The 144,179-nt window shown below is 38.2% G+C and overlaps 5 protein-coding genes and 1 long non-coding RNA gene across 7 annotated transcripts in view; 1 reads left to right on the plus strand and 5 right to left on the minus strand.

Moving 5' to 3' along the window:
* Positions 1-591: 591 nt before the first annotated feature.
* LOC149070089 (uncharacterized) lies at positions 592-16,294 on the minus strand. The gene is made up of 4 exons (XM_089249993.1): positions 15,793-16,294; positions 8,347-9,546; positions 4,241-4,330; positions 592-2,274 (listed from the first exon to the last, which is right to left on the minus strand). Exons 2-4 carry the CDS (start codon positions 9,424-9,426, stop codon positions 1,927-1,929), a joined length of 1,518 nt encoding a protein of 505 aa, XP_089106119.1. The 5' UTR covers positions 9,427-9,546; positions 15,793-16,294; the 3' UTR covers positions 592-1,926.
* A 328-nt stretch (positions 16,295-16,622) lies between these two features.
* Positions 16,623-75,911, plus strand: LOC149070090 (FRAS1-related extracellular matrix protein 1-like). 2 transcript variants are annotated; one of them, XM_089250099.1, is made up of 19 exons: positions 16,623-16,697; positions 20,449-20,677; positions 22,544-24,028; positions 25,315-25,591; positions 27,234-27,475; positions 32,949-33,166; positions 34,444-34,633; positions 38,797-38,934; positions 42,587-42,999; positions 44,800-45,504; positions 45,987-46,769; positions 57,784-58,137; positions 61,128-61,330; positions 63,824-63,976; positions 67,349-67,416; positions 67,664-67,720; positions 70,110-70,362; positions 72,921-73,091; positions 75,298-75,911. In XM_089250099.1, exons 1-19 carry the CDS (start codon positions 16,672-16,674, stop codon positions 75,513-75,515), a joined length of 6,183 nt encoding a protein of 2,060 aa, XP_089106225.1. In that variant the 5' UTR covers positions 16,623-16,671; the 3' UTR covers positions 75,516-75,911. The 2 variants fall into 2 exon arrangements, with proteins under 2 accessions (XP_089106225.1, XP_089106226.1); XM_089250100.1 differs by having other exon boundaries at positions 25,318-25,591.
* Positions 70,288-74,638, minus strand: LOC149070091 (uncharacterized). The gene is made up of 3 exons (XR_016195088.1): positions 73,432-74,638; positions 70,602-70,710; positions 70,288-70,407 (listed from the first exon to the last, which is right to left on the minus strand). It is a non-coding gene; the product is annotated as an uncharacterized LOC149070091 (long non-coding RNA).
* A 19,449-nt stretch (positions 75,912-95,360) lies between the features above and the next one.
* LOC149070092 (uncharacterized) lies at positions 95,361-116,260 on the minus strand. Its single transcript, XM_089249215.1, has 2 exons — positions 116,055-116,260; positions 95,361-102,436 (listed from the first exon to the last, which is right to left on the minus strand). The coding sequence occupies exon 2, from the start codon at positions 102,374-102,376 to the stop codon at positions 95,561-95,563; it is 6,816 nt and encodes a 2,271-aa protein (XP_089105341.1). The 5' UTR covers positions 102,377-102,436; positions 116,055-116,260; the 3' UTR covers positions 95,361-95,560.
* Positions 116,261-125,917: 9,657 nt separating this feature from the next.
* LOC149070093 (uncharacterized) lies at positions 125,918-134,479 on the minus strand. Its single transcript, XM_089249861.1, has 2 exons — positions 134,303-134,479; positions 125,918-128,034 (listed from the first exon to the last, which is right to left on the minus strand). The coding sequence occupies exon 2, from the start codon at positions 127,992-127,994 to the stop codon at positions 126,288-126,290; it is 1,707 nt and encodes a 568-aa protein (XP_089105987.1). The 5' UTR covers positions 127,995-128,034; positions 134,303-134,479; the 3' UTR covers positions 125,918-126,287.
* A 3,141-nt stretch (positions 134,480-137,620) lies between these two features.
* LOC149070094 (ipis-1-like) overlaps positions 137,621-144,179 on the minus strand; it is a 14,260-nt gene continuing 7,701 nt past the window's right edge. Inside the window, exons 2-3 of the mRNA XM_089249888.1 lie at positions 139,515-139,902; positions 137,621-138,785 (exon numbers count right to left, since the gene is read on the minus strand). Coding sequence (XP_089106014.1) covers positions 137,847-138,785; positions 139,515-139,883 — 1,308 coding nt within the window. The 5' untranslated portion in view covers positions 139,884-139,902 and the 3' untranslated portion in view covers positions 137,621-137,846. The remainder of the gene's footprint in view (positions 138,786-139,514; positions 139,903-144,179) is intronic.

Consider the following 144,179-nt stretch of genomic DNA (forward strand, 5'->3'; position numbering starts at 1 on the left):
TGCACAGTTTATTCATACAAATAGCAAAAGAAGATATGAAATCATTGTGTGAGGATGGAATGGTGACTGAACGATTTTCTCTTTCCCGGAAGCGCTCATTTTCTGTTTGCAATTGCAAATGCCACAACTGTTTTAAGGCAGAATAAGAAGATTGCAACTCTTGTGAATAGACTATGACACCACTGCATCAACTACAAAAAAACTGAAATGTTCATTTTTCATTTTCATAGGCTGATTAAATATTGTTTTTGATCAATTTGAATTAGTTTTCTTCATTTGAACCTCCTATTCTATAAAAATTATTGGACCTCCTTATCCCCAATCCCCTTAAAAATGATTTATTTTTAAATGCCATTTTTCTCAGACTTAATATTCTTATCACTTGTCAATGCGATGACAATAATCTAAATTTAAAAAAAAATACATATTATTGTTTTAAATTAGAATAATAAAAAAATGATATTCTATAACTACCTACACTTCCTATATATATATATAGTAGGCCCATGGCACATTCAAAGATCACTTAAGTAACCCGCGACGCAGTTCCAGAACACTTAAACGATCCGTGGCACATTTAGAGATCCCTTCAGTGGCACGTGGCACAATTTTAGAGCACTAAAGCAGCTCCCTAGTGCAGTTCTACATAATATGAGATTGAATTCATGAATTGCAAACCAAAATACATAAATTTTTATAACAGATAGCGTTCTTGGAAAAAAAATGCTGCTAACAATAAATGCATCATACAAAAATTATAAGTAATATTTGTATAAGGATCAACGAGACTGAATCTCATAAACAAGAACAATTTTTTTTGCTGACTATTGAAATAACTGATTAGACTTGTAAATCAAGGCCCGTTAAAAAACTTATTGAAATATAATGACAGACTTGATTCGAAAACAACACACCCAAAAGAAATCACGATGACTGTACATTAAATGCAACTATTGCAGAATAACGTTGCTGTTAGCACAGTTTTAGAGCCAAAACACAATAAACAAATCAACGCAATAGTCTTTCTGAAAAACTACCTCTTATGCAGAAAAAACTCATATTTTTTTAAACAACCAAAATTCATTGAATAAATCGCTGCTATTTACAATGACTACGGACGTTGGTTCGTTTTGCATAATCCATTTCCATCCAAAATGAAATTTTGATAAATCTCAAAATAGAAATGCAAACTAAATTTCATTGGGAAGTATAACTTCCTGAACTACCTCAAAAACAACTAATTTGATTAAATTCGATCATCAATTCCCAAAACGGTGTGCATTGGCGCATTAGGATTGCCACGAGATATTTTACATTTTAATTTCATTCTCAAGAGTGCCAAAGAACATGAAATGCTGTGTGTGTGTGTGAGGAAAACCCCTGCTGATTTAGATCATGGATAGAAGTTAATGACGATGCTGTACAGCTTAATTTCTTGAGCAAAACATCAACAAGTGAGATTGGATCTGTCAAAAACTAGGTGATCAAACAAAATTTGGCATATTAGGTATAATTTCATATACATATCATACTGATTATTGGCATGCTCCCAAAAAATATTTAGTCAAAAAACACGCACACACACACACACGCAAGTACAACAATAAGAAAAACCGCAATGACGGATCATATAAGCAAATCAGTTTAAAAAAATTCTAAAAAGCAGTATAAATCACTGAAACGGCATATCTCATATTAAGAAAAATATTCTGAATTTCATCATTCTAAAAACCTTTACACAAGATATGTATAATATATTATCAATATACATATATATATTGCAATATCACTGAAAAAAAATCAAGCTGATGCCGGAGAAAATTCTATATCCTACAGACTGCTTCTTCTTCCTATGTATAATATGTTTTGTACATTAAAAAGATCATTTTCATTCAAATAAATAAATAAGTAAATATATAAATCTTTTTATACATCGATTACGGTATTCTCTCCTTTTTTATCGTATTCGTCGATGTACCACTGCTGATTGAGATAGATGAATTTGACTAACAGCTTATAAATCGTGTTCCGAGCTTTGATTTCTACGTACATGGCCAAAAAGAAAGCTAGGAAGAACAGAGCACCACATATCAAAGTTATAATTTCTGACTGTGACAGTTCGAGATGCGCTATATCTGCCTTATTGCCCCTGTGCTGTCTGAAACACATGACAGTCACAATGGCACATCCGATCATCACAAGAACAGAGATGAGGAAAACTGTATGCAGGATCTTGTCGCGCCAAGAGCAATGAGGAAACTGCCAATGTCTAACCTATACGAAGATGAAATACGTATGTATGTATATATATATATATATATATAGCAGAATATACCAAAAAAATTTGATACATGTGCATGTAAAAACGCCTAAAGGTCTATGTAAAACAACGAACATCCTTTTGGGCTAATGCAGATCAGTGAAAGGACGATGTTGTTCAGAGATTATCGACCCACCCATCCTCATAAAAACTGTCATATATACCACTGAACTCAGTTAATTAAAGATAAATCATGGCAATTCCAAATATAATATACATGTATTGCATACAGCCAGTAGCACATACACATGATTTTCTCTGGGGGGGGGGGGGATGTTTTTGACTGGAAAAAAATACACCATAATCTTGGCTCTGAAGGGCGGGTGGTTAACCACAAAACCCCTTTTGCATCAATGCATACAGCAGACGCCTAACTACCTGACATTTGCAGAACCAGGCATATATTAGATTCAAATAAAAATCAACAAGTAACCAGCAAAACATTATAAATGACATTCTTTAGGAAGGGATTACACTATAAAATTGTTTATAAAAGTTCTTTTATAAAACTTGAAAAATGAGATTAATAAGCTTATTGGTTGCATTTGTCAAGTAGTATAAAAGAACTTTTTAAAAACTTTTATACTGTAATACTGGCCTGGAGAATACAAACATTAAACCTCAGTATAAATGAATGTTTATTATTTCCCCCTTCTGATGATCTTTTAGCATTTCTAATCAACTGAAAAATTCGCTGAGAAAAAAAAAATTGCCAATATGTTTTTTGGATTTACCCACGTTTATAGAAACATTAAAAGTAAAAACAAAATATGAGATTATTTTCTCCTTCCCATATGGGTCCACAAGTTAGAAACAATTAATGGTTTTGGTAATTTCCATGAAAGGTTATCTAAGGAAGCACACATAGTGTGGGAACCAAGAAATACAGGAGTGTATAATAGAGATGAAAACAACTGCATTGTTTTGTTCCACACCACACATACCAGAGAAGGGAGGCAAAGGAGAGAAAGAAACCACTCAACGAGGTGCACTACTTGAACAAATGTGTTTGTTTTCACCTCAACTTGCTGATTTTTCCATTTTTCTCCTTTTTTTTCCTTTCTCCTCTCCTGCAGAGGGGGATCATCTTCATTGCACCCTTACTTTCAGAACCCCTCCATTCATTTTTTCTATCTTCCTCCTCATTGACTATGTGCGGACATCTCTTTCTTCACCACTATGTAATTTTTCCTTCCTAGTCTCAATTCCTGTATTGCGTACCTGTTTATTACACTACGTGCTCAGCTTAAGACATCTCAGTGCCCAGACGAGGCCATGCATTCAGATAGCCCGCCTCCAAAACTATACCTAAAAAAGCATATCACTTCAATTCATACAGCACACCCGTTTGTGGCCGGCGAACACAACAGCCATCTAACATTGCTGGTCAGCAGAGTGAACAAATTGCACACAATGTCTTTTTTGAACCCCTGCATTGCCCACTGAACCAAGAATAGAAAACATTGTAGTTGTCTCGTAAAGTGTAGGCAGAATGAATTTAAGAATCGGAGGAAAGTTGGGAAAGAGTAGTGAGAACCACACTTCTCTTTCCCTTATTATGCTGTTCCCCCAATTTTCCTCCCCTTTTTGAATTCAAATACCTCTGCACTTAGAAAAGTGGACTTTTTTTGTTGGAATCAGGAGAGAGGGCAACAACTTTCTAATTGGGTTTTGAGGACAGGGTGCCCGCATAAAAAGTTAATTTTTATATTTTGATAGTTATATAACCCCTTGCGATATGAATGGCGTATCAGAGTTCTACATGTTATTTGGATACTTTTTCTAATTGGAAGTAGGCCCCATGCCTCTAGAATAAATGTTTCACCACACTTCTTTCTCTTATTATCTGCCGAAGAAAGAATTAAGTGATCACCCTGTACATAAATTATGAATTAAAAGAAAAAAAAGAATATAGCAAACCTTAAACTTCTTATGCCAATGAAACTGGTATTTACAGAGTTCACAAGCAGGAGGTTTTCTAGATCTTTTGTTGCAAATCTCTAACCACCTCTGTCAAAACAAAGGCAAATATATATAGAAAAACTGAGTTTATCCTTAAATTGTACAAAACTAAAAACAATTACAACAAGTATAAAAAATATTAATATACAATATTTACAAAAATAGAATCCTTTCAAACATATAAAGCATTAATGTATGGTACATGATTCGGAAAAAAAGCACATAGACCATAATGCTATTACTATTCTTCAGATTCATTAAAATTCACGAATTTAACAAACTGTTGGTGACATCTCAGTCTTGCTTTACTTGACTATTTCACCGAACACCAACTCTGGTGAGTTGGGTAGGAAATGAAGGCACCATCTATTGGTGGTCGCCTCCAGCTCATTATGAAAAACATCTCATCTATATTCTTCCCCGGGCATGAACCTGGGACCGTGATGTCAAGCTTCACGGTGGTAAATGAGCCACTATGCCACTCGGGTGCTCAGCTTCACCTGACTGGAACACATCTCATCTCACACCTACCACATATTGCAAAAAGAGACAACTATCCTTTGTGCATATTTTGAAAACGTGAGAAAAACTTTGGTGTGCATATGGTATCTTATGTGAGTCAGGGACTTGACAAATCCTAAGCATCACATCCCTCCCATGGCAAGTAAAGAAACTGAGATTAGTACATAAATGTTTTATGTGCGATTGCTAGATAGGAACCTCAGGATAACAAAATTTTCAGAATTTTGTCAGTGTGTCCATTAACAGGAAAAAAAAGGTCACTAAGTCCCAGGAAAGATACAGAAATATTTTGGACTTTTTTTTCGAAGGGACAAAAAAAGATTGGAGTTGAAAAACATTGACTATTTCACCACACCAACTCTAGCCATATCGCTATACTGCGATTTACTGTTGTTAAGGAGTTAGGATGAAAATGAAGGCATTTTTGCTGATATTGCCTGTAGCAAGATTAAAAAAATGCTTAATATTAATTACACTGGTAAACAAGGTTTTTGTTTCTTGGACGCTGAGTACTGTTTCTTACATATTTTTTGATGCTGATTCTGAATCCGTCGTCAGAAATCGTCCATCAAGCACCAGTTTTCCGCAATTGCATTTTCCATTGTTGCGGGTTAGCTTAACCAGCCTTAATACTCTATACTTAGACGATCAACATTTTTAGCCTAATAATGGGTATTATAAATATTAAAACTTGCCTCAACTGACTAAATATTATGGAATAGTACATCAAGATTCTTTTGAGATACCTTTGATCATGTGCTAGCCATGGGGGACAAGGGAATTACGAGTCCCTTTTACCCTTTCTAGGAAATTCCTGACCAAACTGTCCAAGCTTTGCTCCTCGATCAAAGCAATTTGAGCACCTTTTTTGAAGGAAGACGACTCAGTCTATTGCAATGATGTTGATGCTCTGTACGTTGCATTGGGGCATCAGTATAATCTCCTAGAGTGGAGGTTATTCATAGATTCCTCAAAAACCAGCTCTAAAACCATACTTTTGCACAATTTAACGAAAACCCCTCCATTCCCATCGCTTACGGGGCCCACATGAAGGAGACATATGAAAACATTATTACGGATGGTTCGGTATGAAAAACATGTCTGGCACTTTTGCGGAGATTTGAAAGTCATTGCCCTTGTACTCGGTCTTCAACTAGGATATACCGAATTTCGCTGTTTCTTGTGCTTGTGGGACAGCAGAGATAGACAAAACCATTATCTAAAAAAAAACAATGGACACCAAGAAGACAGCTCGTTCCGGGAACCAAAAATGTTGTCAGTCAGCCCCTGGTGGATCCTCAGAAAGTCCTCTACCTGCCACCTCTACTCATTAAACTGGGATTGATGAAAAATTTTGTTAAAGGAATGAACTGAAACAGAGACGGTTTTAGTTTTCTACAAAACAAATTTACACAGGTCAGTCACGCTAAAATCAAGGAAGGCATATTCATTGGCCCTCAAATTCGAGAATTAATGAACGATGCTGAGTTCGATGCCACCCTAAATGAGCAAGAAACATCAGCATGGGAGTCATTCAAGAAAGTAGTCCAGAACTTTCTTGGAAATAACAAGACGGACAAATATATAAGGACCTTTTGGAGGAATTATTTCAGAACTATAAAGCTCTTGGTTGCAATATGTCACTGAAGATACATTTTCTTCATTCACATTTGGATTTTTTCCCAGAAAACCTAGGTGATGTCAGCGACGACACGCTGAGCGATTCCACCAGAACATATCCGTCATGTAATCGCATTATCAAGGCAAGTGGAGTCCAAACATGCTGGCCGATTACTGTTGGACATTAAAAAGAAATATTCCTGCTGCAAAATGCAGAAGAAAATCATGTAAAAATACCTCTTGAACTGCCATTAATATTAGAATTTAAGCTATATTAAGTTGTAAGCAAATGCAAAAAATATACGTTTCTCAAAATTTTAAACGCGTGTTACTCAAACACTATGCCTGACACACAAATTCTGAAAGCAAATTCGGAATCAGTGGGGAAAATACTATAAGAATGACCCTATTTGATCAAAGAAACCCACAAAAAAAGTGAAAATTTTGTTTACCAGTGTTATTAATGCTTTATTTTTTATGTAGCTCAAATATAGATTTTTTTAAAATTAAATTTTGGACTATAGGTGTGTTATGAAGTCCCAACTATAGTCCATCATATATTTCATGTTATAAATCGCTTACGAACCATAGTTGAGAGAATCCAGTTCAACTATATCATATACCCATCTTTATCTTCTTTGCTAGAAGAAGGGGTTTTTCTAAATTCGATCCTTAAGTGGGTTAAGAGGGGGCGCTCATAGAGAAATCACGAATAGCCAAAACTACTGAAGCTCATCATGAAATTCGGATAGAAGTTTTGTTTCATGACTATGAGAGGGATTTTTAAATTTGACCACTAACGGGGTTCAATTAGGGGGGGGGGGATCATATTAATTTGATCAGTATTTTTGTATTGTAATGTAGAGATTCACTGAGAAGTAATTTTGGAAAATCAACGTTTAAAGGTTATATGGAGCAATCATCACTGAGCCGAAATCGCTGAAGCCATAAATATGAAATTTAGTCAATATTGTATTTTATAAAATGTAAATACCCATTTAGATTATCCGAATACAGTGCAACACGTTCAAGGTGTAGTGTTGCATTTTTTTAATTTTTGGTAGTTTAGTTAAAAGATTGTCACAGAAAATAACGGATTTGATTAAGACATTTCTTTGAGCAAAACGAAGCTTCGGATTGTGCAATGTAAGCACAGGATGATTATAATTAAAGTTCCTGTACTCTGAGTAGTTTTTCTCAAAAACTCATCATCCAAATACAACAAAACTTTTAGGATATCTTAACGAGACCATGGGAAAGAGATTTATGAAATAAAAAAAGTTCAATTTTCGACCACCATGTGAAAAAGTGGTGCTTTTTATTGCATTTTGTGTTTTTCCATGGCCCATACAGCGTATATGCCAAGTTTCTCAATGGAATGTCTACCAGAACTGGCGCTATATAGGTCTGAGTAGTCTCAGTATACTGACACTGCTCAGATCAACATAGTGCGATGTCCCTGCATAACGACCCAGGATTCTGATCTGGTGAAATCGGCACATTTAAAATTCAAAATAAGAGATAGAGGCAGGTTTGGCAAATTCCCCAAGGGTTCCCAACTATTGTTACAGTAGCACCCATCAGTATATATGCTGACACTACTCCGACCTATGTTCTGGAGGACATATTTCATTGAGACTTGGTATATATGTTATATGGTTCATGGGAAAAAGAAAAATTCAATAAAATAAACGCCACTTTTTTATTTGGTAGTCAATTTTTTTTTTTTTATATTTCATAAATCTCTCCCATGGTCTCATTAAGATATCCTAAAAAATTTAGCTGTATTCAGATAAGCAATTTTTGAAAAAACTACTCAGAGTACAGGAACTTTAATCATAATCCCCCTGCATTGTGAAACTGTTACATCATTTCATTGCCATCTACATAAGAAAATATTTCTCCCACCACACAACACTCACCATCAAACAGCCGCAGTGAATGTAGTGAAGCGTGCCAGTGCATCGGCATGGGGATATCAAGGGATCGTCAGTTTTCGCAGGCATATGGCATATTTTGCAGGTAGGTGTATTACTATCACCAAAACTACTGGCAATGCTCAGCTGGGCAGCAGAAGCAGATCCCGACAGCTCCGCACCACTGAAAGTGTGCCTCGAACTTGGCATGAACCACGCATCATCAGAAACTCTGTGGGCCGAAGCCTCTGCAGTCACACCGCTGGCGTTACCGACATCACCTGATTCGCTCAGTGATTCTGTGTCGAATATTTTCAAATTTACAGTTGGGTTAAGATTATATGTTTTGTAGAAATTTTTATCTTCGAAGGCCCCAGTTATATCATCAGGCATGTCTTGACCGAATCCAGATGTCCCCGGCTCGCATTCAATTTGAAATGAGGTCCGTCTTTCCATCGGTCCGGGGTCAGTCTCCACGAACATTTCTGAAGGGGGATGAAAACAATTTGAGCTATTCGGTGCACAGAACTCTAGATTTTTATCTTCTTTTGTGTAAGCGTCTGGTGGTTCGACTCCGGGAGAGTAGCCACATATGAGTTCCGGTTTGACCGATGTCATGTCGCTGACAGGCACAAACTTTATGTCCTCATACCTTTTGCTTAAGTAATAATCGGACACGGAGCGCTGGGTAAATGGCTTATGGCTACTCTGATCGCTCAGGTTTTCTGCCTCCTTCATGAAATGTATCTTTTCCATCTTCACTGGAAGCAGCTGATCAACTTCTGCTGGAGTAGGATCATACACCGAATACATATCCGGTATCTGGAATATATTTTTTGATTTGAAATGTTGCTTTTCTTCGAAACCTGATGGCACATTCACGAAATTTGAAGAATTCAACATTTCGGGGGACTGATCCTTTTCACGTGGCAGCTCATCCTCGATCTGATGGTTCTTGAGTCTGCTATCAACATAGCTAGCCATCATTTCACTGGGGTTTTCTGAAGTACTATGTGGAAATTGAGGAACCTGAGCTTCTCTAAAAGCTAACAAAGGTGCGCCGCCACATTCTTGCAATGCACACATGGTGTGTTTATAAATCAGTATTTTCAAAAAAATATCGGCAGGAACGAAGATCTTCAACTGTAGCTTTCCATACTTCCCAGTGAACAGTCATGATATAACTGGCATCTTCTGGCATAATTCCTATAAAAATAAAAGGTAGGAGTAAGTATATGAAAGAGAACTTGAGAAAAAAAATCACATTCCCTGTATTTAAATAACATTACTAAAAGGCTAATAAAAGTTCGAGAAACCCATTGGTCCAGAAGAAATTTCATTTCCTAATACTGTCTGTGACTAATAGCTTTTATTTAAGCATGGCATGCCAAGTATAAAAAGTATTTTTCCTCTGTCGAAATCGGACAGCAGAAAGGGGGGGGATGTCTGTAACTTTGGTATTCCTCTTGAAACACCAACTTCCCCCTAAAAAAAATTTCTGGCCACTGCCCTGAAGTCTCATCAAATTTAGTTAATATCTCATACAGAGCCAGCCAATGGAATGCATACACAATCCCACAGCTGCAATGTCTGCTGGATTTTATGGCAGGCTCCAGAATTTGTACTTCATCTCCTGAAAAATGCTTATATTTCCTGAACTTCGCCCGTGATTGTAAAAAAATTCCTACTTTTACGGGAAAAAATATTCCCAAAGAATTTACTAGGAAAAAAAACCAGTTGCTTTAGCTTTTTGATCCCTGAAATGACCTCACAAGTGTAATGTGAATTGTCCCAATTGTGTTGAGTTTGCCAAACAGCCAGCATCACTCAGGCTTTAGACATCAGAAATTAGCAAGATGTCTTATATCTGCTTTGATCATATGCAGGGCTGCAACTAGATATTTTGTCTGCCAGGGCAAGTACACATTTTGGCATATCTGTGTAATGTAGAAGAAGCAGTTAAAGGGTGAAAATTCTGCGCTCCTTCTAGTCCAGTGTACCAGACCCACCTGCTCATCCCTGGTTGCAACCCTAACCATATGTTCCCTCTGTACGTCTCGTTTTGGGCCCAATGGCAATTTTTTTTGTTAGCAAGATTTGATTTGGGAGTAGTAATGACAAGTAATTTAACCTACTTAATGGCTATGATTCACGACTTTGCACTAATCGGAGATGGCTTGCACGTTGTGACATTTTTGCAAAGGCGAAAAATCCCTACAAATGTTTTAAAAAAAATCCTTTTTATTTTTTTTTTTACACATTTTGGATCCAAGCAAAAGCATCCTAAAATCTCATTCTTCAAACTTGGCAACTATACAATCTGATACCAAAAGTAAACCCATTTCGAAATGTCTCTCTCTCAGAGGTTAAATAGGTGATAAAGAAATGCACAGATGTCTATTGCTAGTGTTTTTTACCTAGGCCTATGTGACTGATGCTCAAAGACAGGCGCAGATCCAGGACAATGTGTCAGGAGGGGCAAATTGTGTAAGTTCTTTGTGTGTATGAATCACCTTGTATTTTACAGGAGACCAATTTTACTATATTATTCAGCTCTTTGCAGAAGTGATTGTTCCTATCACCCTGGATACATGTCTGAGTAAAGGCAGTATTTCCAGCAGTGAATGAAGAGGAGGCAGATATCTCCAGGAGCGAAGGCAGGTATCTTTAGCAATAAATTAAGCCAAGACAGACATCCTCAGCTTCAAATGGAACAAATACAAATATTTTCAGTTGTAAATGGATTGAAGGCAGACACCTTTAGTTGCGAATGGAGCAAAGGCTTACATTTTCAGCTGCAAACAGAAGGGAGGCAGGCGGATCCAGGGCAGGAGAAGTGACCTATTCTAAAGGTGCACTAGATCAACCCAACTTCATTTTAGGGGACAGACCAATTTACTTTATATTATTAGGCACTCGCTCGAATGCATAATCACATGTACCTTCACCATACAATAGAGAGATCACTTTAGATCAGTAGTTCTCAACCTTTTTTGACTCAAGGAGCCCTTTTAGAATATAATTTCTGTGGTGGAGTCCCGTAACCTCTTTTTGTTATTCATTTATCTAATTTATTTTTGTCGAGCAGCCACAAAGTCCCTGGGAAGTGCAAACAGAGCTCCAAAGGCTCCACAGAGCACAGGTTGAGAACTGCTGCCTTAGATCAATATTTCGACCAAGATTATTTGAAACAACTGTTTGGTATCACCAAACCTATCACTTAGTGATAGGCTGATATCATACTTCAAATATACTTCAATAACATAATAAAATTTTATGTGGACAGTGTATTTTATCTTATCATAATAATTTTTATAAGTTTTATTTCAGTGTGTTTGTGTGTAGCTGTAGTATTTCATATTATTCTTTTTCTCTGTATCCCCACTAGATGGCACTGCTTACACAATTATTATCCATGTTATTATCGGCTCGAGTCAGTCGTACCTTTGCTTCATCTCATTAATAAAAGTTTTTTATTATAATTTAAACCTTTGCGTTCTCTGTATATAACGGCTCGTTCATCGTTCGTATACATTTTTTTGGCGCCCGAACAGGGACTCACTGCATATAGTAGTCCTATATCATGTCAACTAAGGACATCGTCGCTCATCGGGGCAGAGCTAAGGCCTCGATCACAAGAATCCAGCATTTCACCGAAAGTGCAACAGAGTTCGACCATGAGGACATCAAGACCAGATTGGAAAGGCTCGAGAATGTCTTCGAGGAATTCGTTCGCCATGACGAATGCTTGGACGAGGAATTATCAGAAATAGCTCAGGTGGAAGAACAGTATTTTTCAACGAAATCCAAATTGAAACGAGCTCTAGCTGCCGTGACAAAGGTGCCTTCAACAACGGTTGAGTTTTCTGACGCGGACACCCGTACTGAAAGAATTCTGCTGCAGCTGGTGGAACAACGAGTGCTTTCGCAGTTCACGGCGCGTTCACCGTCTACTACTACTACCGAGGTAAGAGACAGTTATTTGCCTCGCATAAACATTCCTTCATTCTCGGGGTTGTATATAAACTGGAACAGTTTCAAGGACCTTTACCGATCCTTGATTCACAAAAACGAGCATTTAGCGAATGTCCAGAAATTCAGCTACTTCAAGGGCCTCTTGGAGGAAGATGCAGCGGTATTGATTAAACACATACCAGTGTCAGAGGCCACGTACATAGAGGCATGGGAAAAATTATTGCTTCGTTTTGATAGGAAGAAAGTCATAATTTCGTCCTTGATATAGATGTTCCTCGACAGCAACCAGTTTCTACCCCTGATGAACAGAAACTCAGACACATTGCCGATATTTCGGATGAGATTATTCGAAGTTCGCGTGCTATTGCTGATGAAGCCATTACTCTGGACCCTTGGCTCATTCAAATCCTGCTGGACAAGGTAGATCCGGAAACGCGACAGCTTTGGGCTCAAAAGACAGCAGAACAAGATTTTGCAAAGTTCGGAAACTTCCTCGAGTTTCGCAATTCAAGATGTGCTGCCCTCGAGATCTTCAATCCTGAAAGGTCAGCAAGCAGAATCAACAGAATCAAAATCGTGCCACAGAAATCAACATCGTCACCTAGCGGTCTCAACAAGAGCTGTCCATCATGCAACAGACCTCACGGGCTACATAAGTGTCAGATTTTCAAATCCTGGTCAGTGGCAGAGAGAAAAAACTTCGTTTGCAAGAAACAGTTATGTTTCAACTGTTTCTCCAGCTCTCACAAGATATATGAATGTTCACCGTCGTTCAGGTGTTCGCAATGTGATCAGCGGCATCATTCAACTTTGCATGAAGTTGTGTCCACTAGTGTTACCGCTGCGTTATCGGATATGCCTGTATCTACCGAGTCTAAGGTGCATGATTCCACAGTGTTGCAATCAAATATTTCCGCTAATGTCTCTTTCTGTACGCTATTGCCCACGGCTCAAGTGTGCGTCTTGGATACATCAGGTAATCAACACGTTATCCATGCACTTCTCGACTCGAGCTCTCAGTGTTCCTTTATTAGTGAGGCATGTGCCCAAGCATTGAGCATTCCCCGCAAATATACCCGCTTTACTGTGGAAGGAGTGGCAGCTGTGGACGCTGGTACCACTAGAGGGTTAGTGAACTTAAAATTATATTCTACATATGATGATAATCATTATATTGACATTGATTCATTAGAATCAACTGAACATATTTCTTGGAATGTCTCTTCTGAAAATGCATTCGTTGAAAGTTGTGGTGATGGTATCTTATGGGTGGGAGAACGTTTCCGACATTCCTCTTTGAATCGTTCTCTTTCAGCTTGTGGAGTTGACTTTGCAGGACCTGTCAACATACAACAACACAGAGGTCGCGAATGACTTCCGGCAAAAGGATATACCGCTGTTTTTGTGTTTTGCCCGAAAGCTGTTCATATCGAATTTGTGAGTGATCTTAACCCAGTGCATTTTTTGCAGCCCTTCAATGATTTTGTTCACGTGGAGGTGCTAAAAAAAATATTTACAGAGATAATGCCATAAAATTCATCTAAGTAGAAATGTTATGTTCGAGTAGTCGGCATTCGAACTACTAGAGGTATTTTTGAAAGAAATTTTTGATTTGTTAATCAGATGCTAAGATATGTGTTCTACTTATGTATCAAGAATAATATGACACCATGTATATATTCTTGATAGGGTGGGAGTATGTTTGTGTGTAGCTGTAGTATTTCATATTATTCTTTTCCTCTGTATTGCCACTAGATGGCACCGCTTACACAATTATTATCTATGTTATTTTTCCCGCCTTTTGAGGCAGATGTTATTTTGTATTGGCTCGAGTCAGTTGTACCTTTGCTTCATCTCATTAATAAACGTTTTTTATTATAACTTAAACCTTTGCGCTCTCCGTATATAACGGCACGTTCGCCGTACGTACAAAGTGCATATTTATTTTCTTGCGATAATTGTTCTTATTTTGGGCTGCTGTAATTTAGACATATTTGACATCCATATTTTTTATGGACATCTCTTTTCAGCCACCTTATTGGGCTTCTAGCCTGTTGTGGTCTTTGTGTTTCTATTATATTTAACACCAGTGAAGAGTACTAGCATTGAGCTATCTCGCAAAATTTCTATTCAACCTTTGATGCATAATCACAGGTACCTTCAACATAAAATAGAAAGATATCACTTTTGATCAACATTTTGATCAAGATAATTGCAAACAACTGCTGAATATCGTCATCACTGTCTAACCCCAGCAACTTCGAACGCATTTCAATAACACAGCTGAAGATCACTGGTAGTGCACTTTCTTAAAATATTTATTCAACCTTTGATTTATATCCATGTGTACTTTCAACATACAACAGAAAGAAAACTTCAGATCAGTAGTTCTTAAACTTTTTCTACCCGTGGCTCCCCACAATAATCTTAAAAAGAACCAATTTATAGCCCTGTATAGGTACAAATTAATATCAACAGCTCACTCTGGAACCATGATGTGCAGTTTGAGAAGAACTGCTTCACACTAACATTTTAATCAAGGTTATTCAAAATAACCGCTCGGTACCTTCATCATCATCTAAGCAATCATTTCAAACATATTCCAGTAACACAAATGAAGAACACTAACATTGTAGCTTCAACATATGTGAATGCTTTCTTCTTTTATTCTCTCACATCTACTTTTTCTATGCATAACTTTTTCGTATTTCTTGCGCACATAATAATAAAGTACTTTCAACATACAATATAAATATCACTTTCGATCAAGGTTATTTAAAACTGCTTGGCATGATCATCATCACTGTCTAGACAACACTTTAAACATATTCCAATAACACAAGCAAATAGTACTAGCATTGCAACTCTCTCGCAATTTCTATTCGACCTTTGATGCATAATCACATGAACCTTCAACATAAAATAGAAAGATCACTTTAGATCGGTGGTTCAGATCAAAACTTTTGCATAAATTATCTTATAAGCAAGTTTTGCCACTTGCAGCTCCCCAAAATAATCTTGAAAAAAAAACATTTCATAGATTTAACTACACACACACATCAATATCGACAGCTCACTACGATGCTGCTGACAAATGTTATTGGTGCCCCTAACAGCCTTGAGAGTGTGAGCCTCAAGTGTGCTCCCACACACTCTGAGAAACACTACTCTACACCAACATTTTGATCAAGGTTATTCGAAATTGCTCGGGATTGGCAACTCTGTAGCTGGCTATTTCAAACAGACTTCAATAACACCGTTGAAGAGCACCCTAGTACTGTACTCTCTTATAATAATAAACCAACCATTGATGTATAATTACATGTAATTTTAACACACAACAAAGAGATCAGTTTTTAGAGGTGAGCTCAAATCTTTTTGGCTGTCTCTGTACACACACACACACGGTTCAACATCAAAACACAGTAATGACATATCGTATTAATATAATTTATATAGAGTGAGATAGCTGCTTACTCAGTTTTTACATATAAAAAATTAGATGATGCTTGGTGTTAGTGTACTTCATAACATATAAGCCTATGGGCATGTAATTGCGATTCAAGATCCTCTTCTTTCCGTTTTTCATCCAAACTTCACTGCGACCATTCATAACAAAAACGTTAACTGAGTTCAGCGAAATCAAATGCGAATAAAGGAGATATCACTATGTTGAATCTTAGATCAATTTCTGTGAGGACACTGCCCTAATTCCTTACTACATGGTCACCATGGAGAAACACTAACACACAAAAATAAAATAAAAACAAAGGCACTGTATAGCTATAATAATTAAAAATAAAAACAACACAAGGGCCAGGAGTGTTCAAAGCATTTTCATGAATTAAACGTCGCTTTCACGAGTCTCTATTGAAACGAACATAATTTTCAAATCCAAAACTGTATCCTAACATAAACAAAAATACAGCATAGGTGCTCAATGACGTACTCGTAGGTATCTTCGCTCCCCGTTGGTTACGTACGAGGCTCCGACGCGACGACCAATCAAATCACTTCTTGAATTTTCAGCTCTCTCTTGTGAGAGACAACTAAAGGCATTTGATTCGTCCATTTATGATCATGATGCTGCCATACCTTTGCCATTATTGAGTAAATTTAAATTTAAATTATTTAAAGACATCTAAATTAAGAATTATAGAGATTTTTTGTATTTTTAAGACTTATAAGTCGTGAGACTTATCTATATTTCAATAATTTTCAGAGAAACTCTTAGATTTAGAAATCATTATGACTGTGCTAAAAGTTCCTGGCAACATCTGTGTGTGTTTATCATTTTATATTGTTTGTTTATTTATTAACAGCCGTGAACATACAACATGTGAACCGATCATAATTATGAACACGAATTACCAACTAAAATTGTGAGTTTTGAACGTTATGTTACGATACAAAATTGTTCTTGTTTATTAATTCACATATTTCTATAGTTTTTCCTTTTCTGTAGTTTATATAAAGAATGATTTACGGTAATTTAACTGGGCTTTCGGATGATTTGGGTCCACTTTGGAGGCATTGATGATTAAAATTATTTTAAGCCGGGTTTTTCGGCATCGTGGAGCAGGTTCAAACCCTATTTTCGTAGGAGATTTTTTTTGTGCCGCGTGCAACGTGAATTACCCAGAGTGACACGCCGTACACTCACTAATGGGAATAAGCGGTACGACTGCTATCCTACAGAGCGCAACTCTCCTCAAGCCAGCGCTTTACGTCGGGCGTGATTATCCGACTGCTTCTGGTGGAGTTAAATGCGTCGTGCGCCGCACATTTCCCGGATTTTCTTTTCATATTTTTGTTGTTTTCTTTTCCGTCCCTTCAGACGACAGAATAGCTGCTGCCAGGTCCATATACTACATAGCCGCCCTGAGCTTATGCGGTACGCTTGAAAAACACAAACGCGTAGCGTGATTAAGTTACACGTTTCTGCTGACGCGAAATGGTCCTATTTTGTTCACATGCCACAGAAATACCTGCTCCTAGGAAAACCGACTTTGGTCGCAAAACTAAGAGCAGGTTTTTTCTGCTCTATATATGAACCGAATAGGAGAGTTTCACGTCAGCAGAAACATGTAACTTTATCCCATTACGTGTTTGTGTTTTCTTAGTGTGTCCCCATCATATATTCCATCTTCTGCACATCCACGTATATTAGCACAATAATTATGGCGGCACATTTTGACGTGATACGTTTTTTCTGCCGTGAGTCGTGTGGTAGGCACTGACGTAATGAAATTTCGTCATTGTCATCTACTGTGTCTTTGGAATAGATAACAAATGATACCAATGTCGTAGTCTATTTTGGTTGTGAACTGCTCAAGATATAGCGGAAAACGATTAGTCACGAATCAGGGTAGTGGACCTGGTGCCCAGATGGGAAGAGATAATAAAACTAGAGTGATGCTATTGGATTTGCAATGTGCATCTCATTGCTTTCTACTTTCATTGCACACTTTTTGGGATATAGCAGTAAACAATTTGTCATGAATCAGGGTAGTGGACCTGGTGTTTGGACGGGAAGAGATATTAAAATCAGAGTGATATCTTTGGCTTAGTCTTTGCAATGTGCATCTGGCAATACCATTGCTTTTCACTTGCGTTGCATACTTCGGGAGATACGAGCACTTAAAAAATTTTGACACACAACTTTTTTGCGAATGCTCCGAGTCGTAATTGATTTAAAAGGCATATTCACTTCAAAAACAGAGAGAGATTAGTTTTGTATAAATCTGTGAATTCTATTGTCTAATTACTGGTTTAAAGTAGTAGGTGTACCAACATAACTACCGTTAGACTTAAAATTTTAATGTGAAAAGTCTAGAGTTTGCTCGTTTTTTTACCAAAACTCATTACATCTGTGAAAGAATAAAAATGGCTAAATTATTAAGCAACATCATGCAAATAGGAAACACATCATAATAAATACATCATCATTTGCGCAGAAACAATCTTGTCTTCATTTAGCTGATGCTGAGTGACTCTTTGGTTGTACATTGAATGAATCAAGAAACCTTTTACCATATGTGATACTGAATCGGCACCAGACGTTTACTTTTGTGTGGGGGGGGGGGAAAGTCTTTCCCATGAATAAAAGCATGCTATTAGGAAAAATGCTAATTCATGAAGTTAATTCAGATTCATTGACTTTCATGTTACGTCAATGCAGATTTTTGATGTTCATATTTCTTGTATGTAGTTCATTTCTCATTGTTTGTTTGTTAGTTTATTCATTAATTCTGAATTTAATTTGAGAGATTGGATAGAAAATATGCATTCTTAATGATTAATAAGATTTTTTTTAACTAGAGTAGTTAATTTAAATTTTAAAAAATCTGAGTTTCTTTATTTGAAAGAAACATGATTTTTCATACCCTGCTTATTAGAACCTACTACGGCGAAACCTATCTAAGACTGCCATTACTATACTAATACTAAACCACACATGCACTTCATCCACATTCCTTTGCGGAACTTCTAGCGAATTGGTACATGTTGGAATGTACAAGTAAGAGCACGTGTTTTGAACTTATCGGGATGTTTGTTTCTGTGTAATGCTTGTTATATTTCTGCTATCTGCCATCTATTTTTCGAACTATGAGTGAAGTGCAATGATTGAAGATTTGTACGTTGAAGGCCTGTTGCTCTCTGTGATGAGACTTTTTAATGGCAGGGATCAACTCACATTTGCACCTCAAAGTTTGAACAGAAAACCAATTTTAGCCGACCGCGACTGTGAGGCTCGAACTCTGGTCCTCGCGATGTGAGTCTATGATTATGACCACTGGACCACCACAGCGGCAAATAACTCGACTACCACTAACACGAATACTGCATGAGACACATATCTGTCTCAAATGGAATAAAAATATAGTTATCCAATGATTAATGCCTCTGTGCACCTTTATGAAACAGAAATTTGTCTGAAACATAGTATTATTTCAGTCTCTTGAAGTTCAGTTTCATACAGGTTTCATTTAATTAGAAGATTTTCAGCATGATTTGTCCAACTGTTGAGAAACGACTCTAAACTGTGAGTTACATAACTAGAAGTCCCGGCACTGGAAGATGACAATGGTCTTTTTTGATAATTGTGTTGTTTACATTGTAGCCAATGTTTCATAATTTAACAATTTATTTTGGGGATATTACAATAACACCTCTGGTCACAGTGTTAGGTTCCATGGCACCTGCCCCCCCCCATATGTGTGACAAATTTATGATGCTCTTCTGCTTTTTTTTCCTTCCTTTATATCATTGGTCAAAATTTCCATAGTGTACAAAATGACCCTACCATACCACTTGTGTGAAATTTTTTTTTTTGGTTGACTACCTAAATGTTCAGATTAGAATGTCTCAGAAAAGTGGCAGTTGTTTTGATAATTATTTCAAATTAATCGTGAAACATTGGATATTCAAAGTTGAGCATGATGATAGTGCTGTTAGTGAGTTATATAGTCCTCTGACCACGAGATGAATTATCGCTGCGTCACGTCATGTCGGATGATTTTATTCAATTTTTTTTTGGTAAAACGATTGCACATCGAGAAAAGTTCATCAGTGACTGAGCTTTCACGATTGGCATGTCCTTCTAGGATAAAATAGAATCGTTTGACGTCACATGACGTGCCGTAGCCAAATCTCATCTCGTGGTAGGAGGACTATACGTAAGATCTGTGTGATCAACATGTGGAGATATTGTTTGCTAGGACTGTCTCTCCAATTTCGGCTGTAAGACTAACTTTGGTGCTTGTGAAAATATAGTAAATATTATTTGTAAATTCATTTTCTGAATATCTCTGTCATAACAAGCCCTTTTGTCCAAAATTTTCAAAAAAAATAGGTACATGAACAAGGGTTTATTGCAAAAATAAGTCAAAGTGACTGAATAGATACTGTTTTCAGAAGTTTCAGTGTATAAAAATATGTAATTTATGTTTATTTTTCCCCTATAGCGGTTACTGTTGTTCTAGGTAGTTCGAAATTCCCGTTGTTCTGGTGTTAAGATGTTTTCTCATAATGAAAGTTTTCTAAAGCTTGACTGAATGAGTAATACAATAATTCCTGAATTTTCTAAATGTTGGGATCAACATTCTTTATATTTTATTGTTGCCCATTTAGGTGTGATGTCAACATGTGGATATACTTGCTTCTGTCCTTATTGATGATAACTGAGGTATGGACTCAACTGTTAATATCAAAGAATGACATTGAAGTCCCGATTGGACGTGAAGTTTATCTTGGAACAGATGATTTGATGTTTTCCAGTGTTGCAGCTGAAGAAGTTTGTAAGATAGAAGTTGTACAGAATGAGCCCTTATCACAGAGAGTTGGATTTTTAGATCCTCAAGTAAGATCACTTAAGGCTTGTTTACACACGTTAAGTGTGATTAAGTACTTTACTAAATTTGAAGTTGGCAAGTATACTTTAAAATGTATGCAGACAATAAGGGTCGTTTACATAAGTTTAGTTGGTAAGTGATTAAGTAATTTAGTGAAGTAAAGAGGATTCTATTTTTTTGTTAAGTAGACCTATGTGCATGTGTGTGGCCTGTCACTTGTGGGGGGTCATTTTTCTCTCTCACGTGGATGTTTGTTTTGATCTTAAGTGTGAACGAGTTCGCACTCTGGTGTAGATCACCCAAAAATATAAAATATATGATATGGTTCTGATCACAATATTCGTAAGTTCTACCAGATCATCTTCATCCATTGTTGCGAAAGCTATGAGCTTTTAAAAAAACACCTCTCCGAATGTCAGATATATATATAAAAAATTATTACTATATTATTTTCCTGTGCATTGCATCTCTCTCCCTCTGTTGATTTGAGTAGACTGTAGCTTTCATGCGCCAGTTGTGCTTGCCTCCATAAAAATTATCCATTGAGCATCTGCTTAATCACTTATCATGTGGACACTTCTTTGAACAATCGGTAACTTAAAATTTAGTTAACTACTTAATCACTTAACAAGCCTTCAGATTATTAATAATACAGTTTTTCCCACTAGAATATATATGGCAAGCCAAATTTACATAGGAGTGAGTGGAAAAAATTTAAAAGAACCTTTATTTTTTTTAACTGTTATCTTATAACATTATTACTACTAAACCATACATGCACCTCGTCCATATTTCTCTGCGGAACTTCTAACAAATTGGTACAAGTTGTAGTGTATGTACTGTGAACCTGACGTGAAGTTTTGTTTCTCTGTAATGCTTGTTATGTGTAGTGCTGCCACCAAATTTTCTCACTATTATTGACGTGTAATGACTGAATAATTTTATCGTTGTAGGGCTGTTGCTTTCTGTGGTGAGACTTTTTAACAGGGAGATTGGCTCGCATTTGCGCCTTGAAGTTGGGAACCACAGAAAACCAACTTCAGCTGGCGATGGTGGGGTTTGAACCCAGATCCTCAAGATGCGAGTCCGTCACTATGACCACTCAACCACCACAGCAGCTACAGCATTATTACTACCTAACTGCACTCTTAAACATTCTTTTGGGGGAATTTTGAATGAATCAGTGCGTGAAACGTGTGCTCTGAGTGTATGTGTGGCCCTAAAGTATTTATATTGTTATGAGTGTTTATATAGTGTCTATGCCATCCTTCTTCCATATTTTGAAGTAGAAATGACAGATATCTGAATTTCTTTTATATTTGTGGAAGGTTTGCCAGCTTTTTTATGATGTTACATGCAGTAGTCTTTACATTTATCTGGAAATTTTCAGATTTTTTTCAGTTTTTGCTCAATATCTGTGTTTCTGTGCATCAGAGAACAAAAGTAGTAGTTCAAATATTGTAGAGAACAGCATTTGCTACAACTTTTTTTATTTATGATTTTTTTTTTCTACGGGGTATATTTATCGAGTTACAGAGCAGTGAAAGAGTGTGATAATTTTAGCAAAAATCTGGAAAATAAGTCCCGTAACATTAAGTTTCGCTAAAAATTCTTTAAATAAAGTCATTACATTTAATGCACAATGTATTTAATACACTTTGGTAGCACCTTAAAATGATGTGACACAGTATTTATACATGTAAACTACAGGTTATATTGTCACCCAGTTTACCTATTGAGGAATGGATTATCAAATTTGCTCATGTGCTAGCCTAAACCATAGAAAAACTAACTATATAACTGTAAACTATTTTTTGCAATGTTTCTGGGCTATTTATTTGTTCAATTTACTTTGTCTTATTTTTACCTTATAGGTTTTTGACTGCGATTTTAAGTATGGAACAGTGAAATATATCCATCATGGCTCACCTTTGTTGGCAAAGGATACTGTAAAGCTCAGGGTGTACAAATTCGCAAAAAAAGACACATTTTCAGAAATTTTTGACTTGAACTTCATTGTGAAGAATACTTCCTATGATATTATTCAGCTGGTTCAACCATTGGTAGTTGATGAGTTTTTTGGCTTAACTGATGTTATAAATTCAAGTTATATCTATTTCAACTACAGTCGGAATGAGGGAGCAGTTTGCAAAGCTAGAATGTCCCAGTACTTGAGCAATAGACCAGCACACGGACAGGTAGTTGTCGGAAAAGAGAAGAGGCCGGTCGATGTAATAAAACGGAAATGTGATGACTTCTTGCACTTGGGTTTAAGATATAAACATTTAAAACCACCAACACCAAATATTGATTTTATAACAATTGTGATTGAGGTCAGTGATCCAGGCTTGAATGATGGGGAAATCCTCACGGAATGGTTTCACATTCCAATAGAGATACGGCCAGCTTTTCCAAATCTGCCACCCAAAGCTTCATTCTCTGGGATGTATCTTATGGATGTAGATCAGTTTATTGTTACTACAATAACACCAGCCGTACTTTCTTCAACTGATAGTGAAACACCATCTGAGCAATTGGTATTTAACATCTCGAAACCACTAATGTCTCGCCAAGGATGCCTGGTTCATTTGGCTGATTATACAAGATGCATAACATCTTTCAGCCAAAGTGACTTGAACAATTTTAACATCGCATATAAGCCACCAACAAAATCTTTTAAAGAACGTCAGATGTTTGAAACTGAATTCACCATACAAGATGCTGACTTTGCGGTTAGTGAACCCTTCACATTATATATAGCTGTTCGTCCTGCTATGACAAAAGCCCCACGCATCTCTATGAATGCTGGGATGGTTCTTCTAGAAGGTCAAGCAAGACCTATACGCCTGTCAAATTTAGAAATTGTTGATGGGGATAACGTCAATGCTGTTCAGATTTTTGTGACTGGTGGACTTCATCATGGCAAATTAGAAGTGAACAAACGGCCAACCATTTCATTCACTAGAAAAGATATTGAAGCAGGAAGAGTGGTTTATCACCACGATGACAGTGACACAACCAAGGATAGCATACATCTCCGTATTTATGATGGCTCTCATTCTATACATGTGAAATTCCCCATCAGCATCATTCCAAAAGATGATAGTCCACCTACTCTAATAGTGAATGTTGGCCTTCAGATGGAAGAAGGTAAGAGTGCTCCCATAATCGCAGATAATTTACATGCTGTGGATCATGACACTTCTGATGAGCATATTATGTTCATTATCAAAAAGCCACCTTCATCTGGTATTATTTTCAAAAAATTTGCTTGGGAAAAAGAAGGAAACAAAGTGGATCATTTTACTCAGCGGGACATAAATAAAGGTCTGATACACTACAAACATGACGGAAGTGAGGTAAGCTTTGTTGCTGTTGTAAAGTATGAAAACAATTAAGTTCTAATATACTAATTCTTAATGTATGGGTCGTGACCCAGCGATCAAAACTTGGATCCTAGGGGCTTCTGATTACGAATCCTCCATATAAATCCACTTGTGCCACTGGTTTCACCAATTTTGAAATCCTAACATTTTGTTGATAAGTAATATGTAATAAACATTTTAAAATTCAAAGTAGTCCCATGGATCACAAAATTGATTGCACTTGGGTCTCAGGTCATTGGCTAAAAAATGTTAAGGGCTCCTGGCCTAACATATAAGTAACATATTAAGGTATGTACTTATACAAATACACCATCACAACTGGCAAAATGCCCAACGAGGTGGCTGAGAAAAAGATGCCCATAACAAATATGGATGTCATATATTTTAAAAATACAGCAACCCAATTAAAAACACAATTACAAAAATTATAAACAATATATAGGCTACACATGATAAAATACTATACAATGCCCATAATGTATTTATGGTTGTCTTATTCTAGGCATAGATAGCTTCTCGATTTACCCCAACATCTTTATCGTATTTCTTTTTAAACGTGTCAGTTATGACATGCACATGTATTTTGATATTGTTGAACAATTCCATTCTATCATCAAACAAATCTACCCAAAAAAATCTGCAATTTTCTACAAAAAGTTTCCTAAAAATCTCAAATTATGGCGAAAAAAGTATAAGTGCGAGTACTTAATATACACATACATCATATAGCATTGATGTATGCATAGACTTGATCTAAATTGATGTATGAATCTCTCTGGACCGACAGTTTCATTAATTGAATTGATGGAATCATCAAATTAGAGTTGAATAATCACAAATACACATTTTTGGAATTAAAAAAAAAAAAAGCTGTTGAAAAATATGTATATCTGGGCTCATTAAATTGGTCTTCTGTAGTGGAAGCATCAAATTAATTTATAGCATCTTAAACTCCTCCCATCATGAATAGATGGTGAGCTTAGTATGCTGCTGAATTGCTCACTAATGATTTGTGGTGCAGGAATAAAATGAAGGGATATCTGCAAATGGAAGTCCATGATGGGAAACACACAAGACAACTGCTCATGTAGAATATTTTGTTGCACTTCAAACTGTGCTTTGACACGTCCTCTTAAAATTACTGCACTGAAGCACATTTTTGAAGCATATTTTGATACCTTTTCTCCCAACATTGACTTTTATTGATACACACATGCATCATGATGTTATATAATCATGCTGATTTTTTATTTTTTAAGCAGGTATTTCTGGACACCATGAGCATAGTCATACAGGATGTGAACAACCCACCTAACGTATCTCCACCATACAAGTTCCTCATCCAAATAACGCCAGTTGGTGATGATCCCCCCAGGCAAGATCTGGCAAGCTTTTTCAGCTTGGAAGTTTATGAAGTCGATCTTGGTGTTTTGAGTAGCAAGAATCTTCGTTACTTTGATACTGATTCCAAAGATAGTGAAATCATTTACACAGTTACTCAGCAGCCCAAATATATAAGTTCATTCATGCTAGCAGGTATTTGGGCTTTATATATATTCAGTAATGAATTTATTTTTAAATTATTTAAAATAAGTTCTATGACGAGAGTTTAATGAAAAATGAAAAAAAAAAAACCGATTCGCAGTAGAAAAGCCTTGTCATGTTTCTTTACCATTTTATGGTGACCTAACCTTTAATAAGTCGGTAGACATCTTTGTCACTTTTAAAAACTAACAAATGCCAGCATACTATAGTGGTTTACAAAGTAGATAACAGATGAGATGGCATGTTGGGGGGGGGGGGGCTCAATTGCTTTTAAAACATACCTCCATCCTAATATGTGTACATTCATCTTAACTAAACCCAGTAACTTCTTCAACTCCCAATCTCATCTCGTCTGTAATCACCACAAAATTTGTTAATCGCGACAGTACCCAATTGTCCAGGGAAAATATGTTGTAAAAATTTTGTATGTTTTTTTTTGACACAAAATAAAGTGTTCCAGACTCTGCCACGAAGCTGGGCTGGAAGAGATCTCGGCAACAGGATAAGTCCAGTGGCAAAGTTCTGGCGCTCATTCATTCAGTGGTTTCCAAAGTGCAGCAGTTCCTTGGGGTGCCACCAACCATTGTCAGTGTCCAAAGTGCCACTAACCTTGGAGTGTCACCAACCAGAACCACTGGCATAGTTATACAATCAAACCCTGTTGTAATGCCACCATCCGTCCCAAAAAATAACATTATAACAAGTTTGGCGTTGCATTGGATCGTGGTTGAAATAGAATTTCAGAGAAGCTCCATTAGATAAATTCACACATTTGTTATGAACTGCTGTATAAATAAATATTTACTCCATAAATAAAATAATCTATTTCATACGCATTTTCAGTTAAGTTGGAAAAATTCATAAAATTATAAACACTCACACACAGATTACTTAAATATTTCTTGGTATAAAAACTAACAGAAAAACACACTTATCTTTGAAATCATTTTAATTCTGTATAAATATAGTGAAACATTTTATAAGCGCAAAAACTAAATAAACGAAGGGAAATAATGGCATTGGTTTGATAATCACTAATTTCCAGTTTCTCAGATATTAAAAGAACAACTTCTTTCAATACGATTGAACATGAACATTGAAACATGGCTTTATATCGATATATATTATCAATTTCTTTGAATACGTTGGTGGTTTAACTCCAAGGTCCATACGCATGTTTAGGTATTCAATGTGCTTTCTAAGATCACACCATTCTTTATTCTTCAAGTCATTTGCTCTAAAGTGTTGTTATGGTGTGTGCTCTAAAGTGTTGCTATTAAAAGGGTAAATCCTCAACTTTTTCAGGGGGGGGGGGGAATGATGGATGTAGAAATGTAGAAATTCTTGGAAAATGACACATGGACTTTGTATATAATCTGAACAATAGTTGCTGTTATACCAAGTTGGTGCTAAAGTAGGTTTTTTACATTATAATCCCCTTATATGGAAAATTTTTTCCACTGCAAATTTGTGGCGCTAAGCGGGTTGGTGCTATGGGGGGGGGGGAACGACCCCCCCCCCCCATAGTTGACTGTTTATGGTTGGGTATAACTTATCTTTCACTGATATTCTATTTGTTTCTACGCAGAGATTGGCTGTATATTCGTTTGTGTGACAACACTTTTTTTTCTAGATCCCGGGAAGCTCGTATCTCTTATGAATGAGACATACTTGGAAAAAAATCCACATAGCCCGCAACTGTTGTCTTTCACCCAAGAAGAGATCAATCACTTCAAAGTTGCTTACATGCCACCTCTGGATGATATTGGTCCTAACCCTCTGCATCTCCAGTTTGTATTCGCGGTTAGAAACAAGCATAATAGCTCTGTTACCGGTCAGATTTTCAACATCACTGTTTTACCAGTTAATAATCAAGTGAGTTCATTTTTCTCTTTTCTAGAGAGGGAAGCATTTTATTTAGGCATAGTTATGGAGACCTGGCTTAAATGGTCGTACATTCCTTTCATAAAATTGTGTAATATTTGCATTATGGTAGAAGAATTTTGAGCTGTTTGCTAATGAATAACACATTCACTGCTTTGCCTGCAAAGCCTTTGATCACCAACTTCCAAAGAGGTCTATCAATCATATTGGTGAGAGTATTTATTTATTTATGATAACAAACAGCACAGAATTCTTTCACCATAATTAAGGCTAAAAACATAGTGCGACGGTGAGCAAAAACAAAAAATGAAAAGGATGAAGAAACAAGACAAAAATATAGCCCTACAAACAAATTCATTATTAATTTTTTCTTTAATAAATATTACCAGCCAGAGCGAGTCAGCCAAAACAACAAGACCGAAGCTAATCCTTAGCTAAGGCTCTCTCCAAACAATCCTCCATTTAAACTAATCCCACATTGCTCACGAAAATAGGTTTAGAGCAAGACAACTGGCAGACTTCCTGGCAGTTATATATATGTATATGGTATATGTGTATTTCTCTTTCCTCTATTCAAGTTCTTCATACATTTGATGTCCACAACATACGTGCATACTCATAATGTCATATTCATGTTGCTCATGGAATAAGATGCTAAGCGAGATGGCACAGGTGATCCGCTAATTGTATATATCCCCAACACAATATATTTCTATTTTGTATATTTTCATCAAATCCACTGGAGCGAGTGAACTCAACCCAATAAAACTTGTGCTGGCTTCTAGTCCGCAAGTTATCAAACCCATTTGCTCACCAATAAGGTGTTAAGTGAGATGACTCAATCTGACAAATATTTTATACTTCACAATAAGGTTCTCATTTCGTTTTTTTTATCCTGTGTGTATAATATGACAAGTATAAGATAACGGATGAGATGGCATGGGGCCCCCTCCAATTGCTTTTAAAATGTAGCTCCATCCTAATATGTGTACGTTCATCCGTCTCAACGAAACCAAGAAACTTTTCTCCAACTCCATCTCGTCTGTAATCAACACAAAATTTGTTAATTTCGACAGTATCCAATTGTCCGGGGAAAATATGTTGTAGAAATTTTGTTATGTTATTGTTGTGTGTGTGTGGTTTTTTTTTTTTTTGACACAAAATAGTGTTCTGGACTCTGCCACGAAGCTGGGCTGGATGAGATCTCAACAACGGGATAAGTCCAGTGAATTTCTGGAATTCATTCATTCAGCCCCACAAGAAAGGAATGTAGCACACGTAATGGAATGTTTGATATAGCAGAGAGTTATCAAACAGAAACTCTCAATCGGTTTCGGTTTTTTTAAATTAAAGAATCTGCTCTATGGCTTTAAAATGTGAAAAAAATTTCATAATTATAAGAATCAACTCTCAGATATCAATTTAGAAAAAATTGAGTGGTGAATATTGCTATTTTAAGTTTTTAAGGATAGCCACAGAAATATTCCACTCATATTTTGGTCACCCTCCTTCCTACATCTTTTTTCCATGACACTTGGGTGTAAGCATTTTCTGAAAAATCAATTATATTTTCTACCAAAAGTGTAAGTATAAAAAAGTGAGAAAAATACCAAGTTTATCAATGACCCCCCCCCCACCCCGTCTAAAGAGCATTGTAAGCAGTTGATGTTCAGAGATCCTGTCTGACTGAAATTGCCAGTCTAGATATTCACCATTGAAAATCATAATACCAGATATCTGTTAAATATCTTATTTAAATAATTGTTAAAGTTTACATTTTAGAAATTTAAACTAGGGAAGGCCTTGAAGAGAAGGGGAAGAGCTTCCCACACCCAGGTTCCTAAAATCTAAGTACAAAGAAAAATCTTATATCATAATCCTGATCTCAATAACTTTGACACAATGAATAGATCAAACAACATTTTTAGTTACATCAGAATTTTTAATAAAAAAATGCAATTTTATCAGGAAATATTTAAGCCCCCCCCCCCCCCCCCCCCGTGAAAAAGAAAATTATATAGACATCATTATCACTAAAAACAGAAACAATTCGTACGAGAGAAAACTTTAGTTGGGAGGAAAAATCATTATCGGAATGGGGAAATATTAAATTTGTCTTACTAAGGGGAAATATAGATAGGGGAATATAAAAACAATCTGGATTTGGTACGTTACCGAGACCATTCGAGGCAAGTAGGGTGGAGATTTTTATTCAAGTGAGTCCGGGCGTCTGACCATCGTGAAGGCACAGGCAGGTGTGGATGATGGTTCGGAACATCCAGGGCGCCACCGGTGGGGCATTGGAGCCATCGGGGGCAACTCTGGTTGGGCATCAGAACCATCAGGGGTGATTCTGGCTGGGCGTCAGAACCATCATGAGCATTTGACTGGGTAACGAATTTGGGACGCCGCAGGGTGGGCTTCGAAACTTCGGAGAAAGCACGGGCAACGATGTCCAACGCCAGAGACAAGGCATCGGATTTCGGAGGAAGTACAGGCAAAGCCGCTTGGAAGACTCTTAATGTAGCTTTGGATAGAGATGTCGAACACCCGAGGCAGGGCGTCGGAACTTCGGAGGAAGTGCAGGCACGGATCCTCAAGGGCCGATTCAGAGCCTGGTTGGAAACAGTCAGATGTGAATGTTCAGCTTGGAAGTCATTGTAGCAGGAATTCGGGTGACCATTGGCCATCATCATCTTTGGCTAATTAGTAGATCAAGGGGAGAACAAGGGCGCAAGGGCCACACAGACAGCGGAATGGAGAACACGTCTCCACTGCATCGTGTTCTAGAGCAAAAAGCCTTGTTTTCCTCAACATTTTCTTCAGATCTTGAACTTTTCTGCCTTGCGATTGGTGGCGGAGGGGTCACGAGGTTGCCACGTCATGCCCTCTCGATGAAACCGTGCAAAAATGATGACTCACCCCTGGAAGAGAGAGGGAGGAACTGGGGGAAGGGAGCAAAATGGCCAAAAGTCGTGTTGAAACATGATTTCTGCAAAATCTGGACTTTGCACTGGAAAATGGAATTTTTGCTGAAATTACGGGTTGAAAGTTCTGAAATTTCGCATTCGAGTACTTAATTTTATTTCCCGTCGAACGAGACCATTTGCAGCGTCGACAGAGTTAAGTGGACCAAAAGATAGATTTAATTTTTGCACGTGGTTATATAATACCGGCAGTAGTTAAGGCATTTAATTAGCGTGGGGGATTAAGGGGGGATTTACATATATGGTGACAAAAATTGTGACGTGGGGATTGTTAGAATGACATAAAAATGATATTTTTCATCAGTTTCCTTGAATATTATAACCAGGAAAAAAAATAACAATCACATGATGTGGCATGTTTTGTGTAGGGTTTACATCATATGATGGGGAAAATTATGTGTGTAGGTGTGAATTTGTCAATTTCAAAATATAAAAAAATAATACCACACTTTTCATCCTCGCTGAACCATATAGAAAATAATAATCGAGTAATTCATGACTGTGTAGTGTTTTTTTTTTTACGTGTGGGCAACATATTTGAATAGGGGGTATTTAAGTGGGCGTGTGTGTATGGTGAAAATGAGTAATAAGTATAATCACAAAATAATAATAATTACACTACATCTTCCATTTTTCCCATTCTTCATAACATAAGTATGAGGTTTCATAAGTATGCTTGGGTGGGCCAGTGAATCAGGATGGCACTGTCCAGTTTAGAGCCCTGTCAGCCTCCTCACTGTGTTCGAGGAAAAAAACATATTTTGTATGAATATTTGTTGTGGTTCCATTTTTTTTTACATAACTTAGAAACATAATTATTGACACACATAGAAAACCAGTATTACAAACATTTAGTACCACCTAGTATGGGAATATCGACGGTACACAGAAACAAACGTAGAAGATGTGTTTTTAATTCAGACTATTCAAATACATTTTCTCACACAGTGTATGATAAATTAGCATAAAACTCAAAATCTAAATCATTTTTAGTTTGTTAAGCATGTGTGCATGAAAAAAGTTAAGTTCCACAAGAAATTTATAAAAATTATTCATTACTTGCTATTTCTATTTGATCATCCCCAGCATTTTGAAGTACATCGAGAAATAAACATCAGCAATTCTATAGAGAAATGTTTGATCTTGCTACAGTTTTTTACAGCAAAAACAGTATGGACGAGTCCTTCAATGTCAATCTTGAAACCACACACAAACAAACAGGGCAACGAAAACAAAGTTTCTCGATTCCCTTGTTTCCAATCTTTTGTTGTGAAGTTCCTGCTCTGCTGTGTGTGTAACACTATACACAGGCATATGGGAATTCATATGTTTGATTTTGCTACTCCAATCGCTTTTCCCCCATCTGCTTTCATTGCCTCCCCACTATGTTTTCAGCCTAATAGTGGCTGGGAACCAGGGCCACAACTAGGTACTTTGTAACCTGGGGCAAGCCGGAATTTTGGCTCCTCTTGCATGTAGAAGAAGCAGTTAAAGGGTGAATTCAGCGTCCATTCTGGTCCAGTTCCCAGGGCACCAGTTACGCCCACCTCCTCCCCCACTTGCGGCTCTGTGATTAGACTAAATCCGAAAGAACAATAGTTAAATTGAGAAGTCCATGGCCACATGGCAATTTTTTTTAAAGTTTTTCCTTCCATATACAACTTTTCTTATCCAGGGCTGCTACTAGATGCTAGGTGATCTGGGGCAAGTGCACATTTTGATGCCCCCTTTGTAATGTTGAGGGAAAAGTTTCAGAATGAAATTTGCGCCCCCTTGGGTCCAGCGCCCGGGACATGAGACCCGCCTGCTCCCCCCCAGTTGCGGTCCTGCTGGGAACGCCTGATATGTTTTATCTGTATTGTTTCTTGATGAAAATATATTTTTGAACAAAATATTAAAATTTTCCATGTAGATTGATGATTGATTAGATGTTCAACAATTGTAAATGTTGATAAATGAATGTTGCCACCTTTTTTTGAGACAGAAGCAGAACATTGGTAGGGTTACTATATTTCTTTGAACAAAAACAAGACATTAAGCTTATTATCACCATATAAAAATTAAACATCATATGCTCCATTTTGTAATAAATAATAATGTAATCTTTATATTACCCCAAGAGATTCATGTGATTTGTCCAGGTACATTGTTAGTATTGTTAGTGTTAGTAATTGTTCATGCCGAACCAGGATTCAAACCGAGACCCTTACAGCCGAAGACTAGGATGCTAGCTACTTGATTGCCAAGCTGCAGTATTACTGATTTAATCAGTAATCTTATTTGATTTCTAAGATGTTGACTTAAGTTAACAACTGAAAGAAGTCAGTATTTTGAATTGATAAATAACCATTACACATTTATTCCTTTTACTTCATGATAATTTCATTTTGTTATTTCATTACAATTTTTGGTTGCATGTCATTTCGATGTTATGGGTATAAATAAGCATACTAGTAAACTGAAAAAAAATTTTCCAGATACCCCAGCTTCATACAGGAAAGCTATATGTGGTGGAAGGTTCATCTACATTGCTTTCAACCAATGAGCTTTCAGTGTATGATCCAGACACTTTACGAACAGACCTGCAGATGAGCCTTTTCTCAGTTCCACTACATGGCGCATTACGTAGGAGTGGGCAAACTCTTCGTGTTGGAGATCTCCTTTCATTAGATGATATATTGACTCTGAGATTAGAGTAAGTATTAAATATCTCAATATCGGTATAGCCACCATCAAAGTTTGTTTTAGAGATCATTCACTCTTTTTCATGTCAAGAACGTTCAGCTCTGTGCATAAGTTCAGTAATGAAAGGTTTTACAGGTATCCCTTGCTTTATGCAATCCCACTTTACACGATTTTGAAAAAGTAGGTATAAGAAATTGTAATTTATGAAATTAGATGACTGAAATTTAGTTTGTAAGCTTAGTTTTAGGATCAATATGACATTGTTAGAAAGATGAAATTTTTTTCCTAAAAGAGGATTTATGTGACATCAATGTGGATGAAATGTTCAAGTCCAACTCACTGGTGCTCACTAGTGAACATCCTTCAGTAATACACAGACAATTTCATCAGAATTTAAATCAAAGAAAATGATCCTAATGAATATTTCCAGATTTGCGAGAAATATTTAGAATTTCCTGGAGTTACTAATCAAATTTTTTCATGAAGAGACAAAGAATGCTACTTGTCTCAGATATATGTAAATATATACCACTTTGTTTAAAAAATTATCAAACTATCATAATAGGCACTTTAGGAGAGAAAAGTTTCACCCTCATCAAAACCAGTCCATTTATCTCCAATCAATACGATCAATAAGACTCATAGGTTACATGTGTGCAATGCAACTGATAATCTTATTGGTTGGATTTTTTTCAAATTTTATAAAATAATTATTAGAAAACTTTTATAGTGTTATCCCAGCCTTAAGGAAACTTCCTTCCCCATGTTAAATTCAATCTCATTTCACAAAATTTAATATTACATGATTATTTTGCAGAACCAATTGATAGCGTAAAGAAAGAAACACTTGTATAATTATGTAGTGCTTTGGGAAAATATTGGTGATTCCTGAAATGCATTGCATTAAATGTGCAATAGCAGCTTTATTATCATAATATTGAAAAATTGATCATATGCAGCAGTGTTTCATCCCCTTTTTTTTATCTGATGGCAATACTTTAACTAGAAATGAATTATTGGATTATTTACTCACCCTCATTCCCATTATAACAATTTTTCAATTTTTTTTGTACGCACTTTCTCAACTTCCATGATGGTCAATGACACTTCCATGACAGTTCAAAAGTGCTGGTTATGATACTTATTTCCCTCCCCTCATTTTAAAATTGTGCATTCTATCTATTTATGATATTTCAAATGTCAGAAAATTCACATTAATATGTATTATCATATTTTCCAGAATGTGTTAGCTGTGAATTAATAAGAATATTTATATATTTCGTTTAGATATAGACATGATGGGTCTGAATCATTCAAAGATAGTTTCAAAGTAGGTGTGAATGATGGCTTGCATTTTGTCGCTGATGATGTTCATATTGAGATAGAACCTGTTGATGATGAAATACCAATTTGGCTTCCAGGCCTTCAAAATTTGATATCTGTCAATGAAAGTGGAAGCGTTAAGTTGACCTCTGAGGTAAAGTTCATTTGTTGATAGATGCATACATTAATTAAGATGATGATTGCAAATCATTGAAAATTATTGTTCAGTGGGATTTTTTTCCTTTCTTTTTTGAGTGTTTATAGAGAATATATTTTGTTATAAAAATACAATTCACTAAAACATTAGGGTGCTGTAGCCAAGGTTAATAAGACACCCAACTACTGTATCTAAGGATGTTTATATCTGCGTTACGAGTTCAATATTTTCTCAGTTCATACCAGAATCTTTGCTTGAAATAGAGGTACTACAGAAATGGCACCAAAGATGGCTGCAAAAGCATAATGTTACTGCAGAAAGTCTCTCCATCCAAAAAAGAAATTTCAGAAGAAAAGAAAGTCATTTTCAGAATCTGCTGCAAACTAAAATTAATATAGAAAATAAATTAAGAAGGAAAGCATGTGTGTAACAGATGTAGCTCAAGAATAGTTGCATGATTTTTAATGTGTTAGCAATAATATAGTTTTTTTTTCACTTATTGTACAGATATGATCAGGTTTTAATAAGTAGAGATTTTTTCTTCTTTTCCCAAATTAAGTTACAGCAACAAATAAAATTGTGATGTTCCATTTCACCTATGAAATGATGAGAATTTGAGCTTTGAATTTACCTTACATGCAGTTTTTCTTCTAAGAAATTGTAATCTTTGTTATGTTTTAGTAATAAGTAAATTTCTTTTATTATACACTCATTTACATGGTTTTGTTTTTTTAATGAAATGTATCAGTACCTTATTCAAGATGACTTATACTGTTTTCAAATTTGCAAATGTTTGTTTCTGTTCGAATTCTTTTGAACATTTTTTTACCTTATATTTTGCTATAATTTTTTTTTACTAAAGACTGTTGGAGTATACTTTAAGAAAATTTTATTGAGATATAATATAATCTAGCTTATATACAAGTATTTGGTGTTAAAAGAAGACACCATACACATTTGAGCAGCCTTTTTATTGCATATGCCTTAGTATTCAGTTACTTTTCATTTTCAGTTCAGTTTTCTTTCATTACACTGGTTAAAGCTTGTCTAGAAAATCATTACAAAATTATTTTTAAAATGCATGTGGTACATTTTTGAGAAAGGCTTGCTTCCGTAAGTTTACTCCACACTTATCGAGCATGTAATGAATTTTTTTACAGTAAGAAAAAAAATAAAAGGGTCATCATCATTTTTTTCCTGTTGCAGTGTCTCAACATAATGTGAATCTCTGATGACAAATGGAGTTCCCGTTCTCGCTCTCTTTCTTGATAGAGCAGTTCATGGATGATTTGAATTCATCACTGCTCGTTAAGTGTGTTAAACTTGAAAGTAAGCTAAAATTTTATTTTTATGGTTTTTTTAAAATCATTTTATTTATTTTCTATTATCAATACAGTCAATGCTCGTTATAACATCCCCACATTGTAGCAACTACTCCATTAAAACGACCAGTGAGATAAGTTCCAAACTTTTTCACACAAAAACTATCCTATACATCTTCCTTTCGATAAAATGACCACCCAATATGATGTCTGTTTTCAACAGAACAATGGAAGGTTATAACTGACATTGACTGTATTCTGATCAAGTTTTTTTTGTTGTTATCTAATGATCACTTAAAAATATCAGGTATATTTATGTATTTTTTTAGGCTGATAAAAAGCTGTCTGAGGATCTTAATTGTTTCAGTTTTTTAAAAATGATTTCGAAAATTAAGTTACAATATTTATATGTATCAAATGCTTTATTTATCAACTAGCTATAACACCCGGTGCTGCCCGGGTTTTCTTCAATGAGGCTTTTTGGATCACATGATATCTCCGTCTTTCTTGGAGGGACATGCAAACTGTGTCTAAGTTAACCAATATGACGACTTCCTGTGCAACTCATGAAATAAACAAATCTAGATTTAAAGAAACGTAGAAATGAATATTTTTTTGAACTTCAAGTTATCCATCTGCCTGTTTCAGCTTTCAAAATTGCTTAATTAAAGCTGTGGAATTTTTTCAATGTACTTTTTACGGACCCATGATTAATTTTAAAATATCCTAACCCACATGAATTTATGCAGTTGAATATCAAAAGACAATACAGAGACGTTAATTTTCATGCTTAAGAAGGTTAAAAGGTTGAAATCTGTTATTGCATGGATATTCACACACAACTCAAAAGTAGGTGTGGCTAATTACTTCATATTTAATTTTCTGGGCTTCATTGTATATCTCTAAGCAAACTCAGTATTTCAAAAATCGAGAATTCAACAAAATTTTTAAAATTATTGATCTGACAGAAAACCTCACCAAATTTCCACATTTCTACAGCAAAATTGGCAATTTCAACTTTGATTTCTATGAGGATCACCCTTTTCCTGACCCTCAAAGCGATGCTGATAATGATTATGACGTCATTCATAAAACCTCATTACTGGGAGAATTGAAGAATTGAAAATGTGGCAAACCATTATAAAGGCATAAATATTATACATATATTGACAGCGTTGAAAAAGTGACAAGCCATTGTAAAGGCATAAATACGTCTGAAACGCATTGCTAGGGAACCACGGTAACCAATGTAAACGTTCGGAAAGTGATTGTTAAGGCCCAAAAACCATTGTTGCCCGTCAGTTTTTCGCCCATTTGGGGCACTTGCCCTGCTCTGACGAAATTTTAAAGTAGTCTATCATTCAAGTTGGGTCGCATTTGGTATATATGTAAAATTTGGTGACGATCAATCTAAAATTGTAGATTTGTATAGAAGACACACAGACAATCAATTTTATACACTATCTACCAATAAGTATTTGGACACCTGTGATAGAAAAGAAAAACTAACTTTATTCAAAATCAATAGTTGGTAGAGCCTCCACGAGAGGCAATTACAGCGTGAACCCTCCGGGGCATACTTTCCACAAATCCTTGTGTGACGGCTAGTGGTATTTTCTTCCACTCGGCTTGGAGAAGACATGTCAGTTCCTTTACCGATTTTGGACGGGTAGGGCACCCCTTAATTCGGCGATCCAACTCGTCCCAGAGGTTCTCGATAGGGTTCAGGTCTGGGCTCTGGGCAGGCCAGTCCATTCGATGAACCCCATTGGCACCATACCAAGCCTTGGTTAACCTCGCAGTATGACAGCTGGCATTGTCGTCCATGAAGTAACAGGGGTCCACCCCGTAAAACTGCCACAACGTAGGAAGCATATTGTCATCCAAAATAGTGCAGTAGGCATCGGCGTTGAGCTTACCATGAATGGGGACCAAGGGTCCCAGTCCATACCAGGAGAAACACCCCCCAGACCATAATTCCACCTCCGCCGAACTTGACTGTTGGCACAATGCATTCTGGCAGGAGACGTTCTCCGGGCAGACGCCAGACCCAGACCCTGCCATCCGAACGGTAGAGGGTGAACCTTGATTCGTCGCTCCAAAGAACCCGATTCCACTGATCTACTGTCCAATTTCGATGTGCTTTGCACCACATTAACCGAGCAACGTGGTTGGACTTTGTGATCAAAGGCTTATGGGCAGCAGCACGACTATGAAAACCAATCAGATGTGCTTCCTTACAGATGGTATTCATTGAAACAATACTCCCAGATGCCTGTTGAAACTCCTCGTGGATGAGGGCCATCGGTTGGGTGCGGTTCTTCCGAATTTCTCTGGACAGCACCCGTCGGTCTCTATCTCCCAGTTTCGTTGTTCTGCCTACTCGGGGCAAATTCCGACAATCACAGCTCACCTTCCACTTCTTAATCACATAGGCCACTGTCGATTTTGGGTACTTCAGCTCACTAGATATGTTCCTTAAGGATCGGTCATTTTTGTGATACCTGATAATTATACCGTTCTCGAAATCAGAGAGCTCTGAACTGCGCGGCATCTTGCATGCGACTAATGCCAATGTTGTTTCCTACACGATATATACCGGCAGAGGGCGTGACGTATCTCAGGACCGCAGATATCATCATTTGCATAGGTGTCCAAATACTTATTGGTAGATAGTGTATATATAGATATGGGAAGGGGGAGATAAGGGATATGGGAAGCTATTAAAATTGGCTGTGCACTCAGGGAAAATGAATGTGGCAGATCTATAATTGACCACCTTCCATTCTCAATGTTTCTTTTTCTTCCTTTTGGACTTGGAACTTTTTATTTTTCCAGGTTTTAGCAGCCATTGATGCAGACACCAATAATGGATCACTGTTCTTCATTCTCACGAAACCTCCTCGATTTGGTGCTGTGGTAATGGGTAGCAAGAAAGTTACCAAATTCATGCAAAGTGAACTAACTAGTGGAGAAGTAAGTAATTTTACCTATTTATTTCTCTTTATACATCTATCCATGCATATAAATATGTATTCCAGAACAGTGGTTTTTAAAAGTGGGTTTGCAGTCCCGGGTGTTCCATAAGAGGTTGTTAAGGAGTGCGCAGTGTGCGTTTCAGAACAAAAAATATATAGAATAACCATGAAGTGAGTGACTATGACATATCACAGACAGTCCTTTGTTCTCTGTGTGTTTGATCAAAATATCCTCATGCAAATGGATAATTGAAAAACTGCTCTATATAGGCATCCAAAGTTTGATGTTTTTAGTTCTAAATTTATTGTGAATAATGCAATGAACCTGATTCGTTCATTGTTGGTTGACCCTTTTTTGCATAGAAAATTGATTTTTGCAGAAAATGAAAACATGTAGTTCACATTCTTAAATTTTATAACTTCTTTTATTATTACACTATATCTTTCGGTGTTTTATATGATTAAATTATTGATTATTGTTTTCTTGAGCATTTGTTCACCAACACTTAAATTTAGTTTAGTGTTGCTGTTAAATCCTGTTAGAATAAATTTCAAAGGCCCAAACATTTGATGTTTGGATCGGTAACACCCACTCACATGAAAAATTTGAAAAAACAGCAAAAAATGTTCGAGGTACGGAAACTTTGTCACATCTGTATCGGATAAAAAAATATCTATTTTGAGCAAAATGAAACATAATTTAAATGCAGGATGCACATTTTTCAATAATCTGAGTGTTCTTAAAATAGAGATTAAATTATTCAAAGAAGGTCAGAATTTTAATTAAAACCTTACAAATCTTACAAATTAAATACCTGAGCCACCTGGCAGTCAAGTGGTTGGCAGGCTAATCGCTTGACAGCCTTGTGTTCGTCAAGATCTAGATTCAAATCCCGGTTCAGGCATGGATGTCTATTACCGCTAACAAATTCCCTGGACAATTAGAGATTTCTTAGGAATGCTTGAGGATCACAAAAAATGTAAAAGAATTAAGTAAACGTGAAAATGTAATGGTTTTTTTTACCAAGACCCTTGTTACGAGAACTTTTTTTTTTGTTTCCTTGTTTGAACCATGTTGAAAAGTTCTTCCTATGAGTCTCTCCTTGTAAATTTTCAGTTCACCATTCGAAACCTTTTTGTTCAATTCCTCTGTGCTCTTCAAATAGAAGAGAATGGATAGCAAAGTTCGGGAAATTCCAAATTGCTTTAATACATAATTTTTTTTCCGTTTTTGACATCAAACGAATGTATATCTTCAATTTTTGAAGTAACAGATAGCATTTTTGTGCTTGAAATACACAAAAGTTAACTTGCTTATAACATCACTACAACCAACGTCTGAGTCTATCTAAAGATTGGAAAACATGCACTAAAGGTGCTCTGGAGGTTAGTTTCTTGGGAATATAACCCTGTCTTTCCTTGATTATAAGATTTTCAGCAAACAAAATAAGATTTATAACAGAGAAAGGTAAAATAAAGTGAAGTTAAAGAAGATTTTGGAGTACTCAAAAACATCCTACTAGAACAGTGATTTCCGACCTTTTTCAGGCCATGTCCCACCAAAGCATCTCTGAAATCCTGATGCCCCATAACTAGAACTTTAGTTGGAAGGGGTACCCCCCTCTATCTCATGAAACTTCATAGTTCTTTTACAAAGTTTGGGTTTTTACATACAATTTTTCTTGCTTTGCATCCTTTTAATTTTTTTTTTAATAACGTGATCAGCACGTATTCCCAAGAGATTGTTACAATCTGTCCAGAGATTCTGTTAGTGTTAGCAGACATCCATGCCCGACCCGGGATTCGAACTCAGACCTGCACAGTCAAAAGCTAGCTCCCTAACCACTAGACTGCCAGGTGGCATTTAAATTTATAATTTAGGAACCCCCACCCTCCCTTGATCTTTCTCTTGTCCAGTTACTTGCAATTCCTGTTATTGAAAAAATGAACTATTCACATGTTGAGGGAGCCAAAAAAAGTCATTTATTTAGTTGAAGCAGTGGTTCTTAACTAAGGGTCCTTGGGGACCCTTGGTTAAGAACCACTTATCACCACCGACCTTGGTTTCCTGAAGTCTGGGAGCTCGGATGAGGAAAACATTCATCTCATTGAATATAACAGATAGGCTTTCATGGCAGGAGTTTATAAGAGAATCTGTACTTTTCGGACTGTCGTATTGTGTTCGAGGCTTTTTATCAGCAGATGTTTCATGCACTACTGTGGTGGACATCATCTTTACAGGTGACAGCAAGCAAAGACATGAAACAACATCATCACAAGGCCGTCAAATATTGATGTCATCGATATGTCACTTGTTCCTTGTTACAATGACGATAGAGATTCCATGGGTCCTTCAGCTAAATCTCCTGCATATCACAGTCTTCCAAGAAGGTTGTTTCGTCTCCTTACTTACCATTACCTGCACTGACGATGTCCACTACAATAGTGGACAGAACGTCTGTTGATAAAAACCTCAAACACAGCATAACAGCCCAAAAGTATGTTATCTCTTATTAACTCATTGTTTTTACATTGCTATATACAGAATATTATTTTTTAAAGGGGTCCATGGACTTCATCCTACTAGAACAGTGATTATACTATTAGACTAGTACATTACTGGTACAAACTGTCCGTAAAGCACTAAACCCTTAGAACCCTTGGTCAGATCCCTTCCAAAGAAAACACTGAAAGCAATAGGAGAAAAAGTCATCAAGAAATTATTTTAAAAAATTGAATTTATTAAAATAAAAATTCATGAAAATTCTGAAAATTCATGTGTAGATAGTTTTAAATTTTTATAATTGCATATATAGAAATGCATACCCAATGACATACCCTTATTTGTTATGGGCATCTTTTTCTTAGCACCTCAATGGGCATTTTACCTGTTGTGGCCTTGTATTTATATTTGAAATTTGTAATATTCATGTTTGTTATAAGCGGATCTGACTGTATATCTAATCTAATAAAGGAACATAATATTTTATTGTATGTTTTCCCGGTAGACCTTGTTATGTCTAGTATATATGAAGATTGTGTCACTCTCCGTAATTCATAAAAGGGTTTTCCTTTTAACATAAAAGGACTAACATTTATAATTTTTAACATTTATAAAAGGGTTTTCCTTACAACAGGCAAAATGCCCGAGGTAAATGTGCCAGGCCACTACACTACAGATGCAATCAACATTTGTGGACGTGTTCCAAATTGAAAAGTAAGACTATTTTTGGAGAAAGGCAATAATCTCATGTTGTACAAGTTATTTGCTTGAAACTGATGCAAATTCAAAGTTGTGCAAGAGGTATAGCAGTTATTCAAGTCAGCCATAAAATAGGTCTTTTCTAAAAGTATGTTTTTTCTAATTAATATAGAAATAGATAAGAATCAAGGTTTTGTTTTCCCACAGCTAACATTATGCATAGCCAGGCTTTCTCTGGAGGAGCAAATTTGATATTTAATTCAATTGAATAATGTCAGGTTCAGGAAAATTCCCAGTAATTGTAATTTTTACATTTAAATAACAAAATATTGAAAAGAGTGAAAAACACTGGTCTGAGTGGCCCATTGAATTATGTGAAATGAAAGTGTTTCCACAAGTTCAGCTGAACTTTTGTGATCCATTCAACAATCTATTTGATATATTGCAGGTCATGTATGTTCATAATGGTGGTGAGATAGGATCCACAATGAAAGAAGATTTAATGACATTCATCGTAACAGATAAAGCATTTCCCCGATTGGCATCACATCCAAGTCACAAGATCGGCATAAAGATACTTCCTTTCAATAACCAACCTCCTAAAGTATCCTTCAAAAGATCCGTTGTTGTTGAAGAAGGCAAAAAAATTGCTATAACTGAAGACAATCTTTCAGTACATGACCTTGATACCGAACCTATAGATCTCTTTCTACATGTAACAAAACCTCCAATATACGGCCATCTTGATAGTATCAGACCAAGACCAGGTTATGAGGCTCCAAGCAGACAGCGAGAAGTTTCATATTTCTCTCTTCAAGATATCAAGAATGGATTTGTTCTATATATTCAGTCCAACCACAAGTGAGTTCAAAATTTTTTGAAACGTCCTCAAACTTTCACCGATAATATCTGATCTTGTTTTATTTTTAATCTTATAAAAATAAAAAGAATTATTCTTATTATCAAGGGAATGGGAAATAGACTTTGTGGCTTAAAAATGTATTTATATCGTGAACTAGTAAAAAATATTGAGTAAACTTTGATGTAACAAGTATGGTTTATAATAAGAATCCTGTTATATAAGTAATTTTTAAATTTTTTTCTTTTATCACAAGCATGGGTTCCTTATTGAGGGAAGAGAGCTGATAAGGCTCCTGTTTGAGATCAATCTTTTTTATTTTTACACTATGAAATTACTATAAAGGAGTGCCAAAGACCTTGGCCTAAAGGCTCCACTTCACAATGTGTGAGCCACATGTGATTTTAAGCTCTCAGCATTGCAACAGACTTTTACTTCATATAGTAATAGCCTGATATTTATGTTCCCTCGACATATGATACTTTTCCCCCACATTTATGTTGAAACTGTTGATACACACAAAAAAATTTTTACAATTAAAACACACTTTGAGAGTAAACCTTGGAGGTTTTCAAAGTCATTCTCTTAGCCGAGAAATGCTTCCTGCGAAAGTTGCATTGAAGAGACGAATAGTATAAAAAATTTTATGAGGCATTCCCCAAGATTTTGTATAAATTATAATTGTTAAATATAAAATTTTAATTAATGTTAACTAATAATTGTAAATAAAGCCACTAGAATTTGATGAAACTTAGTTGCCTCATTATTTTCACATTACCATCAGTGAGAAATTTACCTTAACTTATGTCATTACTATTGGAATGAATTACTGACCTAGGTAGGAGTATCAGTGAAAACATAGGCTAGTAAAAACAGAATGAGAACAAAAAAAATAGTGTAGACACTATATACAGCAGTGAAGTAAAACTTTTCTAACTGCTTTTCGATATCATTTTGCCCAGGAAAAAAATTAAGCAAATCAGGCAATTTATTGGGTTAGAATAAAACATTAATGCACACTTTTTCTCCTGTGGAAAATGGAGTCTGTTCATTAAGTAGCCTTCAAATTTTTGTTTGTAGAAATCCACTGCAGAGAGAAGCATATGGTAAAGATATTTTACCACAATAAGCAGCAATTCAGTGATTCAAAAACCTTTTAGTGAAACAATGTATTTAATTTTCTGACCCTGGTAATTCAGGTATTATTACTAGCACAGCAAATGAATCATTATAAACATAACTGCTGTCATTATTAGAGAAAATTGCTGAGTAACAATGAATAGGCCAAAAATGCTACTATCTTTCTCATGGCACTGCATTCGCCATTCACTCTTACTCTATAATCGAACAATGGGTGTGACTGTTTTTATCTTGATGTTGTTCATTTTTCTAACAGGAACACTTGACCAAATGGCTTTGAAAATGAAATAAATTTTTTTTCTCAAAGGGAATCACTGAAATGATATTGATTGGCATAAAATATTTTGTATGTTTCTATAGTGGATTTCCATAAACAAATGCAAGATTTTCCAAGGCAGCATGTTGCTCATCATGAACTGACTCCATTTTCCATAGGCAGAAATTAATTTGTTCACATTTGGGCTTTATTTCAGCCAAATAAAATTTACCAGATTTACTTACAATTTTTTCCTCAAGCAGATGATTGCTGAATATATTGTTCATTTGATAGTGTAGATTGTATTTTTCACTTGGTGAATGTTGAATTTTTCTTTTGTTCAATTATGTTTGCCGTATTACTTGAGGGATACATGTGTTCTCATCAAAAATATCTTTTGTTTTAGAGGAATCGAGCCAGAAATGGATAATTTTGAAGTCGTTGCAACTGATGGCAAACACAATTCTTCTAGCACTATTGTGATCGTTACTATAATGTTGCGGAACGACGAAAAACCTACCTTTATTTTACCAAATATAACTGTGAAAGAAGGTGGATACTATGCTCTTGGTAATGATGGATTTTCTGTTGAGGACAGAGATTTCCCTGGTGACATATTGATCATAAGTGTGAAGTCGAAACCATTCCATGGCTATCTTGTCCACAATATACAAGCTACGTCAGAAGGGCCAATATTGGAGACTCCTTTCAAAGCAATAGAAGTTATCAACTTCAAGAATGTTGCTTACAAACATGATGGCAGTGAACAGTTTGAAGACACTTTTGAATTATTTTTGAGTGATGGGGCTCATAATATTTCAAAAATGTGTTACGTTTCTATCATACCTGTTAATGATGAGCATCCAATGATAATTAAAAACATTTTGATTACTGACCTTGAAGCTGAAGGCAGTGTGGTATTATCTAGTGCACACATTTTAGTGAAAGATGCTGATACACCACCAGATAGTCTGATATTTAGCATATCTTCAGGGCCATTGTGTGGTGAGATGCAGCGCAAAGTTAATGGTAGTAACAATGAAGATAGCGAATGGGACATAATTGGTATATACAATTTTTCTCAGGCTGATATCAACTCAAACCTAGTGAGGTAATGAAAAAATTCTATTCACTGTAATCATCTTTAACAAATTTTCTGTACTGTTAATTGTGTACATAAATTGCAACTTATGTGTTGATATGCAATGAAATTCCAATAAAACAATATTCTGTGAATAAAAAAAAAATACACCAAAAACTATATTGTAACGGTTTCAAAATTGTAGCTAAAACATTGTCATGGAGAAATTTTTCATAGTAAAAGATATTTTTGCATAAAGAGGAGTTTAATGTTTGATTAAAGGTGATTCTGTTCAGGATTTAAGTAAATATTATTGCAGAAATATTTATATTGTCTCATCAATTACCATTACAGCAACGTTTTAGTGAATGTATAGATAATGGTACTTATTATTCATGCACAAATACATTCTGATCCAGGAGATCATTGTGCAACACTCATATATGTAATTTCCAATGAAATGAAACTTAATGTTAAGGAAACTAATTGGTGTATATTTTTTCAAAATGTAGGTACAAAAATAATGCTTCATCCTGCCGTGAAGACTCATTCATTTTTTCTGTCACTGATGGTGTCCACGTAATTGCAGAAACAACTTTCAGAATACAAATAGCAGATGCAGACAGACCTACTATTGATCTGGCCATTGATAACCTCACTGTTGAAGCTGGTGGAACTATCGTGATTGATGCTGATGTTTTCCATGTTCGTGACAATAGTTCACTCGACCAGGAAATGATATTTCATATAGTTAACCCTCCAAAATGGGGTAAGTTTGGCTTCCTGTCTCAAGAGTACGAACTTTTTGGCAACTTCTCGCTGTCTAATATCTTGAACAAGGAAATTGGGTACAAGCACTCTGGCTTATCTGAAGAACAGGACATCATAGAGATGATAGTCACAAATGGTATGGCAAAAAAGAACCTGGCAATGTTCATAGATGTAGCTGATTCTGTTGTCCCAGTTCTAATAATTGAAGCTCTCATGCCACTTATAATCAAAGAGTCTGATTTAAATTCCACTATCATCACATCAAAACACTTGTTCTCCACAGATAATGTTAGTTTTCCTAATGAGATATTTTATCTGGTGGTTCAGCAGCCTCAGCATGGAAAATTATTGTACAATGGTAGTGACCCTAGAAAAGTTTTTACACAGGATGACATTAACAAGAATCTAATATCATACAGGGTGAACCTCACCAAACAAGCTGAAGAAGACAAGTTTCACTTTGTTGTTACTAATAGCAGGGATCATCACTTCACTGATAATGTGTTGCTTTCAGAAACTAGCACGTAAGTATACGATATGTGGTAGTATATGATATGCTGTGCGTAGTATGTGTTTATATATACCATACATGGACCTCAGAATGTGTATGAAGTGCATGTGTCAGTTAAGTAGTAGTATACATTCATACAGTTGAACTGTCTAAGTGTTAGGACCAAGAGAACAATATGTATTACATACTATCCTATGCTCAGTAATGTAAAATGTAGTGAAATTTAGTTACTATTTATCTATGACAAAATTAAGCAAACACAGCATTTTATGCATATTTCTAGAACAAATGCGCCTCTCACATGTTTTGTGCTAAAAAGTGTAGGAGAAAACGACTACTACTACATAACCTTACATGCACTTTGTCACAGGCATATGCAAGATTGACCTTTAGAGGGGGCACAACAAATTTCTTCCAGGGAATTTTTCATTACTGACATTCAAAAAGCTTTTTAAATTAATAGAAATTGATTTAGATGACACATGAAGGTGTTCTGTTTTGATATTTTAAAGGGCGTGGTAACCTGGTCGATAAAATACTCTCCCAAAGTACCAAAGGATGTTTAGAGTTGTTGCGAATTCGATACCCGGTTTGTCCTTGTCTGAAAACTTTCCTGACACAGGGGTACAACAAAAAACGGGGACTTGATCGCAGCAAAAAATTGCTACCGCAGGGAGTCCCCCATCGAGGAGTTAGCACACCAACCTCTCGATGAGTATAAAAACAAGCCTGCCGTTCGGAATTGGCAATAAATTGTAGGTCCTGGTCTAATTAGCCCTCGTGTGCAGAAGATAACCATGATGCAACAAAAATGATCAAATGATATTTTAAATTTTTTACAAAGATATTTAAAAAGATTTGTACATAACTCTGTGCATTGTACACACTTCTCTGCGGAATATTCTAATGAATCGGTACATGCTGGAAAATGTATTTCGAGTGTATGTGGCTTCATATCTATTCATGTTGTGAAAGTTGTGTTTGTTTCAGGTTTTTGCTCATGCTGCCATCTTCCTTTCATATTTTAAATTGAAGATGGTAGATCTTTGAATTTTCATGTCATTGTCTGCTCTCTGTGGAGAGACGTTTTCAAATGGGAGGTCAGCTTGCATTTGCATCTCTAAAAATTTCAGAAAACTAACTTCAGCCGACCATCACTGTACCAACATCAGGGTTTGAACCTGAATCCTCATGATGAGAGTCCAGCACGATGCCCACAGTGACCAGAGGAAAATATTAGGGAAAATTCATTATTCACTAAGGAAATATTATTTACAAAGATTGGTTGGAAAAAAAATAGATTTCTTAGATAATAATCATATTAGATTTTCTTTATGCAACAATTTCTCATTATATTAAGAGAGATAAAAAGATCTGTTTATCACAAACAAAATAACTGATGAATTCATCTTGCTGAAATATTAGTCGGAAGCCCATTGCATTACGCAACAGAGTGCGAAAAGACCTCAGATTTCCACCTGGTTAAGCCGCTCCCTCAGTTGGAGCATGAATGGTTCAAAAGGATGGAGAGAGATGGAAAAGCAATGGAAACCATCAAGGACCTGGTTAAATTCCTAGAGGCCAACCAGGAACATCTCCACACAAAGAGGGATGAGACTAAGGCGTGAGCGGCACGGGAACGAATATTATTATTTATTAAAACATATTTATATATTAATTACACAGAAAGAGAAATGCGACGGCACATGGCGAACTCAACGGTTGAAGACGAACAACTCACCGTTCGTAGATTAGTGGTGTCGACAGATATATCGTGTCCTCACAGAAAGACTTTCTCCTTCCTTCTCCCAGTATCCATGCTGCCATCTGTCGGGTATTTACTTGACGGCAAACCCCACAGTACTCCCCCACCAGTGACTTCAGTCACGATTTATAGCGATCAGGGAATCGGACTTTTCTCCCACTACGAGTGGTAGGTTCTGTGGTCGTTTTCACTGGCTGAAAGTTTTGTGGTAGCACATCTTCCTGCAGCAAAAATGCTGGCTTTAGTCGGTTTATGGACACAGTTTCATGCTTATCTTTAATCCGTAACACGAAGTATTTGGGCGTCCGCTGCATGACTTGAAACGGGCCATCATAAGTGCACTGGAGCGGAGGCTTCACGGCATCTCTGCGCACAAACACGTGAGTCGATGTCTGAAGTGCTGGATGAATGAAGACCTTCAGTTTATTGTGGTTAGCAGTAGGAACGGGCGCAATATTATGCATGGTGTTCGCTAGTTGTGCTGCGAATGTTAGTGGATCCGTGGGCTGCTCGGTACTCGGAACCAAGAACTCCGCGGGTAACCTCAGTGTGGCACCATAGAGCAGTTCTGCACATGTGGCCTTGAGTTCGGGTCGATAGGTTGAGCGGAGGCCAAGGAGAACAATTGGTAAGACATCTACCCATCGGTCGGTGAGTTGGCACTTTAGAGCTGCCTTTAGTGGCCGATGGAAGTTTTCGACTAGGCCGTTGCCTTGAGGATGAAATGATGTCGTTCGAAGTTTTTGTATTCCTAGCAGCTGCGCCAGTTCTTGGAATAACTGTGCCTCGAACTGTCGACTTCTGTCGGTGGTGATTCTACTAGGTACGCCGAATCGGGAAACCCAAGTTGACACAAAAGATCTTGCAACGGTTTCCGCCGAGATATCTGCAACAGGCACTACTTCTGGCCAGCGTGTGAATCTGTCAATCATCGTTATTGCGTATCGGTTGCCTTGGCTTGGTGGAAGTGGTCCGATGATATCGATGTGTACGTGGTCGAATCTTGCGTTCGGTAGCAAGAATGTTCCTGAGTCGCTGACCGTGTGACGTTGCACTTTCGTCCGTTGACATGGTATGCACGATGTCACCCATGTTTTACAGTCTTTCTTGACCGACGGCCAGACGAAGCGCTCAGTGATGAGTCGTTGCGTTGCTTTCACTCCTGGATGCGAGAGTCCATGAGTTACCTTGAAGACTTGTAGTCGAAAGTCCTTTGGTATATACGGTCTGACTCTTCCGTCAGAAATGTCGCATAAGACTTCGGCTGAAGTTCCAGGTAGGAGAAGCTTCTGAAGCTGCAATGAGGAATTCGTCTGCAACTCGGGCAACTCTGGATCGGTCGTCTGTGCTTGAGCAATTGCTTCGTAATCGATTTGGCTGGAAAGTTCGATCGCATTTATTCGGGAGAGAGCATCAGCAACCTGATTGTCACAACCTTTTACGTAACGAATGTCAGTCGTAAATTGTGAAATGAACGAAAGCTGTCGTGTCTGTCGAGGAGAAGTTTTTTCCGGTTTTTGATTGAAGGCAAACGTTAATGGCCTATGGTCTGTGAGTATGCAAAATTGCCTTCCTTCGAGCATGAACTGGAAATGTTTGGTAACAGCGAACGCAGCAAGCAATTCTCGGTCATAGGCGCTGTACTTTTGTTCTGTCTCACTCAGTTTTCTCGAGAAAAAACCGAGTGGCTCGAGTTTATTGTTGTTGATCTGGTGAAGTGCACCCCCAATAGCGTAATCCGATGCATCAACACACAAGGCTATCTGAGCGTTTGGATTAGGGTGCACGAGTAGTGTCGCCTGAGCTAACTGCTGCTTGGTTTCTGTGAACGCCTGTCGATCTTCTCCTGTCCAAGGTATATCTTTTTTTTCGTTTTTATTAGAGCCTTTGAGAAAAGCAGTTAATCTGGCTTGCTTGTGTGCAGCGTGTGGAAAGAACCTTCGATAAAAATTTAAAAGTCCTAGAAATTGTCTCAGATCTTTGATGGTCTTCGGCAACGGGTAGTCTAGGATAACTTGTACTTTTTCGGGTAGAGGTCCAATGCCGGCTGCAGAAACCTTATGGCCAAGAAACGAAAGTTCCGACACTCCGAATTCACACTTGGATACGTTGAGCTTTATACCATATTGGTCTAGCTGTCGAAAAATTTGTCGGAGATGGGATACATGAGAATCTTCATCGGCTGAAAAAACGAGTATGTCATCTAGGTAAGCGAAACAGTTCGGAACGTCACGGAGAATTTCATTGATGAAACGTTGAAAGGACAGGGGGTCTATTACGCTGATGTCGTTATGCCCGCGTTTCAAACGTGTTTGGGGTTTGCGGTGCATTGTGGGATAGATTTACGTCATCATCGCTAAAGGTTGATTTTTCTCACATCGTTACTAGCGATTTTCGTTATCGACATCGCTACGTAAAACGTTAACTAACGAGAACCGGCGACCACTCGTTATGTTCGCGTTACGGAAATAAACATGGCCGCTCGCGCGTACATTTTTCGATGAAGGTGAGAGCAACGGAGACAAATTAGTTAGAATTGGAAATTATTCATTCATTATTAATTTATCAAGTTGTTCATTATAATGAATAATAATTCTCTGAATTACGTTCCTTAATTTAGTAACATGATTCAGAGACAGCATTATCGTTTAAAATGTTATCTGTACACATACTGATTGGAAAAAATTATTCATAGTGGTAAATCGTTATAAATTATTATACTCGGTACAAAGATAAATCACTCTACAAAACGGTTTTTTTTTTAAATCTTGCATGGAAATGCCTTTATTCTAATCTTAAACTCATCTCAATATAAGAATATTATTTAACTGGTAAATCTCTCTATCGCGATGTTTTCAAGACATTTTGAAATACGCTCAATATTTTTTTTACATCTCGTTCAAAATCGACGTCAATATATATTTAAACGTCTCCAGATTTTCCCCTTCTTAATTCGTTTAATAACATTGATATTTTGTGATATCAATTAAGTATTGCTACTTTCTGTGCAGTACACAGAAGTGTAATGCAGTAAACACCATTACACACACACTATAAAAAATCAAAGTAAATTTTATTAATCAACAAATAAATTTTTTCTAATCCTTGAGTGCATTTTCTGATCGGAGTATAAAAAAAGATTCCAACAACAGTGTAAATTTGGTGGCACTTCATTTTCATGTGTGAAACAAGAAAACCAATTTTCTAATTAATGATGTAAATAAAAGGTTACTTGTTCTTGATTTTGACTTAATATCAAGACGGTAGATAAATGTGTTAAAAACATGGCAAGATATGATATTTTTGATAGTCGTTTTGGAAATTCATAACATCATTGAACTTCAATAGAAAATCATTTTTTAAACGTAATAATTTAGAAAATTTCCCCGCGCCAGTATCATGTGCGTGCATAGCCTACCTTTTTCTCAAATATTTGATGAAGATAAAAGGAATCCGGATGAATTAAAAAAAATGTAGCTTAGAAAATTAGGGACAACCAACGCGCACGAGTAAATAAAATAATAATAATATAATAATAATAACGCACGTGCTGCAGCACTCGTTGATAGTGATGATTATTATCAGCAGCGGAAAAAATTATCCGATTGGTCCATCCCTTTCGGAGCTAACGCAACTCTCGGACCAGGGAGTTTTTCGTAAAATAGATAACGACATACCGCGGGTTGCTGAGAAAAATCAAGTTTTTGGCGATGGTCGCTGAGATTTGCGTTATGAGGCTCGTTGAGAATTTGCGTTAAGGATGTGACGTCACTAACGAGCTCGTTGTATAACGACGTGAGCGTAATAGACCCCCTGGGCAGCGTTGCACAGACCGAAATTCAGGAACGGAAACTCGAACAGTCCAAAAGGTGTGATAATAGCGGTTTTGTGAATGTCCGGTTCGTTGACTGGAATAGCGTGATATGCTCGTAAGATGTCTAATTTTGAAAAGATGTTCATACCATGAAGAGCATGTGAAAAGTCCTGGAGATGAGGTATCGGATAACGGTCAGGAACGGTTTGCGCATTCAGCCGTCGATAATCTCCGACAGGACGAATTGCACCATTGGCTTTCGGCACAATGTGTAATGGGGAGGCCCAAGAGCTTTTGGAAGCCCTGCAAATGCCCTGTTCTACCATGTACTCGAATTCTTTTTTAACTGTATCAAGCACCTGCGGATTCAACCTTCGGGGCCGGCTGTGTATGGGTGGGCCAGTGGTCTGAATATAATGAACGGTGTTGTGTTTCACAGAGCGAAAAGTTTCAGATGGATTAGTTAACTCTGGAAACTCCTTCAAAATGGAATGGTAGCGAGAGGAGTCGTCAATCACACGAACAGTACACTGGGAACAAGCTTGAGATATGCCGGAGATGCTGAGTTTGGTGATAGAGTCAACCAGACGTTTCTTTTTGAGATCGACCAAGAGGCCGAAATGTCGAAGAAAATCAGCACCAATTATGGGAACGGCTACTTGCGCGACGATAAAGTTCCACTTGAAGCACCTCCTGAGCCCAAGGTCTAAGTTAATGAGTTCGGTACCATAAGTTTTGATCCTGGATTGATTTGCGGCATACAGCTCGAGTGGATCGGGATTGTGATTTTGCGAGTTGCGACCTACCGGAACGCATGATACGTCACTGCCGGTATCGATCAAATATCGACGATTTGTGGTCTTGTCGTAAACGTGTAGCCTGTGACTTATGGAAAGCGGTAAGCTACCACCCACTGGCTGCTGAGTGGCAGCTGCTACTCGTTTCCCGACTTCGAGAAAGTGCAAGGATCTCTGCATTTGCGAGCTAAATTTCCGAAACGGGCATGATAATAACAGTGTCCGTCGTTCAGTTCCGATGCGAAATTTTGACGTGGCTGTTGCGACGTATTGGAGCCCCTAGAAAATGAACGTCGGTCACGAGAGGTCGATCGTGAACGTCGAAATCTTAGATGATTAACCTGCTCTGTCAATTTGGAAACTTGTTTTTGTAAGTCCGCTATGAGAGGCGAAATCACGGCAACAGCATTTGAAGATTCGTTATCGGTCGCGAGAGAATACGTCACTCTTGGATCAACAGCAACTTCGTGGATTTTATCTGCCAGCGTGGCAAGCTGCGTCAACTCCTCGGTGGAGGCGGAAAGAATAGATTGAATGGTCGTAGGCAACCGCTGGAGCCATAAGTTCTTCAAAAAGTCGTCGTCAATTTTGCCCCTTGATAACTCTCGCATTTGACGGAGCAGAAATGACGGTTTGTTGTCGCCCAACTGTAGGTCCCCCAAAAGTTTACGTATTCGTGTGGCTTCCGAATCAGCAAATTCTGCGATTAATCTTCGTTTCAATGCCTCGTATTTATTTGTTTCCGGAGGTTGGAAAACGAAATCAGAAACGTGAGATAAAGTATCTGCGTCGATTGAGGCGATGAGCGCGGCATATTTAGTTTCGTCTCTCGTGATACCCGATAAAAGAAACGACGCCTCGACTTGGGAAAACCATAAAGCGATGTTCTGGCGCCAAAAAAGTGGCATTTTTAGGCCTATACGATCGATTTGAGCAGCGGCACCCTCGGCGTTAGTGACATTCATATTGTTGATAGCGAAAGTACGATACAATATACACAATTTCGTAATAAAATGATATATGCGAGGACCTCGACTTTATATAAAACGGAAATTTATAGTTCCTATATACATGGTTCTGACGGCTCTCCCGAAAAGGACGAAATTGGGACTTACGTGATTATCGCTGAGTGATCTTCAGAAGCGAAAGTATGCACGGCATGCGATTGTCGTAAATATCCAAGCTGCCGGCGTAAATCCTTGGACGAAGGTGACGCACGATGTGAGTTCCCGCGTGAATTGGCTTCACAAATTGTCCACAAGTCCTGGCCTCAATGCCATTTCCATTGATGTCGATGGTACGTGTTTCGAGTCCTAGGGTCACCACTGAGGCGTGAGCGGCACGGGAACGAATATTATTATTTATTAAAACATATTTATATATTAATTACACAGAAAGAGAAATGCGACGGCACATGGCGAACTCAACGGTTGAAGACGAACAACTCACCGTTCGTAGATTAGTGGTGTCGACAGATATATCGTGTCCTCACAGAAAGACTTTCTCCTTCCTTCTCCCAGTATCCATGCTGCCATCTGTCGGGTATTTACTTGACGGCAAACCCCACAAGACCATCCAGACTCCACATGAAACGCAACAACTGAGGAGGAGCGAAAGACTGAGAGCAAGGGCAGAAGCCGAAGACAGCGTCGATAGGGTACTCTCCCAGGAAATAGAAGAATTAGAAGACGAAGAATACGATACAGAGGGAGAGCAATCGGAGAGAGAAGAAGCGGTCGAAATATGGGAAGACTCTGACTCTGACTTCAAATAGAATGATCCAGTGAAAGAGTAATCAAGAAACAAAGTCCCAATGATCAGTGTTTAAACTGTGAAGCACCCAACCAAAAGCTGAGGAGCTTTTGAATAATCGAACAACCCCCTCCCCTCATGCTGAAGGACCTGGCACCTGGTTGGACCAATGTGACACGAAGGGCTCACACTAGCCAACAAGCCAACGAGGGAAGACATGGGTCCAGGACCTGGCGCTTGGCCACAGAGAGGAACAGGGGGCTCGGGCTCAATAAAGCTGGAAAGGACATCAGAACAGCTCATCGGAATAAATTGTATAATAGAAATATTTAAATCTGTATATACATTTTTTTTTTTAAATAATGTGTTTTTATATTCAATGTTCATGTATTTTATATTTTATATGCATAATAAAGCACCCGACATCGCCCAGCCCCTCATCCGGGCAATGGCTAAAATTGACAATGGTCGATAGAGCCTGGGCGGTGCACGGAATGAAATGAAATGAAAAATGAGTCTGAGTGTGTATCTTGTGTAGGGTTACCAACCATCCTTTTTGATGTCACTTCAAGCGTCCTCCTACGTTTCGGAAAATTTGCCATTTTCAGGCTTCCAGATTTCTTTTTTTTTTTCTGGAGAAATTTTTTTTCCACTTTGAAACATATAATTCTTCATTGATATGAGTGTTTTTATCCCACACTCATTCACCAATACCCGCCAAAATTCCCTGAATTTTTCTGTTTCTGCTTTTTTTAGTAGTTTTGTTTTAGAGTTGGGAAAAATTATTGTTGTGTCCATTATTTTTTTTGTCGGAATAGTGGGGTCACCTATTGTGAAATTTGGGATAAATTACATCACCAAGGGTGCACACGCATCCTATTTTTCAGTTTTCGAATCTGGTAACCCTAATCCAGTGTGGGTTTTAGTGCTGCCATCTACATTTCAAATTGTGAGTGAAGAGCTTTTATAACGGAAGATTGGCTTAAATTTGTGCCTCAAAGTTAGAAACCACAGAAAACCAGCTTCAGCCGACCACTGTTGCATCCTCTCTAGGGTTCGAACCTGGATCCTCATGATGTGGGAATGGATGACAATACCCACACAAATGCACAGCTGTGTAACATGGGGCTACTGCAGTTTATGGAAATGGAATAGGATTAAAAAAAAATTATTCTGTAACAATACATAGTGCATGTTGCATTTGCAGAAGTTTGACGTTTTCCCTTTTTTTTTCAGGTGCCAATGCTGGTGACTTTTTTTTACGTACAATAAAAAATATAAATTTACCACTTATGCTTTATTATAAATAAAAAAATTTCTTTTTTTTAAGGATGTTATATATTAAACTGTTCATTAACCCTTTAAGCAGCACAGCAGAAACCACTAATTGTCTTCAAAATGCCATATCTTTTTCAATGAAATAAGTTTTCTTCTGATTACAGCAGGTGCAAACAACCCAATATTTATCAAACTAAGGGGTATAGGAAAAATTGTTCCATTAAGAAATAAACTTACAAAGTATGTGAGGTTGTCAATGCTGAAATAAAGAACTTTGAGGAAGCGAAATACAGTAAAACCTCGTTAAGTCCTCACCCTAACAAGTTGTCACTCCGGTTAAGTTGTCGTTTTTCTTCATGCCCTTCGAGCTTTCATAGACAACTATGTTACTAAACCCTCGTTTTCTCGTCGCTAATTTCGGTTAACTCGTCACCATGAAAAAGTTTGAAAGAGAGGAACAGATCATTTCTATGGCTTCCTTAAAAAAATAGCTTGTAAACAGCATTGCCATATGCTTAAAAGTCACCATGAAACCCTTATGTACCAAAACGGAACAGTTCAAGTAACGAAAGTTACGCTAGAGAAGTTTATTTGCCGACTAAAGTTTTTGAAACATTAAGGACTGTTTGAGTAAGACCTAATTTCTGCATGGGCCCTCACTAATTTGTGGCTCCAAATTTAAACAAACTATCCTTGTGTTGAAAAACCAGACACTTTTTTTTCCAAAGTTGGTCTTCTAATGTGTGTTTCTTCGCATATGAAAGATTACCTTGATAAATTTCACCAAGATTACCTTTTAGGTGTTTCATGAAATACTGATAAAGAATTAAAACACTAAAATTAAATTCCATCTTATGTAAAGTTGATGTGCAGTAGTTCTGTTGTGAAGAAAAGCTAACTATTCTAACAGTTGCTCTGATAAGTCTAAATTAAAAACTACTAGTATAAATCAAAGTGTACCAATACATTTTAACACAATAAGTTAAGTAATAAAAGCTCTAAAAAGGTAAAAATTTCAATTTTTTTTTTCTTCTGCAATCTATAAATTTTCTTAATATTAAAATTTTAATTCATATGTTAATAAATGTTATATTACTTTAAATTTATGCGATTTTTTACAATACTAACATTAAAACTGATAACACTTCGCTTAAGTTGTCACTCCGCTTAAGCCGTCATAATTTTTCGATAACGTGATGTGACAGCTTATCGAGGTTTTACTGTATCTCATTAATGCTGTTTAAAGAGTTTTTTTGCAGGTAAAACTCAGTCCCTTGAAGTTTGTTATGATGAGGTTTTGACTTGGTATTTTTTTCCCCTGCTTAATATATTTTTTTATCATTAATCTTTCTTTTCTGAAGTTTTCTTCCCATATCTGACACAAATAACTCTTGCATGCTTTATACAATGTATCAATTGTTTAAAGCAAGAATAAAGTTCAAAAAGTTTTCAGGTATAGATGTTATTTCTAATCTTCCTCCGAATTTAAAGAATACAGTTTCTGAATTGCTTACTACTGTGCTTTTTGAATATTTTTGTTGTGTAGTTGAATTAAAAATATCTTATGATTTTATTTTACTGAATGTTTGTCTTTATGCCAAATTTACTCTTATTTTTCAAGCTTTGAGATTGAGATCAAGCCCATTCAGCAGCTGAGGAGTCTGTTTGTTCGCATAATTTCCCCACACTTTGTTCACACTGTATGGAATGGTCATCTTGGATTTACATTGAACAATGAGAACCTTCAAGTATTTTATCCTGGCGTTCACCCCGCTGAAGTGAAGTTTCATGTTGTAAGTTATCTTCAACATGGATATATTTTCAGCTTGTTGAAGGAAAAGGTAATTAGGACATTCACTCAAGATGATATAAACAACAACCGTATCGTGATAATCCTAAAACAAGGTGCAGAAACAAGAGATTATTTCACATTTCGTGTGACTGTGGGGCAGATAACGTATGAAAAGGAGTACAGGTGAGCAATTTGAATTTCATTGCTTTTGTGTCCATGTGTATCTTTCCCCCTTCTTATAATCTTATGTAATCTCACAGAAAATAAATGCTGTCAACCCTCATTATAACGACCTCATTTCATCTGCAGAAATTTTGACATATTGGGTCGAATGTTGTACATTGTATCGAAAGTTTGAAAAAAAATTATCTTGTTAGAGAATTCATATTATGGGCCATTCAAGTATTACGTCAGCAGATTTTTGGCCATTTTTGATCCTCCCCCCTTTGTTAGCAAAACTCTGACTCCCTCCCCAACAAAATTTTGTCTGCTCTGCCCCCCCCCCCCCCCCCACCACATATTGGGATCAGAGACACACTTGGGGGAGGGGAGCATAGGTTACCTCATGACGATCAAAATTATATTAAAATGAAATAAATAAAATATTTTAAATAATTAAAATGTTGGAAGAAAATGCCTTTCCACCTTAAATATGTCATTATAAACAATTTCTGTTCATTTTAGTGCTATTTGAGAGCTAATAACTTGAAAATTCTTTTTTCAAGAAATTTATTGCGACCCACCTAAGCCTTTGGTACCCCCTCTAAAGACTGATCCTGCCTTTAGAGGGGTAGCCATTGTATTGCCCTTCAAGAATGTACGCAGGGAGTCTGACATTGCTGTAGTGGACTTTGCTATGTATGCACAGGGATTATTTTTCACATGATTATAGACTGAGCACATTATATTTTTAGCTTGTGTTTTAAATTTATTGATTACTGGTTAAAGTTAAGCATTAATTAAAGTGGTGGTATTGTCGTTGCTAGTTGGTGCAAAGTACCGAGAATTGAGCTCAGCTCTCCTCTTCTTAATCATGGTTTCCTCTAAAATCTAGCGATGTTAATCAGGTAATGTCAAAAAGTGGTTGCTTGAAAACAACCATTCAAGTAATTTGAGGTTATTCCTTTTTATTTAGCTATCGATGTGATTGATGGAATCTGGTCTTGACTAGTCAATGGTTACCAATTTTTTTCCAAGTGAGAGGTGGGCCCCACACTACATGTGATCAAGTGTTTTGAGGGAATTGTAAATATATACCCTAAATGTTTGCTTATTTTTTAATATCCCACCTATGCACAAACCAGTTGCGATCGTAGCTTTCCATCATACAAGAAAATGGTTTTCATGAATAAAAGTTTCTGTGCTTGTCCCCAAATCATTGCAACTTGTTTTCTTATCTACATCATACAAGAGCATAGATGGTGCAGATGTGAGGAGAGGGGGAAGGGTGACGATCCTCCATTCCTGAAAAAATTGTATCGTTGTCTACTTTTGCCCTGCCACCTATGCTGATTCCCAGATCACCATACCCTTGGTGAACCACATGCCACCCCGTTTGAAGAGCATGTATCTGCTTATGCACAGGAGTCTGGCAAATCACTCAAGAACAATGCATGTGATGCTCTGGGTGGGCACAAAACAGTTATTAGCCATTCCCTATATGTGAGGCAGAACGTGGGATGGGGGCAGTCTGTAGAGGTCTATTAGAGAAGGAGGTCAAAAGAGGGCTTATCAATGGGGGGAATGTTAGTTCAGGTACTGATAAACTAGGGAAAGGTTTTTTTCATTTTTGGCCTCCCCATTAAAGATGACACTAAGAATATTTCATATTTTGTAAAGGGTGTGGTTGATTATGTTAGCATCATTTAAATTTCCCCTTTCCCTCTTGTTATCAAAAGTCAGCAAACCCAAACCTGTCCCACCCTGTCTATGCTGACATAATACTTCAATGATCCCTAAGAGCAAAGGAGAACAGATAGGGTGAGGGTGAAAAGAGAAATCTACTTAGAGAGTCTCGTATCTGCTTATCTATTCTACTACTTTCCTTTCATTTGTTTTTTTATTCTGTTTTTTTTTCCTTTTTCCAATGTGTGGTTAGGTTAGGATACTTGAACGGCCCCATAATACTTGAATGGTTACTTAGGATGGAATGAAAAAATTGTGTTATTCATTTTGTCATAATATAGTGAATATACATTGGGTAAAAAATAATAAAATTGTAATAATTATAATAATTGTAATAATAATTACATGCACAAATTTATGTGGCCAATTTTCCAGTATCAAGGATCATTGGTCAGACACAATTTTTCCGAATGGAAAGCCCTGATTTTGCACATTTCTTTGCAAAAAAGGAGGCAGGACAGAGCTAAGTTTGAATGTTGTTTTTGGTTGAATGTTCTTTGTAGGTCGTTATATTTTATGAAAAAAAACATGGGATGAATGGGTAAAAAGTTTGGACTTATACCAGTTTTTATAATGGAATACTGGCAATAAATATATGGTCGTTATAATGAGCATCACCTGTATTTTAATTTCTTTAATGGGGGGTTAGCCATGAACCAAAATTAACACAATCAGCTATGTTAACTACGGAGGGTCTATTTTCAAATTAAAAATGCTTACAAAATAAATATTCCTAATTAACGAAATGTTACTTTTTAAAATTAGTGAAACCAGTAGCATATTATATGTTGTGTGGCCTTTTCTATTTATTGTGTTTGTTATTCCTTTTTTTATGTTAAAACATAAATGAAATTACAGATACAGTTGTGAACAATAAATCCAGGCATCTAGGATGATAAGTAAATTGCTAAAACCTCTTTAGTAGCAAATTTGGAAACCTCTACTATCCAAGTTTAGATCCATAGATCCATCCGATCTGTGATATGATCCTGTCTCAATCCAGGGATGGATTGAATTTTTTTTATAAGGAACCAATAAACCATTCTTCTAATCTTGGTTGTTCAAATGAATCCTTCAAAAATGGGCAGTTGTTGTTAAAATATTGTTTTCCATCCCTGCTTATTGTTTCAGCAAAGCCTGAGATTAATTTATGGGAAATGGACACTCACACACACATGGTTTTTGTAGTTTACCTATAAAAGATATGTTTTTTTTTTTATTTGACCTGGTTCTGTTAATAAGGATCCTGAATCCAATTTGAATTACAGAATTGACTTTCAGTGGGCCACTGTATATTTTCCATCACCAGAGTATTCAGTATGTGAAGACTATGGAGTACTGGAAATAGTTATACATCGTTCTGGAAACACCAGTGGTTCATCATATGTGAGTGTCAGCGCTGTGGGTCAAACAGCTATCGAGGGTCTTGATTATATTCCTGGTCAAGTGAGAAAAGTTCAATTTGATCCAGGTAACCCATAACAGAGGCATGCTAAATATTACTGATATATGTACTATAATATTTTTTTAATCAAATAAATTATTTCTCAATGTAATTATCATTTTGAAGCACAGGGAATATGCTTTACAATGAATGTGTTTTATATCTGTTTATAATAAAACAAGCACTTGAAAGACAGAGATATTACTTTATTCTAGACATCAACAAGGGAGAATTCTCTTCTCTCGTTGCCACCCAGACTATCAAAACTCTTACAAAATATGTTCAGCCTTTACTTTAAATATGTAACAGTGAAACTTTGATGAGTTGTCATCTAAACATTACTTTTCTCACAGGTATCAGTTCTATCAGTTTTGGTGAACCTTTGTTTACCTACAAAATAAGAACCCATAACAGGCTGTTTGGCTATGGTTTTCAATTTATTTCTAACGTTTCACCTGCAGCTGTGGTGGGCATCTCCAGAGCTGAAAGTTGTTGCTAAATGCAGAGGTGTCCTCCTTATGAATTTCTTCTGCTCTGCTAGCTGTGATTGACTGACAATCAATCTCGAATGAGCATCTAGGATCCAGTTGGTCACCGAGAACTACAACAGTGAAGCCAGAAATGATAAGAAACCTTGTTGGCATTCAGTAGTAACATAGGATAATTTTTTTAAAACTTCAAACCTTCAAATAGGCATTATAAAACTCGTAACTTTTGGCTTTGAATATGCCCAGAACATCTGCAGATGAAATGTTAGGAATAAATTGAAGATCATAACTAAACAACCAGGTAAGTTCTGGTTTCCCATCAGATGCCAGTTATGAAAGCCTATGCCAACGCTTTATTTACTAATTACTGATTTTAATACAATGAAATATTGGTACAACAATATTCTGCGGACCAAGAAAAATTATCGTTGTAGAGGGATTATTGTGTTATATTAAGAGGTAGGCATTATCATCAGGCACTGGCAAATTTATGCTGTTGTTGGAACCTCATCTGAATTGGCGTTGTTAGTACTACCATAAAATGCATTTATAAATATTTATTTGCAGCAAAAAAAATTGTAATTGGTGAATAAAATTCAGTAAGTTGTTTCATTCCCTGTAGTGTCCTTCACAATACTTTTGTGTACTGCACAGAGAGTAGCTTCGTGGCAACTACATTAACACTATTGGAGGGTAAATAGTGCAGAATACTGATGCAATTAATCATTCTTGAAATGAACAAAACCTGGTGAAGAATTAAAAAATATATTGAAAGTGATTTTCAGTAGAAAATTATCGTTGTGTAGGAGTTTCATAATCTCCTAGATCATTGGCAAACGTAGGGAGAAATTGGAGTTGTAAAACCCCAAGCCGAGATTACAGTGTTATTTTGTAGGAAAAAACATAAAACCCCCTCGAGAAAATTCTGTGTATGCCTATGTCCTAGATAATATTTTTATCGAGGGGTTCACTGTAGTAAAGGGTTCGTTGTATTGAGTGGAGTTAAACGTTAGACTATAGGCCAAGCATCTTCAACCTGTTGCTTGCAAGCACCACAGTGCTTCCAGATCACCCAGAGTGCTCTATGCTCCTGTGCTATTTCGTGCTCCAGAGCACTTGATCAACATTTCAATTAAACATCTTGTACAAATTACACTCAAGGATTGAAATCATCCTGATTTCCTGCATTCATATGCTAAACTTGCCGTAAGTATGCTCTTCCTTTGATGATGGGTACAGGCAGTGCTCGCGACGAGAAAAATGTTGAAGACCTCTGTTATAGGCAGTTCTAAACAAGATTTGGAAAAAAATCATTGTAGAGAGATTTATCACTATATTGAGTATTGTTGAAGAGGGATTTATCGTTATACTGAGTATCATTGTAAAGGGATTTATTGTTACATTGGGTGTTGTTGTAGTGAGGTTCCACTGTAATTACATTTTATAACTTGCTATATCACTTCATGAATGATTGCCAGGACTCTGCCTCTGGACTTATCCTGTTGCTGAGATCTCTTCCAGCCAAGCTTCGTGGCAGAGTCAGGAACAAAGTGTGTGCACATCTAGTGTGGTGTCTGATTTTACAGTGCTGCCATCTGTATTTCAAATTGTGAGTGAAGTGCTATGATTAAGTTTTTGTGCCGTTGTAAGCCTGTTGCTCTCTGTGGCAAGACCTTTTAACAGGGAGATTGGCTTGCATTCTCTCTACAAAGTTGGGAACCACAGAAACCAACTTCAGTTGAGCACTACCGAGGTGCCAGTGGGATATGAACCTGGGTAAATTGCCATATCAGTACATTATGGTTAGATTGCTTGTGTAATATATAATTTTCTTAGTCATTAAAATATCATTTAGGTCTATGGTCACAATATTTAGGTGCTAAATTTGCCTTTGGTTAAGTGAATTTCTTCATTTTCTTGCATGAAGTTCTTGAAGGTTTTGTAATGTGCCAAAATTGATGTTTGTACTTTAAAAAAAGTCCTTTTGTGTGTCAATAAAATAATTTTGAGCAAAAAAAAAAAATCTTATCAGGGTCTACATCAGCAAGCTGGAAGATAGCTGTGATTCAAGATCGTCTTGAAGAAGCTCCGATAGAACAAGTCCAGGTTATTCTTTTTAGTCCAGAAAATGCAGTCATTGGATCTCATAACCAAACCCTTGTCAGCATATATGATAAAAACAGAGGTAAAAATATATTCAATTTCATTCTGTCAGATTGGTGGACCCCTTATTACTTTTTTCTGTTAAATAGGGTATATGGTTAAAGCTCGAAGACTAAGCTTGTGAAAACATTTTCATTTCAGACTTTTACCAAGTCAAAACCTGTCTTGGATGAATCAATTGACCATCATGAACTTGTCAGTTCCTGATGCTAAATAAGTAATAATTACAGGGGTGGGAACTCTGCGCCAAAACTAATATCTTTCGCCATCCTGCTCCAATAGCGTATTTTCATATTTTTCTGTACCAAATAGCGAATTTTGCTTCAGTATGCCCGGAATTTCGGAAAGGATGCCAAAAAATTTTTGTTTCTGCTAGCCATGAAACGATTCTTTCCGAGAAGAGCGTGTTTATTCCACTATACTTAAACTATCACCTTATTTAAACTATCTGCTCCTCATTGGGCTTTCCATCACGAAGCCCCGATATTGTCCGTGATCTTTCAGATCAGTGCAATGTCTTTCAGCTTTGAAGTGCAAATGCGAGTCAGTTTCCATTTAAAAAAAAAAAAAGTCGCCACTGGAAGAAGCAGAAATTACTGTTGTCGATCGTCATTGTATTAAATCCCAATGTTTCAAAAAAATTTTCATTGTTAATTTCACTGCTCCAATTTATAAATATCTACTCCGAATCCTAAATTTGCTGCTCCAAAGCTGCTACGAAATGAACTTAGTCACTTCCCACCCCTGTAATTATCATTATATAATTAATTGATTTACATTTCATACTGTTCGGAGTAGTAAAAGCTTGTTTTAATGAATGTCCATTAAGTAGTTATAATTATTAATTAATTGATAAGCATCAGAAAATAATCTTTTAGTTCATGAGTAATGAATTCATGATTAATAGATTTATCTAAAAAAAAACCACCCACCCACACCACTTTTACACTGTTGGAGTAAATTAATTGATTGGTTGATTAATTTATGATATCTATCTTCAGGATATAATGAGATGGTTAATGGAAAAAAAACAGGCTTTGACTTGGTGGAAGTGTGAAATGAAACCATTCACAAGCGAACAGTGATATCTTACTTATGTTTCAGTGCAAAGAAACAAGGAAAAAAGAGCATAAGTAAGAGAGGCATGTAATGAATAGCATTATTATGCTATATCTTTGACTGGGAATGCAAAAAACCATCTTATACCTGAGAGAAATGTATAAGTGAGATATTTCAGACTTTTACCAACTCGCTTCCAAGCTTTTATCATAACATATGTATCATACTCCTTTGCTTTGAAGATGATCCTGCTCTCAACAACACAGAGATAGAAGAAGTAGAATGCTATGTATACCTGGAAAAAGAAATTATATCATGGACAACAGAATCATTAATGAAATAAACAGAAGAAACAGGATCGGATAGAACACTTTTGGCAAAAACAGTGTAATTCTGAAGAGTCGCATGCCATTATGCCCGAAAAGAAAAGTGTTTAACCACTGTGTGCTACCTGCACTAACTTATGGAGTTGAAACATAGACACTCACAAGCAAGACGATACAAAGGCTACAGACATGGAGCATGGATACAAAGGAGCATGAAAAAAAAAAATATATATATATATATATACAAAGGTATATGATATCATGGAAAGAATTAAACGTTTAAAGTGGAAATGTGCTAGACATATTGCAAGGAAACAAGACAACAGATGGACCACAAGTATTCTGGATTGCTCCTCCATGGTGTTAAATGTATGAGAAGGCATCCCCAAACAAGATGGAGTGATGAGATCCGAAAAGTGACTAGAGTCCATTGGATAGTAAAGGCATTAGACAGGGTAAAATGGAAAAATTTATAAAAGACCTTCATCCAGCAGTTGATTGAAAATGGTTGATGATGATGTATCATTTATTTATTGATGCAATATTGTTGGCCATGAGAAGGCCTATATAAGAGGATGCAGTTGATTTATACATAAATATTTTGTAACATTAAAGAAGAAATCAGTGATCGTGGGGAATCAACAATAGCGGTGGGGAGGGTTGTTCCATTTAACTATGGTATGAGGAAATGAAGCTGTATATCTAAAGCAGTCAGTAGAAGCAAAAATAAGTTGTATTTTATGGGGATGGTCCAGTCTATTGGAGATGTAAGATAAGTTAAGATTACCATGGGTAATATTAATGGTTAGAATTACATAATGGAGTTAATTGGGGAAAAAGCCAAAAAGAAGAGAGGGGGGTTGAGATTGTTTTTAAGTTTGTTTTTGGATTTTGAAGCAACAGGCGTGAATAAAATGGATGGATATATTTTTGGTAGATTCAAGTTTTTCTATATTACTGAAAGTGTATGGCGTTCCAGATTTCAGCTGCACTGGGAAGTACGGTAGAGATGAAAGTATGGTAGCAGAAAAGTAGTCTGATATCCCAAGTGAAGTGGTTTAAGGTTGCTGCAGAGGTTTATTGGGACATCTCTGGAAGACAAAATCAACATGTTTGTTCTAATGTAGGTCAGATGAGATTATGATGCCAAGGAATTTGAATTAAAAACTTGGGATATATAGTTAAATTATTGATCAAATATGAGAATTCAAAAGGAATTAATTTATGAGAAACTCACTGTTTTTGAAATGTTGATAGGTATCTGTTATAATGAACACGTCAGAGATGGAGGCCAGATGGAAAAGTTCTTGATCAGACACTTGATTAATGATAGGAGGTCATTCAAGTATTACGTCAGCATTGAGGGGGGAGGGTTCGGATTTGCTGACTTTTGATGACTAGGAAGGGGGGTTTGAAGGTTGCTTACGTCATCAACCCCCCCCCCCTTTTGAAGATATGAAGTGAAGATATGAAGTATTCTAAGCTGCTGACGAAATTTTGTTGACGGGGGGGGGGGGTCAAAAATGGCTGAAAATCTGCTTACGTAATACTTGAATGGCCCCTGGGATAAATTACACAGTTATCTGCAAAGGATCTAGTGGAGCAGTTGAAGGTTTTAGGAAGGTCATTAATGTTAATTAAAAAATAACTTCATTACATTAAAACATGTAGAGCATTTCCATTATTTTATTTCAAAAAACAATAACACAAGAAAGAGGAATCACAAACTGTAGCTACATATAAGCATGTATATTTTTTTACGATATTATCTGATTATTATGAAAATAGATCACACTAGATTTGCTTTTCTTTTGGGGCACAATGCAGTCAGCAGCATGAGCAAAACTTATAATCAGAGTGGGTAATTTCACTGGAGAAATCAAAGATTCAAGTAGATTTTCCATTAATTAGGCTGAAGTTTTTTTTAAATATTTTCCACTTATTTTTTTAGGACCCCACATGTAGAGCAGTCACAAACCGTTTGCTCTTTTGCTTGTTTTGTGTTATAGGTTCATGTGCGCATTTGCCTGCTGGCGCTGGAAGGTCTTCAAACAAGCCTGAAAGAGAAAAGACAAAGGTACCTATTTTTCTCCCATGAAGGGATACTTGTATTATTATAATATTGTTATCAATTAATGTAACTTGATGATTATATGAAAGAGATATTGCTGCAGATCTAATGATGATCGTTGCAGATGCATCATTGATAATGCAGATCGTTTTAATTTCATAGCAAATTATTTTGAGATATTCTTTTTTCAAATCAAAAAACAAAACAAACAAGCATCAATTCTAAGCCAGCTTCTTCTATTTGCCATTTTCAGAATAACAGAAACAAGAATAATAATGATGTAGAAACTACTACTCTGCCTTCTGACATGGTGAGATTTTTTGTTAAAAGTTGTATTTTAGTTATGCATAAGAATGCAGAATACGTTTTTGGCATAAGAAGATACAGCATTAAAATTATTTTTAAGTATTCTGGTAAAAATGGTGTGTAACAATTTGTTCAAAACATTTGTCTACATCAATTTATTTACTTGTTTATGTGTTATATATTTTTCCACATAATTGCAAGCATTGTCCCTGCATTTATTAAATATGGGTACAAGTTTCAACATCCCAGTGTCATAGATATCTCCAGCTGGTTGCTGGAACCATATTGTAACTTCATTTTCTATTATGGCATCATATATGTCCTCAAAGCAGAATATGCAAAATCTGGGATGTACGTCGTATAACAATCGGTGCTACTACAGAACAATCTGGCAGAATTTTGGACAACTGTAAGGAACACTATTTTGGGAATTTCTACCGCAAACATTTCCAGTCAGTTAAGGGCTCATTGCTAGGGATACTTAAATTTCATATTTACGAAATACATGCGATAAATATGAAAGTTGAGAAACAAATGCAGTAAATGCAAAATTTGTAAATTTTGACAAATAAATACTTTTCTGTGAAATATTGATAACTTGCAGTTTTAAAAGCAAAAATTAGTTGTAATTTTGCTCTGTATTTACGCCTTGCATCCTATTACAGTTGATGCCTCATTTTACGTTCCTTCAGTTGATTGGAGAAATTTAAGAATGGTACATACAATGTGACATGAGATAGGAGAAAATAATCAGGTTAATAGACAGCTACTTCTAATGGTAGATCAACAGACTTTTGATTGTGACATGCAGACTTCAAAGGTCAGCAGTATAACCTAAAATATGCATAACCTCTGCAACATAAATATGTTGGAGCCACACATGCGCCATGTTCCTGCATGTACCTATTTGTTAGCAATTTCTGAGAAGAATGTTTACTAGTTGCATGTACAGTTAAGTAGTAGGCTTCAAATTTTTTGCCCATGAAGAATACTTATGGTTGTCTTATTCTAAGTATGGATAGCTTCTCGATTTACCCCAACATGTTTATTGTATTCGATTCGTAATATGATTTATTTATTTTCAAATCTTTTTTCGGAGCACCCAGAAATCCTTGGTGGAGCACAGTTTGGGAACCCCAGATCTAGATGTTTCTTCAGGTAAAGAAACAAACGGAAGTGTCAAAACACTGAGTGCAAGGTCAGAGCTGTATAATTGAATGGTTGAACCCTTCAATCTTTTAAATGCATTAGTGATATTCACTGTGTGAGCCCAAGCATTGTTATGAAGCAGGCAAATACCACTTGTAAATTTTTCCCTCCATTTGTTTCAACACCCCATCAAAGGCATTACAAGATTTGAGAATATGCAACAGTTCAACGTGAGGATCCAGGTTCAAACCCTGTTGGGGCACAGTGGTGATGGCTGAATTTGGTTTTTTGCGGTTTTCCAAATTTGAGGCGTGAATGCGAGCAGGTTTCCCATTTAAAAGAAAGCAGACAATCCTACAACACGATATTGAAATTCAAGCATTAACCATCTGTATTTCAAAATATGGAATGTGAATCGCACTGAGCAAGTACATGAAACAAGAACAAGTTGGATGACATAAATACGTTAGGGCCATGGGGGGATATACATCCACTCATGTAACAAGTTCTGACATGTACTGATTCATTAGAAATTCCACAGAGGAATGTGTGTGAGGTGCATGTGTTGGTGTAGTAGTAGCAGTGATATGCAACAGTATTGATTGTGATGCTGGGAAATATGAAGTTGATCAGAAGAATACTTAAATCATGATACAGAAGTAATTTTTTTTTTCCAAACAGAAATTGAGGTTATGAATTTCTTGGCTTTCGATAAATTTGAATGGAATCATTGTTGATGATTGTTGCTAGGATTTGTGATGAACATTGGTCCTAATCACCAGATAATTTGCAGCACCACTTTCTTTACATTTTGCAAATTCACTTCCCATAAAGAAAATGAATTTCTTAGTGAATATTCGCTGGGCTCTCATATTAAAAAAAACAAACAAAATGACTGCCTGCTTCACAAATGGTGTGATTCTGAATCATCACAGCCATTGTAAACACTTGTAACTTGAACCAGACTTACGATAGCAATAACAAAAGACCAAGAAGCAAAAACTATAGGATTACGGTTGACATCAGCCTAGCTAGTGAACTCAATTAAACATTACTTTTCTGCATATGCGTCACCTTTACCATATGTACCTTTACTTTCTGGACAGTCCATGTGTGTATAAATAATGCCATCAGTATTTCAACAGGTTTTTTTTTATACATTTCGAAAGAACTTTTCATTCCTTCATCAATCATTTCGAGAAAAAAAAACTGCTGGTTTTTTAATAGTTGTTGTTTTTAACCAGGTTTGTGATCAGCACATTCATGGGCTGTTGCAATATAATCACTCTGCTGGGATGCTTTTCATCTGCAATGGACTAGAATGGAAACCATGGAGTCTCTCGACACCTAAAAAGCCTGGTAGCAGGAAAGATGTTGATATTTCGTCTACCCCAATTGAAGAACCAGTGGGAATCACAAATTCAGTAATACCAGGTCGATCTCCTCAGCCACCATCTGTTGCAAGAGGAACAAAGTATTCTGGATCGTGTCCTGATGGTAACAAATCAAAGCTTTTGTGTTTAATCTTGTGCAGAACGACAGCTTTAAAAAAAAAAAAAGGTTTACAGTTATTTTTCCTTTGCTTAATCACAAAATTCTTAGACACATTCAAGACATATAAGAATAAACTTTTCATGGTCGTTCATACCTAAAGTATTTAAGAACCTTGAAAAATCTGTTCAAATCTGCTGAGACAGATAAACTATGATAAATCATGCAAATAGTCGGTAATATACCTCTCTATATGCATAAGAAAACATTTTTTCCTTCATTTCACCTAAATTCGAAATCATCAGTGAGGGGATTGAGCTGCATACTAAGTTCATCATTAGAGATGTATTAATTCTGAAAATAAACAATCAAAACTTTTGAAAAAAAATCAAATTTATTCGCAAAAGAATTTGCTCTCCTCTGAACTTCCACAAAATGATATATATTTGTGTTTAAGATTGTCTCAAAAAGGATGATTATCTGAACCTGGCACATATTTTTGATCAACAGGGGGATCTAATTTATACATGGAAATATTGGCTTTTATACACGTGATATGGTGCATGTGCTGAATAAATTTACGACCAATTTTTGCTTTAAAAAACAAAACAACAAAATTATGAATTGAACAAAAGTAGCCAATTCATATAGATTTGATGCTGCTATAAATGGAAATAACAGACAAAATTGATAATTAGCTCTAGTTTTTATTTTACAAGTGTTGATTGTGGAAAATTGTAAAGCAGTAAATGCAACAGGAAGGAAACTCCTCTCACACCAGTAATAGCCAAGAAAAGAAAGGTGTTATATAAAAGAGGTGACACAGGGTTGTTTGTTTCATTGCTATAAGAAGATATTTCGACTTTATTTTCATTTCCAATGTTTTCAATTGTTTGGTTATAGCTTGGGATCAAATTTTCTCCTTTTAAAATGCCTTGAGTTTCTGTGAACTGACATAAAAAATTTTGCTGTGTGCATTGCCGTATGCAAGAGGGAAATGTGGCATCTAAATGCATCTATTTCATCGATATGAAAATTATGTATCCCTACTTTTTGTGGGAGCAATTTAAAGAGTTAAATTTGAAAAAAGAAATTTTTGTCAGTCTGGAATGTTTTCTTTACATAATATCTAATGTGGGAGAAGACATTTTGAAGAGCAGTTTCCCTTGAGTGATTTCATAATAGGTTTGGAATTTTGATTTTTTTTCTCTTCATTTTGAGTTGCATAATGAAAATCTTGAACGAATCAAAATGGTAATTTTTTATGGAACTAATGTTATGAAAATCAGATAAATGCATACAGTGAAATCTCATTATAATGATACTGTGGTGGACCAAGAAAAAATATCATTATATCGAGAGGTAACAGTTTAACATTGGAATATTGGCATTTCCAAACAAGGCTGGGGCAAATATTGTAGATGGATTTATCATTATATCAAGTATTGTGTAATGAGGTTTCGCTGTATAAGAGTATATGCAATTAACATTAAGGTTATCCTCCAAACAACCACTTTATGATATTCATATTCGAAAGTGGAAAAAAAAAAAAAATTATCTGTCATAAAAAAAAATCGCTCAAGACCAAACCTTTATCTATCAGGCTCCACTTTTATATCTTTACACCTTACACGCAATCTTGAGCAATTGCATGTTCCCACTTTAGTCATGCCATAATCTGAGAATAACACATTCTTTCCCATGCTCATTGCTTATATACACCTTTGAAACTGTGTGACACCCATCATTTTTGTCATACATAACTTCCGCATCCTCTCGTATATGCCTCAGCCAAACAAATTGAATAAATAAAATAAATAAATAAGTTTCTACTGCATAACCAATTTGGTTTATTAACCCCCATCAATGCTGTCAAAGATTGAACACGTTTACAATGGGATAGTTATCTCCATGGAATGTCCTATCTGCATTTTTAATTTTAAAAAAAATCCTCATATTTTTCTTTTATACAGTCAATGCTCGATATAACAACCCCCTTCATCCCAGCGAAAACAGATGTTATATAACGGTCATTATATGGAAAGCAAAAACATATATGATAGTCATTCTATAAAACATTTGAGGCTTTCCTACCAGTCATTATAATGGAATGGGGTCACTATAACATGGGATTGTTCTAACGAACATTGACTGTGGAAAACTCAGCCTATCCTTTTCTTGAATTTCAATCACAGCTGATTGAGTTTTGTCCCATAGAAAAAAGGTATCACATGTCTTGAATGAGAAAGGTGGTCACACAGACACTCAGGTCTTAGAGGAATTAACATGAGTTTTTAAGAGTTTTTATCTCATGACATATTGAATACGACTTGTTGGTAATTGTTACAAGCTGTACATGATTTTAGCTGTATTATTCTTTCTTGCAATGAGTAATTAGCTTTAAAGGTTTTGGCATGTGGGATGCTGTAGTGTAGTGAATTACCTTTACACTAAAATCATCTTTGTAGAAAGGAAAAATTGTGATGATTCATTTGCAATGAAATACCCCATCCCCCAAATTTGTTATTTACATATTTATTAATTTTGTTTCATTTTAACTGTAGGTTGGTACCTTTTTGGAAACGAATGCCAAAAGTTTCATAGGCACCAGAGTACTTGGGGAGCAGCCCAATCACTTTGTGAGAGTTACAGTGGAGGTAACCTTGTTGTTGTAAAGTCTGCAGAACACAATGAAGAGCTTGTGAAATTGGCCCGCAATAAACCCTTTTGGATAGGTAAATTAATAAATTTATAATAATATCTTGCATTTCTACAATGTATACACTATCTTATCATGAGTATCAGGATACCTCAATGTGTGTTGAGGTATGATGTAAAATATTACATGACATTCCCGATGCACTCTCGGATTCCTAGCACACAAATCATTGATGACAAAAACGAATACTTGAGCAATCTGCTGTTTTTTTACAAAAGAACATTTATCACAGAATTGTCGCATCTTGCAAATAAAATTTTGTATTGAGTTTAGAATTACTGATAATGAACTCTGATCAATTTGAATCCATGACAAAATATCAAATGTTTTCTTACCAAGTCAGCCAACATAATTACCTCTACTTTCCCTTTGACACTTAAGCATACCATTCAACTTTTAGAATAGATCACGTACACCTTCACATCGCCAAGAGAGAGGAAAAAGAGAGATATCACTTGGTATAGACATCACGAGCCATCAGGAGTAACAAGAGTTCATTTGCCGCTTTATGATTAGACCAATGAAGATTTCACACTTTGAGGACAATTAGTGTTGTCAGCATGAGGTCTACCTAGGGCCATTCATTCTTCGAACATTTCAGAGGATTCCTCGAAATCACCAAGTAAAGACTCCCATCTTGGCAGATTAGCTGGAATTCCACACAAGCACAATGAACATCATCAGTATATTTTGGTCGGATCATTATTAACCACTGCCCATGACCAGTTACTAAAACAACTCAACAAATTTTAGGCTTCACATTTAAAAACCAGACCTGCTGATAACAAATAGGTGCCTTGACACTGATTAATATACATGTTATCGAATAAACTTGAAGGCCAGCAGCCAAATGCATAGTACCAAGGTACTTATTATGGAACAAATATTGAGTGAATGAATGCGAGAATGCACTGAAAACAAGCAACATATTTATATGATCATAAACAGGTTTTTCTTTGGTACAAGTGGATTGCTACACTACTACATCTTGCTATAAAAAATGTTTGTTATTCATTGCATTTCTGACTATTTGCATGAACATTCACAATTAAAAAGATATTACAATTGAGAGAAACGTGATAATGGCAACTCATCAGATGAGTTGGTCATGCTAACCTAATGAGAGCAATAAGGCTATTACAAGATGAAGATTCTGTATACATCATCAGAAATACACGACCTTCTGCCAATAAGTGCAGGTATATAATTCATAAATTTATGACATAATTCAACACAACAAGATTAATTGGCTGCAGTCGCCTAGCGATCTTGAGTGGAGCAAGTAAATATATACATTTTCTAACACTGATTTCATGCTAACACGACCAGATTGTGGACTAAAATTGGATCCTTGCACAGAGGATCGGAATACTGTTACAAATGTTTAACATTACTGACAGTAGAAAACAATAATGAGTGGGCCTAATTTTTTTTTACTATATCACAGCAGCCACTCAGTCAGGACCATCCACAAATTCTCGGGATGTTTAGATTGGAATAGTTCACTATTCTTATAAAAAAAGAACTAGTATTGTATAACCAACTTCCATCCGGGCCTGTCAAATGATGACTTACTGCCTACTACCCCCGCCCCGGGGGGGGGGGGGGTTGAAGCAGAAAAAGTTTTTCAAAACTTCAGGGCATGAGGGCTCCCTGACCCCTGAATGGACATGTCCCTCCAGATGCCTCGTTTCCCAGCCTGCTTCAGAGGACTTTTCACTGACATCTCCCCTCTCCAGTGTCCCTGGACCACCACTAATAATTTGTTTGATTCAAAAAACGATTGCATAAAAGGGCTTCAGCTGCAGGAGCTGTGGTAACAGCACATCACAGGCCCTATATTGATTCTGGGTTACATATACTCTGATGAAAGCTTCTAGATCTTCTGACAGAGCCCTCAGACAAAAATGTTGAAATTTTTTCCCTCTGGGTGGGCCCATCCAGACGCTAAGGGTCTTCTCCGGAACTATAGAGCAGTGCTTCCAGCGGGACATATAGTATGCTTGTGCTAAAATTTGTAGAATGGTGCGCACATCGAAAAAATCTTGATTTATGCATGGCTTGGAAAAGGTTGGCCACCTCTGGTTTATATAAACGTCCATGTTTAACTAAAATTTGTGATTAGAATCATATTTTATCTAAATTTTTCTGTTTTCAGTGAAAGGGAATACTATAATCGCAAAAATTAACTTCACATTTTATTCATTCCTTTCTTTCTTCAGGCTTATATGCTTCAGTACATACCAACAACTGGCGATATGCTACATCTAATTTTGTTCCATACACCAACTGGAAGAAAGGTTTTCCTCGTCTTCCAGCTAGCGGCGAGATGAAGCATCGCTGCGTTTTGGTGAGAGGGTCTGGTTTCTGGATCAACAGGCATTGCGAGTATCATGAGCACAGCTTCGTGTGCTCGTTCCCATTGGCAAATCATACTTAAGAGATTGTATATTCTCTCCATTTTTGATTGCTTATAATTATTGTGATATACATATTGGTTGTGTGTTTCATTCAATTAGTTGCCTATGCATAGATTTGTATATATTAGCATATATGTATGTGATTTTTTCCCCCTTCTCTTTGAACCGAAAGACTTTCTTTTTAAAGCAAACTCTTAAATTACAAATTTCCTGGTGGATGTGATATGATTATGAAGTAATGTGCCATATTAACCACCACTGATAAAAAATTGAAGGTCGTTGTCCCAATTATAATTTGCATGTATCAAATCATCACGAGATTATTAACCGTCGTTACCTGTAGTGGTTTTTTTTAATCCTGTTATCGCATAAAATTTTTCTAGTGATAGTCAGCATTAAATGTCTAAGGAAAGATATTAAGTCATGTTTTATTTGAAAAAAAAAGTTTTATAGAATCTTTAGGAGAAAAGGGGCCTTGAAATTTAGGTTTTTAGTTAGGGCCTTTCAAGTATTAAGTAAGCAAATTTCTAGCCATTTTTGACCCCCTCCCCCTGTCAGCAAAATTTCGTCATCAGCTCTGCCACTATGAATCCTAACACATATTGGAGGGATCAGAGACGTACACAAGTGGGGGCTCATGCTTCTCCCCCCCCCCCACGATCAAAAACTTATTTTTTTAATGCAAAAAAAAAAAAATTTTAATTGAAATTTCAAAAGAAAATACCTTTATGTTATTATAATCAATTTCTGTTGATTTCAATGTTATTTGAAGGCTATGAACTCAAAATTTATCTAATAAATTTATTGCGATCCACCCTCTAAGCCATATAATGATAAAACACATAAAGGCCCTTGGTCCAAATATGGCCCTGGGGGTTATCTGCTACGGCCTGCTTTCCTCAAACCTAATTTTGTAAAAATGAAATAAGCGGAATATTTAGACATCAGTTAAGTGACCCGGGACACAGTTCGAGAACACTAAGCGCTCCGTGACACATTTAGAGATCCCTTGAGTGACATGTGACGTAGTTTTAGAGCATTTAAGTGACCCCCAGTGCGGTTCTACGTCACTCAAGTTACCCGCGGCACATTCTCCGATTATTTAAGTGTGTGATCCGCAGCGTATAATTACGGATCACTTGAATGATGCGTGGCACAGTTCCAGAGCACTTAAATGGCCCATACACATTTTCAGATCACTTAGATCTGCGAAACATTTATAGATCACTAAAGTGGTTCTGTAGGGCACTTATCAATCAGTAGGGAGGAAAGGGATGTGTAAGATGCTATTAAATATATTTCATATTTTCATTAAGGGTGGTTGATGACATAAGCATTATTCAAACCCCCGCATCGATGCTGACGTAATACTTGAGAGAGAATGGCCCTTTGAATTTTAAGCTCTTTCCTAAAGATTCTATTCCACACACTAAACAATTTGGTATTTCTTATGATGGTCTCATGTTTTTGAAATTTCTCCCTTTTGTCAGCATGCTCAGGTTTAAGATTTCATTCCAGGAAAAAAGAATGCGCTGCACAACACAATACCTTGACAAGAGAGTGTATGTTTATACATTTCCCCCACACACATATTTATAGGCTTTGACCTATAGTCAAATATATGATCACAGTCAAAATTAGAGCCCAAGTTGCCTCGTGCTGTACCTTCTGCTCTAGATGATTCAAAAACAGTTCAGGAAAAAGAAAACCACATCTTTCTCAGTGGATCCCTCTCCCGTTTCCAAGGTGGATTTATGGTTTTGTTTTGTCTGTGGGCTATACAAATTTGCTTCCTCCTATCTTTTGTTCTAGTTTTATTGGGCACTCATTTCTCAAATTTACCTCCCTGTTCTATAGTCCACTTCTGGCCCTTCAAAAAATGTATCACTTTTGATATTTTTCCAGTGTTTGCACACTTTCTTAGTCATTGTTTTGGTAGCTCACTGATTTAATCCCTTGCTCTCTGTGCCTATCTTTTGGTGACTCCCATGTTAACACCTGATCTCCCGCTCTCTAGGCGTGATCTTTCTCTAGGTCACTTTTTACTCATTCATATGCTTTTGTAGACTCTCCAATTCATTTGTTTGATCGCTCACTAACCTATAGTCCTTCGCTCTCTAGGCAGAGGTAAATTTATGCTTTTACCACCCATGGGAAAAATTAATTTTGCCACCTTTTTCCCATCGTACTAATTTGATGCCTTGGGCCATAGCCCCTAAGCAGCCGCCTCCCCTCCATTAATACACCTCTTGTTCATGGTTACATAGGATGAATAAACCTATAAAAACAATATTAAGTAAACATGCTTGTTGCGTTAGTCATTGCAAGTCGACGAGTCAACTATCACTTCACATTGCTAGCTAAGAAGTCACATTAATTCATATTAAATGGAGCGAGCATTTTGCACATTAAACTCCAGCTTACTGGGATGTACTTTCTCAAAAGCTCTAAATCTGGGCTTTCAAAAATATATTAGTCAAGAACAAATCAATGCCACAGATCACATTGCTGTGACAATTCGGGCTCTTTTAAAAGAGAATTTCATGACAATTTGAATATACTGATCAACCTCCCCCTGTTGGAGTATATGTGTATCATGTATACAGATGTTGATATAGATATTGCCGCAAAGTGCCTTAGTTAAGTTTTTTAAATGTTTGTGCAGTCAAGTGTCCATACGTGGCACAGCAGCCTTATTTTGGACGATTTGGGACTTTTGGTTTTGATAAGTTAGTAGCCCTGACTGTTGTTGCAGGTTAAGTTTAAAGCAAGCCATCACATTTGTTTGTTGTGTTAATATTTCAGTAATGTAGAAAAAAACTTTGGTTAAGGAAAAAGTTTCCATGTGTTTTCTCGAAAATCAATAAGGTTTTTTAATGAGCACAATAATTACATTTAGACAAGGGAAATGGGAGCAGGAAAGCGATTGCTCCCATAGTCAAAATTTTGCCTACATTGGCACCTATTCTCCTAAATGACTCGATCTTTAGAAAAACTTGATGAAAAAAGATTGAATTTTTTTCATTCTCTACCTTCATTGACTAAACTGATGAGTGAGAAAAAAAATCTTTATATATGTGCCTGTTGCAGTTTCACAGTGATTGGGTTTGTACCAGTTATTTGAGAAAAGGAAGAAAGTGAAGGTTTTTATTACAATTTTTGAAAATTTCTCTCAAGCTCTTCATCTGGAAGCAGTTAGATCAGCCTCTGTTCAACCTTTATTAAAGGACAGAATCTGTCCCCTTCTTGCTGCAACTTTTTTTCCTGCTATTGGTCGTTCTTGGTAGAGCTCCTAGAAATACCTTTCATAGGTACCTCTGTTCTGAGGATATGGCATTCACGAAATGCTCATATTCTGTTCTGAATTGCTACCAAGAGCTTTGACTATGGTGCCTTCTGAAAAAATTAAGCATGGAACCTATTGTAGAGAGACCACTGAACCTGTGAAGTAATAGCTATCATATAATTGTGAATAGCTATTACAATTATATGATAGCACTATAGAAAATGTGATAAGAATTATCACATTTTCTTGCATGCTTTGGAAAAATAGTGATTCAGGAAAAAAAAACTTAAGACGTAAAAAATCTGACTTTCGCCCAAATTTTATGACTTTTCTGTGACTTCCCCATGATGGTAGACACCCTGTATTACTACTAGTTTGATATAGAATTTCATGTTCACAATATTTTTCTAGGGGTGAATAAAATTGATTTGAATTAAAAATTGGATTTTTTTCCGGGGGTTCCCCTGTCCTCCCACCCCGGGCCATTGCCACTACAGAGATGCTTAGGTCCAAGGTTGGCATGTATGTATGTGTGTAATAATATTGTGTCATATATGCTCATCACTTTTAAAAGCAGAATTATATGCATTGTTTTTTTTTTATTTCTCACAACACATTGGTGGTCTACGCAGGGCCATCTTGTGAGCATCAAAGGAACTTTTCTGAGCCCCCCCCCCCCTTATTTATTAATGCCTGCCTAATGGTTTACTCTTCAAAATTTTAACTGGATCTCATCTTCACGTGAAGTCTTTTTTACACTGGAGGCACCGGGACTGGAATTACTTATGTATTACATAGAAAGTTTAAAAGTAACTGAACATACATAGGTATATATATATATATACTATTTCAGAAAAAAAAGTACCCATGAAATGGTGAATCTACTCTTAAAAGATTATATCTATAGATAGTATTTTAAAATTAGGAATTATGCAACGGCTTACTAATATGGACTTTGTTGTTGTGCTGTTTGCCAACACTTATCCAAAGGCCCTCTAGTCAAATAACGAGGGGAAAGGACCAGAAGTCCCTAGTCCAGGAGTTCTCAAGCTGTGCTCCACCAACCTTTGTCGGGGGCAAAGCGGAGCAACCCAAAAGTTTTTTTTAGAGATTTTCTGTTAAACTGCTCTGGGGAGCATCAAGTGTTGATTAGGGTAAGGGGGAGCTGTGAATGGAAAAGTTTGAGAACCCCTGCGCTAGTCTGTACCATTCATCACTATATATTTTAATTCTTCTGATGTTAAAAAATCCAACCCCATGAATCTATTTCACTACAAATAAATATACATATACTGTGCACAATGCCCTTTCAAAAAATGTATCACTTTTGATATTTTTTCAGTGTTTGCACACTTTCTTAGTCATTGTTTTGGTAGCTCACTGATTTGATCCCTTGCTCTCTGTGCCTATCTTTTGGTGACTCCCATGTTAACACCTGATCTCCCGCTCTCTAGGCGTGATCTTTCTCTAGGTCACTTTTTACTCATTCATATGCTTGTAGACTCTCCAATTAATTTGTTTGATCGCTCACTAACCTATAGTCCCTCGTTCTCTAGGCAGAGGTAAATTTATGCTTCTACCACCCATGGGAAAAAATTAATTTTGCCACCGTTTTCCCATCGTACTAATTTGATGATCCATCCTGCGGAAAACAGATGACAAAACTTCTCGAACACAAACCAAGCATAACTATGCCATCATACATACGTTATGATGAAGCATAATATAAGAAAAAACTTTCCGGCATGCGCCAATTTGTTAGAAATTCTATAAGAGAAATGTCTTGGAAGTACACTTACAATTGAGTAGTAGTTTATATGTGCTTCCGATAAGAGTTAACATGGGGAAAGCAATTAAATGGAAGCGTGAAGATATTTCTGTACTTTCATGTCTTGGAATAATTTTAGGCAGAAAGAATATGTATTTTAAAATAAATGAATCAATTGAAAAGTAATTTAATTTGAAAAATAACATCTGCACAGAAAACAAAATAAATTCAGTTTAATTTTTTAAATTGAAAAGTGTTTCAAGTTCTTTCTACTAATGCATAATTTTAAGTTTATGCCTAAAGCAAGAACAAAAAACTGACCTTTCCGAATATCACCCCCCACTGATCAAATCTGTGGACATGTACAGTGCTTATGAATGGCGATTCGATAAAGTTTTCATAATGCCCACAGGATGAGCACCGACAAAGGCAATGTAATCACCATCACCAATAAGAAAGATGACTATGGGTCAGTCGCATAGATATAATATAACCATTAATCTTATGTTTATAACAGTCGCATATCTTTGGCTGGTTTGTTTGAGTGGTTGTAAGTGCGGCTTATACGGTGAAATTAAATATTAATTTAATTGAATTATTAATTAATTAAATATTTCAGGTTCTTATGGAAATACTGTAATGGGGCAGATAGAAATTTACCGTTAAAGATAGGCTCACTGTAATTTGGGGAATATCATACAAACCGAAATTTTTCCACATGATATTGAAATTTTATCACAGCAAAAATCAGTTATTTAACATTTCAAATTTTTATAACTGAATTTTCAAATATAATTAAACTTTTATATGCAGTTAAATTTTTAAATGTAATTGATATTGTAATTTTAATTTCGATGGCCTTTCCGCATTGACAAAAAATAATTATTTTTAGTTAACTGCGTGTACACTTTTGTTCATGTTTTTATTTCACGTGAAAGACATACATACAAGCTCGCGTGGAACATGTACAGTGAAGAATCGACGATTCGACGAATTGATTCTGCGCTGTAATATATAAATTGACGTCACGACGAATTGACACGGCGGCAAACGTGTACAGCTACGAATTGGATCTGCGACGAATTTGTATCGCGACGAATTGGATCTGCGACGAATTTGTACCGCGACGAATTGACAATGCGACAAATTTGTACCGCGACGAATTGGCAATGCGACGAATTTGCACCGCGACAAATTGAGGCGCGACGAGTTGATCGCGACAAGTTGAGTGCGACAAATTGACCGGTTACGGGGCCCATGGGCCGTATACAAGTTTACGCCTATACAGTATAGGCAGTTCCACACGGTGCATTTCCGCACATGGGGAATTTGGGGACAAATGCGCACAGTCCATTTCCGCACTTGCGAAAACACAGGCCCTCCTTGTCTTTATTTTTCCGTTTTTCTTACTGTCTCTTCCTTCTTCTCTCTCCATAAATGGACTGAAGTTATGAGGCGGCTGTATCCACATGAAACTGTGCCACTGAAATCATCTTTCATGCATATGTGATTGAAATATTATGGTTTTTTTTTACATTTTTTCCCCCATTTCAACTCATATCTTAACCATAGCTCAACTTTAATTTGATTGGATTTTCTCTGTGAATGACAATCCAAGTGTCCGAATTATGACCCATGCTTTTTCAACTCCCTTCCTAATTTGAAACAAATATTTAAGAAAGCAACCTTTTTTTATGGATTGAATACATCATTATGGTAGATGCTAAAATATTCACTTCATTTCTTACTCTAGATCAGAACAAGAGAACAAACCCCAAAAATCTCAACGCTTCCTTCTAAGTCTTGCGCGGTAGGTGCAATAAAATATCTTACGACAGTGAAATTGAATTTTCTGGATTTTATGCCGAAACTGGAAGGAAAGAAAAGTAATTTGTCTCCTCCGGGAATCGTACCCGAGTCCCTTGCATACCGGGTAAGTGCGCTAACTAAAACACCGGAGACACACTTTTCAATTCCTTATAACACGTATTAGTAGCGTCAAATCACTTTTCTTTCCAAATTTTTTCGGCATAACATCCAGAAAATTCAATTTCTCAGTATATTTCGGGCCGAAAAAAATACCATCCCTTCATATCCTACGACTTTTTTTTTTTCTAGGCAGGTGTACTATGTACATGAAATTGATTCCTCAATAACACAAGACGTTAAAGTGCGCCATTATCCCGTACGTTACAACTGTTAGAACGGTGTTGCACGCTGGAATAACTTCACAGGACTGGCGCCTTTTATTCACTGTGCCGATTCACATTCGCAGATTTGCATACGGTTTTTTCTTCCCCAGGTTGCATTTGCACACACACACACATGCTTGGTGTTCTTTTTCTCCCGATAATTTTCAACACGGGAATGAGCCTTTTTGTTACATAAAATAACATGTCAAATAATTTACATGGGCCTTTAAAATCGCTAATTGCAGCAAATTGTGGGTGAACAGTATGATGCTGTAATGATTTAGTATCGATGGGGGGATTTCCGATTTGCTGACTTTTGATGACAAGGGGGGGGGGGTTTGTATGATGCTTACGTTATCAACCAATCTTTAGGAAAATATAAAATATTCTTAATGGCAACTTATTCGGTGCGCCAAAAACGGGAAAACCCTTTCGATAGTTATTGGGCACCTGAACTAACATCCTACCTATTGATAAGTCCCCTACAGAGCCACTTTAATGATCTCTTAATGTTTCACGGTTCCTTCAAGTTCTCTGGAAATGTTTCCGGGCCGCTTAAGTGCTCTGGAACTGTGCTACGCATCACTCAAGTGATCCGTAATTATACCCCGGATCACTTAAGTAATCTGGGAATGTTCCGCGGGTAACTTGAGTAATGTAGAACCAAACTGGGGGCCGCTTAAGTGCTCTAAAACTGTACCACATATCACTCAAGGGATGTCTAAATCGCTGCGAATTATCATTGTTGCATGCAAATATACGAAGCCTTAAAAAGAACTTCGACTCATTATCTGAAATTTTGACGTGCTGCAAAACACCTTTTAAAATTATTGCGTTAAGTGAAATCATGGTCACTAATAAAGTAGAATGTAATTACTTGGATATTAAAGATTTTGAATTATTAATTTCACCTAGAAAAGATAGCTCACATGGTGGCTCTAAGAATGTACGTGCATAATAAGTTGAATTACAAATTCAAATCAGAAATAGTTATCGATGAATTTGAATCAATATGGATTGATTCGAATTATAATAATTCAAAGGACAGCTTAATAATTGGATCAATTTATCGAGCTCTAATGTGAACAGATTCTTAGAGTCACTTGATTCTGTCTTAAATTCGCCGTCCGCAAAGTCTACCGAAATATTAGTTTGTGGTGATATCAACATAAATTTATTAGCTAATAACAGAGTGTGTTCAGATTACAATAATATTTTATTATCTTACGGACTAGAACATGTTATAACCAATGCCACTAGAAAATCATCAGCTTGGATTATATTTTTATTAGAACAAAGAAACAAATATCTGCAGTGGGCATTATAAACTCTGATATAAGAGATCATCATCATCCGATCTTTATTTATCTTGATAATTTAAAAAATAATATTGACAGCCGTAAAGATATCCACACTCGTTATGATCATAGCAAACTAAATTTATTATTATCTGATCCACCTTGGGTCTCCGATGTATTGTCATGCAATGATCCTAACACTGCTTATCAAATCTTTTCTAAACATTTTGAGGATATATTGAAAGCAGTAGAAATAAAAAAAGAATTAAAAAAAAAAAAGTACAGCATCCCCAAACAACCCTGGGTCTATATATATATATAGGCGAATTCCGAAAAAAGAAATTGGTCACTTTCAGCCTGCCAGGGCATTTTGTAAGCCGCTGTAATAGCCCTGAGGGCAGGACTCGACATAACATTCTCGCATTCAGCAAAGGTTGGTCAAAGGGTTACGTGCCCTGTGCGACCAAGGAAAAATCGTGCCCCGTGCGACAAAGATAAATATCGTCGTGCCCTGTGCGACCAAATCCTTCTCTATTGTTCACTTCCACAACAAGGGGCCATCCCTCATGTCGTGGCATTATAATTGAATTGCTATTCTATTTCTGTAATCCATCTACTACAGAGATTATGTAACACTTAGTTTAGTATGGGATGGAAAGCAAAAAATCTTTTTTTTTAATTTATTTAAAATCGTTTTTATACCGTTCAAATCGTATCTTGAGAGTAACATTATACAGTAAGACTTCAGTATAACGTTGACCACGTTTAACGTCATCCCGCCTATGGCGTCAGTTTTTTTTGGTCCTGTTAGTACAATTTGTAAAAAATTTTATTCGTTATTATGTCACCCCGCTTATGAAGTCACTTTTATTCGGCCCCGAGGCGGGACGTTATACCGAAGTATGGCTGTAATATCAATTAAGACAGTTATTTCCAACGGTGTGTCGCGTGTCACGTTAGGGTACTTAGAGATCAGAAAGGGTTGCCCGCTAACTTCTTCAGATATTATTTTCATAACTTAGGGTTTACGCACACCAAAAAGTTCCTATGGAGAACATAATATTTAAAATTCAGCCCATCACATCGTTTGACAAGCTGTTTTCTCACTAGACTCCAAAGACAGTTGCGGGAGTATAACAACTAAAAAAGTAGGTCGAAAATTTATTATCCGTTTATATTTGAAATATGATCATATTTGACGATTTCGATGAGAAGATGACTAGTTCAGTGTTTCACAAATACTTTCGCTACAGGCCATTCGATAACATAGCATAGGAAAAACTCAGTCATTAGTCATTACAATTAACAGTCGTTACAGTTTTGTGAAAACTTCACAAGTGTGAAAAGATTTTCTGAAGAATTGAGCGATGGGACAAAAAAAGGTTGGGAAACTGATCTAGTGCAAAATAGAAGTTTTGTTACAGATTCATAAAAGGTGACCAAACGTCCCGTTTTCAGGGACAGTACAGGTTTATAACTAATGTTTAGAGGTGTCGCGAGTTCGATATCCGTTTCGTCCATGTCCGAAACTTTCCTGACACGGGGTACTACAGAAATGGCTACATGACCACCGAAAAAGATTGCTGCAGCAGAGTCCCACATCGATTGGTTAGTGCATCAACTATTCGGTGAGTATGAAAAAAAAACTCTGTCGTTCTGGGAATCGGCAATAAATTGTAGGTCCTGGTCTAATTAGCCCTCGTATGCAGAAAATTAGTGGTTCGACAAAAATGATCAAATGACATTTTGAGCTTCTAAAAATCACTGTAGAAAAAAATTATTTCAGGAGAAAAAAATCATTCATCATGGCATGGTGATCATATTTCGTTAGAAAAATATGGAAAATTAGAATTTTATAAAGAAAATACGGGACATCACTGAAGATGTTGGCAAAACTACCAACTGTTTTAAAATTTCTGAAAAATTAACGGGGGTTGAGCAATGACGGGATAATATGTAGAAATCGCAGCGAATTGAACTCTAATTAACCGAAAAAATGTTTAGTATGGAAAATACACGAGATGAGATTTTAATAATTATCTAAATATTTTATAAATTATGAAAATTACCTTCATTCACAATTTCAGTAGAAATTTTAAATTCAAATTAGCATTGTTGGAAATATATAGGAAAATTGTATAAAGTCGGAACGGCCAAATTTACGTGAAAGTACGAGAATGTCCCGTAAAATAAAGGACACTTGGTTACCCTACTGATAATATGCTATAAATTAGTGTGAAGTTGAAAAACGCGATTTATACTTTTAATACTATTTCTATGGTTGTCATGTAGCCTTCTACACTTATTATAATAAAATTATTTTTCAATTATGCTGATATATGTGGGATGACTATATGTCCTGTATTTCTCGGAACATCCCCGTATTTTCACGTAATTTTTACCATCCCGACTTCTTGGGAAAAAAAAATTTCCAGTTTTTTTCTCTGGATTTTCAATCAAGCCAACTTGAATTTTTATTCTTCATTGAAATCAAGTATTAAAACCATCTTCCTAACTCATAAACTATAATTACGACTATAAATAAGAATATTCATCTCGCATATGGCCCGTGATATACATGCTACTAAGTAGCACGAAAGTGGCATGCTTTCGTGCTATTTGTAACGTGTATCACGGGCCTATTTCCCCGTAGTTTTTCTTGAAGAATTGATTTCAATCCACCGTCTTTTACTGATAAATACACTGTCTTGAAATCTATGGCAATAATAAAATATTATTTTCAAATGTTTCAATCTATCAAAATTGTGGAACTTCTCCAGCAGTGACATTCAGAATTTTAAATGAAAATTTTTCATTTTATCTGGAATGCAATTTAAACTCAGCAGAGAACTAGTTACGCAATTTCTCGGTTAATAGTGATGGATTCAAACAATGAGGAATAATGTTTTGCACATAATCAAGACTTAAAATAGATTCTTTTACATGTAAATTTGTGTGCGGATGCGTCCACGAAAGCATACCCGAATTTTTTTGTAATTTTTTACTTTTCCTCACGAAGTTGAGGAATCAAACTACGCTAAATTATTAATGTAGTTCAAGAAATTGAAACATTTCCACGCCTTCTTCCCCCCACCCCCCTATCTCCAGCCGTGTTGGCATTGCAGTCAGAGTCGACATAATTGACTTTATTTGTCGTATAAATGAAAAATTTTAACATTAAAATCTACAGGGAGGAATTGTGGCTAGTGTCATCGAAAAAAATAATTTTCAAGAATAATTTCACCCCTCTCCAAAATTTTAAGGAATAATTTTGTGCAGAGATGACTATCTTCTAATTAGATATGACTATCTTCCCCCAATTTATTATTAGCATTTTATAACAATTTTACATCAATTAGATTTTTTCTTCCTTATTGAGGAATTTCCCTCATCATTGGGGGAATTATATAATTTATGTCAAAATATGTTTCCATACAGGGGCGTAGCCAGAAATTTCGTTCGGGGGGGGGGGGAACCAAAGTGACAGAACAATGGATTTGGCCATCTTTTTCCCTTTTTTCGGTCATTTTCTCACATTTCGGGGGGACCAGAGCCCTCAAGTCCCCCCCCCCCGCTACGCCCTTGTTTCCATATGTTCATATTTTATAATTTATCCCGCAAAATTATTTCTTTTAGTATTTTAACGATAAATTAGTTGACATATCAGCTCAAAATAGTACACTGAAAATGTAAAAATAATTTTAGCCAGGTTTTCGGGTAAAATACCTCACTATGCGTCGTATAAATGTGAAAATCCCATAATAGAGATAAAGAAGGTCGTATAAACGGTATCCACTGTATTCCTATAGTTCCACCTATATTGGTGATATGAGGGGAGTTTCAATACAAAGGAAGAAAGGGAATCTAATCGAAACATTACTCTATTCACCAAGATATCACAAAAGAAAGGATTTGTTCCAGCAAAGAATGGAGAAGGATTTGGTCGCTCGGGGCACGGGTCGCACAAGGCACGACACCGGTCAAAGCATGCCCCCCCCCCCCCCCCAATTCGTGTGAAGAACACAAACACACACGAATGGAGCAGCCAGATGTATTGGAAATGTTTCCCTGAGGAGGCATGAGAACTTTCTTGGAATTTTCAGTCATAGATACCGCCATGCAAGGCCATAGCGAGGGAGGGCGAGAGGGGGACTGGTCCCCCCGAAATGGGAGAAAAAAAGTACTGAAAAAAGGGGAAAAGATGGCCAAATCTATTGTTCTACCACTTTGGTTTCCCCCCCCCCCCCCCGAAATGCAAGTGGGCCCCTTCCAAACGAAATTTCTGGCTACGGGCCTGTCGCCATCTATGCCTAAGTTCCTAAGCAGATCATCAGTATTTCTTGGTAAGTACTAGCTCATTAACACTTTCTCTAAGTTTGGGGGCATTTCGCGAGTTCCTCAAATTCTTGTACAGATATTCTTGAAGCCAAAAGCTTTCACGACAATCTATTGTTCTACCACTTTGGTTTCCCCCCCCCCCCCCGAAATGCAAGTGGGCCCCTTCCAAACGAAATTTCTGGCTACGGGCCTGTCGCCATCTATGCCTAAGTTCCTAAGCAGATCATCAGTATTTCTTGGTAAGTACTAGCTCATTAACACTTTCTCTAAGTTTGGGGGCATTTCGCGAGTTCCTCAAATTCTTGTACAGATATTCTTGAAGCCAAAAGCTTTCACGACAAACATTGTTTGGAACAAGAATTGTTGTCGAAATCAGTTATTATTTTGAATATATTATTATGATCAGAGATCAGTGTTTCCCAAAGTGGGCAATATCGCCCCTTGCGGGGGGAATGGACCAAAAAGTTTGGGAAATAGGAGTGTTACCCACCTTTTCATGTTGAAAGGCACACTGCATTGAAACAGGAAATTCTTTTTGTCATCCTGTGATTTTCCAATCTAGCAATCACATGCAGAGAATGTTTGGTGTCAATACGGGTTTTCTAGTCGTCATAATGGCCTGGAGCCTGAGATTTGTCAAGCTCTGGCATATAGGGAAAGGGGTTCGTATCCTCCTTGAAAATCCTTAGGAAAAAGTTCATTTTCAAGTGTTTAAAATTCCTTAGAAAATCGTTGCAGTCCTTGAAAAACATTATAATCATTTTCAATTGCGTGAATTTTTTTTTACGGGAATTTCTTCCATCAATTTTTGTCTTACCCCTCCCCCTCACTACGTTCTGCTGAGATGAGAACGAGCGGAACAACAACTATGAGTTACGACAGTGTTTCTCAAAGTGTGCGTCATGGCTCCTAGGGGCCTAGCTATTTTGTCAGGGGCAAGACCGTAACTAGGATTTTTGCCGCCCCCACTATTTTAAAATTCGATAATGGTGTTCTTTGGTTCCACCTGAAATTTGCCGTCCCTTAAATTTTTCCGCCTGGGGCAGTTGCCTCCTCTGCCTACTCTCTAGTTCCGGCCCTGGTCAGGGGCGTCGCGACGAGATGGAGATATTGATTTGTATGCTTATTTATTTTTTTAAGTGGTTCTTTTATAAGTAAAAATATCTACCAAACTATTCTGGGGAGCCGCAGATGAACCATGAATTGGGCAAGACATGGCCGCTGGTAACAAAATGGAGAAACTCGGTGGTTCTCCACTGAGTTACGGGACAATGTTCAAAACAATATATGATCACGCATACCCGAGGTATTTCTCAACTTTGAAAGGTGTTGCCTAAAATCTGACAGAAAAATACTGCATTTTTGCAAGATTTTGCTGCGAAATTATTTCAAACTGTTAAATTTATGAATGTCAGTTGCATACAGGACCGCAACTAGATGCTTGGTCGGTCGGGGCAAGCAAGCATTTTGACGCCCCTTTGTAACGTTGAAGGAGAGGTTAAAGGGTGAAATTGGCGCATCCTTCTAGTGCAGCGGCACCAGACCCACTTGATCCCCACTAGTTTCGGCCCTGCTAAAATTTTCTAAATTTTTCTTAAAACTCGTCCAGATTGTTCTGCGCGTACGTCGCAGATTTCGGCGTATTTTGCTTTTGGGATTGTAAGAAACATTAGTATTAAAATAATCGTCGAAAATTTATTTTATTGTAGTGATATACTAGGGAAACGGGAAACAACGTAACTATACCCAAAATGAGAAGCGACCAACAGCTAGACATTTTAAAAAATTTTGGTGTCTAACTAAAACCTAAGCTCCCAGCCCCTACAACATGCCCACCATGGTCCCAAAATTTTAGAGCAGGGCCCCTAGGCTGCGCTCTTTTGTGGGCCCCCAATCACACTTTTCACGGGGCCCTTCTATAGTTGATTTAAAGTGTGAAAAAGAGCGAAAAAATAATTAGAATTTTCCCGGGCCTCAGGGCTAGGGCCCCCCCTTCCTCCGGGTGGGGGCCATGATGCCAACGCAACTCTTGCAAGTTGGTTTTCTGTGGTTCCCAGCTTTAAGGCGCAAATGCGAGTCGATCTCCCCGTTAAAAAGTCTCGCCACAGAGAGCAACAGTCCTACAAACAGTACAAATATTCAGTCATTACACTTCACTCACTTCACTTCTGAGATTTAGATGGCAGCACTGAAAAATCATACACAACACTAGATACGCACTGAGACTGTTAGGTACACATACTTACACTTCCGGCACAACTCACTAGGTAGTAAATTGCCCGTGGCGATAGACCTGAGTTGTGCTCGGCTTGAAAAAAAAAAAAAAAAACGCAACTCTTGCACCCTCGCTTAAGATACTGCCTCAAAGCTTGATAGTAGGGCCATTTTCCTTTTTTTGAAGCCGGAAACTCGACCTTTATAACGACCTTACGAAAGTCACAGGTAAGCGCGGGTGATATCTGAAATTTTTGAGCGAGAGGTGGTTGAATGAAATCGTATTAATCGTACATATCTCTTGACTCTCTCCGCGATCGCTCTTTGACTCGCTCGCCACGGAATCGCTCCGTGAGTGAATCGCTCTCGCGGTGGCTATAAGCTAAAAAAAAAGTCTTTTTAGATCGAAATTTCTAAGTTTAAAGAAATGAAAGTTCCCTAATTTTCGGCTATTGCACTGCTCATTCGCTAATCACGGATATTTCGATACACTTATGCTTTTTCTTTTCATCATAATTCGGGATTATTCGGAAGCTTTTCGTAGAAAATTACAGATAATTTTATTTAGTAATTTATTGATGATGGAATGGAATTGTTCAACTATGTACGTGTGCATGGCATGAATGATGTTCAAAAATTTGAGAAAGACGGACCAAATGAAACCTCGCTAACTTGACATCTGCCAAAGTCGACATTCTCATCGATACTTTTGGTGATGTCGAAGTTATCGAGGTTCTACTGTATAAGCAAAATCTGTAAGAAGTATGGAAGAATATGCTAGAAAATAACAAAAATTAAAATATGTTTTCGTTCTCCAATTACGTCTTTTTAAGAATTTAATCTAAAGAAAGCAATTCAAAAATCACCTTCCGATGATTGAGCATGGGTGGAAATGGGGGGGGGGGGCGAAGCGTGAATGATGTAGTCTAGGTGGTCCTCGACCGGGTAGGGTCACTTTGGGTACTGGGTACTGTCATATTTCGGAGGGGGGGACACGGGAGAAATGAAGTAGAAGGGAGCCATGACAGGTGAGTTGGATGGTCACAGAGAGCTGAGAAGAAAAGTTAAGGTGCGAAGAAATAAAGTTTCTATATTAGTGGCTATATACTTACATAATCCACCAAAACCACCCATAAAACCAGGGCCATCTTAGGGCAGGGACCCATCCGAGGCTAAATTCCCCCTACATTTTGCAGCAGGTTCCCTAGGATGGGGGTCTTTCACAGGTTTCTTGGCTAGATTTTCCACGGGCCCCCCTCTTTATTAAACTCACAGCGTGAAAAAAACAAAAAATGATGAGAATTCATATCAGGTCCTCGGGCTGCAGCTCTGTCAGTCCCACTCTTGTCAGGGGGGGCCTCACGTCCAAAAGTGACCACCCGTTATGAGATTTCGTATAGTACAACAAAGTTTGAAAATAAATTTCTTAGCTGTTACTTCCAGCTAAGTATGGGACTATCATAACATCACTATGCTTAAGGGGGCCCATGATGCTGTGACGGCCCTGAATAGAAGTCGGACTAGCGTTGAACTCGATAAATTCTATCCCCCAGTGGTCCGGAGACCAATCTTATTTACATAATTTTCGTTCGGTATAAATTAACTGAAAAAAACTAATTCAATACGTATAAGGGACCGTTCAAGTATTACGTCATCATCGATGGGGGGGGGGGGGTTCCCGATTCGCTGACTTTTGATGACGGAGGGGAGGGGGGTTTGGATAATGCTTACGTCATCAACCACCCTTTATGAAAATATGAGTTAGGATTCAGAAGCAGAGCTGATGACGAAATTTTGCTGACAAGGGGGGGGGGGGGGGGAAGGGGGGTCAGTGTTTTGCTGACTTCTGCTGACGGGGGGGGGGGGTCAAAAATGGCTAAAAATTTGCTTACGTAATAGTTGAACGGCCCCTAAAGGATCTCGCTTCAGGATGAGGGTCGGCGATTCTGGGTAAAACAGAGGAGCCACGAGAAAAAAAATGTGATCCGAAGAAGGCCACGGGCAAGGTTAAGAAACACAGATGTAGTCGACAGACTGTGCATGCATATATGTATAAGGTGAAGGTGAGCATACGTCACGTATTTCCTGGGGCATTCTTATATTTTCACGTAATCTGGGTTATCCCGACTTTTTTTTTCGTACGAAAAGGTCCCGTTTTTTCAAGTATTTTCAACGAAGCTATAACTTGAATTTTTATTATTCATTGAAATCAAGGATAAGAATTGCCACTCGAATAATAAATTTTGCTATGATAATCATTCATTCACATGTTTGTCATGTTAAACATATCATTCCGCGGAATTCATTTTATTCCACTGCGATTTGCAGAAATGCTTCATTTCCCGTGAATGACGATTTTCATGGATTTTAGCAGAAAATGGAAACTTTTCTTACGTTTGGCATCATTTCTAGCGATGGCCCGTATTTGCAATCACAATTCCACGAATTTATCTCGAGGAAATACGGTTAGAGTTATACACATACATGATACACATAGTGGTCGGCTGAAGTTGGTTTTCTGTGGATCCCAACTTCAAGGCGCAAATGCGAGCCGATCTCCCCGTTAAAAAGTCTCGCCACAGAGAGCAACAGTCCTACAACGAAAAATCATTCAATCATAACACTTCACTCATAGTTTGAAAAACTGGTGGCAGATGGCAGCACTACACATAACAAGCATTACAGAGAAACAAAAAGAACTTCACGTCAGGTTTCACTACACGTACACGCACATTCCCGCATGTACCGATTCGTTGGAGGTTCCGCGGGGGGTTGTGGGCGGGGTGCATGTGTGGTGTAGCGGTAGTAGGTAGGGTGAAAAAAGGGCTCGGGGATCCATGATGTTCTTAAGTCAGCCACCTCGTTGGGCAATTTGCCTGTTGTGGTGTTGTATTTGTATTTGTATTTGTATGAATCGGCATCATCATCATCTTACCACCCCCGCCCCTTCCATATACATCGCCATCTATGTGATTGAGAAGGCCACTATCATTCAATCATTCAAAAGCGATGGAAGCAGATTTTAGGGTTTCTTTGTTTTCGCTTTAGCCGTGGTTAATGTCTCTTCTCATCCCACCCACCTCTACCAATTATTTATAAATTCTGACTTTTCGTCACAACGTGAAATACTTCTGAAAACACCTTTTCAACGTTTTCATATTGGTTTCTTTAACTACACTGCTCAAAACAATTAGGGGAGCACATGGTTTTAACAAAATTACGCAAAGATGTATACCGATAAGTAACATAAAATGAATCATCCATAATTTAAAGCCTAGCAGGAAACGGAAACGGAAGAAGAAAACTTCATATGCAAATCAAAGTTCATGATGTCAAAAACCAGAAAAAGGAGATAAGGGCAGAAATCGGGATGTTGCAGAAACGTCTGTTTTACTGCCGTAACTGTGAAATTCGATTGCGCAGTATTTTTTTTTGAGACAAGGTGACTTGAGGATGTCTCAACAACGTGATTTACCGGAATCCATGGCATGACGTGTTATAGGCAGACTGGAATCCGGGCAAACACAACGTAGTGTCGCGGACGCTGTTGGAGTCGCCAGAAGTGTTGTTGCAAGGCTGTGGAATCGATTCCAAGAAACAGGAAATGTTAGACGTCGACCAGGGCAAGGTCGGCCACGCGCCACTACAGCAACTGATGACCGGTATATACGGTTAACAGCCCGTCGAAACAGAACAGGGAATGCTACGCAGCTGCAAAGACGGTTGCTCTTGGCAACAGGACGAAGGGTGTCCAGCCAAACAGTACGTAATCGGCTTCATGAGGGAGGGCAGATGCACGTAGGCCAATGGTCTACATTCCGTTGACCCCACGCCACCGTGCGGCCCGAAGAAGATGGGCTGCTGAACATCGAGATTGGGAGCAACATGATTGGAGCCAAGTGCTGTTTACAGACGAGTCCCGATTCAGTCTGGAGTATGACACCCGACGTGTTCTGGTATGGAGGGACAGGGGCACTCGAAATAATCCCTCATTCGTTCGTGAAAGGTCACAATACAGACGAGCTGGTTGGATGGTGTGTGGTGGAATTAGCATAGGCGGACGTACGGACCTGCATATCATTCGGAATGGCACTTTGACGGCCCGAAGGTATGCAGACGAGATACTGCGACCTCATGTCATCCCTTACGCTGGAGCCATTGGAGATTCCTTTGTTTTCCAGGATGATAATGCCCGACCGCATAGAGCTCGTCTGGTGGAGAACATGCTTGAAGCTGAAACAATACAGCGTATGGAATGGCCAGCGTGCTCTCCTGACCTGACGACGCATTGCTGCGCGACCAAGGCCGCCTGTTACTGTCCGAGACTTGCAGATTGCACTTCTTGAGGAGTGGAACAGTATTCCCCAAAGTCTGATCGATAACCTCATCGCATCCATGGCAAACAGGTGTGCAGCAGTCTTAGCTGTTCGAGGAGACCACACGCCCTATTAAAACTCATGCATCATATCTAAACAGTACTTTTTTTTATCGTTTACATGTAACCAAATTGTTGCCCTAAATCATCTTTTCATGTTTTTTCATATTTTCAAAGAATTAAAGCTTAATTCCAAATTTTTTTATGTCTTTTTTCTGTATCGCGCATTGATACGCGTGTACTATCCATTGTATGCCAATACGTGGCTGTCTCGCACGGTTTTCTTCACTTTTTTGCTTGCTCCCCTAATTGTTTTAGCAGTGTATATGACAGGGAATGTCACGCACGCGCAGGTAGTAGTGAATAGCACTCCTGATTATTAATTTTTCAAAAAACAAATGGTAAATTTGTTTTTTAATTTTCGTGTTTGAATTGGCATGAAAGTCATCAGTGAATTTCACGCGTAAAATTTCAGTATAAATCAGAAAATAAATTGGCAATTAAGATTTTGATATCGATGAGAATTACAATAACTCTTGTCATTCGGATTAGGAAGTGCCTAGTCGTAATCTTTAGTTTCTAGTGGCTTTATCATTAAAGCAGGCCACGACGAATGGACGATTGTCCGCTGTCTTGAGGATAATCGTCCAATGTCTTGTCGATCAATGACTGAGGTTCGTGAAGAATGGCCATCTTGTTCTGGAATTTGAGAGTTATATGAGCCTTCAATCTTTCGTAGATGTTATTTATACCCGATGGCCTATATTTTTTCTTCTCATTTGCGTCTTCATCTTTCACTTTGTTTGATCGTTCAGAGCTGTAACCTTCGATTGGAACTTCCCGCTTCAAGTTCAATGCATCGGCGTTCAGTTCTTCGGTTATTACGGTCGCCTCGCTGTATGTTGCAAGGGTTTCGATGGCGTCACGACGTTCAGAGCTGCTACCTCTGGTTGTAACTTCCCCCTCCAACGTATCGGTGTACAATTCTTCCGTTATTGCGGTCGCTTCGTGGGTTTCGACGTCTCCACGACGTTCACGAGATTCACCTTCGCGGTTGAAAGAGAGCTCTTGCATCGACGTCTTCAATTCGTCGATCTTCTTCGAATAAGCAGCATTGAATACACTGGTGCAGGCCATGAAATCTGTCGCAGACAGCTTCGCAATCTTTTCTCCTGTTTTACTGATAATTTTTTCGATCTTCTTCATCACGACATCATCGTCCAGAATGTGTAGCCCGGTTTCAATAAATATCTCTTCGTACCGGTTATTCCTATTTTTATTATCCAAAAGCAAACCGTTAAGCAAAGTTTGGTTTCCTTTCAGTGCCTTCAAAAGTTCGTTCCGCAGTGTGCTTTCGAGAGAAGACACAACCTCGTTTTTTACGTGTCTCGATTGAATCTTATCCCGTAACATGCTTATGCAATCTTTGATTTCACTTTTGAGAGCTGCTACTGTGACCAGATACCCTGAATTCTCTGCAATGTTCGCCAGTTGTTCCGCTTCAAAGCCCAGTACGCTGAGGAAATCAAACTGGCTCACGAAGGCATTCCTGCCTGCGAGAATGACTAAAAGGTTGGTCCTTATCGCTTTGTGTGTAGCCCAAGTGTTCCAGTCGAAGGTTCCATTATACAGGGAACGTAAAGTTGAAATTAAATCAAAAACTCCATCTAATACGAATTGATGGCCGAATTTTCCAAGAGTGAATTTCATGAGATATACGCCAAACGCGATCTGTATCACGCTGGTGGCCGCAATCACAATAAATTGCCAGTTACGTATGCTTGGTGGCTTTTTTTCTAAAGTAAAGACGCAGTTGATTCCATTGAGTCGGTAGCCTGTTATTGATGTTGCATACGATCGTGAACCTTTGACGTTAAGTAGGTTTTCTAGTGGTATCTTGGTCAAACGGAAGGTAGGATCGGTGTCCTTTTTCGTGACGTTTTGTATAACGTGTATCGCCCTCTCATTATGTTCAGAGATTTGTTCTAGAATGTTCATTTGCATCTTTATGTGCTCAAATGACACATTCTCTCCTGCACTCGATCCATAAACGCCAGAAAAAGCACTGATTTGTAGAAGTTCTGGTCTGTATGTTTTGTCTATCAGCCTCTGAACTTGCACCAAATGTTTGAGCGCTTCTTCTTGATTGACCTTTGCATTTGAAATATTGCTGAGGTGCGCCCTGGCCATGTTGAAATGGCTAGAAAGGCTGTATGAAGGGTCTTTGTCTATAGCCGTTTTGTAAGCTGTTATAGCGGACTCGAGATCACCATGTTCGAGGTAATAATTGCCTTTTTCGACTTCATAGACAGGATTTTGTATGAGGTTTCCCTGACGCGCTAATTCTGTCATTTTCTCTTTGAATACTTCGAATGCGACATCCAAATCATTTTCGCTCTTCAGTTCATAGTATTTTTCATGATACCAAAGAGCCCATTGTTCTGCCAAACCCTTTTGCTCGTAAATCCCGTTGTTTCTGAAGGGATCCGATTCATTTACTTCAGATACGTAGGGCTCCTTGTGTCGAAAACAAGCGACCACATCACTCGGAACTCGCCCAGTCCATTCTTCACAAAACTGATTTCTCGCGCTTTTCAAACAAGTGTCTTTGTAGAGCTGTCGCTGCGGTTCTGCGTCGTAATTATCGATATCTATTAAGGCAGCAGCTTTCATCTCTTCCCTTTGACCAGGATCGTATCTAGCATAAATAGAAGCATCATTCTTTATCGTCTGTTTCGAGTTTTTCTTACTCTTTTTAACGTGTTCGTCATATTTGGTATCCAGATCTCTCTCCAAACGCTCCAATCTTTTCTGCCATTCCTCTTCCATTTCTGCACTCATTTGTGTCTTTCGGGCATCCTTCAATCCCGGGATCAGTTCACGCTGCAGGGTACAATATCGCATGAACAGTCTGTCTTGAACAAGCATGAGTTCGGTGTCTTCCTCGGCCTTCTTCAATGCCGATTGTTCAGCAGAATCTCGATCTCTAACGAGTTCTGATATATTCCTTGAATAAGGGTCGTGTATGATGAGTTGCGCGCTGCCTTTATTTCCGGATCTTCCGGTCCTGCCAATATTTTGCAAATAAACTCGGTAACTAATGGGAAGAAAAGTGATAATCACGTGGAGGCCTCCGTGGTTTTCAACTTCTTCAGACGTCCCAATGTCGGTGCCACGTCCAGCTATATTCGTTGCAACTACAATCTGACCTTTATTCAGTTTGGTCACTTTGAAAGATTCCGCTACGTTCCCGGTGTAAGAAAAGATTTTACTTGACGGGTGATGCTCACTCAACTTTATGACAATGTCTTTCACCCACTTGATGTATCTGCATATTATGAGCACAGCACGCTGTTGTTGAACCGTTTTCAAAGCTTGTTGCACTATCAGCGAGCGCCATTCATCTTCACGGGGAACAACGATTGCTGGAAACACTTTGCACAAATATCGCGGGTCAGCATTGGTCATTATCTGCCATTTCTCATGAGGTGGAATAACGATCAAGTCGACGTCATACACGTTGATGAAGAATTGATGATTTGCTGCGTTCCCCAACGTACCCGTCAACCCGAAAAGGCTACTTCCGTAACGCTTTAGAAATCCCGGAGTCGACATGTAGTTGGTAGAGACAGTTTCTGGTTGCAATGGCACGCGTTCCTTCATCTGCAGAAACTGACTGAGACCATTGCTCCACACCATGTTTCTCTCCAACATACCAGTGTTCTCAAAATCTACAGGAATGATTTTTTCGTTTTCTATGACGTAGTGGCAACCATTTTTATATATGCACAAAGCACTCAAACCACTTTCGGCCCACCTCTTGACCTGATTGCGAGAAAAATCTTGTAAATGTATCGGCAAGTTCAGGACAGGATATTCTTTGTTCCAAGGAGAATTCCGAAGTCCATCTTGACACGATTTCAAATTAACTTCAAGCTCCATTTTTTCACCAAAAAGTTCACGGTTGGCAGATTCTTCCAGCTTTGACTGAAGTTTTTCTAATTCCTGCACTAATGACTCGTATTTTTTGAAGTCGTTGGAATCTGGCGAATCATCAGTTGATATTTTTATAGCCTCTTCTATCTTTCTCAATTCTTTTTGGAGTTTTTCACGTTCGTTTCGCTTCGAAACCACGTCGCCGTCATTTGATGCTAATATGGCAGTTTCCAACCTCATGTTAAGCTCGGATATTTCTCGGCTCATTGTGAAGATCTCGTCTTCGAGATGCTCGTAAGACTTGAACCTTTCACCTTCTAGGGAATCTGGATCTATCTTTCTTAGCAATTTGTCGAGGTGTTTGGTAACCTCTTCCTTAAAAAAAGTCACGGGGTCTTCCACGTGAATTGAGCATCCCTCTAAAGACTTTCCTGACCGAGATTGGAAATTTCCTTCCGCATCGATTGTGAAAGGCTCTCGCACGAACACAGCCTTGTCCTGTCCCGGTAAGAAATGCTGTTTGATCATGTTCAAGTGACTCCACATTGCACTCAGTGGGAGATTCAAGTGATGCATCATGGGAATACCGCTGCATAGTCTCGTAACATGTGTCCGGTAATCATAGAGCATACTGTCAACTTCGTCTACGATAACCACTTGAAATGGTCTGTCTCCTCTGATGTCTTCACCTAAGAACTCCGAGCGCAATATATCTGCTATAAAGTGTCCCGTTGTCCCATACACGATGTCGCAGGTGTAGGTTGAGTGCTTATTTTCGTAACCGCTGTTCTCAGCGACACTCAGACTGAAAAGTTTGTACAAGGGGGTTTGCTTATCAACTTCTCGTTTGGAAAGCTCTGTCGATGTCGTCACCACGTCGACTTTTTTGCCTTTGAGAGCATGAATGATAGCTAACATTGCGACAATTAGAGATTTCCCTTCGCCCGTGTTTACTTGTATTAACCGGCCTTTGCCTTCTTCTAGATTGAGTAATGTGATCAGTGATAGTAGTTGCCCGGCACGTGGGGTCATTTTTTTTAAAATTGCTCCTCTCTGTACGACAGCAGTCATTTCAGCTGATGACGGTAATGATGAACGAGGTTCGAGTTCTTCTCTGACTATTTTTACCCATAACGCTATATCTGATTCTTCCCACATGACGATTTTCTTCCTCATCAACTCTTTCACATTCTTCGGAATCCTCTGAGAAATATCATCGTCACTGTTTGATGCAAGTGATTGGACAGAAGCAGAAAATGTATGATATTGTCTCTGTGTGGAATAGAAGTGATCGAGGAGATTTTCCTTCTCGAAAAATGGGTTTCCCGATGCTGACTGCGCTATTTCATCTGCGAGATCTTCTATACTATAAGTCGTTTTGCTTGCAAAAGTCATATCAATCACAAGCTGATGAACTGAACGTTCCCAATTCTCAAAATTATTTTTTAACATTTCAGTGAACGCCGCAGTGCACATCGATTCATCGGCTTCGTATGCAATCATCCATTCCAGAGAAGAGAGGAACTCTCTTCTAGTTGCGTGTGCGCTCAATTCAGAGAACAGACCTTGTAAATGGTCCCAGTTATGAAACTGAAGTTGCAGCAGATGATTCCTAACCTCTTGAGCCTTATCGGGATCAAGATGCGAGAGATGCTTGTTCAAATCTTCATCTTCTAATTCTCGGAACCAATGATCCAAGAGACTGAATCGGCTCACGGTAGGGAGCGTTGCATCGGTAATGAGCCTATGCAGCCTGTCATTGTCGACTCTCTTATTCTTCAAGTAAGATATCAATAGCACGAATTTCTCGAAATCAGAGTCGCTCTCGACATATTCTAGGAACAGCTTCAAAGTCATCAACGGTAACTCCAACTGGAGAATCTCAGAGGCAGTTTTTTTTAGCCTTTCAGCCGATATCTTGGAATCTGAAAACAAGCGCTTTAATGATTTTTCTAGCCAGTAAGTTTGCAATTGGAATTCCCAATTCGGTTCGTTATGGCGTAATATTCTCGAGGATTCCTTTGGATCAAGCAGACAATATGTCAATAGTTCATTCACTTTGCTGAGGGGAAATTTGCACTCCATTTGCTTGTCTCGCACGTCAACCATAACAGATTCCGATTCATAACGATCCCCGTTATCCTTTAACATATTGACTAGATTGCCGAAGTCTGTAAGGTGGGGTTCTGAACTTTCTGAAAATGAATGTGATTTCATTTCGCTGCTCAAAAATGTGATGACCCAATCATATATTGGTAAGTCGATAACCGCATCAAAGTTTATCTCGTTTCTTTCTGATATGTATCGTGCCAGCAGTTTGATCGTGCTGTTTGCTGCGTTTTCCAGTTCATTCGATATGTTCGGGATATGAATTTTTTCATAATGACGTCTTTCATCGATTGTCTTCTCTTTAGCGTAGTCGTGCATTTTCTGAATCAAGGTGCTCATAATGTCTCGCTGTGATCTGAAACCGTCTGGCTCAGCTGATGAAGTTTCGTCCGCACTTCTGATTTTGCCGTTTGTGGTCAAAGTGTATTTAAATCTTCTCAACTTGTTCGCCGCTGGGGTTTCGGTATTTTCGGCTATGTTGTCTGAAGTCGGTTCGATCGGCTCTTGAACACTTTCGTGGAGCACGGTGCTTGCAGTGCTTGTCGTAGTTTCCATTCCGACTGTGGTAACGGCTGAGACTGGATTTTCTAGAGTCGATATCAGCGTATTTATTACTTCTTTCCGAAACTGTTTCATAAATGCCTCATTTTCCTGTTCACGGAGTCGCTCTTGGTGTTGCCTCTGGTCTTCTTCTCGTTTCAATCGTGCTTGCCGATCTCGTTCTTCCTGTTCTTTCCTTTTCGTTTCTTGATCTTGAGCTCTCTCAAAACAACCACAGCATTTTGAGCACTTATCGCCCGAGTTGCAAGTTTTACATCGAAAGTGACGTGGGCAATTCACGTATATTTTCGGTTTAATCGAGCACACTTGGCAAACATGAGGACTATAATGTGACTTGTCCACACAATGAACCCAACAACGATTACCAGGACACATGTATCCACAGATGCACACCCAAGGTTTTTTGTGGCATTTCGAACAGACAGTCTCTCTGGACCACACAGCGCCACCTCCTCCTCTAAGCCCTGTTTTGCCTATGTAGAGGAGAGAAGGAACTCCGTGGCGGAAAAATAACCGTATGTGTCCCTGCTGCCACTCGGTGCTCTTAAGTTTGAACTGCTCTAAAGAGATATCTTCGAATCGTACTTTCACCAAATTTGACAGTCCCGCAGATCCGTCGAGTTTCACGGCAGCTTTGCACCCATCCAGAGTGAATTGTAGTATTTGAATAATATATCCGGATTGCTTCAACACCTGGTCACTTCGAGGTAAAGGATTTCGGGGCCGTACGAACAGAGATGATGCCCCTACGTCATAGAATGGAGGACCTTCGCTCAGGGCTGAACAAATGTTATCGTCTTTCATGATTGATCATGATCGATCGAACTCAAGTCCAATATTTCAATGAGTTACGATTTCATAAACCTGAAACAGAAACAAAGAAAGAGACAAATTAATAATCTTTACACAAGATATGCAGAAGACTGGATGTTGTGAAGATATTTATTATTTGAGATGTTTATTTTTTAAGGAAGGAAAAAACTCATCTCTGCCTCTACCGGGAGTCGAACCCGGGTCCCTCGATTGCCGGACGAGTGCTCTGACCACTAAGCTACAGAGGAGATAGAGATTTTCCTTCGCTAGAGCGTATATATGCCGAACGGAACCGTGCAATGGTAACCGTGCTATTAGCTGATCGGTTTCACCGTCCATTGCACGGTTCCGTTCGGCATATATACGCTCTAGCGAAGGAAAATCTCTATCTCCTCTGTAGCTTAGTGGTGAGAGCACTCGTCCGGCAATCGAGGGACCCGGGTTCGACTCCCGGTAGAGGCAGAGATGAGTTTTTTTTTTTCCTTCCTTAAAAAATAAACATCTCAAATACTAGAGAGCTGACTAGAATACTACATCATTAGCTGATCGGTTTCACCGTCCATTGCACGGTTCCGTTCGGCATATATACGCTCTAGCGAAGGAAAATCTCTATCTCCTCTGTAGCTTAGTGGTCAGAGCACTCGTCCGGCAATCGAGGGACCCGGGTTCGACTCCCGGTAGAGGCAGAGATGAGTTTTTTCCTTCCTTAAAAAATAAACATCTCAAATACTAGAGAGCTGACTAGAATACTACATCATTAGCTGATCGGTTTCACCGTCCATTGCACGGTTCCGTTCGGCATATATACGCTCTAGCGAAGGAAAATCTCTATCTCCTCTGTAGCTTAGTGGTCAGAGCACTCGTCCGGCAATCGAGGGACCCGGGTTCGACTCCCGGTAGAGGCAGAGATGAGTTTTTTCCTTCCTTAAAAAATAAACATCTCAAATAATAAATATCTTCACAACATCCAGTCTTCTGCATATCTTGTGTTAACAAGTGAAGAGCGACATTCATGTCATATCATAATAATCTTTAATCAATTCCTATCAGTTTGTCTTTTTTTCATTATTGCTGGGGGCGGCACGATGATGATGATGTCAATTCATCTATACATATATACATTAGATCAGTCGACTCCACGTTTGACTCTGGGGGGGGGCGCCCCCCCCGTATCTCCGCCCATGCCTTAAAGGTTTAAAAATACTGCATGCACTTTGAACTGGTATGAATAGCTCGGAATATGAAGATCAGTTCAAGAACGAGCAATGGTGTGCATTTTGAATAAGTTCATTATTCATTGATCAGATTACTCTTTTGGTCACTTTCATGCTTACACACACTCTCTAGGTTACTCGTTTGGTCATTCATTTGCATGCACATTGCTTTTGTCACTCATGCTTGCACACGCTCTGTTCTTTTGGTCACTCACTTACCTGGTCCCTTGTTTTCTAGGTCACTCTTTTGGTCAGTGACGTTGCTTGATTAACTCTCTAGGTCACTTTCGTGCTTGCAAGCTCTCTAGGTCAATCGTTTGGCGACTCACTGACCTACTCTCGCCCTCTAGGCAGAAGCGGATTCATCGTTTTACCGCCTGTTTATACAGATTTTTTCACCCTTCTGGTTTCCTTGACCGCTCATCTCCCAAATTTGCCACCCTATAGCCCGCTAGCCCCCCCCCCCCCCTCCGTAAATACACCTTCGGGTTTGCGTCTGAAGTGATCTCGAAATTCGATGTGGGATCGTTTCTCCCACGGTGTGAAATAATTGTAGTGAAAACAGGAGCAGCTTTACCACTGTTTTTCAACTGTGAGTTGAGCTCTGTTTTTGATAACAACGCTGTTTGATCTTTAATCATTTTTAACATACCATGCTTTGTAATCCATACATATAGAATAACATGTCCTGCTTGCTGACTGATTCATTATCACCGAGCCGAAACCGTTGAAGCAATAAATATGAAATTTGGTCAGTAGTTTCATTTTATATTCCAAAGACTCACTAAGAAATGTTTTTCTTCGACTTCCCCCCCCCCCCCAAAGCCCCGTTAACATGGGAAATGTAAAAAGCTGGTTTAAAAGCTGCTTCAAGAATTTTCGCCGATTTCTACTCATTTCTTTCCTTACGAGGGGGAAAAAAGTCGTCAAGCGGGTTCTAGAACTCCCAATGCAACCGTAATATTGCACATGTAAACGGGGTTTAAAAGCTTTATAAAGGGGTGGGGTTCAAAGGTTGCATAGAGAAATCACGCCGAGCAGAAACTACTGAGCTATATTTATGAAATTTGGTCAGTAGTTTCATTTCATGACATAAAGACTCACAAAGAAGTTTTTTTTAAAAAAATTCGACCCCTAAGGGGGTTCAAAGGTTATATGGGGCAATTATGGCTGAGTCGAAACCACTGAAGCTATAAATATGAAATTTGATCAGTATTATATATTATAACGTAGATACCCACTAAGATGGTATTTCTGAAAATTAAACCACCAAGTGGGTCATGAGGCATTTAGGTGTGGGGAATCATCGCAAAGGACTTTTCAGATTACCAGATTTTCAAATATTTTTTATGTATTGAACTTTATTTTTTCTATGTTTTTATATATTTTACTCTTCATTTTATGTGTTCCCCTGTTTTATTCCACTTTTGAATTTTACGTTTTTGATAACTCATGGATGTTTGAAAACATCAAATATTAATAATCCACAATTATCCAAACAAACAATGATAACTTATTGTTTGTACTGACCTTTGCTTCTGAATTTTGAAGACAGATGATACTACATAACAGGTATTCGTAAGTAACACGTTTCATGTTTGATACACGAAGCTTTCCGGCATTCACCCATCTTTTAGAAGTTTACTACAGAGAGCATTTGTTTACGAGATGATTATGCCACTTGGAGGTGAGAATGTACCATCCTGAGATTCAGAAAACAAGTGTACTCTAGTGGCTTAATGTTAGTTTTCCCGATTAGCAGGAGATTATTAACATTTATTTAGAAGACACCAACGAATAAGGCAAATACACAAAAAATAATAAAAGTCCTAATGCATTTCAACACCAATGGGTGCCGTCTTCAGAGGAAAAATTTAACCACTAGTTTCGCTGACCGAGTTTCCCATTTGGGTTGAATACCAAATCTTCACGCTCGGTTGCTCAGCGGAAGAAGTACGTCTGTTCACTTCAAACGTCGTGGTCAGAATGAAGCTGTGAGCCTGCGTGAGATACTAATGCAGCGTCCTGATTGGACCTTTGCGGAATAGTGCTATCCGATTGGTCCATTCGAATTTTCTTGTAATTCCCGCTCAAAATGAATTTAAGCCATGGTGTTGCGATCGGGGGTGTAGATTTATTATCGTTCACTAGTATATTTTTGAAGGCCCGAATATATGTGCCTTCGTAGAAATCTAGATCAACTGTGGACTTGACTTTGTGAAAAACTCTCGCTTCTTGAAATTTGAATTTGTGGCCTTCTTGCCAACAGTGAGCGGCGATGTTCGATTTTTCACATTCCTGATTCTTAACACAGCGAGCGTGTTCATTTAATCTTGCTTTTATGGGTCTCCTTGTCTGTCCTATATAACCAAGAGAGCAATCACCACATGGAATGTAATAAATGCCCCATTGTTTATTCTCCGGTATAGCATCCTTAGGGGGCATCTATGGTTGTTAGATTAAACTTTTTAAGAATCGGTTTGATCTTCAGTGAGAGTATTGGATCGTAGGGTATGACTACACTTTCTCTGAGTGGTCACTCTGTAATATTTTCTAGAGTGAACCACAGAGTGATTTCAATGTCGGTGAATTAGTGGCCATTTTAATTAAGGGAGAATCTATCCGGGCAAAATGCACACCAACTTTGATGAAAGTGGGAAGCTTGTGTTTCCCGCATGGTGAAAAAAGGAAGATATTGGATTTGGAAAGGCTGATGAACTTTGGTATTAGAGGGACCAAAAATCTATAATAAAATATCTGCTCCCAAGTCATTAAATATAAATCAGAGATGCCATTGCCGCGTTATAACGCGTCAAATACCCGGAATTTCGGAAAAGGACGAGTAAAAATTTTGTTCACGCGTCCTCCGGGACGCGTTCTTTCCTAGTTCTAAGAAAAAGTAGAGAGAAAAATCTCCAACTTTTTCCCTTTTTTTCACCGTGTATCATGATCGCGCGACCTTGAAAAACTGGTTTTACTACTTTGTATACTAATGTATTGATATACACGCGGGTTGTTGAAGAATAAGATGAGGGATATTTGGTTGCTTCCCTGAATGAGAGAGGGGCCGTGAACAGAAGTTTCAAATTTCGAATTTTTATTACCCTGCAGATTTTCTCCCTTCCGGTTACGGGAAATTACGGTACTTTCGCGGCTATCGGCCGGCATTCAAAGACCGAGTTTATACGGCGTAAATTCGTCTTGTTCCTACAATATTGCGAATGCGCGTTTTTTTTTAAATCGTAAAGGATTGGAACGCCCGTTCAAATTGTAAAACCTTCCTGATATCGTGGAAAAAAACCGAATCTGTAAAAACGCGACCTTGAAGATCCACAGTTTGTCATCTAGCTGCTATGCGGTAGTCACCGTTTCGCATCGCTAAAATCATGGATGTGTAAGCAGAATCGGCTTTTGGAGGGGCACAAGGATCTAATTCTTCACAGATAGTATAAAAGAAATTATTTTATTCCAATATTTTAATTCTCTACAAAAATATTTTTAATCTTCGGGGGGGGGGGGAAGGAAGAGGCTCCTTATAACCTCCCCCAAATTTTGCTGTTGTTGAAAATCCGTGTTTGGAACTTGCGATTGCGCAATGGTAATCGGCTAAAAATGTGATTTTCTAAAGATTTCAAATTTTGAGTTTGGTATTCCTTTGAAAAAAACTTGTGGTTGCCACGGCGATCACACAGACCTACAACACAAATATGCATACATTGAACTTCAAATGCACGCATTACCAGTTTGGAGAATAGATGCAGGGCCGCAACTGGGAGGGGCAGGCGGCCCTAGTGTCCTGGGCTCTAGACTAGAGGGGGCACCAAATTCACCCTTTATAACTGCTTCTTCTACATTACATGGGTGTGCCAAAATGTGTACTTGACCCGTTTGTGAAAGTATCTAGTTGCGGCGCTAGATAGATAGCACCACCTACTGAACACAAAACATGCCAAATGCTGGGCACCCCCCCCCCCCCGGGAGGGGGGCAAAAACATTTTCTTCCCGAAAAAGTTTGAGCTCTACCACCCTTCAGAATTCATTTAAATTAAGAAAAACTGGTTAATATAAGACATTAAGGGTATTCTTTTTTTCGATACTTTAATTTTTACACACACACAAACACACACAAAGATTTTTAACAGCTGGCTGATGAGAAGATATTTTTTGGAAAGAGAGAAAATTCAACTGTGCCCCTGCGGGGAATCGAACCCACGTTCTTTCACTTTCCAGGTGAACACCTCTAGACTACAAAGGAAACGAATACCTCAATCGTTCCTTGGAGCTCGTTTGCACTAAACGGGACCGTACATGGGTGGTCGGACACAATTCAGGCCAAAGCTTACAATTGCTGACGATGCCACCAGATGGCGACTTATCCGATGATGAGTCTGGTGGTCCATCCATCTGGTGGCATCGTCAGCAACTGTGAGCTTTGGCCTGAATTGTCCCCGACCGTCCATGTACGATCCCGTTCAGTGCACACGTGCTCTAGGGAAAGAGTGAGAGATTCGTTGCCTCTGTAGTCCAGTGTTCTTCACCCGGAAAGTGAAAGAACGTGGGTTCGATTCTTCGCAGGTGCAGTTGAATTTTCTCTTTCCAAAAATATATCTTCGCATCAGCCAAAACCTTTGTATGGATAGCGAAATTTTAATTTCCCCCGCCCTTAATTTTTGGTCGACTTGGGGGGGGGGGGGAGATACAGGTTGTTCCCCTGCGTAACTCTGCCGTGAATAATGAATCCTTAAAAACTAAAACAAATTGTGGCGAAAGATATGATTTATTTAGCCTGTAATTATATATACAGGGTGATTATAAAAAACTATCCCGACATATGGGCCCCTAACTATCATACCATTCACAGAAACTGAATGAAATTTTGGCATAAGGTATTTTGATGTATGCGCTCAAGAATGATATGGAAAACAACAGTGTCACTGTAACAGTTACGGTTACAGTGAGAAAATTTCGAAAATATCAAATGGCAACACCAAGTTTTTAGTATTGGAATGCGATCTCCATACTGAAAAACCCTAAATAGCGTTGGAATGGCACCTGTAGCACGAAAACCCCCGGAGCTAGGCAAGGAAAAAGTAAAAAGGACTTTGCCGTGCACCAGAGCATTAATGTTCGTTTCATTCGTCACACCGTTTCTTCGGCTGAGATCCCAGCCTGATTAGTCCTCCACAAGGTCATGTGGAAAATTTGTGAAACATAATAAAATGCTTTATTTTATGCTGCTTCTCTGCCCTTATTGGTTGTCCTCACTTTTAGCCTATCTACCGCCGGTGATTTTCATGCTACAGTTGCCGTTCGAACGCTATTTAGGGTTTTTCACAATGGAGATCACGTTCCAATACAAAAAACTTGGTGTTGCCATTTGATATTTTCGAAATTTTCTCACTGTAACCGTAACTGTTACAGTGACACTGTTGTTTTCCATATCATTCTTGAGCGCATACATCAAAATACCTTATGCCAAAATTTCATTCAGTTTCTGTGAATGGTATGATAGTTAGGGGCCCATATGTCGGGATATTTTTTATAATCACCCCGTATATAGATATATATGTATGTAATAAACTTTATTCCACACAACTTTCACCTTTTTCAGTTTTTGATACCTAATTTGGTTTTTTACAGACCGTTTTAGACCAAACAATCACAGTAGGGTGCCAACAGTTCGCTTACTACGCTGAGGGGAAAATGGTGCTCCGTTTGCGTGTCTCGCAGTTCGTACATATGGGATTCGGCTTCGTAACGGTCTGCGTGATCCTTAAACTTCTCGACGAGATCGATGAATTTCTTCAGGTTCGGCTGTGAATTCTCGGAATATTTGCTCGAAAGGATTTCGTTTTGCAGGAATGTGATGACCCAATCAGATATCGGCAAGTCGATCACCGAATCGAAATCGATCCTGTTTGTCTCAGACATGTATCGTCCTAGAGATTCGATGGTGTTGCTTTCCACGCTTTCTAGCTCGTTCATTATGTTTGGGATGTGCACTTTCTTGTACATCAGTTGCTCGCTGGTCGTTTTTTCTTGAGCGTAATCCTGCATCATTTGAGCCAAAGTACTCTTGAGGTTTATTCTTTTCTCTTTGATAATTTCCTCTGGAGGTGCTTTGTAGGTTTTCCTGATTTTGCAGGGTATTGTTGAAGTGCGTTTCGATTCTATCCCTTCCTCGAAACTCGCTTCAGGAAATTCTAAATGCCCGGCGATCTTGTCAGAATTCGGTTTCCTAAATTGTTGGGCAATTTTCTGAAGCACCCTGTTCGTTTTAGTCTTTGACTCGGCATCCATAACGCCAGATTCCGGAGCACGAATATCAGAAATCAGCATATCTATTACTTCCTGCCGAAATTGTTTCATGGCCTGTTCTTTTTCTCGTTCCGATTGCTCTTGCCGTTTTTGTTCTTGTTCTTTTCTGCGTATTTCAATCTCTGGAGCTCTCTTTAAACAACCGCAACATTTCGAGCACTTCTCTGTAGAGTTGCAAGTTTCACACCTAAATTGACGCGGGCAGTTCTCGTATGTCATCGAATCCATTGAACACATTTTGCAGATATGAGGAATATAATGTGACTTGTCCACGCAATGACCCCAGCAAAGATTATCTTGGCACACGTATCCACAGACGCATTCCCACGAATTGTCATCGCATTTTTCGCACAAATTCTGATGCATCCTAGAACACAAAATATTTCCACCACCTCGAAGTCCTCTTTTGCCAATATAGAGAAGGGAAGGAACTCTGCCGTGAAAAAATAACTGCATGTGACCTTGCTGCCACTCGGTATTACCACGTATGAATTCTCCAAAAGAGAAACCTGCTCCAAATTGCACGTCCACCATATATGACTGTCGCAGTCCCGAAGACTCATTGGGAACCAAGACGGCTTTGCATTCATCAGGTTTGGTTTGTATTATTTCAACCGTAAGGGCAGATTGTGTCCACATTCTGTAACTCGCAGGCAAATGAATTCGAAATGAGACAAAGGTGGCTCCCTCTTCTGTCGGGGTCTCATGGGCTAGGATGGCAGAGCAATTGTTCTCCATGGCTTCTTTGATATTCTGAAGCTCAAACTGAATTTCACTGTTTGTATTCTTTTTCCCGAACTCGTGATTTTTCACAAACCTGAACTGAAGAGAGAGAGAGAGCTTAGTAAGAGCAATTATAGTCGGTTACAACGACGTTCAAGCCACATTGTTATGTCGTTATAACCGAAGTTGAGGTTTTTAAAACAGTGGTATGAAATACAGGTGTTATTATGAATTGGTTATTTCACGGTGATACAAATAATGCATAAATAAGCAAAGCTTGCACCATCCTCAAGCGATGTCTTCATCGGACACACCTTTGAAATCTGATGTAATCGTAGCAATGGTAAGTAAAAGAGTGTTAAAGCTACAGACACAAGAGAGTTTTCAAGCTGGATGTCAAAGGTGGAAGCTGTTTTGGAGCAGCTTCCAGCACAAGGTTTCTAGAATATATAAGGTTAGGTATTAGCAAGCGCGCGCTTCAGAATGAAACTCGTTTTGACGTCACCCGATTCCTCACGTGACCCACTCAAACGGGAGCATAATGTAAAATTGTTGGTTTTTAATGAATTTTTTCGCATAGTGTGTTAAAGCTTGGGGGTCTATTCACGACCACCTAGATAAGGTGGTCGTGGTCTATTACGCTCATGTCGTTATGCCCGCGTTTCAAACGTGTTTGGGGTTTGCGGTGCATTGTGGGATAGATTTACGTCACCATCGCTAAAGGTTGATTTTTCTCACATCGTTACTAGCGATTTTCGTTATCGACATCGCTACGTGAAACGTTAACTAACGAGAACCGGAGACCACTCGTTATGTTCGCGTTACGGAAATAAACATGGCCGCTCGCGCGTACATTTTTCGATGGTGAGAGCAACGCAGACAAATTAGTTAGAATTGGAAATTATTCATTCATTATTAATTTATCAAGTTGTTCATTATAATGAATAATAATTCTCTGAATTACATTACTTAATTTAGTAACATGATTCAGAGACAGCATTATCGTTTAAAATGTTATCTGTACACATACTGATTGGAAAAAATTATTCATAGTGGTAAATCGTTATAAATTATTATACTCGGTACAAAGATAAATCACTCTACACAACGTTATTATTTTTTTTTATCTTGTATGGAAATGTCTTTATTCTAATCTCAATATAAGAATATTATTTAACTGGTAAATCTCTCTATCGCGATGTTTTCAAGACATTTTGAAATTTGCTCAATATTTTTTTTACATCTCGTTCAAAAATCGACGTCAATATATATTTAAACGTCCCCAGATTTTCCCCTTCTTAATTCGTTTAATAACATTGATATTTTGTAATATCAATTAAGTGTTGCTACTTTCTGTGCAGTACACAGAAGTGTAATGCAGTAAACACCATTACACACACTATACTCTGTACACTATAAAAAATCGAAGTAAATTTTATTAATCAACAAATAAATTTTTTCTAATCCTTGAGTGCATTTTCTGATCGGAGTATAAAAAAAGAAATATCAACAACAGTGTAAATTTGGTAGCACTTCATTTTCATGTGTGAAACAAGAAAACCAATTTTCTAATTAATGATGTAAATAAAAGGTTACTTGTTCTTGATTTTGACTTAATATCAAGACGGTGGATAAATGTGTTAAAAACATGGTAAGATATGATATTTTTGATAGTCGTTTTGGAAATTCATAACATCATTGAACTTCAATAGAAAATCATTTTTTAAACGTAATAATTTAGAAAATTTCTCCGCGCCAGTATCATGTGCGTGCATAGCCTACCTTTTTCTCAAATATTTGATGAAAATAAAAATAATCCGGATGAATTAAAAAAAATGCAGCTTAGAAAATTAGGGACAACCAACTCACACTAACGCGTACAAATAAATAAAATAATAATAACGCACGTGCTGTAGCACTCGTTGATAGTGATGATGATTATCAGCAGCGGAGAAAATTATCCGATTGGTCCATCTCTTTCGGAGCTAACGCAACTCTCGGACCAGGGAGTTTTTCGTAAAATAGATAACGACATACCGCGGGTTGCTGAGAAAAATAAAGTTTTTGACGATGGTCGCTGAGATTTGCGTTATGAGGCTCGTTGAGAATTTGCGTTAAGGGCGTGACGTCACTAACGACCTCGTTGTATAACGACGTGAGCGTAATAGACCCCCAGAACTTCATTTTTTTTTTTTTGAGCAAACGCCACAAAAACCGCTTATTGTCAAGATATTTTGTTTTTGATTTTTAAAAAATTTATTTGATTTTTAATGATTTTTTTCCAAACTCATGTATGCAGTGTTAAGTGAAGTCAATGGAAGCAGCTTCTCTCTTCCACGATTTCACGCTCGCGAGCACTTGATCAACAATTCCAATTAAGCAACTTTGTACATTGCATTCAAGGATTGAAATCATTCTGATTACATGCATTCGTATGTCAAACTTGCTGTAAGGGTGCTCTTCTTTTGATGATGAGTACAGGCAGTGCTCTCTACTAGAAAAGATTGAATACCTCTGCTTTAATACGTTTGGTTAAATCGATGGTGCACAACTTCCAGCCCCCGGGCAGGGCCAGAATTGGGCAGGTGCGGAGGGTGATATCACACCGGGCCGCAAATTATTAGGGGCTGTAAAAAAATGGATTTTACAGCATTGATTACGTACAATATTTCATGCTAACTACATACTTTAAAAAGTCAGAACTTGAAATTCTATTGAATCTATTGGTGAAAAATATGTCGATTTATTAAAAGGCACACATATGGTAGTGAATCTGCGGCCCCCATCCTTGGATGGGGCCTTGATTTTTGAAAGGACCCCTAAACTAAGATTTTTATCTGGCTTCTTTGGTGTTGAAATTCACGAAAATTTATATTTTTATATACTGGAAATATAAGACCGATAACTAAAGCTCCTACAGCCCAATCTGCCTTTTACATAAATTGGCTATGGCCTTAACGCTGTGATGAATATTGGTGGCATTTTTCAAGTTTTATAAAAGTACTTTTATCAAACTTTTATAGTGTAATCCCGGCCTTAGACGTGAATGATTTTGTTTCAGATGAACGCAGCCCATATTAGAAAAGAAAAGGGAAGTTAGAAATTTTTGTTCCTCCACAATGCTTCACATAACATGTCTCGCTCAGGCATTGGACTACATTGTATATGTGTAGCTGACAGATGACTGTCCCAAGAGGTCATGAATTGTCGCCATGGCTCACACAAGGCGAGGTTGGAGCAGGTAGGGCTCTGGGGATCCATGTTGCTTTGATTTCATTTTTTTCACCTTAAATGCACCGCAAACGACCAAGGCTATTTATTAAACTCACATATTTAGTATTCGATTAAACTGACCAGAATCGCTGTTAGGTGTATGTGGGGCAGTTGCGGACACAAAGGGCCCTGTGTTTGAAGGAGTCCCGCATACGTGATAATATAAAAAAGAAAGTTAATTTTTTACAAAAATAGAACAAGGTCAAATAGTCATGTTTCAACTATACAAAGGATAATTATTCCAAATAATACAAACAAGAATTATTTGCAAATCGAGGGATCCCCACAGACATTTTCTCTATTGGCTCCGCATCTGGTAATGGTGGCCCTGGAAATGGCCTGATCCTGATATGTCTATCAACATTTTATTTTGGACTTGAAATCAATATAACTTGGATAATACATTTGGACTGGTCCGGTTAATCGATCAATTGTTAATCGCAGTTTAAAATTTTAGTTGAGTTAATCGCAGTTTAAAATTTTAGTTGAGTTAATCGACTAGATCAGCGTTTCTCAGCCTTTCTGAATAAGGACCAGTAAAATATCCGAAACAATTCGACGGACAACTTGTGCCCCGCATTACGGGACATTTTAGTATTTTCAATGGTTCTGAATTTCTTTTTATAGTTTTGTCCCGTTTTTTCAATGAAATTTATTTAAATTTATAATGTTAACTAAAATCGTTAATAAACAGTGTTTTTATAACTTATGATAAATTTTGGGTATAAATACAAATATTCATCTGACATTGCCAAGATAAACTTTTTTTCTCGATTTTTCAGCAATTTTAACTACAATTGGGGATTTTGCTGACTTATGGTAAGGTTTTTAAAGACTATTGGTGACGTCCCGTATTTTACAGCAATCGGGGTCATTTGAATGCTTTTTTTCCGTTACATATTTCTTTGCGAATTGTAACATTTCATTTCTTCAAAATTCACCCCTTTTACAGTACTTAGCAAATTTGTCGTAAATTGCATTTTTTGCACTACAAATTAGTAATATCCCCTATTTAGAATCACAATTTTTCCCATTTTCCTTGATGAGGTAGTATGAAGGTGCAATTTTTATTAGCGAATTTAAATATTACTATAATATCAATTACAACAATTGAATAATTTTCCATCCAGTTAGAATTGAAGTCTGCCTGCGGACCACCTACGCCATCTTCCCGGACCACAGGTTGAGAAAACGCTGGACTAGATCAATCCGACCAAAATTCGATTAAAATGTTTATTAAAAGTTTATAATTTTATTTGATTTACTTGACTGAACCGATTAAAAATGTCTTAAATTAAGTGACCGTATTTAAAAACATTTGAATCTATTTTGATCAAATTTTTCGACAGGAGTCGATTCAACGAAAACTAATGATTTCTAAAATTACCGACTAAAAAAACGACAAGATCCGAGTTAATAGAAACTCCAGGATATGACAGCATAATGTTCAGCATATCGCCCCTTTGATACCGGAGACACGAATGTGCAAATTTTTACTTTCGTGTTTTTCAGTTGGTTGGATCACTTATTTTGCCAAGTTTTGTCAAAAACGTAAATGCGTATTCCCTATTGAAGCACATTTTAAGACAATTTTATAGAGTAACGTTCAAAAGTGCTTTCCCAAGTTCTAGAAATTGGCACATTCATGTCTCTGGTAAAGGGGAACGACATTAAAACAGCTCAAGCGGGTGGCCTTTTTTTCTTTATATATTTGTTTACATTCGTTCAGTGGATAGATGCGTAAAAGAAAGAGAATATATTTGTATTACAGAGCATTAATACAGTATTATACAGTTACCAATACTACGTTTGCTATGCATGAAATAGCACTTGAAAATATTCCATTAAAATTCGATTAATCGATTGAAATTTTTTGATTAACCAGTTGAAAACTTTAATCGATTCCCAGCCCTAATAATAATGCAGTTATTATAAACTATAATTAAAACAAAGACGGATTAAGTGCAACCAATTTTTCAACTAGTTTTTAGACCCTTAATATCTTTTCTTTTAGTTATTTTTTCTTCCTTGCATAAATTATGTTTGTTTTAGTGACTATTTTAGGCATTTTTATTGCCTTTTTGCCTGTTTATTTCGACCATTTTTAGTTCCCAAACTCTAATAATAACGGTAAGACTCACCTCGATGTCGACTGCGATATTTATACAGAAATCGAAACGGTTTTTCCCTCGTCAACAAACAGTGATAAAGGTTTAGAAAATTCAACGTAGAGATTTGTTTTAATCCTAGATAAAATACAGTACAGGTGGGAGGTGAGCTTCTCTCGTGGTTTTAAATTACTTTAAAAGGCGAAAAATATCTTCTTTTTTTTGGTGTCGAACTCACCAAACCAACAATAAATTTTCTACTTCGCCAACCTTGGACATTGGCTTCTGGACTGGAGCCAAACGAGATAATTTTACTGCTAAAGTTCAAATAATTCAACAATATCGCAATAACTCTATTCATAGTTCTATCAACTCGTTGTTTTTTTTTTTTAATTTTGTAATCAGGGCCGCACTTATCAAGACTTCTGTAATCAGGGCCAGATAACCGTTGTCTTGTAAATGTATGACAATTTCCTTCAATAACTGTGCACAGATATTTTTTTTCGTGACCGGTGCTTATTATTCCGTTAAATGCAGACAAATCTCGATAAGTCGAATGCGCAACGGCCTGACAAAACCACTTCGAGTTATCGTTTGTTCGACTTATCGGAGAAAATCCGATTTCAGTGAGAGAAAATGAAATATTTCTTGGAATAACAGTGCTATTTACGAATGTCGTATTAGTAAAGCACGTTTAAAAAAAATACTGCTGGGGACGAAGGAATTCGAGGAAAAAAATTATTCTACTTTTTAATCATATTTTATTATTGGATGAGTAAATATTAATATTTAGAAATGAACTGGATGTCCATAGTGTATATTATGTATGAAAACGGACGCTTACGTGTATCATATTCATTCGTATAAATGAAGCGAATTATAAATAAAGTTCATACAGAAGGTTGTTTTTCCCGTCAAAATAATATTGATCTTTTTTTTGTCCTTCTTTCGTGATAAAGTCAATTTTTTTTTTTTTTGTGTGTAAGCAGAAAGATGAATCCGCTAAACGAATCTCTGCTAAATTTTATTGCTAAACTGCATTGCTAAATGGTAAATTTTATTGCTAAATACTAAATTATATTGCTAAAGTTCATTCCTAAATGCTAAATTCTGTTGTTGAATGCTGAAGTATATTGCTAAATTCTATCGTTAAATGCTAAACTCTATCGTTCAATTCTAAATTCTGTTTGTTTAATGCTAAATTCTGTTTTTTTAATGCTAAATTCTGTTTTTTTAATGCTAAATTCTGTTTTTTTAATGCTAAATTCTGTTTTTTTAATGCTAAATTCTGTTTGTTTAATGCTAAATTCTATTGTTGAATGCTAAATCTATTGCAAAACGCTAAATTGTATTGTTGAATGCTAAATCTATTGCAAAACGCTAAATTCTATTGTTGAATGCTAAATCTGTTGCAAAACGCTAAATTCTATCGTTCAATTCTAAATTCTGTTTGTTTAATGCTAAATTCTATTGTTGAATGCTAAACTGTATTGCTGAATGCTAAATTGTATTGCTGAATGCTTAATTGTATTGCTGAATGTTGAATGCTAAATTCTGTTTGTTGAATGCTAAATTCTGTTTGTTGAATGCTAAATTCTGTTTGTTGAATGCTAAATTCTGTTTGTTGAATGCTAAATTCTGTTTGTTGAATGCTAAATTCTGTTTGTTGAATGCTAAATTCTGTTTGTTGAATGCTAAATTCTGTTTGTTGAATGCTAAATTCTGTTTGTTGAATGCTAAATTCTGTTTGTTGAATGCTAAATTCTGTTTGTTGAATGCTAAATTCTGTTTGTTGAATGCTAAACTATATCGTTAAATGCTAAACTATATCGTTAAATGCTAAACTATATCGTTAAATATTAAATTCTATCGAGAAATGCTAAATTCTATCGTGAAATGCTAAATTCTATCGTGAAATGCTAAATTCTATCGTGAAATGCTAAATTCTATCGTGAAATGCTAAATTCTATCGATAAATTCTAAATTCTATCGGTAAATGCTAAAAATTCTATCGGTAAATGCTAAAAATTCTATCGGTAAATGCTAAAAATTCTATTGTTGAATACTAAAAATTCTACTGTATAAATGCTAATTTTCAAATTTCTCTCATGCCCAAGAACTTCGACGTTATAGGAAGTCAAGCTTCGAGTTGAAGGGAAAATTTTAACACTAAAACGCAATTCTGGGGCCGAGTAAAAACTTCGACTTAAACAGATATTCGAGTTATCGGAGTTTGACTAATCGCGAATTTACTGTATTTCGGTCTCATTTTTTGTATCTCATTTTTTTCGCAAACGATTGTACATCTCTATTAATATGTATAAAGAGTAATCGATGCCGAATGGTCGTGTAAAACGGGGTTTCTCTGTAAATAAGTGAATTCGGGAATTCACGAGAATTCTCGGGAAATCCCGTTCCCGATGGCTTTCAAGTGTCGGGAATTCGCAAACCCTAGTTTTGAGAGAATTACGCACACGGGTGATTTAAAAAAAATATTCTTGCGATGTCTTCTGTTCCTCCATCTCGCAGGCGCGCTATTTTCCCCTATTACTTGCACAGCGCCATGGTGGACCACAGTCGGACCACAGCTTAAATGCTCTGAAATTGCTCCACGGGTCCCTTAAGCGATCTGTAAAAGTGCCGCTTAGTTCATTTTTACAAAATTAGGTTTGAGCGGGCAGGCCATATCAGATAACCCCCCCCCCCAGGGCCACATTTGGTCCGCGGGCCAAGGGTCTATCACATATGGCTTAGAGCGTGGGTCGCAATGATTTTCTTAAAGACAATTTTTGGGTTCGTAGCCTTCAAATAACATTTAAATAGGATAAGAAGCAATAACTGAAAAAAGAAGAAATGAAACAACGGAGAAACTATATTTTCATATATTTTATTTAATTTTAAGGTAATACTTCCACGTTTTTTAGGTCATAAATGCTTGAATATCTTCATAATTTTTAGATCACTGAAATCCGAGCTTATCAGTTTTCTTCGCGTTACCGAGCGTTTATTGCCTCTGGCTGATGCAATTTTTCCAGAGATTACGCTCTTGCTGAAACCGAAACTAACAACTTTCAGGAACTTCGTTTTTTTTTTAAATTCCCTATCTATATACAGGGTACAGCATAGCAAACGGCGGGTACGGCATTTTACTGGCGAACCGTTGATCTCTGAGGTGTACTTGCAATTAGGAAAAGTGTTCAAATAACGCCTAGTACTCAGATACGTCATTCATGTTTCAAGGGATTGTATAATTATCAAAAAAAAAATTAACTTTGCATACAGTCCCCGTGGGCCCCCGGAAACCCAATTAGAAAGTTGTTGCCCTGTTCCTCCTGATGCCAACGAGAAAAAAGGAAATTAATGTTCCTAAGTGCAATATATTCACTGAGACATTCGAATGCCAAAAATTAAGGGATTTAAAAAAAAAAAACAAAAAAAAACGGCGTTAAATGGAGTGTAAAAACGGGGTTTCCGCATTTAGAACTGTTTTTCTACAAACTTTCACCCATTTTTTGAATTCTATGTACTCCCTTGCAACATGGATGTCATATCTAAGTACTACACGTTATTTGGAACCCTTTTCTAATTGAAAGTATGCCTCTAGGACCAACACAGTTCTCTAGTAAAACGCCGTACGCCCTGTTTGCTATGCAAACCTACCCTGTACATAAAATTGATTTTCTGTGTGCGCATGTCTGTCTGTTTCTATGTTCTCTATACGAATCTACAGTTTTAGACCGCTCTTTGCAAATTCCGCATATACAGGGTGAACGTGGACCTGTTCTGCCAAAACGAAAAAGGGTGATAGACGAGCCCAAGTGGAACATGAAACACCCTACCAACCCGGTCCTATCTATGTGTCAAGTCTGAGAAAAAACCCAAATTTGTGAAATTTCTGAAAAAAACTACACGCAAACTAATCACTTATTTGAAAAGAGCAGAGAAAATCCTATAATTTAACACTAATATTATTGAATTATCTGGATTTAATAGCGAACTGCAAGCACTGAAATATTGGCAAAGTTGAAAATCGAATTGCCGCCGAAATATATATTCGCTAATTCCTCAAACACCCTTCTAGCTACTATCCGTCAAATTTACCAAAAACTTGTCCATCACACCAGCTTTCGAAAGAGCGTATGATAAACCATATCGGTGTTGTGGTTCAGGGGAAATTTAGATTTTTGTTCGTAATACATGATTCCGACAAATCAATGTTTGTCGACATAGATAATGGACGAAAACTCGGAATTGGCGGTTACAGATTTTGGCAACAATTTGATTTTGCAGAAAAAAATCATATAAGGTGACATCACAGGACCCATAGGTGGCAATGCTTCCGATTTATGCGGAAGCCTTCCGATTTCAGCCTTATTAAAATCTTCTGGTTCAGGAGAAATTTGGCTTTTTTTAGTTCGTAATACATCACTGAAAATTCTCTCTCTCGGTGTTTGTCGAAGTAGATATTCGACAAAAATTTGAAATTGGCGGTTAAAAATTTCTGCGACAATTTGATTTTGCAGAAAAAATCCTGTGAGGTGGATCATCACCTCCTACAGATAGAAGGCCTCTGCACTGTTTGCCATAAACGTCATTCAGACTACCTAGCAAGTTTGCCACATTTTGAAACACAGCATCCTACTTCGTTCCTTCTTATTTTGGCGTAGAATCTTCCTGATTGGCTCACAAATACCGCGTAGTGATTGGATGTGGGGCATAGAAATCGCCAATTCTGAACCCGATCATTTCTTTTCCTCACAACGATGATACTGGCACGAGCAGGGAATTTTTTTTCCCTGAATATTCTGAGGGAAAATGGACTGCTTACTGACGTCACAAGCTGAGTGCGGAGGCCTTCTGTCTCTAGGAGATTCTGCGTGGGTACACCACTTATATGAGGATATGTGTGCCCTTCTTATATGAGGGAATGCATTTAATTTCGAGCCACGAGCGCTGAGATATTAACGAAGTGGAAAAATTGAATTGTCGCTAAATATCTACTTCGACGAACGCTGATTTCAGTGATGTATTGCAAACAAAAGGCTAAATTTCTACTGAACCAGAAAACCAATATGGTTTAAATTATGGCAACTAGATATAGCTATCCATTCCGGTCGCCTTAGTTTAAATAACAACGTGATCATCCTGTATCCCCAAGGTATCAGCATGATCTGTCCAGGGAATATGTTAGTAGAAAGCCTCTTTACACATATACGCTTCTGCGCGTGCGATAACTGTAGACAATTTCAGAACCGCCTTCAAGAGTGTGCGTGTTGAAACAGCAATTGGTTGAAACCCCTTTAATCACATAATCTGCACCTTGCCATTAAAAAAAAGCATAATATTTCTTGTGCTTTGTTTGTATATATAACTTGTTTCAAGAATATGCAACGTATTTTAAGGCGAGTAAAGAGTTTCGACCGTGTTTTTTGCAAAACGCACCACTGTGAGACGGTTGTATGTGCGATGAACTAAAATTTTCGAGACACTCAGAAATGTATTTACGGGAAGGAAAGGGGAGGGGGGGGGGCTTAGTAAGCTATACCCCAGGGGCAGCAAAGTTGAAAGGAATGAAAACGAATGAGTGGTCAAGAAAATTATTAGAACAGGAGAGGAACGGAGGGAGGTGGGGAGAGAAGAGAGAAAATTTGAGAGAAAAATGCATAAAAGTAATAATATAGACATATATATAGTCGAACTTGCGTGTGGTTAATTGGAAGTCCCAAGTCACTAGAAAAAGTTCGAATTATCCAAGTAATCAATCCCAGGTCTTTAAAATCACTACAAATTGTGACTTAACCCCATCGCTTAGAAGAGATTGGCAAGAAATTTGGCTGTTTGACGAATCAGTGATAAATATGGTAACCTTGTCCGAACCTAACCGCATTTTAGAAAAAGGAAGGGAAAAGAAAGTACACACAAAAATATTAAAAAAAAAAAAATTGAAACGAAAACACTATAATGATACTGTATACCTGCAGTACCCTTTCGCTCTTATGTGTATATAGTAGAAGGATACACCTCGGAGGTAAAAAGAACAACTTTTTTTTTTCATAGGGTTGTAACAAAGCTTCGTGATGAGGAAAGAAAACAGAGCACTTGTTTGAATTTATTCCATTGGCGTTTGGATGCGATATTACGTTCCGGATTGTTAAGTGGTTAATCATCAACATTCACATAGGGCAGTAATTATCAATTATTAAAACTCTTATCATCAGTTACGAAACTGTTTTCCGAATTTTAATAATTTATAACTATACAATGTAATTTATCTTAGTAACTGCTACATTATTCCACTGTTCTGGAATCTCAGCATCACTGTAGAATTTCTTGACCATGTCCAAAGCCTGATTTACGGAAACAGTTCATGATCATCAGTTACGAAACTTTTTCCCCAGAGAGAGAGAGGGAGATTTTGCTTATCATTCTACTCTTTCAATGAAATATACTTTCATTAACGTATATATATCGCAATCTGAGATACTTTCCATACTCTTAATGAGGGGTCGTTCAAGTGCTACGTCAGCAGATGTTTAGCTATTTTTGACCCCCACCCAGTGCCGTCTTAACGCATGGGCCCACCCGAGCACGGTCCGGGGGGCCTCAAGAGGAGAGGGGCCTCACAAAAATGAGAAGTAGTTGCAATTTTCGAGAATTTTCCAGGTAGGGCCTCAAAAACATCATTTGGCCCGGGGGCCCATGATGCTCTTAAGACTGCCCTGCCTCCCCCACCGTCAGCAAAACGTTGACCCTATCTCCTCTCCTTGTCAGCAAAATTTCGTCAGCACTGCCCCACACCTCCTTACGCATATTGGGATGACAGATGTATGTGGGGGAAGGGCACAGCGGGCCTTTCCCCCCCCCCCCCCCCGCAGAAGATCAAAATATTTTTTTTTTTAATGTAAAAAAATATTTAAAAAAAAATCAAAATTTCAGAAGAAAATACGTTTAAAGGTTATTGTATATGAACGTATTTTCTTAGAGCGAAAAGAACAAATTTCAAGAAATATACGGTTTTTTCTCTTCCGGGGTATTCGCATTTGGAATTCTCTGCCATTGTTAAATGACTGTATTTAACCATCTTCTCTGGATGGAAATCCCTTGGAATGAACAGTGCGCACACTTGCCCGTCTGTATATATACGTCTGTATGTATACGAAAGCACTTGTTGTTATCACTGATAATATGTTTTCTTTTCCTTCAACCAAGGGCCGTCTTTAGAGCATCATGGGCCCCCGGGCCAAGTGATTTCTGCGAGATCCCACCTGGAAAATTATCGAAAATTTTAACTGGTTCTCATTTTTGTGAGGCCCGCATTCTCTTGAGGCCCCCGGGCCCATGCATTAAGACGGCACTGTTTCAACCCCCCCCCCCCCCCTCTCTCGCCAAGAAACTATTATAACTCTTTAAATCCTATCTTTGTAAAAATGTTTCTCCCTATATACGGGGTGATTATAAAAAAACTATCCCGACATATGGGCCCCTAACTATCATACCATTCACAGAAACTGAATGAAATTTTGGCATAAGGTATTTTGAGGTATGCGCTCAAGAATGATATGGAAAACAACAGTGTCACTCTAACAGTTACGGTTACAGTGAGAAAATTTCGAAAATATCAAATGGCAACACCAAGTTTTTTGTATTGGAATGCGATCTCCATACTGAAAAACACTAAATAGTGTTGGAATGGCACCTCTAGCACGAAAATCCCCGGAGCTACGCAAGGAAAAAGTAAAAAGGACTTTGCCGTGCACCAGAGCATTAATGTTCGTTTCATTCGTCACACCGTTTCTTCAATCCCAGCCTGATTAGTCCTCCACAAGGTCATGTGGAAAATTTGTGAAACACGATAAAATGCTTTATTTTATGCTGCTTCTCTGCCCTTATTGGTTGTCCTCACTTTTAGCCTATCTACCGCCGGTGATTTTCATGCTACAGTTGCCGTTCGAACGCTATTTAGGGTTTTTCACAATGGAGATCACATTCCAATACAAAAAACTTGGTGTTGCCATTTGATATTTTCGAAATTTTCTCACTGTAACCGTAACTGTTAGAGTGACACTGTTGTTTTCCATATCATTCTTGAGCGCATACATCAAAATACCTTATGCCAAAATTTCATTCAGTTTCTGTGAATGGTATGATAGTTAGGGGCCCATATGTCGGGATAGTTTTTTTATAATCTCCCCGTACATTCTTTTTTTTTTTTCAACACCTGTTCTCCATAACCAAACTGTTCAAGTTGCAATACTGGATTTTCTAATTGGCATGGGGGTCTTCCATTCGTGTTCTTATCTTAGTACCACTACTTTATCCATACCCTTTTATCTTTCCCTCACATCAACAAGCCTTGTGAAGTGACTCACTCGGTCCTTCTTAAAAAATTATTCTTTTCGCTGACTCGTTCTTCTGAACTAGGCGACTAGATAAGGACTAGAATAAGGACGTCTAGCCCTTATTCTAGTGGCTACATTCTGAACTAATTATGCAAGCAATTATGAACTTTTTACAGAAACTCAGATGTTTCATCTTTGATTGCCGAAAGCAACTTTCCTTCTGTTTCATTAACTGCGGTTGGCAAAGTACTGTAATAGCGATGCCACATCAACAAATTAATGAATGGGAAGACAATAAATGAAATTTATAAACAAGTATTATGAAATGAAAAAATTAATTTAACCTGATATCAAATAATAAATAATTCGACAGGTAAAATTAAATGGAAACAATAACTCGATTTGGTTATGTGAATAGTTAACATCAAGTGTAGATTCTATTTATTTTAATTTTTGTCTAGCTTTTTCACTTCTTTCTACATTATTAAAAATTTGTCATTGAATTGAAACCCGTAGCACGAAATTCTCTTCTATCAGCTTTTGGTTGCCATAAATTCCCTTTTTAATTGAATTAATAAATATATTTACATTTATTGGTTGCCGATATACTTCTTTCTTTTCATCTTTCGTTCAGGTCAAAAGAAATGAGAAGATTTATGTGTATCACATGTTCAGAGATGTCACAATGTCGAGAGCATTCTACTAGCTTTTAGCTACTGCTCTCTTCCCTGTCCCAGCTTTCTTCATCACATTATGAATTAACTGTTCTACCGTGCGTGTGTGTCCATTGAAATATTTTTCTTTCTTTCTCTTTGCATTTTCTTTCAAATATTGTGAAATATGTAATTTAATTGCAAACTGTAATTTGTATAGTATTTTCGTAATTGACTGGGACAAATAAATTATGTTATGTAATAAATTTATGTTCATTTTTCAATGTTATTTGAGAGAGCTAAGTTGAAGGCTGAATCAAAATTCCTCTTTAAGAATTTCATTGCGACTCACTCTCGCCGCGGACCAAATGTGGTCCTTGAGGTTACTGATGTGACCCTCCCCCCCCCCCCTCAAACCTAATTTTGTAAAAATGAACTCATCGGAACAATTTTCAGATCGCTTAAGTGACCGGTAGCACAATTCCAGAGCATTTACGTGGCCCGTGGGACATTTTCAGATCACATAAGTAGGGCCGTGGTACATTCGCAGATCACTTAAGTGACCCGCGGCACATTTAAAGATCCCTTGAGTGACATTTGACACGGTTTTGGAGCACATAACGCCCCCCCACCCCAGTAGTTCAACATCACTCAAGTTACCCGCGGCACTTTTCCAGATTACTTAAGTGTGATCAGCGGCATAATTACAGATCACTTACGTGACGCGTGGCACATTTCCAGAGCACTTAAGCTGCCCGCGGTTAACTTCGGTTCACGAGCTTAATTCGTTCCGCGAACGTGCTCGTTATACGAATCGCTCGTTATTCGAATCAAACTTCCTCATAAGAAATAATGGAAACACGGATAATTCGTTCCACAATTATTAATTCACATAAAAATAATAAGAACGGCATTTAATCAATAATACAATGTAATAATAATAATAATATATAATACAATAAAATACATATATTGGACGAGACAAGGAATTTTCAAAGATATTGACCTTGGCCCGTACCTATCCCGGGCTAGAAATCAGTGAACTTCCCTCTTGCGGGGAGGGCATCTCAACATCATGGGTCCTCGGGAAAAGTGTGGGGTCCTGTCATCAAAAGTCAGCAAATCGGAAACCCCCCTCCCATCGATGCTGACGTAATACTTGAATGACCCCTAATATGTATTTATATATACACAATAATTGATCATAGATGATTAGCATGCCCCGAAATTTAGTGTATTCTCACACACATAAGTGTTCAAGAAGTGTACCCACGTCACTGTTCCAAGAACCCCATATCAGAGAGAGCGACGCTCGTCCTGCGGATTAGCTCGTCTTTGTACCTCCATATCGTCGTGTCTCGCACGCTGGAGTGTTTGTAGGCGTCGCAAACGGCTTTGTCGACGCAATCTTTCCGGTAATGATGGAGTCGTGCCAGAGAAGTGTCCACCGAGTAGGTTATGCACGTCTCGAAGCACTCGAGTGGGAAGTGGTTGTGCAGCGAGATCACCAGTTGAGTGCTGTGGAAGCACTTCGCGAAAAAGTGCGGTTCCCGATACACGACGTCGGTGCGACGAACGTGCTGCAGCATGTACAGATGTTCAGGTACCCCTTCCTGATGACGATGACGTCCGGGTGGGACGTCGTCGTCGTCGTCACTATCGAGGAAATAGACGTTCTTGAAGTCGAAGCTGGCACGAGGGTAGCGTGATTCCTCCTTCGCCAATACCATCGATGCACTCATTAGTTCGTTCCAGGTCCCGTGCTCCGTCGGCACGATGACCTCGTCCACGTCGAGCACCGCGAGGAAGTCGTAGGAGTTGATGTTCTTGTAGAGGCAATCGTTGTACGGCATGATCTCGTTCTGCCTCTTGGTGAATATCCTCGATCCCAGGTAAGCGTGCCGGAGACCCGGTATGTTCGGCTGGTGACCGGGCAGACTGAAATGCGTCAGCTCGACCAGCCCCTTGTCGACGTAGTACCTCAAGACCTTCGAGATGTTGGGATGGACATCCAGGTCGTAGAGGTAGACCTTCTCCGCTCCCAGGACGTTAAGCAGTTCGAGCCACTCGACGAGTCTCACGCTGATGTCTTCGTACAAGAAATCCAGGTACTTGACGCAAACTGCGAAAGCCCCCTTCCTTTCGGGGGGTTTGTTGTATGCCACCACCAGGTTATTCCTCGGAAAATCGCACATCCGTTTCACCAGAGACACAGATGTGGGAATGATGTTCTTGTACTTCGACCTGAGGTTGCAGGTTATCAGGAAAGGTTGCAGGATGCCATCCTCGTAGTTCCCCCAGTTCGGCTTCCACATGTAGATGTATGAAGCGGTGGTGAAGAAGAATCGCGTCCGGTTGGCGTACGAGGTCATATATCTCAACTGGCATAACACTCTCGGTGGATTCAGCTTGTCTATCATGGATAAGACCCTGACCACGGGCACCTCTCCGACTTTCGGCCTGTTGTCGTAATAAGCCGAGAACAGGTAGAAAGTCGCGTTTCCGACCGCAACCCGCTGCCAGTACTCGTTGTTGAAGTCGATGTCGTACACGCTCGGCACATCCGAACAGCCATTTTTCTCGGGGTACACGCTGTTCGTCTTCAACCACGATTCCTGCGGTATGCTGTAGTTTCTCTTCAACCTATCGATGATCTGTTCTTTCGAGAGCGGCGGCGATCTGTCGATGCTTACCACGCCATAACCGCCGGCGCTCTTTCTAGCTGCTTCCGTTGCGGCTGCTGGTGCCTTTGGTGACGTTATACTTTCCAACAGCTTTGCTCGATGTTCCGGTCTCAATACTCGTTCCGGAAGGGCGTTGTTGGTCCTTCCATTGGCGTGACGGACGAATGTCTTTGTCTTGGTGACGACATACACCAGGCATCCCAAGCTACACCAGACCACTAGAAAAACCAGCACTTGACGTCTGTGAAGGTGCGCAATCAACCGCCGGATCGGGTTTTCCGGACTGCACGGTACCATATCGATATCTTGTAGCAGCCTGTCAATCTTACGTGGGATTCTACAGAAATGAAAATAGACAATCAAAAGTTCCGCTAATGTACACAGTATAATCTTAATACAGAGGATAGTACACGCTCAAAAGTACAAAAATTGTGTATTTGGGAACTCCTTTCAGTAATTTGATGAGAGATTTTAACCTCATTCATGTATAAGCTATTGGCGACAAATTTGAATAATCTGCACTAGACGTATAGGCGATAAATATGGTAGCCTTGTTAGCACGTTAGAAAAAAAGAAGAAAGGGAAAGAAGGGGGGGGGAAGCAATATATAAGGGTGGAGGAGGAACAGTACAGACAGAGATAATTAGATAAAAAGAGTTACAGAGAGGTGTATAGTACCTTGCTTTTTCACCCTCACCTATGTGTCTTTTTCTCACTTCCATGTACAGTATATAGATTAGTTTTCTGAGAATGATACATTATATGTAGGGGGGGGGGATGCCGTGAAGAACGAGGAAGGTGGAAAAAGCTGAGGAGAACAGAGAAGGGGAAAACACACACAAAACTTTGTTTCCAAGATCTACAATATAGCTTCGTGATGAAGGAAAAAAAGGTGTTGAAGAAACAGTCAGCTAGATTGAATTTATTCCACTAACATTTCGACGCAATATTACGTTAAAGGGGCTAATTCTTATATCGAGGCGTTCCATAAATAAAATTTTAGGATACGGTATTTCCCCCTCTCAGTATGACACGGCCACGAATGAAGATCTCCTGGCTGATCTCATGATGAGAATATAGTTCTGGGCTAAGGAGTGCTGGGGTGTGCAACCAATGCGGCTAACCAAGAGGTTCCATCCGGCCTGCGAAATGTATTCCGATAGAAAAATATCAATACACAAGACACGGTAAATGCCTAGGCTGACCATATTTCCTTTATAAAAATACGGAACATCGGAATTCATACGGGATATCGCTATTCGTGCCCCCCCCCCAAGGGCAGTACTAACGAGGCCCTAGTGACGATTCCCGAGGCCCGGGACAATTTTTTTTTTTTTGGTGACACTGTAAATTCACTATTGAGGAGGGCCCGTCAAAGATCCCAGCCTAGAGGTCCTGCTGCAGGATCTGGGGGACCATGTTGTCATTTATCGCGAAAAAATTGTAAAAGACAGATGAAGTTGCCAATTTCAGCCAAAAAAGTTTTCGAAGACAAGTAAAGATGCTAAAAAATTTGCCTAAAGCAAGCAAAGTTGCCGATTACAGCAAATAAATGGGCAAAGGGAAGCAAAGTTGACAATTTAAACCGAAAAAAAATTTAAGAGACAAGTAAGGTGTGTGGCAAAGACAGCCAAATTCTATTTTAGCTGTACATGGCTAAAGAAAAAATTTCAAACGCAAGTAAGAGCCACAAAAAAAAAAAAAAGACAGGGGAGGGGGAACCGTATAAAAGTTTATACTTTGTTATTTTATAACACACTGTATCTTCACAGATTCACATTTTGAGAACTTTTTTAAATTAGAGCCATACGACAAACGGTTGATGAGATCCAAGGCCGAATCAGGACTTGCAGGACACCCTTTGTACTGAAACTTCTCAAACATTTCATTTCAGCAGCCAGTAATATTGTCGTCCTCCTTCATGCCGGAAGCATGAATGTGCTAATTTCTAAAACGTGGACATCGACGCTTGAACGTTTAATTCTACCCATGAGAGTCATTTCACTAAAATGCTTTGCAACAGGCCAGCACCGCAATTAGATGCAATTAGTCACCCGGGGCAAGTGTACATTTCGTAATGTTGAAGGAGAGGGTTTGAGAATAAAATTTGCGTCCCCTCTGGTCCAGTGCCCGGGGCACGATACCCGCCTGCTCCCCCCTAGTTGCGGACCCCCTGCAACAGGGTTCCAATAAGGATTTGACACTCCCTTTTCCTGACAAAATTTAGCGAAATAAGAGATTCCAACCTGCTGATAAACCCAAAAAAGTGAAAATTTGCACATTCATGCTTCCGGGATGGGTTTACGGATATTTCGCCTCAGACATTTCGCACGTAGTACGTTTCGTACCCGAAATTTCACCACTGGTACGTTGCGTCCTGGTATTTAGTCCGTAGTACGCGTTTCGTCCCCGACATTTTCGTCCTAACTCATTTTTTTGTGCCGAATAATTAAAATTTCATATCCACTTTCATTGTGATGTGAACTGCATCACAATCGCATCACAATTCTTTTTTTTTTTTTTTTGGTTTACGGAAAATTCACCGACAATAGTTCGACACGAATCAGTGAAACAGTAAGTGAACGAGAAATGACAGAGTGAGCGACCTAGAGATGGAGTAAGTGGCCTAGTGAATGAGTTGCGTGATTAGCGACCCATTGGTAGATTGAGGGATCTATTGCATGGGGGTTTCCAACTAATGCTCCGCCGAATCCAGAGGTTCCGCATGATCAAACGCCATGGGACCCTTACAAATCCCGGAACCCAGAGATCTTTCAAGGAAGAAAACTTTCTTGTTACTTATACTCCCACAAAATTGTTCATTATTTGAGTTTCAATGGCATAATGTATCTCTTATAAAAAAATCGGCAAATTGAAAGAACAGCATAAGGGGAAGAGCAGGGAAAAGCCCGTTAGTTATTAATGCTGTTTCTTTACGAACTTTTCCTGGATTTTGAATCCGAAGTGAAATATTCTGAGAGTATTGCACTTAGAAAAACGTGGATATTTTTTTTTTTTTGGCTTCAGGAGAGACAGGGCAACAAGTTTCTAACTGGGCTGGACGGTAGTCGTATTGAATTGTCAATTTTTAATCGAAAAATATATGAATTAGGATCAAATTACCCTTGCGAATCTTACTTATGTTAATTTACCAGATACAAACTGCAACTGTTAAAATTTGAAAGTTAAACTTAGCAATTCAAATAATATTATTGCTCAGAAAATATTTATGAATATCGTGCTGTATTAACTTTTTCTCTTTGGGGTGCTAATCAAAAACCGGTCAGCTCAATTTCATTCGAAGAATCACAACAGTTGTATTATTTTTCTGATAGGTGGCAGCAGTAATTCCAGTTCAATAATGTCTTTTTTTACATGCAATATAATATATATACAGTATTATTCTGAGTGAAAAGCAAACGGTGTATGGCATTTCATTGACGAACCGTTGATCCTAGAGTAATACTTCCAGTTACGAAAAGTTTCCAAATAGCGTGTAGTACTCAGATATGGCATTCATATTGCAAGGGGTTGTATAGTTATTTAAATAAATAAACTTTTTCATGCAGTCCCCATGTGCCCCCAAAACTCAATTGAAAAGTTATTGCCCTGTCTCTCCTGATGCTAACAAAAAAAAAAAAAATTCCATGTTTCTAAGTGCAATATTCACTGAGATATTCGAAAAACGGAGGAAATTTGGGGGGGGGGTGGAAACAGCATTAAATCCTGGTAAAACGGTTTTCTAGCATTTAATGCCGTTTCTTCCAACTTTCTTCCCCCCAGATTCTTCCGAATTCGAATATCTCAGTGAATTTTGCACTTAGAAACATGTAATTTTATTTGTTGGCAGCAGGAGAGAACTTTCTAGTTGAGTTTTGGGGCATACGGGAACTGTACAAAAAAGTAAATTATTTTATTTTAATAACTGTACAACCCCTTGAAATATGAATGACATATCTGAGTGCTACACGTTATTTTGAAACTTTTTCTAATTGGACGTATGCCTCTAGAATGAACGTTTCGTCAGTAAAATGCCACACCCCCCCCCCGCCCCCTGTTTGCTATTCACCCTATATACTGTAGGCTACTTATTTTCAATATTTTCCAGAAGGCAACATTTTTACTGATAAAATTGTATTTTTACCCGTTTATATGTTATGGATGAAAGTAACAAAAAAAAAGGCATAATTTTTTCCGTGGTGAATAAGTTTGCAAAGTATATGGACGTTTAGAGTCTGAAAAGTGACTAAGAATGCTTCCCTGTACACAGAGTTTTTTGCTGAACAAGAGAAAAATTCCCTATGCGGAATAAGGTTAGCATTTTATTTCGTCATATCGCGCAGATATCGAGATATCAAAATTCTGTGCGCAGAGAAACAACAGGTCTGTGCAGGTGAAACAAAATAGAGTGCGACCACTGTCTGTGGGGAAAAAAATGTTAGAGCATTAAATGTTAGCATTTTTGTAATGCAGGAATGAAGTTTTTCCTCTCCCCGCGAGAATCTTGGTGGTCGCGTTACCCCCTCCCTCCCCCTCCCAACCTAGCTTCCCGGACTGAGGTATTTGGTGGGCCTCCTCTATAACAATGAATTTGTGGTGTTATTTATACCCTTGAGGGGTAGAGAGTCATAGTGCTCACATAAATTTCCCAACTTCGAGGCGTGAATGAGAGCCGATCTTCCTGTTGAAAAGTCTCGCCACAGGGAGCAACAGGCCTATAAACGGTACAAATATCCAATAATTTCACTTCACTTCTGAAATATAGATGGCAGCAGGGGCGTCAGAAGTGTTTCGAACCTGTGGGTGCCCGTCTTGAGATTCATGCAGGAAATTTAGATTTTTGAATCAATTCTGTGGGTGCTCGAACCCGTTCTACAAACTTCCGTGGGTGCTCGAGCACCCACAGCACCCCCGGCTCCGACGCCACTGGATGGCAGTACTGGAAAAAACAGGCACAACATGATATACCCACTCAGACTGTTAGGTGCACACACACTCACACTTCCGGTACAATCAATCCGTTATTAATTGCCTTGGCGATAGACCGGAGTTGTGCTCGGTTTGAAAGAAAGTGCTCACATAAACCATTTCACACTCAGAAGATATTCATCGATAACTCGGATGAACACTCTACGATTCACAATGATTATTAGTATCATGATTATTTCTGTTAAAGAATATGCCAGAGTTATTTTACTGGAGTTTTTCTTCTGTGTGGTGATGGTTATAATCAACCCTCTAGATTCGGTTTTTGGAAATTATTATCCACTAGACTAGATTTGCGGGACACCCAGGGCCATATAAGCTCATTGTCCCCATCCGGACACAGCACGGGGACCCGTGGCCTCCACATCCTGCAGTAGGGACCCCTAGGAAAAGGCCTACACAACGATACAATTATTCAATCATTAGATTTCACTCATAGTTCGAAAAATTGATGGCAGGTGACAGCACTACACATAAAGAGCATTACACAGAAACAAACTTCACGTTAGATTCACAACTCGCACACGCACAATCCGGCATGCACCAATTCGTTAGAAGTTTCGCAGATGAATTTAGACGAGGTGCATGTGTGGTTTGGTAGTAGTAGGGACCCTAGGCTGGATCTTTAGCGGGCCCCCGGGCCAAGTGATTTTTATGAGCCCCTACTTGGCAAATTCCCGAAAAATTCAACTACTTATTTTTCTGAGGCCGTGCCTGGTTGGGCTCATGTGTTAAGACGGCACTGCCCCCAGGTTACCCAGATATCGGACCCATCTGTTACGCATTTGTGTAGTGGTAAAAACAAAAAACGTATGAGAGAGAATCATCTCGCGCCTCGGGGCTGGAGCCGCCCCTCCTCCTTGTGAGGACCTCATTGCATAGGGTTTCCACGATAAGATCTAGCACAGTTATTTATGACAATAAATATGTTTTATTGGAGGAGTTGCCTATAAGCCCTCTTTTATTTTGCCCTTTTGAGACGGCGGGGACATTGTTATTATTTTTTTGGATAAATATTCAAATTTTTGTTCTGAGTTACGCAGCATATCCTTATCATCAAGGGTTCCACGGAACACTCTTATGACAATCAAGGGTTTCAGGCGAAACTTTACGTTGGATCTAGTGAGGTACCTAATGACTAAATGCGTGACCAGGTGATTGAGTGTATAACAGAGTGAGCAACCTAGTGAGTTGATGATAGAATGAGTGATCTAGTGTATAAGTGAGTGACTTAGATATCAAGTGAGTGACTTAGATATCAAGTGAGTGACTTAGATATCAAGTGAGTGACTTAGATATCAAGTGAGTGACTTAGATATCAAGTGAGTGACCGGCCTACTGAGAGCGTGATCGAGTGACATAGTGAGCAACATTGAGTGAGTAGCCTATGAAGTAAGAGTGAGTGACGTGGTGAGCAAGTGAGTGATATGAGCTGGTTTCACTCATTCGTTCACGCGATCATTTATTCACTCGTTCATTCACTCACATATTCACTTATGTCGGTAAATTTTAAATTCAGTGAATTGTTGATCGATGAATTGCAAGGCGGTGAATTATCCGGACACGTTTTTCTTTTTTTGGCTCACCCTGTCGAATGTGAAAATACTGATAAAACTCACCGTGATGACGACTTGTTTGTTCATCATGCTTCCATGAAGTAATCACGTTCCCAATACGAAACTAAAGGACGGTTCGTACCAGGACGGGTTTAACATGCCATCTCTCCATCGAATTAGGGAAGGGGCGGGGGCTGTTTTGGTGAATAAGGAACAGCGCCAAACTGATGTGCACATGCCGACAGACACGTCATCTACTTAAACAGTACGCGAATCGTATCGTATCCTTTCTCTTTGCTCATGTCGCGGATACGCAAACAAACTGACGTAACGACGACGTCTGACTAAATAACACACGACGAAAACGTAAAGAACGGGGGGTATCGTTGAGCTGCTATTTACCGTTGTCATTTTATTTAAGGACATCCGTTTAAGATTATGGGTCGGACACGTGACCCATGTCCACTGGATGGACAGTATCAACACTTTCGTTAATGAGTCTAAAAATTGCAGAATTACACCCCGACGAGCTTCGTAGAAAAAGCTACGTGAATTTCCGCTTCCGGTCAAAGTATCTACTCCCAGGTAATATTAATACGATAAATACCGGTATACAGACGTATATATAATCCTATACGCACACACAAAAGATAATCCGATTATCTGCATCCCCAATGATGGGATAGTGCATTTTTGGGCTGGACGTGACGAGTGATATCTCCCCCTAGCGGAGAAATTTTTTAAGGCGTTTCACAGTGGGATTACTTTTATTTTTTCGACTGGATTTTGTTTTGTTCGCTTAAATTTTGGGATTGAACAATATTAAAATGGGAGTAAAATTATCGAAGAAAGAGCATAGTTTCCCAACCTTTTTTGTCCCATCGCCCCCTTCTTTAGAAATTTTTTTCTTCCATCGCCCACCAACGCAATCTAACCCATAGGATCCTATGTTATACCTATAGCTTCTACCGCCCCCCCTGGAACATTCCATCGCCTCCAAGGGAGTGTTAACGCCCTCGTTGGGAATCACTGAGTTAGAGGAGAAAAACATGGTTTCAAACTTTTATTTCTCTTTAAAAATTTGTTGCTCGACAACTTGATCGAGAGAAGCACAAAGTCTGATTGATGTCTCGTAGAATTGAATTTTTCCAAACTAAATTTGTGCTCAAACAAAAAAATCATGATTCTCGCCCCCTCCAACTTAGAATTATCTAAAAAATTCGAAAAAGTTCGAATTAAACAAGAAATTTTGACATTAAATTGAATAGAAAACTCAAGGGGAGTTCGTAAAAATTCGAATCAACCACTGTAATTGGGACGCTTACGGTCATCAAAATTTCATCAGCCACTCGTTTCACTGTGGTGGTCGGCTGAGGTTGGTTTGGGGCCGTTCAAGTATTACGTAAGCAAATTTTTAGCCATTTTTGATACCCCCTCCCCTTGTCAGCAAAATTTCGTCATCAGCTCTGCCCCTCTGAATCCAACTCATATTTTCATAAAGGGTGGTTGATGGCGTAAGCATTATCAAAACCCTCCCCCTTCCCCCCCTTGTCATCAAAAGTCAGCAAATCGGAAACCCCCCACCCTCCCCCCATCGATGATGACGTAATACTTGAACGGCCCTTTTCTGTAGTTCCTAACGATTTTTATATTTTGTAATTTTGCATGTACGCACATTGTGTGCATAGGCGTACGCAGAATTTTCTCGAGTGAGGTTTTCAGATTTTTTCCTTCTGGGGGGGCTACGTTTTTTCCTGCACAATAACACTATAATCTTGGCTCGGGCCCCTCCCCCCCTTTGCGTATGCCAATGATTGTGTGAAGTACAGTTTTTGAATCTCGAATGAACGTATATTGTCACAAGCTTCTCCAAGTACTCAACGAAAGCCGCCCCCCCCCATCTCCCTTGCACAGACTGCCTTTTCTCGTATTTGTCTAACCTCGCATCTGCTTTTTTGAAATTGTATGTGAATGAACATAGAGAGAGAGAGAGATACGAAGTCCTTTGGACCCCCCAAGCGCCAGACCCTCCGCTTTTTTTTCTTTCTTCAGTTTCGCACTTCTCTGTATATGCGTAGGTCATATGATTATATTTATACGTTATATATGTTACTATATCAGTCCAATTGGCGACGGGGTCAGCTGCTTCGCGAATTGGCCGGCCATTTCGCGAAGTGGTCCCAGGCCAAAGCTCGATGTGCTGATGTAAGACGGCCTGGTAGGAGCCAAATCCATTTTTTTAAAACTTGATAACACGTGATACCTGTCTATATATAGCAGCTGTATTTGATTAGCTCCATGTGACGAGAGAAAAAAAGGTGTGAAATTTGAGAGAGAAAACTATAGAAATAATCATATAAACATATTTTTCGCTGCCGAATTTTGGAGAGAGAAAATGATTACCGCATCGTGACTGCGGTTTGATGGGTTGCCATAACTAACGTGGAGATAATTATCACGGAAAAACACGCCAGCATGACGATGATCCGGAAACATTTCTTTTGGACAGGGACTTTGAACAGGGATCACCGGCCACTTCGTGAACTGACCGGTCCCGTCGTGAATTGGCCAATTTCGGGCTTTATAGTAACATATACACGTTAATTTGAATCTCGTATTTAATGTATATTGCCAATTTTAATGCACATACATGATTAGGGGCCACTTAGATCCCATGATAGGAACCTCTATGTATCATTGTTTACCCTCCTTGAGTTTCAGAATTTTCTCTGGGACGACTATGCCTTGCAGGGCAATAAACTAAAATTGCGTAAGCTACAGAGCCTGAGTTGTGCTCGGTCTTCGAGGCGGAATGCGAGCGGGTCTCCCGGTTAGAAAGTTTTGCCACAGAGGGAAACAGACCAACAGCGGTACACGTATTCAATCTTTGACCACTTGACTCAAAGTCTGAAAAATAGATGGCAGCACTAAAACATTCATGCACAACACTAGATACGCACTTAGACTCTTAGGTACATGTACACCACGGCTATTTCATTTTCAATAAGGACTGTTTCATTTTTTAGAATTTGTCTTGTCGCCTTAGCTCAGTGGGCGTGGTCTCGGACCAGGTGTGGGACGCCACTGTTCTAATACTTTTTAACTAAAGTGCGACCTTGAAATATCAGGGTAGTCAATGGCAATTAACCGGTTATGTGAGGGCGATGAAGTCAGCTGTTATTAACTCCAGCGCTTTATGAGACAACCCCTATTATATGGCCCTGCGTATGCAAACTTTCGGCACAACTCATTCTGTAGTATATTGCCCCATGGCGATAGACCGGAGTTGTGCTCGGTTTGAAGGGGGGAAAAAAAAGCGACCCATTTGAACGATTCCAGGAGCCATGTTCATGTCCAGATTCATTGACACGTAAAATTAAATTTAAAAAAAAATGTTATTTATTGATTCCGGCAAACAAGTTGGAAAAAACATTACAAACATGATCGATTTCTCCCTTTAAACATGGAATTTTCTTCCACAGAATTATTTCTGAATTCTGGTTAATGTGAGAATGTTGGTGGAATGGCGATTGTCCAACTTCGACATGAGCATGATTTTACGATGACTATGATCGGTGGGAATGGAGGATTAATTAATTACCCGTCATCAGGTTCGTTGGAAAAAATTCGATATCCGGCCCATGAACAGGACCATACCCGACTGCTTGTCCATTATGAAGAACATGAAAGGGTGGTTGGCCTCGAAGTACGTCCCGTCCGAATCACCGATCCTCTCGACAAGGGTCGCGGTCGCCGCGCTGGCGACGGCCCCTTCCTCGTCGACTTGGACAGTCGCTCTATGGATGAGGTTGGAGACGTGAAGGGAAGTCACGTCCGAGATCCCGCTCAGGTCAGCGTCTGGAGAGAAAAGGTCCCTGATGCCCAGCGTCCACAGGATGGTCGGGAACGCGGGCGTCTGGTCGACGGTGAACCTCGGAAGCCTGACGCTGACGTTACGCTTCCTCATCGTGGATATGAGGCGCTTGATGCTGGTCGAGTTGAGGCTAATCTGCAACCTGTTCAAACCGTCTATCTGATCCGGTAATATGAGAAACATGCTTATGCGGTTGTCCGAGAACGGCAGCTCCAGGATGCTGGCGGCCAGCTGCGGGCTGTGGCCCATGGCCAGGGAGAGCTTCGCGTGCATTATCGGGACCTGGACCTTCAAGTGCGGCATCACGAAGAAGTTGCCGTGCGGTTCCGTCGCCTCAGGGTCGAACTGGTACTTCCATTCGCTCTTGAAATGCACCGCGTTGACCATCATCAGTCGCGTCATGTCGTTGGGTATCTTGTTCAGGAGCGCGGGGATCTTACCGCGGGTCTCTCGCCTGACCCAGGCGTTTATGTCGTTGACGGCGTTCGAGCCGTTGTTCCGGAAGTCGACTTCCCGCAGGTTCGAGTTGTAGATGTAGCGCAGGGAGTAGCTGTAGAACCTGGATATGTTCATGCCGCGTTGAGCGAACAGCACGTTGGCGATCGCCAGGCTCTCCTGCAACAGGTTGTCGCCGAGGAGGTCGCGGACGATTCTGCCATACGCCTCGTGGACCTGCATTCCAAAAAAGAACAAGAAAAAAGTATTGAAACTGCACAGATTTTCAATAAAATGAATATAATAGTCGGATATAATTTTAGATCTTTTACAATATAATGTGGTTCTCAGTGTATGTCGTGGCTCCTAGTGGCGTCGCCAACCTTAGCCAGTTGCGATGAGCTGGCGATAATATTGAGTGCCTTTTCGATGATTTAGAGATTTTTGTGTTAGGCTATCGTAAGGAGGGCTAAGATTCGTAATCGAGGTTGAATTCGCGAAATTTGGCGATTTCCACTAGAATTTTTTTGCTCGCCAAAAATCTTCAACATCGTGAAAATCAAGATGGCTAACAAAAAAGAAATTCGCCGATTCTTTTTTTGGCGAGCTAGAACATGTCGAGGAGAAATTCTGCAACCAACGAAGAAAGTATTGGTCACGGGATTCAACGACCCATTATCCCCCCCCCCCACACTGTAAATATGCTTCCCTGTCTAAGTCACTCTTCTCGCCACTCTTCGGCACATTTACAGATCACTTGAGTGACCTGCACCACTGTTCCCATATCCCTTAAGTGGCCCTTTCTTTTTTTCTTTGCGGCACATTTACAGATCACTCAAGCGGCCAGCGGTACATTTACAGGTAATTACGCGGTAATTATTTAATTAAGTGGCTCGCGACAAGTTTTTAAATCGATGAACCGTGGCCCGCACCGTCTTAAAGGTTGGTTAACGTTTGCATACGTACCTGGAACATCTGATAGTGGCAAATCCTGAGAGCGTGGCAGATTTCGTTCGCAGTGGGCCCCTTGGCTCCCAGGTGAGTCATCAGCAGCAGGGTGTAGATGCTGAACGGTGAGAACACGATGTTCTCCTGGTAGTTGCGGCCCTTGGCCAGTTCAGAATAGCTCGTCACGGAGAAGTCCAGCATCGAATCGACCAGCCTCTCGTATATCGTCGGCGGCGGCGGCGGGGGTGTCCTCTGTGGCGGCGAGGGCGTCGTCGACCGGACGGCGTCCGAGTGCAGGCGGGTGTATCGACGGTACGCGAACGTCACGGCCATAGTCTGACTGGCCACCACCAACCAGCACGTCGCGATCCACAGTAGCTGCCGCATGGCTTTGTGAATCCGTTATCTTGAATTTCAACAGAAACAAAAACTAAATGTTACATATCGAATGAAAGAGAAAAAAAAAACTCTTTTCATACGCGGCAAGAAGCTTTGATGCCATTTTTGACCGCCGTTGCATTTGCGCAACGCTTTTGTTTAACAAAAAAAAAATTTCAATTAATTTTTATACAAATTTTTGTATGAAAAATTAACATTGTTGGAAATTAAAAAGGTTTAATGAAAGAGAATTTTTTAAATTTATTTTTCGTGACTTTTTCCAAAAATGAAATTTTTTGGAAATTTTATCCCGATTTTCAATCTGGAAAATTTTTTCCCCCCCGTGATTATGTGCAGAAATAAATTTTCTAAGAGGAGACGTTCAAGTATTACGTCATCATCGATGGGGGGGGGTGGTTTCCGATTTGCTGACTTTTATTGACAGGGGGGGGGGAGAAGGGTTTGGATAATGCTTACGTCATCAACCACCCTTTATGAAAATATGCGTTAGGATTCAGAGGGGCAGAGCTGATGACGAAATTTTGCTGACAAGGGTGGGGGGGGGGGGGGGTCAGAAATGGCTAAAAATTTGGTAACGTAATACTTGAACGGCCCCAGAATAGGAAAAAAATGTTTTTTCCTTAAATTTTTTTTTTCATATTGACATGTTTTCATAATTATCAAAAAAATAATTAATTAAGAAGTTAATTAACTGGAAATTTCCAATTACAAAGGAAAAACCTGTTAAATTAATATCCAATTTTTTGAAAGCTCTTAAATATGCTATTTAAGAAACAAGTTATCATATATAAAAAAAAATGTGTAATTTGGTCATGAATTGGAGGAGCGGTGAAAAAAATGAGTTAAGAGATTTGTAGGACATGTTTAATGAAACAGTTAATGATAACAAACACGCAGTATGTGTCTTTTTAGACCTAAGAAAAGCATTTGATACTACTACCTAACCGTACATGCACCTCGTACACATTCCTCTACGGAATTTCTAACGAATCGGTACACGTCGGAATGCGAGTTCTGAGTGTATGTGTGACCCTCACGTGTTGTCGAGTTGCGCTTGTTTCGTGTTCATGCTGCCAGCAGCAGTATTTGATACTGTTAATTAAAATTCGCCTTAAAAATTGTTCTGCGCAGGAATTAGATGTTTCTTCGGCAGATACGGAAAACTGGCTGAGTGAGGAGATATCGATGTTTTTCAGGAAAGGAAAACTCATCTCTGCCCTTACAGGGGACACGAACCCCAGTCTCTCGTTCTACCATCTAAGCTATGAAGACAGAATTTCCTCTCCTTGGAGCGTATGAATATGCTGAATGGCTCCGTGCAATGGACGGTGGTAACATTCTTCTAATAGCTCGCAGATGACATCAGGACCACCAGATGGCGGTATGTGACGAAAGACGTCACTCTCCTTTGTTTATACGCCAGATACGGAAAACTGGCTGAGTGAGGAGATATCGATGTTTCAGGAAAAAAAAGGAAAATTCAAGTCCCCGTGAGGGCAGAGATGAATTTTAATTTTTCCTGAAACATCGATATCTCCTCACTCAGCCAGTTTTCCGTATCTGTCGTATTATCAAAAGAGAGTGACGTCTTTCGTCACAGAGGCTTCTTCTACAATTGGATTGAAAGTTATCTGTCAAATCGAATGAAGGCAGTGAAAGGTGATTCCTAGGTAAGCAATTTTCTATTTATAAGAAATGGTGTCCCGCAAGGATCTGTGTTCGGTTCAATTTCACTTTTAATCTATGTTAATATTACAATATATCTCGACTTGCATGGTAATGTCGTACGCTATGCTGATGCCACAGCCCTTGTGGTAACTGAAAATTCTCTTTTGGCATTGAAACATCACACTGAACGTGATCTAGTCATGTTAAACAGTTGGGTAATAAATAATCGTTAAACTTTATTAAAACTATTTGTTTAAAATTTCCAACTTTATACCACTGAAAACAATACCGAAAAATCTCATATTTTATTGTCATAATGAAAAATGTCTAAGAGTTCATGTAACAAAATCAATGAAACAGAAGAAATAAAATAATCTTGTTGTAAATTTGCACATCTGGATCATCCCGTATTTTACTAGACAGACAAATTATCCCATATCGTTCGGCTCTCGGGAGGGGCAATCCCTCCCGATCCGTACCTGCCGCGACTTCAATTTAATGAAAATGAACTAAGTGGTACATTTACAGATGATTCAAGGGACCTGCGACACTGTTCCAAATCATTTAAGTTGCCCGCGACAAGTTTTCACAAACCAATGAAGTGACTCACACTCCTCCAAGGTTAAGCACCCTTGATCAACGATTCACCAAAAGCACTAAATATTTGGGTTTGTAAGTGAAAAAGTCTGCAAGTCTATCGTTCGTAAGTCGAGGAAGGACTACATATACCTATTTGCTACAAAAAAAAGAAAAAAAGGGCAAAATGATCGACAAGTATAAATAGTATTATACACGCATGCTACACTCTTCTACGTTTTTCTATTTGCAAACACAGCACTGATTATTTATTTATTTATGGTAATGATGCGAACCTGTAATTGCCCCGCTGGTAGCACAACAGCGTTGGGGGTCTTCCGTAGTGTCCGCAGGGGGGGTCAATAAGCTTTTTTTTTTAATTGTAACAGGTTGCTGCTGGCTGTCTTATTTATAATATAATACTGTATGTGTACGCTGTTGCGCAAATAAATGCTCCGTTAATGGCTTCCTACCTCGAGTTATAGTTGTTTTGGTTTAGTTTTTTTTTTTTTAATTTCCGCCCCATACCATTCAGGATATATTTACATCGTCATGAACTTACGGGGCTCTGGGAAAGACATGTGACGTACGTCATAATGATCGGAAAGGCATCGGTGGGTCATACCGTTACTGATGGTTCGGACTTCGTTCCTGTAAGGCACATACAGTTGACAGAGCTTCATAGTTTTATCAATTAACTAGTGCGTTAGAACGACGGATGCGGTCATTTTGATCGCGAAGCTGCTTTGACGCGCGATTTCATCCGAACGGTTTATCTCGGGTCGTTGAAATTTCATGACTTTTCTCATCTTGCTGAAGCTCTAATACTCCTAGAATTTGAAATCTAGAACATTTACAGGCTAGTGGTAAAATGAAGTTATACCTAGAACGACGGTAGCGATCAAAAGGACCGTTATAGAGATATTTGATTATTATGATTGCAAAACATGATGAAATGGGCAATCTTCTTATGCGAACATTACTATTGAGGGAAGAGAACAGATCAGACAGTCCATGTATGGTCCGTGTGTTCATTGCACACGAACTCCAAAGAAAGATTGAGGGAAAAATTGAGTATTCGTTACCTTTGTAGTCTAGTCCGTTCACCAGGAAAGTGAAAGGACGTGGGTTCGATTCCCCGCAAGGGCAGTTAATTTTCTCTCTTTCCTAAATATATCTTCGCATCAGCCAGCTGTTAATAACCTTCGTAAGAGAACAGATGTCTACTTTGCTTTTCTCCAGTAACCATTTTGTACCATTCATAGGAAAATTGAAATCATTTCAAAAAGCTCAGCACGGGATTAGTCGTCGTAGTCGTACGTTATTCAATTCATTTAGCGTTTCAATATATCTTTGCATTTTTACTGCATTGAATTCACTGGTGAATTCACGATGAAAGGAATCTCAAGATTATAACCATGGACAGGGCGCCGAAACAATTCTTGTCATTTTTTTTTGTTCCCCTCACACTATAAACTAACTGTAGAGGAGGCGCAGGGGGCTCACATCAGTCTAGGGACCCTGCTGAATGATGTGGGTAGCCATTATTCGACCACATATCATGCTTTCGACTGGGGAAAAAAAATCTATAGTTGGTAGGAAGTTTAAAATCTAGGTCTTGAGTACATGAACAAGCAAAACTGAAATCGCGGAGAAAAGAAATTTCTGCCGGAGATTATGAAATTTATTTTTTGCCCTACTAATGAATGTCGTTTTCGACAAAATTAATTCATTCAGTACACAATGTGATCGACATCGAATAGATGTCTTACGTATGTATTTTACATTTCTCAGGATTTCGTAGCTATTCACGGTTTTTCATTCTCAAATTTCTCAAGCGTTTTGTACACTTCAAACCTTGTCAATGGATTGCCAAGTAAAAACGAAACCACGAATTACAAGAGTTCAAAAAAAATCATAGTCAAACCTTCTTTTATTGTAACAAAACACGGGATTAGTCTTCATCACAGCAAGCCCTTTCATACAAAATTCCAAAACAATTGGCAAATGAACAAGGGTTTATTGCAAAAATAAGTCAAA

Source organism: Pholcus phalangioides, unplaced genomic scaffold (assembly GCF_987345545.1).
Source record: "Pholcus phalangioides strain wild (caught in Gottingen) unplaced genomic scaffold, Ppha-v1.0 ptg000022l_1, whole genome shotgun sequence".
NCBI lineage: Eukaryota > Metazoa > Arthropoda > Arachnida > Araneae > Pholcidae > Pholcus > Pholcus phalangioides.

Excerpts from the sequence above, each read along its gene's own strand:
- LOC149070089 (XM_089249993.1), bottom strand. The coding sequence starts at position 9,426 with ATGTGTGCATTGCAAGAATGTGGCGGCGCACCTTTGTTAGCTTTTAGA. Across the intron at positions 4,331-8,346 it reads TTCACTGCGGCTGTTTGATG|AGGTGGTTAGAGATTTGCAA; the intron begins GTGAGTGTTGTG and ends TTGTTTTGACAG. Across the intron at positions 2,275-4,240 it reads ATTGGCATAAGAAGTTTAAG|GTTAGACATTGGCAGTTTCC; the intron begins GTTTGCTATATT and ends ATCTTCGTATAG.
- LOC149070090 (XM_089250099.1), top strand. The coding sequence starts at position 16,672 with ATGAACACGAATTACCAACTAAAATT. Across the intron at positions 61,331-63,823 it reads AAAAGTTCAATTTGATCCAG|GGTCTACATCAGCAAGCTGG; the intron begins GTAACCCATAAC and ends AAATCTTATCAG. Across the intron at positions 70,363-72,920 it reads TTCTGGATCGTGTCCTGATG|GTTGGTACCTTTTTGGAAAC; the intron begins GTAACAAATCAA and ends TTTTAACTGTAG.
- LOC149070092 (XM_089249215.1), bottom strand. The coding sequence starts at position 102,376 with ATGAAAGACGATAACATTTGTTCAGCCCTGAGCGAAGGTCCTCCATTC.
- LOC149070093 (XM_089249861.1), bottom strand. The coding sequence starts at position 127,994 with ATGGTACCGTGCAGTCCGGAAAACCCGATCCGGCGGTTGATTGCGCAC.